The sequence below is a fragment of the Pelodiscus sinensis genome, chromosome 5 (assembly GCF_052426305.1).
Source record: "Pelodiscus sinensis isolate ZL-2025 chromosome 5, ASM5242630v1, whole genome shotgun sequence".
Lineage (NCBI taxonomy): Eukaryota > Metazoa > Chordata > Testudines > Trionychidae > Pelodiscus > Pelodiscus sinensis.
The window spans coordinates 14789668-14896788 of NC_143056.1; the positions used below are offsets into that span (position 1 = coordinate 14789668).

Here is a 107121-nt window from a genome sequence, read left to right on the forward strand (position 1 = left end):
AGAGATAGCATGGCCAGGAGCCAGCATGAGATTGTGTGAGATCACAGGGGTGGGAGAACACAGTGCCCCTCAATTTTTCACCTTGATTTTCTCTGCTGTAACCACAGGACACAATGGATTGTTAGGATCGGGTTAATTGGCAAAGGCATTGTTCAAATAGCTGTGGCAGAACTAATTAACAGATTACCAGCAGCCAAGTTAAAAAGTCCTTCATCTCACCAGTTAACACCTATGGTCACTCAGGCCTGGGCAGAGTCATGGGCAAAGCAGTTTGCATAATTTCTCGGTCAGAATTACACAGCTGAAAATGGAAGTGCCCATGCAGGTGAACAAGAGGGAGTTGGAAGAACTTAGTAGCTCAGAGGATTAGGCCTACTGCTTGTAGCCCCTCTGTTCCTCAGTGAGCCAATGCAGGTGCGCCACCAGGAACACAGCTACTTTGACTATAAACTGCTGGCTAGCTGCCTCAGGTGACAGCTTCCCTCCACCCCCACTAACTGCCTCCATTGGCTTGGCTCAGCTTCCCCACTTGAGGCTGTGGCCCTTTGCTAGCCCCTTGGAAAACCCAGTGATGGGCAAACTGGTGGATGAGGAGACTGCAGTCTCCACCCAAAATGCTCACCAAGCCTTTCTGGAGGTTCAGAGGAAGTGGGTTAACTTTTTCTTTAGGTCTTTTGAATTTTCACACTCTGCATCTCTTTAAGACTTTGGCTGGAAGTGGAGGTACAGCAATACTGAGGGAACTAAGCTGTCCTTCCAGTATTAGTGAATTACTGGCAAATTAGGAAGCACCTGGAATTTCATAGAAAAGAACTTGAAAAATTCAAACCTGATATCCAGATTAGAGAAGGTTAAGGTGTGTCTAGACTACAGGGTTTTTTTTTTAAAAAGTGGCCTTTTTTTAAAAAAAAACTTCACCTGAATCTAGACTGCTGCCACATTTTTTTGAAATTAAATTGAAAGAAGAGTCAGTTTTTTCAACTGCAGAAAACCTCATTTTATGAGGAATAATGCCTTTTTTCAAAAGTGCTCTTTCGAAAAAAGGCATTATTGAACACAAACAGTGCTTTTTCAAAAGAGAGCATCCAGACTGCCTTGGTGCTGTCTTTCGAAAAAGCGGCTCTCTTTTGTGAAAGTACTGGTTGCTGTCTAGATGCTCTCTTTCGAAAGAGGCTTGTAATCTAGATGTACCCTTAGAGAATTGCAGGAAACCTATGGATTCAAACTTAAACTTCTCGCTCTTTCAAGCCATGCCCATCACTAACACCATCATATTTTCCAAACCAGAATGCTCACACAGCTCTGCTGTGCAGAGGTAGCCTCGGGAGCTTTCAAAGGCAGCAGAAGGCTTCAGTGCACCTACACCACTGACAATTCCAATCTGCCGATTAATAAATCGAAAGTTCTGAAGAAACACCCATTACCCAGCACTGAAGGCAAGAAAGACATTCAGCAACATGTGAGAGCAACCGCTCAACTGCTCACCCTCCCCTGCAGCAGAATTCTAAGAGCCTCGTCAGAGGGGCAGCAACCTGTTATAGAAAACAACTCGTACGGCCACAAACTTTGCTCAAGTTGAGCAGTACCGGGCTATTAATCCATACTGCAAAGTAAGCGCCATCCCCACAGATGTAAAAGATTCATCCGCAGAGCAGTACAAGGGTTAATTATGGCTCTAGCTATGCAGCCAAAAGAAACGTACAATAACTGTTATTAAACTTGGTTGCAACTAAACCACATTTTCATCTGGCCTTTGTGAATGGGGGCCAACCCACGTTAAAGAAAACATATGCTTTTAGTCCAGGTACAGACCTTTATGGGGGTTTTTTGTGGGGTGGGGGAGGCAAATCTGCTAAGCTAGTCTATTCACATTGTTTATGTTTGTAAAGAAAAATTACAGTGCTGAATTAAAGAGATTTATGGGCAAGATGTCAGCCTTGCTCACTTTAAAGCTAATCTCATAAATCATCGTGTTGGCCTCTTCAAGGAGAGTCATTAGCTGGTCTTTAAGATCATGGCCAAAAGTGAGTACTGCACTTTAATAGCTGCCGCCAAGGCAAAAGAGAGAGGGGTTTAGCTCCTTTTATTGGCAGGTCTAAATTAAAACAGATTCCTCCCAAATGTTTCCCAAACCACCAACAAAAGGCCAATTTTGAGGGTCCCTTTAAAGCAGGGCTACTCAACTTTGGAAGCCCCAGGGGCCACAATGATACTCACAGCACATGCCCAAGTCTGCAACTTAAGTGCGGTTGCATATATATGCAACTATATATGCAAATAGCTTATTTCACATCAATGGGCATGTATCAAAGATTAAGGCAAGACTGTACGACACGCAGGCCCCATTTAAGTCAGTTCTGCTGATATTCATAAAATGCAATATTTACCCGATGTCAGCACTTTTAATGAGCAATGACAGTACAGGAATTTAACTACTAAAACACATATCAACAGAAGACCATTATATCGACTACTTTTTTGTTTTCGCTTCCACCCGCAGGCACATGTTGAGCTCCGTGTAAACCCAAATGGCACCATGGGCCACAAACAAGCAGGCCGCATGTTGATTAGCTCTGCTTTAAAGGAAGGAAAGAGGCAGCAGCAGGGGATGGGAATAGAGCTGCTTAAACCTTTCACTGAAATCACTAGGAAACTGGATAACTTTGCCCATGTAAAACGAGGAATCAGATACTGTGGGTCTTGTCCTGCCCATTCCCCACTCTCACAATTGCCAGGACACTGGGCAAGGAGAGGCAGGCTCAGGAGCCTCTCCAGAATCCCTGTTATTATGAGCACAGCTCGGTGGCAGATGGCCCAATGCTTTGTATTTAGTTCAGCCTCCCTACGAGGGAGCGAAAGGAGGAGCAGGGGTCACCATGGATCAAATGTTCTTCATAAGCAAAACCCAGAGGAGGGTTTAAAGGCAAACGGTGGAGACCCACTTGGCGTGCTGGCTAGCACAGATGGCAGGATCCGTGGGAATGAAGCGAGGGCTTGCTTCAGGGAAGACTCCCATTGACTTTTAGAGGCTTTGGATTGGGCCTTTAAGGAGTGGTGTCTCTGGGGGTCTCTGCTACACCTGCTTCATTACATCAGTGCGGTGTGACTTACAGTTATGTGGCCAAGATGACCCTGTTGATCTTTACTGCTTGGGGAGGGAAGGGTCTCTCTCTCTCTCTCTGAGCCCAACGCATCCAACACTATGGGACTGCAGACTGTTGTTTCTGGGCAGCTGGGAGCTAAGCAGTGCATCTGTCGCACCTTGCCATTTCTTATCTCATGGTAGATTTCTCTGTTTCCCCACTTGGAGGCTTTAGAATCTGAGTAAGGCAAAGGACGCAGCATGCACTGGAATGCCCAGGGAAGAGAACGGCTGATATGAGCAAGGGGCTGTTCGGGTGACTCTGCTGGAGATTGCAGGAATAAAGAGTAAGGTTCGACCCTAAGGGTGTGTCTAGACTACAGGGTTTTGTCGACAAAACTAAACCTGCATCTACACTACCGCTGAGTTCTGTCGACATAACATTGACAGAACTCAGCAGTTTTGTCGACACTGGTAAATCTCATTTTACGAGGAATAACGCCTTTTGTCAACAGAGTTCTGTTGACAGAAGGCATTATTGCATCTAAACTGTCCTTTGCGTCTACACTGCCATGTCGACAAAGCAGCTTGCTTTGTCTACAGAACTGGATGTAGTCTAGACGCTCTTTGTCGACAGAAGCTTTGTCGACAGTATCTGTTGACAAAAGTTCTGTCGACAAAAGCCTGTAGTCTAGACGTACCCCAAGTGTGTACCCACGGTGAGATCTTTGGTACAGATTTACAGTAAAACTAAAAAGGAGGCTCAGAACTATATGAAATACTACAGCAGAACTGTGTGTCTCACAGGAACACAGATGGCTCGGGCTTTAGGGAATAAAAGCAATGCCTTTTAACTGGTTTTACACAGACTGTTCTGTAGCTTTGCCCTGTAGCCTTCACCTTTTAACAGTTGTCGTTCTGAATTCTCCATCGGCTCTCTTCTCTGCCCTGCTCACACATCTATACCTGAAAAAGTCTCATTTGTTTGTTGGGCGGGGGACAGGGAGGAGAATGTCTTCGTTCCTGGCTTGATAAGCCTGATTTATTACTGTACCCAAATTGTTAAAGAGGTACTTACAAAGGAGAGCATTTGGGTTCCATTCTACTCCCATCTACCAACACCCTCAAAAGAAAAAGCACATCCCAGGGTGCTACAGCAATGTGTGGCAGCCAAAACCCCTAAGATGGACAGTACTGCACATTTTACAGGCCGGTTCCCTTACAGAACGAACCCCTGACATTCCCTGCTTATTCATTTAAACCTGAATCCCTATTTTTCACAATGTTCCCCATTCAAATCCTCTACGTATCTATGAGCTAACACCAGCCTCATCTCAGCCAGCCCAGAGAACAGTGCTTTAGATGAAACAGGAAGCCTAACAACTTTAGCCTGCAGTGAGACCTCTAGTGTTTTTCTTACTCTATGTCCTGGCATAGTTCCTCTAAAGTACAAACGCACACAGAGCTCCTATTGTTTGCAGCCCTTCACAAGCCCACTGATCCTAATATGGAATTCAGCAGGAAACCCATGATTTCCTGACACACAGCAAGCTGAGGAAAGAAAGGAAAAACTCCATTAAAAACCTCCAGCTTTCCTCCATGTTAGAAATGAAATGGAAAATGGAGTGGATTTAGCAGGAATACCGGAATCCTCTGGCCAAACTGGAGAAGGGGAGAAGAGAATCAACGCCTCTGACTGCTGATATTTTTAAAGTTGCAATAAACAGAGGTCTCTCTGTCAGGATGAGTATTTCCTGACTCCAGCTCACAAGAAAGGACAATCCTTTTCTTGAATTTTTAATAGATGTATCATTTATTTACCTCAATGCTTCTCTTTACTGATACGGTAATTGTTAGAGGCAGCTGGAACAGCCTGGAGACAGTATGATTTCCTGAGGTGGAGAGCCTCCGAAACTCAGGAAGAGTGAATACAATTGCACTTCATTTTTCCTTCATGTGCACTTGGAAGTCCTGGGACCAGCAGCAGTGCCGCAAGAATGAACTGTAAGGAGGAAGATGACACCAGCACCGAATGCAGCAGCAATAACGTGAAGAAGATGTTAAAGTGCGTGGTGGTTGGGGATGGTGCAGTGGGGAAAACCTGTTTGCTGATGAGTTATGCTAATGATGCCTTCCCAGAGGAGTATGTGCCTACCGTATTTGACCATTATGCAGGTAAGGAAGTGGTTTTTACAAAGAAAACTTCAGAGGGAAAGGGAAGGGAGACGGAGGGCAAAGGAGATGTCAAGGGACTACTAGCCCGAGAACATGAGTCAGGTTTGGAAGGCAGCCAGGCAGAGTAGAGGGCAGCACATTCAAGGAGGGCACTGAAGGATTTGTTATTTGTTTCCCATTTTATTTTTTTGGCAAATATGCAGAATTAGAAACACAACTTTAAGTAACCTCCCCTGGCTTTAAAGGCAGTGGCTATAATTCAGTGTTTCTATAGTTATTTGCCAGGCTTGTTTTGAAGTTACGAGCTGAACTCTGCCCACTTCAGTCTGTCTGACTCTAACGTGCATTTTGTCAGTCATCTTTTTCCTTGTGTGGCAAGTGATTCAGAAGTTGCAATACTGAGATCCTCTCTATGAACTAATCTTTGAGAAAAGCAGTGACACCTCACCTAGTGCTGCCGGAATGAAGGTCTCTTTGTTGTATTGGCATTTATGATTAATAGTAGTTAATATCAGAGTATTAGAGTAGTTAATAGTAGAGCAAAGCAGCACTGGTTTTAATGCTTAATTATGAATGCACTTGTCTTAATGAAAAAAAAAAGAACAATCATTCACAGAACATAGCAAAGATCATAACTGATCTTGATTGTATCACAGGGCAAAATGAAAAACATATCTTAAGAAGATCACGGTTTAGGTACAGTATTCACAGGCCACTTCTGCTGTAGCAACTCCTTGCAACTTTTTTAGGTGCTTCAGAATTTACCATGTGTACTGTGCAACAGGCTGAAAACAGTCTTTAATGTTGCTTTAGTTTTCCTAATGCAAGAAATTGGTTGTCTTCATCATGTTACGCTACTGATCCTATTTTTTTATTTATAAGATCCCTAAAAAAACAGATTTTGTAAGTTATACAAAACTTATCACTGATCTTGCAGCAATTTTGTTTGCTTTTTGTTTTCTGTTTCTCCTAAACTGGATTTTCATGGCATGGCTTATCATAGATTTGGTATTCTGTAATGGGAAAATCTCAGCTTTCACCTTGGCTTCATGTCAGGTTTAGCAGAGAGACATGGCCAAAAAAGAAAACTGTAAATGCTGAGTTTGATATGAGGTAATGTGAAACCCTTATTTCTCCATAAATGTGTGTAGCTTTGTCTCTAGATGTTAACAACAATGTCTTTTCTCTACCATCTCACCCATTTGTTTTAAATTCCCATTTAAAAAAAACCTGTTTACACAAAACAGAAATAGGAGTAAAAATTTAATAAAGATAATGTGTGAAACAATATATATATTCCCATTTAAATGACAATTTTACAAATGTATTTGCAGGGACTGAAGACTTAGGTTTCTGAGATTGTCTCCAATTATTTTATTGAAATTTTGAAACGTTAAAAGCAAGTAGTATAAGGAAGAATGATTTTTAGGAGAAAGCCCAGAAAGCTAAAAAGATTGTTTTGAGTCTTTGGATATTATTGTACTATTGTGGGACAAACTCTGCCTGATTGGTGTGATTAAAAACTAGAGGTAGTCAGAAAACAAAATTTCCATTCCAGGGGAAATTCCAGCATTTTGAAATCTGTCTTTGTTCCAAATCAGCATGAAAAGCAAAATGTTGAAATGTTCCATGCAACAGTATTAAAAAAGGGGGGATGGAGGTTGATAGTTCAGCAGTTTGACACTATCAAAGAATTAAATATAATACAATACATTTGATACAATTTAACATTAAAATTCTAATATAACCTATACTTCAAAACAGAATCAAAACAATAATGTTTGAACAAAACATTTTGACATTATCCAACCACGAATGTTGAAATGATTCATTTAGACTTCCTGTCAAAAATGTCATCAAATTCAACACGTTCTCCCAAAATGTTTTGACCAGCTTTATTAATACCAGTGTTGTGTTAGCAGTGTTCCTCCCGTCTCACCGGGTCAGTGTCACAGCCTGACTGGGAACGTCAGATTATTTACTGATTTCCTTCTTTCTCTTGGAGTAAAAGAGCAGGAGAGTCAGGGGAACCTATTCTGATCTAAGAATCACTTTTGCACTGGTATCACTGTTATCTTCCAGGATACTGTTCTGCCTAGCTCAGAACTGGGAATTGCTTAATAACACAGTTGTCACTGAGCAAATGCTGTTAACCATCAAAAGCATCTGATCACAATTATGCTAACTTGCCCTATCTACTTTCTAGCCTTTGTTCATGTGGGCTGCAGATGTGGGAAAGGTATTCATATTATTGATGCAAATAGAGGCAGGCAACGTGTGTGTAGGAAAGGAATTCTGTCAAATTTCAAGGGGCTAAGTGCCAATTAGCATTATAAATAGTCTATATTTATACAGTGCCTTTTATACTACAGTACCTCAACTAGTGGTATGAGTTTGTGTATCAATAATGCATAGTGTTAGTGTATAGAATAACTTCATTGCTCTGATTAAGATTCTTACTGCAAAACTTGCAATAAGCAAACATGATGAGGATACCTTACATTAAATGAAAGAGGTCAAGATCGGAAGGCAGCAAATCCAGAAACATTGAGATCCAGATTGACATGTTATGACAGGATCCCTTTCCTACATATCACCACATTCATAAAATTAAGGTCAAGCAAGGGGTGGGAGAAATAAGCACAAATTAAAAATGACATCTTAAAGGTGGTCATGTGGTAGAAACTTTGGTGGGGTGATGGTTTAAAAATGGAACTGGGTTTTTGCTCTGGCGCCACATGGTTTAAAACAAATTATTCCATTATGTAATGTACACATTGACAGTTTGCTCAATCTTTACATATATCTTGAAAGAGAAAGAAAAGGAGAATGTTTTGCATCAATGGTGTATCTAAAGGTATGTGTAAATTCAATCATATCCACAGCAGATGACAGAATTACATTTAATTGGAATGTACAATACTTATGGTGAGTTGGTAAGAGCCGGGTTTGGTTTTCATACATTTTAAGAACAGTAGGGAGCATTACATCCTCTAGTCTGACTTCCTGTATTGCACGGGCCATAAAATTTCACCCAGTTGCCCTCATATTGAACCCAATAATTTGTGTTTGACTAGAATATATCTTCCAGAAAGGCAACCAGCCTCAATTTGAAGAAACAAGAGCTCAGTCTAGTTAGCTTAATAAAGGGAAGGTGAAGGGATGATTTAATCACAGTCTACAAGTATCCACAAGAAGAAGAGAGAGACGCAGTGGGTGATATCACATATTTTATTGGACCTTCTGTCAATGCAAGAGAGAAGCTTCTTAGCTACACCTGAGGAAGAGCTCTGTGTAACTTGAATGCTTATCTCCCTTGCCACCAGAAGCTGGTCCAACAAAAGACATCACATCATCAACCTGGTCTCTCGAACATCCCGAGATCAACATGACGACAACACTGTCAAATTTCTATTCCCTTGTATGCAATGGACTTTTCGCACTAGCAAAGAAACACATAATAAGAACCACTGGCTGGAAGTTGAAGCTAAATAAATTCAGACTGGAAAGATGAATTTTTTTTAATAGTGAGGGCAATTCACCACTGGAACATCACTGGTGGATTCTCCATCACTTGCAGTTTTAAAATCAAGGCTGAATGTTTTTCAGAAAGATCTGCTCTATGAATTATTTGCAGAGCGGTCTATGGCCTGGGTGGTACAGATGAACAGGAGAGATAATCACAGTGATTCCTTCCTTCTGGCCTTAGAACCTATGAATTATTCTGTTTCTACCTCTGCATCCCCAATACAGAGCACCTTCTTTGTAAAGTCCGAGCCATAGGCTACATATAATGCTGGTCTAGTTCAGTGGTGGGCTGCCTGCGGGCTGCATGCCGCCTATCGGGGTTTTATGTGTGGCCTACAAGCCATTATGTTTACTGTTGCCCACTCGCAAGGTTGCCAGATTCCACTAGTTTCCATTCACATACCGTATTTTCCAGCGTATAAGGCGACTGGGCGTATAAGACGACCCCCTAATTTTCTAGTTAAAAGATAGGTTTTCGTCTTATACTCGCCGTATAAGACTACCCCTCCTTAAGAGGCCAACCGGCAGCGCCCCAGCACACCTCTGCCTCCCCGGCTTTGCTCCCGGTGTCCCTGGTCTGCTGGAGACGGTCCCCAGCAGACCAGGGGCACTGGGAGCAAAGCCGAAGCGGCGGCGGGGTGCCGCGCTTCTGAGGCTTTGCTCTGGCAAAGCCTCAGAGGTGCGGGACCCCGCCACGGCTGCGGCTTTGCTCCCGGTGTCCCTGGTCTGCTGGAGACGGTCCCCAGCAGACCAGAGGCACCGGGAGCAAAGCCTCTGAGGACGCCGGCAGCGGGACAGCCGCAGCGCGTCTGGGCTGCCCCGCTGCCGGAGCCCCTCCGCGGCTTTGCTCCGCGTCTACCTAGTCTGCAGACCAGGGAGACGCGGAGCAGCTTTTCTCGCCCCGGAGTACATGGGCGGCGGGACCGCGAGGTCCCGCAGTCTGTGTCCTCCGGGGTGAGAAAAGCTCCGTTCGTACTGCAAGTCAGGGACTGCCTGTATACCCGGCATATAAGACGACCCCCGATTTTTGGGGGATGTTTTTTAGCATAAAAAGTCGTCTTATACGCCGGAAAATACGGTAGGTATTCTCCTATCAGTATTACTGAATGTGTTACTACAGTGACACGCATGTATAGCAAAGGCACGTGAAGCGATGTGTGTGCTGATTGCAGGCAACATGGACTGGGAGAGCCACATGCTCCCTCCGCATGCAATCAAAGCGCTGCTATGGTTCAATTGGCACACCCTGTGATTCTAGGTATGCAGGTGCAGTGAGCAAAACTATCCTATTGCAAGAGATTGTCTTGGTTCCGACAGTCTTGCAGTCCCCTGATGAAGGAGGGCCACTCGTGTCGTCCACTCGCTAGCCTCGGTTGCCCACGGCCTAATTCCCCAGATGGTAGCAGACTCATATCCCTCTAGATCTAGCAAAGAGAGCAACAAGTAGCCAGGCTAGGCAGGAATGGTGTCCCTAGCCTCTGTTTGTCAGAAGCTGGGAATGGGCAACAGGGGATGGATCACTTGATGATTGTCTGTCCTGTTCATTTCCTCTGGGGCACTTGGCATTGGCCACAGTCGGCAGACAGGATACTGAGCTCAATGGACCTTTGGTCTGACTCAGTATGGCCATTCTTATGTTCATACGTTAGGTGGCTGAGACAAAGGAGAAAAAACTTGCCCAGGGTTTCTAAACGACAGAAACCCCTAGCTTTTATATAAATGTTTCCATTTCTGCAGGATGTGGTATGGCTGTAGTGTACCAAATCATCAGCAGAATGTTTTAGTTGCTGATTAAGTCAACATAAAATTCTCCCTTGAACTTCCTTCTCATGTGCTGTCCACTTAGGAAGACTTGCTGCAGATGCCCAACTGCTGGGTGAATGTAAGTGCCACCGTTTATCATTCTGTTTGTTTCACTCAGAGTATACAATGCTGTAATATTTCAGTGGCCATAGCCAGGACTATCTGCCTCATGGAAGCAATAGGGGAGAGAGATGAGGAAATACATTTCCTTAACTCATCCTGTCAAGGCAAAATTATTCAAAATGAAGGACACCTTTAGCCAAATTATTACTTGCCTTTAAAATGAGAAAATGCTAGGTAAGATATTTGACCTCTACCTGCAGAACTGATGCTCATTTACCTGAATCCTGGGAGACTGCTGGTGTGTCCCATAGGTTGCTGGGCTTCTAACAATCAAAGCATTGCAACTTGTTACCAAACAAACAGTTACCCCGGCCAGGATGTTCACTTCTTCATTTTCCCCAAAGTTCTGTTGAGGACTTAAATAGCATCTAAAACCATTAATAGAGAGCTGGGCAGGGGGAGAAAATCTCCCTGCAGTGCAAGCTGGCATAGCAGTGACTCGTGAAGTTCGTGACTCTAGCTCCAGTCTCTGGGGGTATGTCTACACTACAGCGCTAATTCGAACTAACTTAGTTCGAATTAGTTAATTCGAACTAAGCTAATTTGAACTAATGCATCTAGAACTAAAAACTAGTTCAAATTAGCGTTTTGCTAATTCAAACTAGCGCGTCCACATTAAGTGGACCCTGAAGCGGGGTTAAGGATGGCCGGAAGCAGTGCCGGCAGGGCATCAGAGGAGGACTTAGAGCATGGAGATGCTGTCTCAGGATAGCCGAGGGCTGTGCTTAAAGGGTCCCAACCCCCACCCCGGACAGACAGTTCTCAGGGGTGCCCCGCTTGCAAAGCAGTCCTGGCTTGGATTGCCCAGAGTACCCACACTGGGCACATCACAGCACTCGGCCATCAGCCCGGCTGCACTTGCCGCAGGCTGCCATCTGGGGAGAGGGGGCAATTGGGGAGCTGCAGGAGAGCTTCCACCCCCAGAAGCCCGCAGAGCCAGCCCAGTCTTCCCCATCGGGGGTGCGTACCCCATTCCTCCCTCACCTCCTTCCACTTACCCTTCCCTAGCCCCTCTTCTTGATGTACAAAATAAAGGACAATTGTGTTCAAAAATGGAATCTGTCTTTATTGAACAAAACTGGGGGAGATTGGGAAAAGGAGGTGGGAGGGGGAAGAGAGAGGCTGGGAGAGGGGAGGGCAACTAAAATGATCAGGGGTTGGGAACAGGTCCCATATGAAGAGAGGCTAAAGAGACTGGGACTTTTCAGCTTAGAAAAGAGGAGACGGAGGGGGGACAGGATAGAGGTCTCTAAAAGCAGGAGTTGGGTGGAGAGGGTGCATACAGAAAAGTTCTTCATTAGTTCCCATAAAGAAGGACTAGAGGACACTGAAGGAAAGGAATGGGTAGCAGGCTTCAAACTAGTAACAGAAAGTTGTTCTTCACAAAGCAAAGAGTCAACCTGTGGAACTCCTTGCTGCAGGAGGCTGTGAAGGCTAGAACTACAACAGAGTTTAAAGGGAAGTGAGATCAAGTCATGGAGGTTGGGTCCATGGAGTGCTATTAGCCAGGGGGTAGGAGTGGTGTCCCTGCCCAAGGTTTGTGGAAGGCTGGAGAGGGATGGCACGAGACAAATGGCTTGGTCACTGTCTTCGGTCCATCCCCTCCAGGGTCCCTAGGGTTGGCTGCTGTCGGCAGACAGGCTACTGGGCTAGATGGACCTTTGGTCTGACCCAGGACGGCCATTGTAAGCTCAGGGCTCAGGGTTGGGGGTCTCAGTGGACCCCCTTGATTTTCATGCACACCTGCTCCTGGGTAGCCAGGCTGGCAGCTCTCCTGCCCAAGCCGGCCACTTTCCTGTGCCTAGTGCAGAGATTGTGGACGAGGTCCATGATGTCCGCACTAGCCCAGGCGGGTGCCCGCCTCTTGCGGTCCCGGGCAAGCTCCCGGGAGCCGCCAGCCTGGTCCCGGGAAGAGGGGTAGGGCTGGGGGGCATCGGGTGGGTGGCTTGATCCGTGCCAGGTGCAGGGTCTGCTGGCTGGGTGCTGGCAGGCTTGCACCTGGCACGGGCACCGTAGCCAGCCCGTGCCCCTTTAAGAGGTCCGGGGCCGGGAGGGGGGCAGACGAGTTTCCCTGGTGTTGGCCAGAGTGGCCACCAGGGAAACCTGGGGAGGGCTAGCCTCCCACTAGTTCGAATTAAGGGGCGACACACCCTTTAATTCAAACTAGCTAGTTCAAACTAGGCTTAATCCTCATGGAATGAGGATTACCTAGTTCGAACTAAGTGCTCCATTAGTTCGAATTAAATTCGAACTAACGAAGCACTAGTGTAGCGCCTATGAAAGTTAGTTCGAACTAACTTTGTAGTGTAGACATACCCTGGGGGAGTAGGCAGCTGCTGGAGAAAGCATCCACCACTAGAGTGGGAGGGGTGCTGAGTAAAATCTACAGCCACAGCTATAACAATTGCCCATCGACAGAGAACAGGGACAAGGGTGTTGCTGGGGTGGGAAAAAGCAGCAAAGAAGGGGGGAGGCGTTCTCCTCACAACACAGTGCCAGGAGCCTCTCCCTCACACCTCAATCCAGCACCAAGCCAAAATCTAATCAGATTATTAAAGAAATCAAAGCCAAAACCATGAGCATTGTCAGAGTCAAGACCAAGCCTTTCAGACAGGGAGTTAGCATGAATGTGTGCAGGAGAATTGGACGGATCCATCCTGCCACGGTGCAGGAAGAAGAGCTAGATGCCTCCTGAGAGCTCCTTTCCAACCCCAGCCTTTCTAATGGGGAAAGAAGCAATGTCGTGTGTTAAAAGACTTTCTGGTAAAGACATTGAGCAGTGACTGCAAAGTAATGCTATTAACACGATCAGCTAAGGCTGGGTTTTCTGCACTCCTTATGGCAAGCAGACCTGTAACACCAAGTGGGAAAACAAGCATATTTCAAGCACATTGTTAATTTTTTATCCTCTGGGAAATGGGACAAAAACACCCCTCCTGCACCCTGCCAGAAATAATCTATTTATAATAATGTTTCTTTGTTGAGACCAGACTGTCAAAAAAAAACCCCTCTTAAGGTTGGAAAATCTGTTTTAAGTTCATAAACTGTTTCATGCTCTAGTTTCAAAGCTGGCAGTGAGCCAATCACGATGAGCAATTTTGTCCTGGAAGGACAGACCCTCCATGACTTGTGCTGTCTTCTCGTTCTGCGCAGTCGTGCCAATTCTGGATCCAAACCTGCTAATCTCACTCAATATATTTTCCTGCCACAAAGCCTCTTAGCCACAAGTTGCTGGTTTTAACCTTTGGGACTCGGTTAGCTGAGACTTCCTCTCTGGGTGAGCAACACCACTGCAGTGGTGACTAGCAGAGGTGCTTCAGGAAACACAGGCACACCGCGCCATGGAACAGATATTCAGAAAAGTGGACAGCCTGCCTCTCAAGCAGTCTGCATCCAAAATTGGGGCCAGATTTTGAGCTGAGCTCCTAGCTATGGAATGTCTGTAGTGCAATCAGAGTGTGACGGCAGCTTCAGCAGACATACTCACGCCCGCTTTCGATCTAGCCAGCAGAGGCATGGGGGGAGGGCTGCCAACTTTCCAGTCGCTCAAACCCCAACACCCTTTCCCCATCCTCGCTGCGCCCCTTCTCGGAGGCCCCAACCCCTGCACACTCCATCCCACCTCCCTCCATCGCTCTCTCTCCCCCACCCTCACTCACTTTCACCGGGCTGGGGTAGGGGGTTGGGATAAAGGAGGGGGTGAAGGTTCTGGGCAGGGCCAGAAATGAGGGGTTCAGAGGGCGGGAGGGCACAGCAGGTTGCGATGCGATAGGCAGTAAGCGATGCGATAGGCAGTAAGCAGGGCTGTCCCTACCTATATGCAAAACATGCAACCGCATAGGGCACCATGATATATCGGGCACCAAATTGCCCCAAATGTCATGGTGCCCTATGCAGTTGTGTGCTGCCTATGGACTCCAGCAACCTCCATTCCTCCCCTCCCCCACAGGCTCAGTGCTGGAGCTCTGGCAGCCCCCAGCCATGACTTCCCCCCCCCCCCATCTCCCTGGGGTTCTGGCAGCTCCCAGCCCAGACCCTGCTCACGGAGCGGTGTTTGTGGGGCCAGAGGACTCACTGAGCAGAGGGCAGCCATGCAGCTGGTGATGACACACATTGTCAAGGGAAGCCTGCTGGCTAGGTCCAGTGGTGGTCTAGAAGAACTGCATCACACCACTGAAGCTGCCATTGCCAGGCTAACGGACTATGCCCACACTTGGGGGCATAAAAAGGAAGTTAGAGCATGTGTTAAAAATGTTGCATACTGTGTGTGGGCTACTTCTCACTATGGCCAGCATGGTGCATAGAATAAAGATAAAGGGTCTAACTTCTGATCTCATGCAGGGGTAAATCAGGAGTAACTTCACTGTACTCAGAGGAATTATGCTGATGTATAGCCAGCATAAGGTCATATTCCAGTTTTTAGGGTTCAATTCCAGGGGTTTTGTGGTTATATTTATTTGTAATCACCCAAATGTCTTGATATGAAAACTGACATTCTGGGTGGGCCAGGGAACTGAACCTTCAATCTATCATGTTAAAAATGCAAGTTAATACTGCTTAACCTGGAGGAATAGCACTGTCTTCTAGCACCCGCAGTCGTATCCTAGCGTCATACGTGAACTGATCTTTATAGGGCTACACACCTCTTTTCTTAGCATAGGTTACGTACTTCCCCAACCTGGATAACCACATCCCGAGTGTCTGAGGTCCAGAGCAATTCAAATCCCTCTATGGCCCCCCATTTGTAACAAATCTCACACTATGGACTGTCAGTGGCAAATAAATCCCGAACGTTCAGTGCTAAGAAGATCAGAATTTACTATAGACAGCACATAATGAGTTAATTCTTTAGGTCAGGTGGAAGAGGTTCCTGGTTTTTTAACCCTGAAGACTCAGAGTTCAATCCCCAATGAGGACCAGTGACTGATCGTATCTATTCTATTCATTAATTGTGTGCTGATCACCACAGTATTCAGCTTTTAGCCTTGCAAACCATAGTACAGCATGAGGGAAGATATATTTTGTTACTGACAGGGGATCAAGTAAAGTTTAGATGCTCCTATTCATGAGGGACAGTTCCTGCCAATGAGCACAGAAAGGGGCGGATCAAATCATAGCTGTGCTCATCCTAGAAAAGGAGGGAGGCAATAATTTTTGCCTGGGGGCCACTTTAAAAATTTTGGAAGTAGCCCCAGGCTGTACCAGAAGGGGCGGGGCCTAAACAGGAAAGGCCAGGGCCTAATCAGGAAGGGGCGGGGCTGCCCCACCCCCAAACCACGATTGGTCTCAGGGTGGGAGAGCCCCTTTGCCCCCCCTTCCCACTAGGCACCCATGCCCTGGAAGAGGCTTGGCATGCTCCCCTACCCCCAGACCAATCAGGGTCTGGGGGTGGGGGAGCGTGGGAAGCCTCCTTCTGCCTTGCAAGGAGCATGTGGCACTTTGAAGTGCCGTGGGCTCCTCGCAGGGCCGGGGCAGGGCACAGGAAGCTTCACACAGCTCCCTTGCCCCCAGGCCTGACTGGCCTCAAGGCAGGGGAGCACGCAAGCCTCCTCCGCTCTCTCCCCCCCCCCCCCCCCCCCCCGCCCTTCGAGCAGCGCACGGTGCTTCAAAGTACCACATGTTCCTGGCAGGGCGGAAGGAGGCTTCACACGCTCCCCCACCACCAAACCAATTAAAGCGTGGGGGCAGGGGAGTGCGCCAAGTGCCTCACACTGCTCCCAGGGCGGGGGCAGAGCGGAGAAGGCTTCACGTGCTCCCCTGTCCCCAGGCTTTAATTGGCTTGGGGTGGGGGAGCAGTAGGGCCTCCATGGGCTGGATCCACCTGCTTGGTGGGCCGAACCTGTCCTGCAGAGGCCCTTTTGCCCATCCCTGTCCTAGAACATATAATTGCCAGATTTGTACCAGTCATGCCAGGTTTGTACCAGACATGGCCATTGAGGGATCAGGGTCTGAACCAGGTAGCTGTCATAGTAAGACAGAATAGTGTGGGCTAAACAAGTTCCAGGCAAACGGAAATCCTTGAAGTGAAGGAATTAGTTGTGTGTAATAAAAAGCCAACTAGGAGATCTATACAGAAGCAAAGGAAGCAGATAATTTCCTTAATGTATTTTTGCACAAAGTGCTTAGCTCCTAAGAAATCGGAACAAAGTCATTTATGAAGCACAACAGTTAATTTATCAGGAAGGCGGCATCAATTTATTTGCAGGAGATGCAATGAAAACGTCACATATTAATAATTGAGCCATTTGTTTTTGTCAGAGCAAGAACTATTAGGTTACAAAAAAGCCTCGTGTTTGTTTCCTTGTCCTGATTTCTCCCTCCCTTCCTTCCCCCCATTCACTATATTGAATTACATAAGTGTTCAGAGACATTCACTTGAGAGAATTTTCACCCATGTCGTTTGCACAGATGCACGTTGCACCAGGAAAATTATGGTCCAAATTCTGTTCTCAGCCACACAGGTGCAACTCCATTATTTAACCCCAGGAGCTTTGTGTCCAGCTATCTGCTAGCTAGAACATGCGAACTGAACTGAAAGTGGCAGATCAGCAGAGAAAAATCACACTTCGTCTTCCCACCAGGGGATAGACAATACCTGAATGCTCCATGGGCATGCAAGGGGCAAGTGTGCAAGGAAGAGTCTCCACCTGAGCAGCCCCATGAACAGGGGCTGCTGTCTACTAGTGCCCCATGAAATACAAGGCACCCCAAAAGAATGGGGATGACAAAGAGGGACTGAACTGGGCACAGAAGGCTGAGCATGCTACCTCTCCTGAAATAGCCTGTATAGCAGGAGACAGCTTTCCCCTGCACACGAGGGTATGTCCACACACCACAAAGAGATTTGTTCTTAACTTAGGTTAGCTATATGGAAGTGACAACAACAGCAAAGTGAATTCTAGCCTAGGGGGCGCCATGGAGTTGAACCTGAGCTGTAAAGCCCACTTGCCAAGCTTCCACTGCTCTTTATCTCAGGTGAGCTAGCCCAAGTTGAAAACACGCCTTGTTTCCTCCCTGACGTTTCTCAGAACCTCGCAACGCCACAGTAACGGCAGCAAGACACAGTGGCTAAAGGCAACTGGTGGAAAACAACAGAGGCGAAACTGGACAGTCTGGGTAGTCAAAGCAGTTCAGTCAATGACAAGAACTGATTTCAATCACTGTATAAAACCCAGACTGAAGCGGAATCAATTTTATATAGCTGAGCCACTCCTGGGATGGAAAAAACAACCTGGCTGGTAATGATTTTCCCTCTCCTGTCTACATGCCTCTGTTTCAGTTGGGACCAAGAGTGGAAGACCTGGACATCTCAGGAGATTTCCTGCCCTTGCAAAGTTGTCAGCTGGGATTTTCAATGGTGCCTAAGGGAGTTAGATACTCAGGGTCCCATAACATTGATTAGGGGTTAGGCACATAAGTATATTAAGCGCCTTTGAAATTCCCTCCCATATTTCCCATTCCAAAGAGACTTGCTTCTGAACTGCTAAACCTCAAGAGTTTCTTCCATCAGATTTGAGTCACAAAAGTGCAGAGCAACTAGCACTCTGAATGTTGTTTTATGTGGGCTTAAAAATAGCCTGTATGGATGCTGGTTAACCCTAACCCTTGGCTATACAGTCACAGATATTCAACAAGAATCTGGCACTTTTTTAACAACTGTCTCTACTAGGTGGTTGCAGAAGTGATTGTTAGACACATCACAATACTTACAATCACCCCGTCACCAGAAAGCTCACAAATCTACCAGTTCAATAGACAGACACGATTGTTAGGTGATATGTACTGACATCAGAAAAAATCTAATCCATATAGTTCATAATGTTCCAGTGGAATTTATATCAGCCAATTTCCAGATAAGAAACATGAATTCTGAGTTGCATTTATACCTGGAGGCACCACAACCAGAATTTCACTCTCAAAATGCTTCTCTCTCCTTTCTTGGCACTATAGAGAAGCATAGGCATATTTACTAGACATACATTTCTCCCCCATTTGAAGTCTGATATATCTAGGAGAGATTTAAAGGCAAAGCAGGTCTTAAACTAGAAGGGAGAAAGCTGTGGACATCCGTATGCCCAAAGAAAGAGAAACATTCATGAGACAAAGCCAATTCATTAGTAGTAACTCCTCTTCCCTGCAGATCTCCGGGATGTGATGCTACATTAATGAAAGAAATGGCATGTATGTCATTCCCTGTGTAGCGCAGCAATGAATGACCTTGTGTGACATTGAAGGTAGCAGGATCTCACCTAGTAGGTGTGGCACCCCTCCACCCCCATGTCAACATCTTTCTTCCATTTACTAGAAAATGAAAATTAAATAAACTGTAATAGTAAACTGATACATAGGCATCAAATGAACATGCTGCCAGCATTAAAGCCCTGAAAAAAATGCAACGTGTGAGTTTCTTTGTTCACTGTGTTAACCACCATAGTGTAGGCAAAGGAAGGGACTACCTTCCCAAAACTGCCTACACGCCCCAGCTGGCGGGGAACGCTGGGGCTGCAACACACCAGTCCAACTTCCTCGGCCACCAGGAAGGCTGGGGCCATAGCATGGCAGCCTGCCTCCCCAGTCACCAGGGAGGGATGGGGCAGTGGCACAGCTCAGGAGCCCTGGCCCTTCATGTGACCAGGAAGGGCTGGGCTAGGAGTGGGCGTGGCTTGGCTCCAGGGGCGTGGCCTCAGGTGAAAGGGATGTGGCTGGAGCTTGCCTTCGCCAGCTGGGCCTTCACCCACTGCCTATGACCATCCAAGTACAATGACATATATTTCAGAACAATAGGGTCTCTAGCAAAAGCGTGGAAGAAAATAATCAATAATTCCTTCGGTAGGGTTATCTGTCTTGTTGGGGTGTGGAAGTAGCTAGGATTATCCAACAACTAGAGCACACTACTGATATTATTTTAGATCACTGTTTTGTTAAATTATTTTACAACATCATAGTCCTTAAAACATCTTTACTATTTAATGGGAAATTATTCTCAATGGCTCCTAAATGTGGTCTAAAAATGTTGCATAATAATAATAATAATGCCTAGCACTTTTCATAGACAGATCTCAAAACATGTTTTACAAAGGTGGTCAGTGTCATGGCATCCATTTTTACTGAAGGGGAAACTGAGGCACTGGGCTAGACGTGACTTGCCCAAAGTTACCCAGCAGGCTATAGGCAAAGTTGGGAATTGAAACCTGGTCTCCTGAGCCCCAATCCAACGTTCCAGCCAGTAGGTAATACTACCTCTTCTATGACTACATGTTGGCCCTTTTTTTCCCAGCTTGGGAAAGAGATGAGGGTTTAAGTTCTGCTTCTTATCCCCAAAAGTGTTCTAATCAATTACAAAGATAGCAATCATTCCACTCTTGAATTCAGCTATTTGTTTACACACTGTGGGTGAAATCCTGGCCCAGTGAAGTCAATAGGAAAACTCCAGCCAGTATTCTCTGTAAGCGGAGCACTTGGGTGGCCAAGATTCAAATGCTGCCCAGCTGATTAGCAGAGTCCTCATAGCACCCGCAACCAGCAGCATGTGTTTCTGATGGTGCACATCACAAAATTTATTCCACACACAGATGGAAAAATTTAGAGGGAACATTGGCTCCAGACCACAAAAGCTTGTGCCCTAGTACATGTGTTAGTGTTTAAAATGCCACATGACTCCTTGTTGTTTTTGCTGAAACAGACTAATATGGCTACTCTCTAAACTATTATCCTTTGTATTTCTAAACTGAAATACAAGAATTAAAAAGCCTCAGGATCATCTTATAGGCACCAGGTCAGCAAAGCACTTAAGTATGTGCTTACCTTTAAGCATGTTATTAGTCCCATGGATTTAAATGTTAATTAAAGTTAAGCATGTTTTTAAGTGCTTTACTAAATCAAGGCCATAATTACAAGAGCTCACATTACACAGTTCTACAGCATGAAAATAATTGGATTTATTTACTAAGCATGTCTTGGCAATAGAGACAAGATCCTGGAGCTTTCTTCTTAGTTCGATTCTTCTAACGACTTCTGACAACAAGTATGCTTCAATTATGCTGGAAGCAAAATGATAATATCGTGACACATTTCAGAAAGTGAAGTGCAGTTGTTGCTATGTTACTGTTCCAGAGAGAAATAAATTGGAGGAAGGCACAAGATGTAAAAGGGGGCTTGTTTAAAATACACTCCAGTATATTTCAGAGCACATTTGGATTATACTGTCTCTCTTCAGCTAGACCTCTGGCTGTGCTTATTTTAAAATTTATTGCTGTGTTGGGAAATACAGCATGTCCAAATTAACGGAGAGTGGTGAGTTGGAGAGTTAAATGAATTCTCTGTTTCCTTCCAGTACAATTCTCTCAGCAGTAATTGCTGCCCCACACTCTTGCCACAGTTCCATGTTGTATCAGTGCTGAAGAGTTTAACCACAGAGGAAATGATGTTGTTCTTGTGGCTCTTCAGGGTTCATTAAAACGATCCAAACATTTTTGTTTCTCAAGAACACGGAGAGTAGAATCATTCCTTCAGGGAGTCATGTGAATTATTTAGAATTGGACACATGAACATTTAGATCTAAATTTCTTTCACCTTGAAAAAAAGTGTGTGTGAGGAGGGGTTGTGTGTTTGTCCTGGTATTTAACTAATGAGTGGCACTGAGTCAAGAAACTTCTTTGACTAACTGGTATCAGCAGATCTCACTGTGAATACACCTGTATTTTATTCAAATATGCATGGCATTTATAGCTTCAAATAAGACAAGTCATAGTATCATTGGACAAAACATGGTGAACAGAAAATGTCAGGAAGGAGGGCCAGAGGTCTTAGCAGTTGGGCAGAAAATTCACAAAAGGCTCATGATTAGCAAAACAAAACCTTTCCTGGGATTTCCAGTTTATACACAGGGCTTGTGTTCCGTAAGGCGAAACCCCGGGCTCCACTCACTTCAAGCAGCTGAACAATCTGTTAACACCTGAGAAAGCACAGATAAGGCAGCCGGTAGGTTTCTCCCTCTCCTGATTTCTGCCCAGACACCTCTCTTCAGAGTCATCTAAGCTCCTTGGAAGGCTCTGAGCTCACAAGAATCAGCTGCAACTGTTTCAGCTCGGGAGCATTCCCTGCAGAGGCTTTGAAAACTCTTCCTGGACATCCTCTCAGGGCAATAGTGATGAGGGTGCAACAGCTGAGGGGCTTCTTCGGGGCGGGGGGGAGGGAGAAGAGATGTACTTTCACAGCCACATGCTAGTCATAGAAGGTTTTGTCAGGCCTCTATCCCTCTTCTCTCTGTTTACACACAGGGCTGTAGTGCTGCCAGACCAGACCAGACCAAGACCAGGTTGGCAGAGGCTGAAAAGGGGTCAGGGGAATTTGCCCCTTGGTCCCTAAGGAACCAGCTTGGACAGTATTGTTCCCTCCTGCTCCCCACATCAAAACCCAGGCATAGTGTTAGAGTGCTTATCCCTTCTTCAACCTTTTCACTTCCTTGGTCCTTCTCACGTGAACAGAGAACAGCAATACCAGAGATGCAAACAATTCAGTGTCTATGGGGATTAGCTTCCAGCATGCATGAGTCCAGTTTCCTTTCCTTTGGTTATCCTCCCCTCACCCCATGTGTCCCCAATGTCTATTGTAATATTTTCAGATATACCATAGCCAATCATTCTACTAAAATTAAATTAACTAATCCTAACATATTGTAACATGGTAATTTAACCAATTATATTAACCAAAAGAAGATTAAGAGGGGACATGATAGCGGTTTTCAAATATCTAAAAGGGTGTCACAAGGAGGAAGGAGAAAATTTGTTCCTCTTGGTTTCTGAGGACAGGACAAGGAGTAATGGGCTTAAAGTGCAGCAGGGGAGGTTTAGATTGGACATTAGGAAAAAATTCCTAACTGTCAGGGTGGTCAAATATTGGAATAAATTGCCAAGGGAGGTGGTGGAATCTCCCTCTCTGGAGATATTTAAGAACAGGTTAGATAGACATCTGTCAGGGATGGTGTAGGTGGAGCTTGGTCCTGCCTTGAGGGCGGGGGGCTGGACTCGATGACCTCTCGAGGTCCCTTCCAGTCCTATTATTCTATGATTCTATGATTCTATCCCACCACCTTAATTAGTTTACACCCAGCAAAATTAATTATACAGGAGGAGACAGAGACAATGAAAGAAACAATAGAGAGATGGGGAGTGGGTGCTTGCCAGACGGAAAGCAGTCAACTTAAGTTTCAATGACTGGTCTGGAATGCACCTTCCTTACTGGTTTGGAATGTATTTTCCTAGCTTAAGCACAAGGCATCAGACAGAAAGACTCTGATATTGATCCTTTGTTTTTATACCCCTGTAACTAGTAAAATGGTACCTAAATTCTTAAAATATAGGCTTTCACAGGCAGGCCTGAATATCTGTGTCCTAACACACAGGCAGGAGGCATGGCCTGCTACCTGGAGAGGTAGAAGGATTCAAAATGGAAGCCGGGCTGTGGTATTCACTATGAGAGAGTCATGGGGGACTGGTGCCTTTGCACTGAGGTGGAGCCCAGGGGAAATTGTAGGAACCGGCCCCGGCCTAGGAAGAGCTTACAGTGATGGGCTTCCTATGAGGGTGGGTGGGAAGTGTGTGGAGTCTCTAGAACATTCCACTCACTTCTAGTCTGGGATGGGGAGTATATGGGGAGACCCCGGTCACCTCTGGTCTCCCTACCACCCCTGCTTCACACACTCTCTCTCACCTCTCCAAGGTAGGTGTAGCAGGGAGAGTAGCTGGGACAACAAGCCAGGCCTGGAGCAGAGTCAGGGTTAGGTGTGGAGGTGGGACAGGTGAGGCTCTATAACCCGCAGGTGATAGGAAAGCCAGGTTGCTTCCTGAAGCTCAAGCAGAAATGTTGCAACAGCCACTTTTGGTGACAACAGCATAGCCGCTTCATCCCACCCCCCACCCAGGAGCTGTGCTGTATGGAATGACAGAGCATTGTAATGCATCAAGCTCCAACTGAGCAGAGACAGAAAGAAAAGACTCCACTCTCCCCTGCAGGATGGTAGTACTGTAGATGAAGAGACTGGAGAGGGAGAAAAATTGCATTGTGATGGGTACATTTCTGTAGGGCTCCAGCCCAATGAAATGCACCATTACACATCACTGATTATTTGTGACTTTGTAGAGGAGACAAAGAACTATATCCAGCTGCATTGTTCTTACCATATTTAAGCACCTATGACCAGGTGCTTTACAGAGGAACAATTGTACATGAGCATGCAGCATGACACTGATGGCAGAAACACCAGCGCTACACTGAGATGCTGTAGAAAAAAAAAGAGGTATCATATAGGACCAGGTAGCAATTATTCCACTCTGTTTAGCATCTGGAGCATAGCAAGCAGTTTTGGATTCCAAAAATGATCAAATTGAAGTGGACAGTATCCAAAGACAAAAATAATGCCAGGTTTAGAAAACACAGCCTGAAGGAGAAAGTTAACAGAAATGAATTTCTCAAGCCTAGAAAAAAGAAACCAACAATAAGGTAAGAGTCTAAAAATACAAGGAATAAATAAGTAGGAAGTTTGAAGGCAAAGTTGTTATGAAGAGTCCAAGCAAGCAGAAGAAAATATAATGACCTAAAATTAAGAACATTTTTCTTAGTAAAAGACAAGTCAACTAAAAAGCTGAGTAAACTGCCACAGGAGGTTCTTGGGACATTTATCAATGCAAGTACTGTATTCAGGGTAAGACTAGGCAAGAAACCAATGGAGCTGCTGTAGAAATCTATGAATGCTACCCTGTAGAATCAAAACGAAAAGAGCAACACTCAAGACATATTGGGATGTTGAAATGTCTTGTTCTCTGAAAGACTTAGAAAATGTCCTTGATTTTGTCACCTTGCACTGGAATTTACACAAAAGAATAAAGTAGGAAAATTTACCTTGGATAGTCCTTTTGTTTTTATAGTTGTTATAGCCTTTGGTTTTGAGCATCAAGGTGTTTAATAGTATAATAGTGAGCGCTCTCTGTTCTGGTCAATATGTTTCACGCCTGCTGGCTGTTGAGCTGTATTTGTCAAAATACAAACCCAAAATTCCTCCATGGGCCAAAAAAAAAAAAAAAAGCTCCTTGGAGGGGCAAGATTTAATGTACCAAGCTCCCCCCCCAAAACAAACAAAAGCTTATATCTTGCTTTATAATGTAAGTCACGTCTATAACTGACATTTTAATTGGAATGTCATTATTTTGCAGGCGTGTACATATTGGCACACGATGCAAGTTTTGGGACTCTACCTCCCAATGTGTGCACATGGGTCAGTGGAGAAGCTACCACCAAGCAGAAATGTCTCACAATGAGCCAGATCCTGACAGTGTTAGTCATGCTGAGTAGCAGCTCGCTCCCCTCTGAGGAAAGTACTATTCACAATGAATAATGCTGTCAGGCTTTGGCTCAGAGACATCCTTTAGGCTTTGCCTGGCTCACTCAGCAGTGATCTGTTCACTCACCCGGCCTCTTGTTGCAGTGATCTGTAGAGAATGATGCCAAAAAGGTTACTTCTAAACACTGCTGTGGATAATACTGTATTTTATGACGCATAAAAAAGCCATAATTCTAAAAAAAAATGGGATGAAAGTGCTTCTCTAATAGCACAATTATCCATCTCACTACACTGTAACAGTATAATTATACATTTAAACAGATACTCTGTGGTTATAAAAAAACCCAAATCACTTCACAACTGTTCAAGGCAGTAGTTAAATAACAGTAGGAATATAGCCTACATGTTTTATTATATTGTCTTCCTCTTCTGCACTTCCTTCTTTCCGCCTCCTCCCCACTCAGTTTCCGAACTGAACCAGCACAAAACATCATCTGCTATCTCACGCCCACTGGTAACATTCAGGAGTAATCTCACCAAACGCGATGGAGTAAAACCTGAGTAAGTGAAATCAGAATCAGGCTCTATCACTTTTCAATCTCACAGCAAGAGCAAGGGAACTAGTCAGTCTGGTGCACGGTAGCCATTTCATTCTTGAATAATGGAAGGTGGAGCAATTACCTGCAAGCTGCTAAAATGTTTCTAATGGTGATATTGAATATGCAGAATTAAGACCTGCCATGAGCGAGTATCTCAAAATCTGCAAAGTGCCTCTAAAAATGGATACAAAAGCATTTGTTCAGTTAATGTATCATTGGCCCAGATCTGTTCTCATTAAAGCCAGTGTCAAATCTCCCACAATGGGGGAAGAATCGTGCCCAAGCCGTTCTGCCAGCACTGGTACAAACATGAATCCATATTTTCACAAGACGTCTTTATAAAATTAGGAAGCTGAATTACCTGTGAATGCACCTTTCCCCTGCTTTCTGTTCCTTTACTGTTTCCTAATGCCTTACCTTAAGCTGGGAGGTCAGGCTGAATGGCATTTTCAGGAAGAAAATCTCCTTCCATCCATCAGCTGAGTGCATCATCAAGCAAAGCAGCAATAAAGCCGGGAGTGCTATTCGCCAGAGAATGCATTACCTGCAAAACATACTCAGCCTCAGTTGGTCTGGCTTTGAGTGTTTAATGTGGAAGCATTTTCTACTTGGAACAGATTTTTCTGTCACACCACTGGGCTGGTCCCTCAAATGTTTCTTCAGTGATATTCAAACCCCAACAGTCTCCCATTTCAGAGTCCCATCAGATGAAGTGGGTCTTTGCCCACGAAAGCTTATGCTCCAATACATGTTAGTCTATAAGGTGCCACTGGACTCCTTGTCGCTTTGGAAGATCTAGACTAACACAGCTACCCCTCTGACATTTGAGAGTGTAATTGATCTAACCAGATGCATGCCATTGCCTAATGATTTTCTTCCTTTCAAGTGGGGCTGGATTGTGACTTGAGCTACTCACCCATACAAGGATCCACATAAAATAAGAACCACCCCCTTTATAACCTATGTGGGCTGTCCAGACCAGCGATCTAGGAATAAGGAGGTGCTGCACACTCCAGCTACATCTATACTATTGTGGCAATTGACACTCTGAGATCAATCTACCGGCAGTCGATTTAAGAGGTCTAGTGAAGACCTGTTAAAACAACCGCACATTGCTCATTGGTGGACCCTGTTACTCTACCCCAGAGGACAAAAATGAGGAAAGTCAACAGAAGAGTTTCTCTCAACAACCTCTCATGATGTAGACCCTGTAGTAACGCGACCTAAGGTGTGTTGACCTTAAGTCGACTTTCTGTGGTAGCGTAGATGTAGCCTTGGCTCTGCTTTTCTACTTGTTGCCCAGCGCAGCTGAGATGGCCCAGGGAAGCAGGAGGTGTCAAAATGTATCATTTGAAAGTACTACTCTGAGGTGGCACGGCGGAAGCAAGGGAGGAACTGTGTCCTGGGCAACTCCCGGGATGCAATTTACATACCACTCCTTTCTCAGGGCTGTGCCTAAAGCTACAGCTGAGCCCTGAGTGTTATGAACGTCATTTCAGTATCTGGTGCTTTCATTGTAGCTAAACAGGCACGTATATGGTTTTATCCATTTGTGGTGGCACAGGCATCACATAGGGTGAGGGAACCTCGGTGTGTGAGCGCTGCCTGGCCCAGCTTCAGGGTCCTGTGGTCTTTTTTTTAGTGTGTAAAAAATAACCCATGGTCTACAGTAGTTTAGCTTAATGGGTAAAGTCAATAATGTTAGCCCTTACCTCAGGGCAGTATGGCTTAACGGTAGGAGTCAATGGTCAGCCCTTGTCTCAGGGTAGTGCATCCTAATGGCCAAAGTCAATGGTGAGCTCTTCCCTCAGGGCAGTGCAGAGTCACTGTCAGAGTCAATGACAGGGATGGTCCTAGGTTCAGAGCAGCATGGCCTATTTGCCATAGTCTACAGTGAGTGGCCCTTTAACGAAGGGCAACATGGTCTAACTGTCAGAGTCAATAACAGGTGACAACAGCCCCAGTAGGGAGACCCTGGCCAACCCTACTCCACCACCAGGTCCCAACCCAGGGCCCTATGAACAGCAGAGCATTCGGAATCTGGCCAAAACATGCTGAGCTTATCCAGGAGGGAGATACCCACTCCACCACCCTCCCTGGGTCACCTCCTACCAGGGCTGGTGGGGTGGCATCCCACATGGTTCCAGAATCTTCTGGTTCCCCAGCAGCTGCTTTTCCCTGGGTCTCCTCTGTTGTGGGTAACTTGCAGCAGTTTCCAGGATCACTGGCTCGTGCAGCTCTGGAGGGAGGTCTTTCTCCTTCAGTGGCTAGCCAAGACTAAGCTACTCTCCTGCCTTTTATACTGCCTCAGCATTTGGAGCATGCCTAGTCTGGGTGAAGGACAGGACTTCCTCCGCCCACAGGGTTTTAACTCCCCCTGCTTCAGTGCTTCACACCATTCTTGTCAATGAGAATTAAAAAACTACAATATCCAATATTTAAATCTGAAGGGGAGAAAAGAGACAGAAACAGACAGTGATTCGAGTACATTGTCCCTCTTCTCAGAGCAGATTCTCAGAATACCTTCAGCCCTCTATTTTAAAAGTATGTGCGCATGTCCTCTTACATAACGGCATAACATAATGATCATACTGGGTCAGATCAAAGCTCCATCTAGCCCAATATCCAAATGCCCCAGAGGGAGTGAACAGAAGAGGTAATCATCAGTGATCCCTCTCCTGTCATCTATTTCCAGCCTCTTCTAGGAGCTCTTGAAGAGCAATGCATAATGGCATCAGTTGGGCATGCCTACTAATTATTTCTTGAAACACCGAGGAAGGAAATCTTGTTTAAATTATGACCTTGAACTTCAGGACCAGACTTCAAAGAGAAACTGCTGAGCTACAGTTCATCTTCAAGTTTGACACAATCAACTCTGGATTAAACAAAGACTGTGAATGGCTAGCTAACTACAGAAGCAGCTTCTGCTCTCTTGGAATTCACACCTCCAGATCAGCTACTAGAAGTGGGCCTCATCCTCCCTGATTGGATCCACCTCGTCATCTCCAGCCTGATTCTGGCCTGCATATTTATACCTGCCTCTGGAAATTTCCACTACATGCATCTGACGAAGTGGGTCTTTGCCCATGAAAGCTTATGCTCCAACACTTCAGTTAATCTATAAGGTGCCACAGGACTCCTCGCCGCTTTCATTATGACCTTGCAAAGCCATCCAAAGGCTGGTTTCCAGTTTGAATAAGTATGTATTTTAAATTAGTTTGTGCTTTGACTGGTCATAAAAAAAAACAGTTGCTGAAAGCACAGAAGAGATTCCACTTCATAAAGATAAGTAGCCAATCATGTGCCAATCCCTTCACCAAAACAAAGGAAACTTTTCACAGAATATGGAGAGAGCACCGAGAAACTTGTCATACGGCTGTTGCTATTATAACTCACATGAATCCTGGGTTGAAAGCTGATCTTGGTAATACTGGCACTGGAATTTCAATGAAGGTCTTAAGATTTCATTAAGTCGGGTCCATTAGGAAAATTAAATATGGATGCAAGACAACCATAGTAAACTTTTATCAAAACTGCATTTCTCAACTTGCACGCAGGCTCTGGAAATATAATACAGGACTTTCTCAGATCCAGTATAGAAAGTTGGAGACAATAGAGCCATTTTTCTAGGAATATTTTATTTCACTCAGTAGAGACACTGGCTTATAGTAATACAGGGAACATGCTGCAAAGTTCAGCACCCCATCAGCAAACAGAGTTTCCACCCCACTCCAAACAGAGCATATGCACCCACAAGATACAGCCCAAAGTCGCCTTTTTCCTGGGGTTTGCTTCTATTGTTTACTTAAACAAAAAAAAATTCACAAAACAAATCTCAGGCTTAAGATTTCACCTACTTCAGTTGTTCCTGGAGTTTTCTTCTGCAGGACCTCTCTGCCCCTGCCCCTTAAGAGACAATTCAATACCTCCTATATCTGGACGGCACTAGAAGAGCCCTCTTAGCAGGGGGTCTGGGTAAGTGCCCTTGCTCTGTTGCACTCTCTTTTCCCACAGCTCCTGCTCCTGTGAGGATTGAGGGGAAGGGGGCGTGGCTGCTGCTGTCACATGGCATCAGTGATCCCCAAAGTGATCCTACCACTTTGGGAAACAGGGTGCCATGGGAGGAAAGGGCAGGGTGATGGCAGGCAGGGGAGGGGCTTTTGGGCCCATAACAGACAGCCAAGCGCCTCCTCCAATATGCCAGGAGTCCCAGGCCAGATTGTACAGTTGTTCTAGCTGGGACTGGCCATGGACCAGGAGTTTGAGACCTCTGGCTAGAGAGACAATTTGTATATGACTAATCTGAGGCATATAATTAAAGGGAGAGAAGCTTCTGTAATTTATTAGCAGGCTAGAGCTTGTGGAAATGATTTCAGATTATTTGCTAAGGTTCAATAACATTGATTTATACCTTCTGACAAGGTTTATTGGTTTGCTGTGGTATAGAATAAGGGTGTTAAGAAGCAGGTAATTGACTAATCGTGTAGTCCATACAATTTGTATGGACTACATGATTAGTTAATAAGGGGAAGCACGAGCCGGAGCTACCCCCTCTGTGGATCTGAAGTTTAAATGTAATAGGAGCTGGGTGCGTGAGCCAGGACTGAGTGGTCCCAGATCATGGTGGGTCCTGGACCGCTGCACCTCTGCCTTCCCTGCCCTCCCCGCTACCACGGAAACAGTGCTGTGGGGAATCAACTCTTAGGCCCACTCCCCCCAGCATCTGCTCCTGCTTCTCCCTCTCCCTCTCCCTCTCCCCTCACACACACTCCTGCTGTCTCTGATACAAATGCAGCAAGGGGTGGGAGGAGGAAGCGAGTAGTCAAGTAGTGACTGGCCGATAAGCCATGCTTACAGAGTTGTCGGCTACTCAACTAGTCGCTTACATCCCTAGTATGGAAAAAGGCAGTTCTTAATCCTCCGGTGATATATCAGTTTGTTGCACAGTATTTTCTGCTCTCTGCCGTTCCCTAAATCCCAGACTGTGATACCCTTACTCCTGCTGAACAATGACTTAATCAACAAGTTATCCTTTTAAAAGCAATGGAGCTAATGAAGGAGCAAGGTACTATGGGTGTGAGCTAAAGACGCAGAGCCTAGCCTTAAGGCATAAGCCACCAGCGATGTCTCTGCAGCCAGAGGAAGAGAGGTAAAGCATTTCCTTACTCTCCATGCAGGCAACCAGTACCACTGGGCCTCTGCATACAGAGTCTCTCCCGTGGGGCCTATCCTCCCACCCTGAGCAGGGGCAGGAGAGTGGGTGTTATTCAACATTGCAGACGGGGGAGCTGGCATGGAGAGGGAAGTTAGCCCAATCATGTGTAGGGCTGGTATAGCTCATTTGCTCCCTGGATCAAGGAGAAAGTGACTGAATTGAGTCTCCCTGGGTATGTCTGCACTGCAGTGTAAGCCTAGAATTTGACCTAAGTCTCAAGCCTCGCCCCGCCCCTTCCATTCTACACAGAAATTATGTTAATCCAAGGCTCAGAGCCCAGGATCCCACAGGGATGGAAGATCTGAGCCAGAGTCAAACCAGAATCCGGAGTTCATGCCCTTTTGCCTTGCAATGTAGGCTCAGCCCCACTGGACTTGTGCTCCGCAAGTCTACAAAAAAGTGTCCTGCAGGCTGACGTTCAACATCCTCTGAACAATCCAGTTTGCTGGACAGTCACATTTTCCCTGCTGCTCCATGAACAAAGGACTAGAGCAATCACATTTCAGAAGCACACGCGGAAGCACACGTGGGCCTGTGTGCTGCAGTATGAAGGCTGGAGACTTGAGTTTGGGCCCAGGTTAGAGAATTCTTAACCTAGGGTTGACAATCAGTATAGCTGCTCAGCTATACTGCATTCCACTAAAGGCACTGCGGTGTAGATAAACCCTATGAGGGTATCTCTGCGCTGTAATTGGAGACCCATGGCTGGCCCATGCCAGCAAGTTCAAGTATGGGATTGATTAATTACAGTGTAGACATTAGTCAGCAGCCGGATGTCTGGGACTGGTCCACCTCAGCCCAGGTTCCAGCCTGAGCTCGAAAGTCTACACTGTGATGAAACAAACCGCTAACCCCGAGCTCCGCACCTGAGGCAGGTGGCACAGGCTGACCACAGGCTTTTAATTGCAGCGTAGCCATGCCCTGAATTACCGATCAATCCACAGCCTGCTCCTAAAACAGCTGCTGTTTGTGATAGCTCCACAATATAACCCTAAATCATTGATGCCTGAGCAAAGTTGTGAGGATTACTCCTTATAAGAGGTGAAAATGTCACCAACAAACTGCTGTACCAGACCATAACTGGGTGGGGAGAAAGATTCTGATACAATACTTTAGTAGCTCAGAGCTCTTAGCATCAAGTTCAAATGGAAAAGAGATTGAACGTCCATTCAAGATCTAACACATTTTAGAGGAAAGAGCAAAGACATTCAAGGAATCAGAATCTCATTTGTGTTCGTATCGCTTGAAGAGAAAAGTGTTGGGGCAGAACAGGTCAACACCCAATAAACTCCCTGGATTATTCATTCTCCCATTGCAAGGTACAAGTAACTCATTTATTTCAAGGGGAGCCAGCAGCATCCTGCAGCAGAATAACAGAGCTCCTGGAACATGCCTAACGAAGACAATGAGGCCAAAACTGAGATTTGTAATTGCTTCTTGGGCGTGCAGGGGCAATAGAGATTTTAATCAGGAGGCCTCATGGTCTTGTTCATGGGCCTGAGTAACTCACATTGGTTCTCACAGGGCATTATTCATGTCCATTCATCCTGTCATGGGAGATTTGTGCCCCTGTTTTAAGAGGTCCAATCCATCTTCCTTTGAAGTGAGTGAGGTGTTTCCATTGATTTGAATGGGATTCAAACTGGGTGGAACTATAGAGGAACCATAATGCTGGACAGAAGACATAGCTTCAGATGCTATTCAGGTTCAGGTATGGGACTGATTGAGAATTTATATAATATATAAGTGTGTGTGTGTGTGTGTGTGTGTGTGTGTGTGTGTGTGTGTGTATATATATATATATATATATATATATATATATATATATAAAAAAATAAAGTGTGAGCTGATGAAAACTAGCCAGGGTATATTTTGTCTGACTACACTGCTGGGTTGGGTTGTTTGTTTTTTAAATTAGAGCCATAACAGTAAGCAAAAGGGGGTGAAGTAGTAAAAATAGATTTCAAAAGCATTCATAGCCACACAGCACACTAATGACGAAGATTTTCATACAGGACATAGAAGGCCCAGACCTTCAACAACTCTGACTAGGTCTGGGAAAATACTCTTCTTGAAAACTCTTTGCTCTATCCACATGTTCTGCATATGACTTTTGTAGATTCACTCCTTTGCCAGTGTGATGTTCCCTGACAAGTGTCTAGCCTGCTTAAGAGGGAAAGTAGTGGTATTTTCCCATTGTGATGTCCAAGATCTTTGGGTGCTGCCTTTATTGGAATGGTTTTCACACAGTTCCCATGACTGCAGGCAGAAATATGAGATGTCAATAGAAGACAAGTCAGAATATACAATTCTAACACATTTTGTGTTAGACGATCTATGTGGTTGTGACTTCTGTTATAACTGAGTGAAACTGATGATTCAGTTTAAGAGAAAAGTGATGTTGTATGCAATTTTGCACTCCCAAAATTTGAGTTAATGCATGTAACGGGGTGGTCTGCCCCTTTATGAGCTAGTGGGGAGATAGAGGAAGGGTGGAGAGCAGACCCAGGAATTTTTGCATGTTTCCAGGGAAAGTCACTCTTCTCTCAGTTTGAGGTTTACTGAGTTGACGTTATTGAGTCTATACGAATAATTGGAGTAGAATTAGAATCCTCATGATTATATGCTGTACAAATAACATTTACTAATGTGTAAGAATATTAATGTGTTGGTGATTTAAATCACATTTAAATTTCAGTTAATCTAACCATGTACTATTAAGGATCCCTCTAATACTATGGCATGAGCTTAGATTAGCACTTTAGGAACACATTAAATATCAATTTATAAAAGGTTGATTGATATTATACAATTAATAGATGCAGCTGCCATCTGTAATTTCCCCTTTTGAAGGATGAGAGTAAAGTCCTTTATAAATACATTCCTAGAAGATAATATCAAAACAGGCTCTGCAAGTGCATTACAGCCTATTGTTAAAACGATCTATGTGGTTGTGACCAGTGCTCCCTGTAAGTTGAGTGCTTGGTCCGCCACCCAGGAGAGATTCAGGTGCTGCCCAGCTGATTGGCAGAGCAGCCCTAGCTCCGCACTGCTGGCAGCTTGTGTTTCTATTGGTGGTGCATGCCTCGGTACACATGGATGGAAAACATTAGAGAGCATTGGTTGCAACAATATCATTTTAAACCATAGACAGCATGCTGCAGAAAGGGGGAGGCAAATTTTTCAAAAGTGATTTAGGGAACCTTTATTTTTGGGAGCCCAACTTGTACCAAATTAAAGGGGCCTGATTTTTAGAAAGCTTAGCACTTGCCCACTGAAACTCAAGCTCCTTTAAGGTGTTTCGAGGTATGCCCCCAAAACCTGGAGCCACCCCAATTCACTCGTTTCTTTTGAAAAAAACTGGACCAAAGTAAATTATTAAATAACTAGCAGATTTACCCGGCATTGCCTGGAAGTGCCAAAACAGAGCACTACTCCAAATTTCTCCATTTTATCTCTTTTCTGTAAGGTTTATTGAGAAGCAATCCTATTCCAGGTTCATCCAATTTTTCTGGCTCATCTTGGTTTAGTCTCTTTCAACATTCACTCAGTTATGTCAATTGTGAGGACTGTAGTTACTTTGGTGATTCTCTTTTCGGTTTGGTTTTATGAGAAGCAAACCCATTCCAGGCAAATCCCATTTGCCTCGCAAAACCAAACCTTTATATTGCTTTAAGTTATGATCAGAAGAAGCTGTACACTAAATTTGGTAGTCTTAGTTCTTACCATTTAGGAGTTCTTGATCAAATAGACAGACAGACAAACTTTCTAAAATATATAGGGGTATGTCTACACTAGCCCCCTAGTTCGAACTAGGGAGGCTAATGTAGGCATTCGAAGTTGAAATGAAGCCCAGGATTTAAATATCCCGGACTTTATTTGCATCTTCCCATCCGGGCGCCATTTTTAAATCCCCCTAGTTCGAGTTAACTGTTACACCTCATTCCACTAAGGACTTAGCTGTTACACCTCATTCCACTAAGGACTTAGTTCGAGTTAACGTTTGACTGCCGCGTGTAGCTGCGGGCAGTAAGTTCGGACTAGGGGGATTTAAAAATGGCACCCGGATGGGAAGATGCAAATAAACCCCGGGATATTTAAATCCCAGGCTTCATTTGCAACTTTGAATGCCTACATTAGCCTCCCTAGTTTGAACTAGAGGGCTAGTGTAGACATACCCTAGTAGATAACCATAGGGTGAGTTTTCATAAGTGAGTAAGTTACTTAGGAGTACAGATCCTATTCACAGGGAACTTGTGCTCTTAAATCATGTCAATGCTTTTGAAAATCCTCCCTTGAAGCCCCAACACAGCAAAGCATGTAAACGCCTTCTAAACTTTAAGTACTGTAGTCAAAGGGGTTCTATATAGATGCAAGGATCTGATGGCACAAATCCCACTGCAAGTCTAGGCATAACATATTTATTATCAAATGTACATGAAATATTTACTTAGTGGCTCCCGTCTTATTGGTATCAGCATTGACATGTGAGTCTTCCCACAGTCTTATGGACAGTGACATTTAAAGGGAAAAACTCCTTTTTTAACACTTGCAGCATTACCCTGAGATCCATAAGACATCAAAGGTTTCAATATAACACCACATTATGCATGCGTGGATACAAGTCCTACTTATATTTTGATAAATGTTACCTGTGTGCTGACTTGTGTGAGGAAGGAGGGAATGTTCTCATGTACACTTAGTTGCTTTGTCTTTTCATTCTGTTATCAGCATGAATGTCAGCTATTGGCAGGCTACCATATACAAACCTCCCCCCCCCCCCCCATTCTATTATGCTTGTGCCTATATGAACAATTTGCAGCAGGGATGGACTTGGCTTGCACCTGTACTCTATGTCCCCACGTCCATAATATATCTCCCACTTAGAACCAAAAGGAGCTGCTCTTTCCTCACGAGACCTGGGTCAGGGACATTTCATGAAGAGTCATTGTGGGGTGAATTGGTTGAAAATGGCCTTTTTTCTGAATGAAATTGTGTCCGGGTAAATTTTCACTGAAGTGAAAAATTTTAATGCAACCCCAGAAATGATTTTTTTCCAGTTTTCATCGACACCTGAAAACTTGTGTCATTCTGTTCTGCTTGGCACTTCCCACCCAAAAGGGGGAAAAAATACTTTTTTTGATGCCAAAACATTCTCCTCAAGAAACAACTGACTTTTTTTTTTTAACCAGCTTTCACTCTGGACAGGAGGGCCCCACTCCTCGCTACTGCTCTCCTGTCGATTCCTAAATAAATCAACGGCCTCAGGGATCTGCCTTGGGGGAGTCCAGGCCACAAGAGGCAGGAGGGCATAAAACTCCCGCAAATAAAGACACTCTGGCTGCTTTGGAAAATCTGACCCAGGATCAGAACTCTCTTGTCCCTCCCTCTTATTCCCTTTATATTATTATATTTCTGGTACTACTCCGACTGTAATAGACTGACTCACATGCAGGAAGTCTCTCATCAACAGGGAATGGTGCTGGACAGAGCAGTGTGATGCTGACTAACAAGATTAATGCTAATGACAACTGCACACAGTATTTAAAGGAGGAAACTGAGCCTCCAGCATTCTAGGAGAAATCTCTTCAGCAAGGATTTATCATGCCATTCCTGAATTTAAGGACACTTTTGAACTGGTAATGAGCCAAGAGAAGCCAGCTCCTCCCATTTGCTTTATTCCTAAGAAAGAGCATAAACTTAGAATGTCTGAGCAATGCTCCATGGGTATGTCTGGCATTTGGATTGGCTTCTCGCACTGGCTAGCAGAAAGATGAACTCTCCTTCAAAGTCACAATGAATGTAGTAAAACTCCCTGAAGCACACAACTGTAGAGAAAGGGAGCACGAACTCCACTTACAGAAATGACAGGCCTCTGGCCCTTTATCACAGTTTGCACAGGGACACTTCAGCGAGCTGATTAATCCCTAAGTAGCTGCCCTTCTTTAGATTCCCTGGAGGCACATACGTCACAATCAGTTGTGTACACTTACCGTTAAGTAAAAGACATTTCTTCTGACTGCCTGTCCTATGGAGCTGGGTAATCGTTTAACGTACTGTACTAGAGCCAGACTATAATTTTACATGATTCAGAGAAAAGGGGGTGGAGGCATAAAAATAGACAAGGTATTTAATAAAATGACAACTAGGACTTAGTAACAATGTTGTTGTTCCTGCCACCATACTTACTTAACGGATGCGTCTAGATTGGCATGATTTTCCGGAAATGCTTTTAATGGAAAAGTTTTCCATTAAAAGCATTTTCGGAACAGAGCGTCTAGATTGGCACGGATGCTTTTCTGCAAAAGCACTTTTTGCGGAAAAGCGTCCGTGTTAATCTAGACGCACTTTTCCGCAAAAAAGCCCCGATCGCCATTTTCGCGATCGGGGCTTTTTTGCGGAAAACAAATCTGAGCTGTCTACACTGGCCCTTTTGCGCAAAAGCTTTGCGCAAAAGGGACTTTTGCCTGAATGGGAGCAAAATAGTATTTCCGCAAGAAGCACTGATTTCTTACAGTAGGAAGACAGTGCTTTTGCGGAAATTCAAGCAGCCAGTGTAGACAGCTGGCAAGTTTTTCTGGAAAAGCGGCTGATTTTCCGGAAAAACTGGCTAGTCTAGACACAGCCAACATGTATAACATTAAGGGAGGTCATGAGATACTCAGAGCTATGCTACCAGCAATAGGCAATTCTATATATCCTTTTCATTGGGTGCAGCCAGCACTGGGTCCCTTGATATCTCAATCCCTGAAGGAGATTGGAACCTGGAGGGAAAACTGCTGGGTTGGATTAAACCTGGAAAAAATGGAGGTGGTGTGAGCTGGAAGAGAGAAAAGTGCTTGGATACCAGCAGGGACGTCCCGAGGCATTCTGGCGCCCCGGGCATGGGCGTGTGGCGCCGCCCTTGGGCGCATGGCGCATGTGCGGGCTCGCCCGTGAGGAGCAGGCCCACCCCCAGGACGCACAGCACATGCACGGCCCAGCTACGGCCGCTGGTGCGCAGCCCGGGGCCTGCCCGTGGGGCGCACGGCGCATGTGCGGCCCAGTCCAGCCCAGCCGTCACTGCTGGTGCGGGCGCTGGGTCGTGTAGGGCCCCGTGGCCGTGGGGGGGAAGGGTGTTGCTGGCCGGCGCTGCGGGGATGCGGGCAGGTCGGTGCTGCAGGAGCTGGGCACGCGGCACCTGATTGCAGCTGTAAGGAACATCGCACACCCCTTACAGCTGCCATCAGGCGCCCCCCATCGGTTGGTGCCCTGGGCAGCTGCCCGGCTCACCCATGCCTCCGTCTGGCCCCGGATACCAGCATGCCACATGCCCCTGAGGATCCTTCAGTACTGCATGCATTTGTCACCAGCAGGTTAGACTATTGTAACTCACTCTACCTAGGCCTACATTCCGGAAGAAGCTCGATGCAGCCCAGCATCTTAGCAGAAATATCCCAGGAGGCTAGACCACCATGCGCATGCTTGGTAATGGCAATGGGGCCCCGTCCTGTGCTGGCTCCCCTTCAAAGCTCTTGTAGTGGTTTACAAAGGCCTTGGTGGAACATGCTACTTCAGATCCCACCTCTCCTTCTGGAGCCCATCACAACAGATGCTACAGTTCGGCACGTCCACATGCATGTTCAGGGGGCCTGGAGGGGATGCCGTCTCAAAATCCAGCCCCAAGGATTTGAGCTCCTGCTTCAGAAAGCTCAAGAATTGTCCAAACACCACCACAGTCACATCACATGGCAAGGCTCAGCTCTCTGCCAGAGCATTCCCACCAAACAGCCAGTGCAGCAGTAAATCTGACGTCCCTCTCAAAAGTAACAGTATCTGGTTAAAGGTACAGAAATGGCTGCTTCTGTAGTTAATTCTCATTGTTTTTATAATCCATGCCTAGCAGCTGTAGACCAGGGTTTATTGGTCCGTCTATTGCAGTGGCTCCCAAACTTTTGGGCATCACGCCCCTCGTTTTGATTTTTGAAAAACCCTCACCACCACCCCAAAAAAATAGCAGCAAAACTTGAGAAAAAAAAAAAAGGAACTGAGCAGGTCAGCAAAACTTGATGGGGGGGAGAGGCTGGGTCGCCTTGTGCCCCCCCTGGAATTTCTTCACATCCCCTAGTTTGGGAACCCATGTTCTGTTGTACACCTACTACAGTCAGAAGGACCAGAGCAGGGTTGGGAACAAGCAGAAGCTATTGCAGCTGGGGGTGAATGGTTAGAGCAGCCACTGAGCAACTGTTGCTACTGGGATGAAGAGCTGGTCTGCTGAGTCTTCCAGTGAATTGGGCAGTGCACCCAGTCACATCTGGCAGCCAGTTACAGGCCAGCTGCAGTCAATAAGTTGCCTGGCCTCGCTTCCTCAAGACAAGACAGACAGAGGGCCTCAGAAGGGGTGTAACAAACAAGCAGAGTGAACAGTGTGATGGCGGTAAATGCCATGTTAGTTCCACAGTTGCAATTACAAGCATGCAAGTGTAAACAGGAATCACCAGGCATAGTAGGATTGAAGGGATGATATAAGTTGTGGTATAGTTGTTTAGATGTTAGTGTAATGCAGGATAGTTGTAGTATGTTTGAGTATATATTAGAGACCATGTTTTCAAAAGGTAGAATGCGTATACAAAAACCAGAGTTTATGAAGGAAGCCAGATTTGTATGTACAAGCTAGACAACTGCCTGTGCAAATGAGTACCCATTTATACATGCAAGTGCAGATACACACCTATTTCAGTCAGCATCTCTGGAAAATGTGGCCTAGTATATACCATATATACAAACACAATAGTGTACCATTAACACAGGCCCTGCTGGTGTGCTAACACTATATAGCATCTGATAGGTCTAATTGGTAGTTCTCAAACTGTAATTGTAATGGGGAAGCATCATTGAGTGGGTATATTTCTAGCCTGGTACCAGAGGGATCTGTTCTTGACCTGTGCTATTTTACTTTTTAAAAATGACCTGGAAGAAAACAAAATAATCGCTGGCAAAGTTTGCAGAGCACACAACAACTGGGTGGTAGTGGTGGGAAATAATGAAGACAAATCACTAATACAAAGCAATATGGATTGCATTGTAAATTGGGTGCAAGCAAATAGTAGGGGTTTAGAATAGTAATAGAAATGTAGCCGTGTTAGTCTGGTGTAGCTGAAGCAAAATACAGGACTATGTAGCGCTTTAAAGACTAACAAGATGGTTTATTAGATGATGAGCTTTCATGGGCCAGACCCACAATGTCAATGTATACATCTAACAACAAAAAATGGAGGTCACACTTTCAGGGTGGGAAAAACTATCCTGAGAAGCAGGGATTCTGAAGAAGATTTAAGGCTGATGATGGTTAATCAGCTGAACATAAGCTCCCAGTACAATGCTGTGGCCAATAGGGATGTTAGATATCGTGTAATTGAATAGTCATGAAACTGCATGAAATCTTAGTGGTTACATAACTATTCAGTAGTCCCTGGGGGTGGGGCCAGCAGCCAATGTGCTCCCGGCCCCACTCTGGGGAGCCCCCTGCTACCCTGCACCTGCTGTCTCTGTATCAGAGGCAGCAGCGTGTGGTTGCAGCAGCCCCAGTCCATGGGGGGGGGGGGGGAGGTCGAAGCTACCCATGAACAAAGGCTGCTTTGTGGGATGTGGCGCAGCCTCTGTCCCCGGGGAGCACGGTCCTGCTGCTAACAGAGACTGCTTCATGGTAGCCTCTCCTGCCCACTCCCCCGCCCCCCGTCTGCTCCCACTGCTGCCTCTGATAGAGGCAGCAATGGTGGGGGGGAGCTGGGTAGAACCAGCTCTTAAGCCAGCTCCCCCCAGCACTGGTTCCTGCCTGCCCTCCTCCCCCTGCCTCTTTAGGAGGCAACAAGTAGGGGAGCAACTGGGTCCACAGAACCAATACATGTAGGGAGCTGCCTTGAAAGCTGGTGATTCATGCATATCAGCTCCAGTCCACCTCCCTCACTCTCTGCAATGCTGCCTCTTTCTCAGTAGCAGCAGTGCGGGGTGGAGAGGCAGGTCCGGCGCTCGTGGGGAACCGTCTTTTAAGCCAGCTCCTCATGGGCACTGGCTTCTGCTTCCCCCCCACCTTGCTGCCTCTGATAAAGAGGCAGCAAGGGGAGAGAGAAGTGTGTAGTCAACAAGTTAACTGATAAGCCTAGGCTTATCAGTTAATCGTATAGTTGACTACACGTTGACATCCCTACTGGCCAAAAGGGCTAATGCTATCCTTTTACATAAACAGGGGAATCTTAAATAGGAGGAGAGAGGCTATTTTATCTCTTTATTAGGCACTGGTGCGACTGCTGCTGGAATACTGGGTCCACTTCTGATGTCCACAATTCAAGAAGGATTGTGATGCATTGGAGAAGGCATAGAGAAGAGCCACAGGAATGATTAAAAGGTTAGAAAATGTACTTTATAGTCATCAACTAGAGCAGTGGTCCCCAACCTTTTGAGGTTGTCGGGCGCCAGGGGGCGTGGCCGTTCGCCCGCCGGGCGCCAGGGGGCGGGGACACTTGCGCACCCGGGGGCGGCCCCCCCATAGCCGCATGCCCGGGGGCAGGGCCCCCCCATAGCCATGTGCCCGGGGCCAGTGCCCCCTCCAAGGCCACGCACCCGGGGCCGGCGCTCCCCCGCAAGCGCCGCGCGCCTGGGGCCGGGGCTCACTGTGCGCCATGTGCCTGGGGCCAGGCCAGCCCCGAGCACCTGGCGGGCACATGCAAATGCCCCCGTGGGCGCCATGGTGCCCACGGGCACCGTGTTGGGGACCACGGAACTAGAGGAGCTCAATCTCAGCGTCACAAAGAGAAGGCGCCTGGATTAGTCTGTAAGAACCTACATGGGGAACAAATATTGAACAATGGGCTCTGCATCTAGCAGAGAAAGGTCTAACATGGTCCTGTGGCTGGAAGTTTAAGTAGCCATGTTGAGGTAGACTGGAAATAAGACGTACCTTTTTAACAGTGAAGGGAATTAGCCGCTGGATTCTCCATCACTTGACTTTTTTAAAATTAAGATTGAATTTTTTTTCTAAAAGCTCTGCTCTAGGAGTGACTGTGGGGAAAGCCTATGGCCTGTGCTCTATAGAAGGGCAGACTAGATCATCACAGTGGTCCCTTCTGATCTTGGACTCCGTGAATTTTAGTCAGCCCAGTGAAAACCCTCTAGAAGGCAGCTATGTTGCTTACTGAAAACGCTAGAGAAACTGCCTAATGCTGTTTCTCTGTCAGTTGCTGCACGTGAGGATTCATTACATGGAAAGTCATAACCCAAGAGAGAAGCATGCAGGCCGGTCAGAGATGGAACATCTGCTGCAGCATTTGGAAAGCAAGGGGAGGCTTAGTAACAGGATGTTAGGGAAATCCCTGCAGCCTAGCTGTGGCTAACAGTTTGCATGTCCCATGAAATCACAGACGTTTGCTTTGTCAGCCAATTTGTGGAAAAGCGAGGAAGAAAATTTGCTTTTCCTGTGATGAGAGAATTCACAGAATGGTTCAAGTGAAACCACCATTGAAAGAGGAAGGAATAGGGGAGGCGAAGACTGACACTGTACAGAATTGAGGCCTAAGCTAGCAATCTGATTGGCACAGGTCAGAGCCGGCCCAAGGTATGGGCCAACCGGGCTATCGCCCAGGGCGCCCCATTGTACAGGGAGCAGAGCCACGCATGCGCCACGCGCCCGGGGGCAGAGCCACGCATGCGCCACGCGCCCGGGGGCAGAGCCACGCATGCGCCACGCGCCTGGGGGCAGAGCCACGCATGCACCACGCACCCGGGGGCAGAGCCACGCATGCGCCACGCACCCGGGGGCAGAGCCACGCATGCGCCACGCGCCTGGGGGCAGAGCCACGCATGCGCCACATGCCCGGGGGCAGAGCCACGCATGCGCCACGCACCCGGGGGCAGAGCCACGCATGCGCCACGCGCCTGGGGGCAGAGCCACGCATGCGCCACGCACCCGGGGGCAGAGCCACGCATGCGCCACGCGCCCGGGGGCAGAGCCACGCATGCGCCACATGCCCGGGGGCAGAGCCACGCATGCGCCACGCGCCTGGGGTGGCACTACACTCCCAGGGTGCACGAATGGCTCGGGCCAGCCCTGGCACAGGCATAACTCAGTGAAGTAACCCGTGCCCCCACCTGGCTCAGACTGCAGAATCAAGGCCTTAGGATCTCCTCCACATAGAAATGCATCAAGTCTGCTGCTGACTGCTGGCACCCCGATTCAGGTATTGTTTTTGTCCAGTTCCTGGTGATTTGCACTGCTTTCATTGCAGCAGTTCTGTCGGACCCAAAAATCACACTGGAAGCAAGCTCCAGGAAAGCAGCTGGGTTAGTTCTACCTTAAATGTTTCATAAAAAGCAAATCTGTTTGGCTGCTGTGTTAGCCCTCATTATTACAGTGACCTGGTCAGAACAAGAAGGCTGGAAGGGAAAGAGAACACACGCACTGATCAGCGTGCAGAAAGTATCAGCAATTAGAGGAAAGACTAAACATTTCTCTTTTTTAAAGTGTGTTTAGGTTCTAGGCCAAAGTCTTGTGGTTCCTGGCTCTTCCTCTTCAGTCCCGCTCTGGATTGCCACAGGTCATTATGAACACATTAGGCAATTGCCAGCTACAGAGCAAAGCAAAGTGTCATGCAAGAGCTTTGGCAGACAAGAGAGCAGGAAGGATTGTATGTCAGAGAGATCCAGATGTGTCGGGTGCTCCCGCTACTCCTTAGTACCCACGCAATGCTCAGAGTGCACGTCAGTGGCATGTATTCCAAACCAGTGGGAAGTTCCCATTTGCACTTTCCTGATCCTAGTGCTATTCTGGAACACTCCTCCACCAGGCACTGTGTACTAGAGCAGCATATGAGCGGCTCTAAATTATGCCATAAAATCAAGAATCTAGCCCAGGATTGGTGTAGTCTAGGGGGCCTTCCTGCCCTGCCTTCTTAGTAACCATGCTCCCTTTCCCCACAACACCGGGCACCAGGAAGGGCGATGGCACAAAAGCAATCGAATCAGTTCTACATCGCTCCAGGATCATCCTTAGACAGCGACTATTTTCTTGCAGCTGCTGGTCAGGATTTTATAGCTAATATACATGATCAATGAGCATAAGGCAGCCAGATTATACTTGAGGACCTGACCTCTAACTTTCAGGCAGTATTTAAGATTAGCTCATTAGCCGGTGTCAGTCATCCCTGATCCCTTGGCTTCCCAAAGTGACTGCACTGATTTACACCTCTTAAGAATCTGGCCCTTAAATTGCACAGCCTTCCTTAAAACAAATGTAACCCGCGCGCCTGCTGGGGGTGGTTCACTGTCCCATGTCGTGGCACTGACAGAGGGAAGGAATGAGTTTGCTCCACTGCCTTACCTGAGCACCATTTGGCTTTAACCTCAAGCTGTAGAGACTCATGCGCTGAGTTCCAAAGATCCCAGGTCCGGTTCTACCTGTAGCTGTTACACAAACACATTGTGGATTCACTTTGCTTTGTTTAAAAGTCTGGGGACGTTTTCATTCAGACCACCTTATCTGGAAGGAGGGAGTGTGTTTAAAAAAGTGCGTTCTACATTGGTTCCTTAGGCTACGTCTACACTGCACGTTTATTTTGAAATAAGCTGTTTCAGGAAAACACCCTCCAAAATAGCTTATTTCGAAATAGCGTGTCCACACTACAAATACCCATTGACACAGCGCTGAGCTATTTTGAAATAGCGCGTCCACACTTATTGGAGCCTGAATTGCATTGATAGCCCCCAGAAGCACTTCGGGCAGGGCAGCAGGACAGCAGTCACTCCTTGGAGCTGTTGACTGAGACTAGCTGAGGCTTGTGCTTAAAGGGAACCCCTTCCCCCCCTCTCCCCTAGACAGTCGTGTCTCATGCTCTTCTCCTTTGCCTACCTCCTCGAGGGACAGCAAACTCCTTTCACTGCCTGCTCTGGTTACCCTTGCGGACACCACAGCACGCCCAGCCATGGAGCCAGACCTGCTGGAAAGCAGTCACTGACTCTTAGACCTGCTGCTGCACCTCCTGGTGCAGTTAATGCAGGCTGCCCTCGTGGCACTGCTCACCGTGGGGCACCTCCTCACCTCTCTCCATGTGCTGCTCATGCAGCGTGATCCCTCCTGTCCTCCCCTGCACTCCCCTGGTGACAGCACACCAGTTCTGACTGGTGGGACCGGATCATCATGGAGCAGTGGCTCCAGAATTTCCGCATGCAGAAGGACACCTCCCTGGAGCTGTGAGAGTGGCTCGCCCCTGCCCTCAGGCACCAGGACACCCACGAGACCTGCCATCCCCCTCCAGAAGTGGGTCACCATCGAGGAAGCTCACCACGCCGGACAGTTACTGCTCCGTCAGGAACAAGTCTGGTGTGGGGAGATCGACTGTCAGGGTCATGGTCATGCAGGTATGACTCCTATGATTATCTTAGGAGGGTGGTAAATTGCTGCAGTGGGGTTCTGGAGTAAGGGAATAAGGTGGGTGGAAGCTGTCTTCCTGGATGGTTTGTCAGTCCCGCCTTCACAAAGTCCTGCTGGATGGGGCAAGCTGGGGTAGGGCTTGGTGTGTGGGAAGGATGGGGTTGGGCTCAGGGAGCTCCCAAGGGCCCTGGTAACTCTATGATTCCCTGTTTGTCTCCTCCTACAGGTGGGGAGGGCCATCAACACCATTCTGCTGTGCAGAGTCGTCACCCTGGACGATGTGGATCCCATTGACGTCAGCTTTGCCGCCATGGGCTTCCCCAACTGAGGGGGGGCTCTTGATGATACCCACATTCCCATCTGAGCCTCTGACCACCGAGCCTTGGACGACATCAACCAGCAGGGGTACTTTTCTATGGTCCTATAGGCACTCGTGGACCTCCTGAGGCTGGCTCACTGACATCAACGTTGGGTGGTCAGGGAAGGCGCACGACGCCCACATATTCTGCAACTCCAGCCTCTTCCAGAAGATGCACACCAGCACTTTTTCCCCGGCCAGACAATCAGGGTCCGAGACGTGGGCATGCCGATGTGCCTCGCGGGCAACGCAGCCTACCCCGTGCTTCCCTGGCTGGTGAAGCCCTACACTGGACGCCTTGACCAAAGCAAGGAACATTTCAATAGCAGGCTCAGCAGGGCCCACATTGTTGTGGAGGGCGCCTTTGGCTGTCTCAAAGGGTATGTCTACACTGCAGAGCTTTTTCAGAAAAATGGCTGTTTTTCCCAAAAAAACCCTCCAGTTATGTCCACACTGCAATCGCATTCTTTTGGGAAAAAATTGAAAGAACAGAAGGGTTTTTCTGACTCTGGTAAACCTCTTTCTATGAGGAAGAAGCCTTTTTCCAAAAGAGCACAGTTGGCACGGCACGCCTCCAGATCTGTGTCAAACCTCTGCTCCTGCCAGTCCAGAGACTACTGGAGGGAACAGAGGCCGGCTACATGCTCCCGCTGGAGGTCCGCGCAGGGTCGGCAGCGCCTGTGGGTCTCGCGGGTTCGGGAGGCTGGCGCGAGAGATGTGGCTCGCATCCCACTCGCAGCTGATCCAGCTGTGGAGAACAAAGACAAGGGCAGGCATCCCAGGAGACAGTGCATGAAGCCTGGCCCTCATCTCTGAGCTGACACCGAAAGGTCTCAGTTCAGACAAAGGTGATGTACTTCGGGTGAGGCCGTCTGAGGCCTGGACAGCAGACCCTTTCCTGCAGGGCACAGGTGTCCCAGGGGGAGCCTCGCTACCCCTTTGCCCTGGGACTAGCAGGGATGGGAAGGAGCTTGCCAGGCTGAGAGCCTGCGGGTTGGAGGGGGGCTGTGGGGTGGCTCGGCTTCCCTCCATGCCACACACATGCCAGGGCTGGCAGTGGCGGTGTCCCACTGGAAGAGGACTTGTATCCCTGCCCTCTGGAGCAGAGGAGGGAAAGTGTTGGGGGGCGGGAGGTGTGTGTGAGTGGTAGACGCTGCTGGGCCCCCACCCCCACCTCCTTCCCCTCCTGGCAGGCTCCACTGGCAGGAGACCGGCCTCCTCTGCCTCGCCATGCTGGCCCAGGAGTGGATGCTGCCCCGAGAGCGTGGGCATGCCCGTGTGCCACATGGGTACTGCTGTGTGTGTGTCTATGACCCCATCCCCCTTAGTGATGCCTTCTGGTGGGAAGGTGTCCCACCACGGGGTCAAGAGTAAGGCAGGCCTGTGCAGGAATCCTGTGAGCAGGAGCACAAGGTTCCTGTGTGGCAGCCTCATTGCGGCTGTGTGCTCCGGACTAGCGCTCTGTGTGCACCCACGTGCAGAGGCTGCTGGCCCCTCGCCACCCACCGCCTCCCCACCCCCACATGTGTCTAGGGACAGTGAGAGTACGTCTACACTTGCTCCCTAGTTCGAGCTAGGGATGCAAATGTAGGCGACCGGAATTGTGTCCTGGCACGCACTTTCATTTTCGAAACAGCTGTTGAGCAGAGTAACGTGCCGGCTCCCTTGCAGCTGTAGAGGGCTTGGTGGGACTGTGGGGGTCGCTCCAGGCAGCAGGTAATGCCATGAAGGCTATTGCTGTGTGGCACAGGGCGGGTAGGGCTTTCCTTGTACCACAAGCCCTTTCCCCTGAAGCTGCATTTTTGAAGATTGCAGGGGAAGGGGAACTAGAGAGTTCTGATGCGTGTGGACAGAATAGCTGACAAGGCACCTGTGAGAATCCCTGGAGGCCTCTTATTCTGAAATAACCGTAGCTGTGCTGTCTACACACGCCCTACTTCGAATTAACCATTTTGGATTAGGCATTATTGCTCGTGAAAGGAGGGTTGTGGAATTTGGAATAAGAAGCCCCTTATTTCAAAATGATTTCAAAATAATGGGCTTGCTGGGTAGCCACTCACTTTGTTACTTTGAAACGTGAGTTATTCTGAAGTAACGCTGCTGTGAAGACATGCCCTAAGAGGGCACAAACAGCACAGTGGTTTGAGCAGGCCTACAGAAACACACAAGAAATTCATCCTTTTCCTGATACGGTTTTCCTTCCAGGAGAGCCATGTGTCCAGCTGAGCTTAAAGGTCAAAATGGAGATCCCTTTGATTTAATCTGACATCTTGATTCTTTGTGGCTGTACATTCAGAATGAGTTCCTGGGAATTTGCAGTGGGCATTACCCAGACTGTCTAGGAAAGGTCTTATCTAATGAGCTGAGTGAATTCTAGCTACATGAACATTCTGGTGCAAGAGTGTTAGACCCTCTCTCTACAAGCTCCTGGACCATTTCCGTCAAAAATAAAGGAATATTAGAAAATGCCTGGAAATTCAGCAGCATTTCAACCCTGGAAAGGGAAACATTACGACTTGCAAAGTAATTGCAGACAAGCAATAAACAACTCTTGTGCTTGCATCACTGCAGTGTTAAAAAACAAATGGTTTCTAGTGCCAGTATTGGCTAGCAGTCCCAGGGAAATCTGTGAAAGCTGTTGCCTGTTTCTGTTGAAGTGTTTAAAGGAAAAGATCTATTACTCTGTACTACTGAGTGCATCTGCAATAACAACTGACCTGGGTTTGCTTTTTTATGGGCAAGCTGCCATACAGTACACACTGGAATTATTTGGATTATCAGTTCAGGAACTTTGGAAGGTTGTGGTCTGTGAACATGACAAACACCCAGAACTTCTTAGTTAGCTCAGTCAAGTGAGGAACATTGGCCTTGTGATAAGGCAATGGACTAGAACCCAGGAGATGTAGGGTGTATCCCTGCCTCAACCTCCCCATCAACTTAGCTGAGTCATTTCATCTCTCTATCACCAAAATCTATAAAACGGGAATAATCATCCTTCCTTTTCCCTACCCATTTTTCTATTTTCCTTGTAGGATTATAAGACTTTCAGCACATGGTTTATCTCTAGCTGTGTTTGTATAGCTCTTAAAACAATGCTATTTTGATTTCAGTTGGGGCCACTAGCCAGTGTCATAATAAAAATAGTACCAAATAACAACGTCCTTAAAAACAGATACATGGTTTAGTATGAAATACATACATATGACAGTTTATTATAAAATATATAGTATGTCCACCAACTCTATTGCGTATTTCCTGCTGTGGAAGTTATTTATCAAGTCAGTGTGACACTTTAAAGAATACCAAGATAAGGTTCTTATACTAACCAGTAACTGAAATTAAAGCCATAAACTCTGTAATAATTCTTGTACTTGGCAATATTACACATAAAGCAATTGTAGCTTTTTCTACCTCGAATAGTGTATCTTTCATTTGCAGCATTCTAAGGTTTTATTTTCAACGTCATAACCGCCTAAAGGAGACACAGGTCCCATAAATATCACCTGAAATGTAACTGAAGAAGAAGGTCAACATTTTCTAATCTCCAGTACAGAGATTAAAGATAGCAAAAACAACATGCAGTGTACTGCTGAGCACTCAGAAGCTCAATGTGAGATACAAGATGTACTGAGAATTGTGTTTAAAACTGACTTTTTTTCAGATTGTCCCTTTTAGGAGCTGTAGAGTTGAGTAAGTTATTACGTGAACACTGCCTTAAAAACGGTTAAATGGAAAAATCAGTGATGTTCCTTCCCAGATGGAAGAGTAATCTGTGTAGATGCCAAGGTTTCGTACTGGGTAATATCTCACTTTTGAAATGAGGTATGAGCTGATGTCCAAAGTTTAGCTTACTGCAGTCAGTTCTGTTTCAAGCATAAAGGGGGCAAATGTATGTTACGAGAATAATAGTTTGTGCACCCGTTTTTCTCTGTAAACTTTTTAGAACTAAAGACATCTATGAGTTTTTAAAATTAAAAATATTATCAGCAATCCACATACACATATACACATTGCTTATTTCAAAATCCATCTATTTGTGTGTGCATGCAAAGACAGTTCAGCTGATTCTGCTCTCATACAAATACACCTCCTCTGACTGGGAAAGAAGAGAGAATCAGGCTCAATAAATCTTCTTAAATGCAGATTTAAGCTAAATGAGTTACCATTTACAGGGAACATATGCCGCGCCTGGAAAGTCAGGCTACTTTGTAACACATGATAGGACTTAAACCATAGAGAAAGATGAAGTTGGAGACAAAGCATAAGCCAGATTGGGAAAAAAATTGGAATATCCCTCCTGCAAAAAATTCTGATCTTTTGGAATTTGCTTGCATCCCAAATGGGGATGAAAAACTGAAATTTTGATATTTTCAGCAAAATGGAAATTCCAGGAAATTTCAATTTGGAAATGTGGAAACATTTATTTTCAAGATTTTATATTGAAATAAAGAAGTTTTACTTTACTCCCTGTCTCGACTACATCTCCATTAAATAACCCAGAACTATTTGGCTCCCATGATGTCTCATGTAGTCAGGGGGAATCCTTGCATTGCATTATGGGAGATACAGTCCACCAAGGAGCCCAGCCCATTGGAGAGAATACGGCCCACAACTACAATTTCCCTAAACAATCAGTGCACAATAAGGAAATGCAGTTTAATGTTAAAATTACTCATAATTAGTAATTGCCATCAAAATCAAACTTTTTCCACAGAAATTTTTAATTTTACAGAAATTTCATTTTTAGCTGGAATGATTTTCCAACAGAAAATTCCCAGCCAGACCTAGTTTCAGCATTTAGAGTTCAAGCCTGCAAAGTGCCAACTACTCTGGCCTTGATTCAACAAAGCACTTTAGCACATGCTTTATGCATGTGCTGAAGTTCTTTGTTGGCTGGAGGCCTGTGTACTCAGCCTTTTTCAATATCAAGTCCCTGATGAAATGGTTAGTCAAAAAAATCAATCTAAAATGTCTTGAACTGGTGAGTAAAGAAGAGGCCTCTTAGTTCATTGTGGCAATCTCATACTCAGTCTCACAGAGGACAATTACACCATACTCACAGGTTTTCCCTTTTACCCACCATCTGTCTCTGTCACATACACATGAGTTAGGGCTAACGTCTGCCCAAAATTCACATGAAGAACTCACAGTCGCCTCCCACCCATCCAGATCATTTGCTTTTTGTTGCATTACAACTACTTCATTGTTCGTGGGCGCTGTAAAACTGAAGAGGAAAGTGGAAGATTAGGGGCATGTCTACACTAGGAAATTATTTCAAATTAACTTATTTTGAAATAATAACTCCCACAATAACTATTTCAAAATAGCATGTCCACACTGCAGAGAAGCCTCAAAATTAGTCCAAGGCAGGCTCCCTTAATGTGGACGTATGATCTCGACTTAGATTCCCCAGGAAACACTGGGGACTAATTACTTTGAATGATTCTGTGGAGTAGGTATTTCAAAATAGCAGCAGTGGAGTGTCCACACTGCCACTACTTTGAAATAACTATTTCAAAATAAGAGTTATTCCTCATGGAAAGGAGGAGTTATTCTTTCAAAATAACGAGCCCCTTATTTCAAAATAACGGGCTTGGTAGTGTGGACATTCCGCTTGTTATTTTGAAATAAAGGGAGTTATTTCAAAATAATTCGCTAGTGTAGACAGGGCTAGGACTTGAATTCAGCAGGCAGGAGAATGTGCATTCAGAACATTTAACAACCTCACAATTCTCTAAGGAGAAAATATTTTCAAAATTCATCCTAACTTTAGGTTTCCAAAGACCATCACTGACAGGTGCTGGTGCACCCTGTTCTTTAAAATCTCCAATGGGAGATTCCACAAGCACTGAAGCAAATTATTTAGGGAGGTTCACAGACCTTAAAGTTAGCAAGTTTCTCCTAATGTCTGATCTAAATTCCTCTTACTGCAATTTAAGCCCATTACTTCTTGCCCTAACCTCAGTAGATAAGTTGTTCTCCTTATCTCCCTCCTCTTTAAAATAATCTTATATACACTTGAAGATTATTATTACATGCCCCTCTCTGTGGTCTTTTCTTTTCTTGCCTAAACAAACCCAGTTTTTTCAGTGTTTTGTATTTTCTTGATTTTTATTAATTTCTGTTGCTCTTCTCTGGACTTTTTCCAGTTTGTTCACAACCTCACCAAATTGTGGTGCCCAGAATGGTACTCTAGTGTAGGCCTTATCCGTGCTGAGAAGAGTGGAAAATTTACTTCTTGTGTCTTGCTTGCAATATTGCTGCAAAAATATCCCAGCATCGTGTTTGCTTTTTTTGCAACACTATTACACTGTTGACCCACGTAGAGTTTGTAATCTACTATAACCCTCAGATCCACGTCTGTAGTTCTCCTTCCTAGGTAATCATTTCCCATTTTATATTTGTGCAACTAACTCTTCCATCCTAAGTGCAGTACGTGGCATTTGTCCTTACCAAACTGCAAGCCATTTCTGAGGATGAGCTTGCTTTGGTGAGAAGAAGCATGCAACCCACAGGTGAACATGTTACAAATCCACCTTGTGCCCAATCTGCCTTCTACTGTGCGTGTGTGTCCACTCCCTGGTAGATTTGCCAACTTAGAAATATTAAAAAACTGGACATTCCAGCAGGACTACAGGGACATTCCCTGCCCTGCCTCCTCGCCCCCTCTTCCCCAAGATTCCCTGCCTCTTCCCCCAGAGACTCTGACCCTGCCCTGCTTCCTCCCCCAAGGCTCTGCCCCCATGCATTCCACTGTCCCCATCCCCCAGTATTTATTGCTTCCCCACCCCACCTCAATCAAGAAGCATTTCTCTGCTTTGCAGGGACTGGTGGCTGCAGCTGCCTGACACAGGAAAAAGACTGATTAGAGACTGCAGGTGATAACCCAGTGCCTGCCTTTCACCCTCGCCAGCAGTAACCAGACTTTGTGTGTCCAGTCAGTAGATATGACCACATACTGCCAAGTCTCCTTTTCAACTGGACTTTCTAGTCAAAAACTGGGCAGCTGGCAACCCCACTCCCTGGACTTCCTCCAGTCATGACACTGCATCATTCAGGAGCAAAGGCCTCATTGTAGTTCTCACAGCCACGATGAGACAGCCTGGAAATGGACAGGCCTGCCTGTGAAAGTAACCAGCCTACTAAATGAAGCGGGCACTTAGCAGTGACCCTTAAGTATTTTGTCTTGAAGGACAACATGCCCTCCTTTCAACTCAGGCTTTCAATGCCCAGTCACTACACATCCCAGTAGAGCCTGGACACACCCTCCCATCCCCCCATCATGGTGCTTGGAGGGTGGAGCCCCGTGAGCTCAAGGCCCCCCAACATTGTCACTCCGGCTGCCATATCTCCACTCCCACCTCCTTTTAGATCTGCACTGGACCGCCAAAGGTCTTTCCCTAATAAGGTTTGTTGCTGCCCCATTCCTCCCTGGCCTGTGAAAAATGTTTTTATAGCACTGGGCAAACGACTGCTAGACACCATGTTTGGCAAATCATCATAAGCAGTATGATAAATAGCGGCTAAAAGCTGGCACCTGAAACTAAATCATCCCCAGGGAACACAGCATGAGAATATTTTCACTGTGCTCTATAGCAGCAGCGTCAGGCTTCATCTCTTACCTATGCACTAATGTCAGTGTCAACGTGATACTTAAGAGACCTGAACATGTAGGGTTTGGAACAGAATTTATTCAGACTTATTTATCCTTCGCCCTGTCCCTACGTCTCTCATATGCCATGCATAAAAGGCTCAGATGTACATCGATTCAATTCAGTGTGCCCAGTGTGTTTCTGCCTTGGCAGCATAGGGAACAGAGAGTCAGATTCTGCTTTCAGCTGCACTGTTGTAAACTTGGCGTAACTCCTCTGGAGGCTGCCATTGTAGATGTTGGATTTACTCCAGATTTACACCAGTGCTGTGCAGCAGAGAACCAAGCTTGGCCTCAGATTCCTGGAGCAGGTGCACTCAATGATGTTTGATGAGCATGCCAAGATGTTGCTACATGGACCTGCTTTCACTAATGCACTTGGCCCAAATGTGAAATGGTAAAACTTATCATAAGGTAAATATGATGAATAAGATAAATGGAATATTTGTACAATTAAAACAAAGTCTTCGTAATTGGTGTTTTGGGAATCTCTAGTGCTGTTTTACATTCTTTGAACCTTAATCATATTTCCCCTGATAGCACTCTGTTATGGAAAGCATGAATTTCTGTCCCTTCCCATGCACTTCAGTGCTAGATTTATCTTCCTCAGCCTTTCCTATCTATCTCCGGTGTCTGTTTCCTTTGTACCTTGGCAAAAAAGAGAATCCAATTTTTCTTTGTTTAAGTGTATACAGTAATCATAGGAGGGGTGGATTGATGGCCCAGCAGACTGATGTCCTTTATCTGCCCCCAGCATCTCTCCAAGAAGATAAGTCATTTGCACTAAGTGAGACTCCAGAAGATCTGAATTTAAAGCTCCTTTACTGAAAGTGTGCCAGCTAATGCCAGAATGCTAATGGCATCTTGGAGGTGGATAGGACATTGTGATCTAGACCAGTGTTTCTCAACTAGGGGTTTGAGTACCCCTGGGGTACTCGAGAGAAGTCTGGGGGGGTACGTCAACAAATGAAATTTGAAGAAAACTGAATTTTTGTTTTAAGTTTTACAGTGCTTTATTATTTTTGTACTTTTTACACCCCAAAATTTCATCGCCTGCCCGGCTACGATTAAGTTGTTTAAACGAATTCGTTGGATTGTAGAAAAAAATTGTGTGTCTGAAAACTGTAGGTACTTAGAATTGTTTTTTTAAGGGGTACTTTATAAAAAAAAGGTTGAGAAACCCTGATCTAGGCTGAGATCATCAACTACCTTCATGCTGACCACTAGCCCTCGGAGTGAGGACATTTATTCACTCCTAGCCGTAGTCAATTCTCCCCAGACATAGCAGTGAAAGACCCCGAGATCATTACCGATCTGCTGAGCCATCAACCTTCCCTAAGAATTCAATCGGCTCAACCCGCACGTGTATAAGCTTACAGCAGCTGCTTGGAATTAAAATGTTTCCTGGATTTGCAGCACTGTACTCTGCAAGCCTCCTGTGTTTGTGGACATCCATTAATAATTATTGACAACTCCCAGTGGCACCTATTGGGTCAAAAGTATGTTTCCTGCAGATCACTTGTGCCTCTCCAGCAACGCCTATACAGTCCCGTCACAGATCTGGGTGAGCTCTCCTGTTGGGCACTCGCTAGACTGCTGCAAAGGCTCTGAATTCCAGGTGCTGGGACTGGGCAAACTTTAGGGCAATGGTGGGCAATCTGCGGTCCACAGGCTGCATGCAGCCCATGGAAGTTATACATTCTGCCTCCAAACACCTCCTCTGGCCCCTCACCCTGTGCCTCTCATGTGCTGGGAGCCCTGCACTTGCCTACTCCTCCCTCTCCCTCCCAGAACTTCCCCAATGCTGTGACTCAGCTGATTCACCGTGTTCAAGCTCTGGGAGGGCGGGGGAGGAGCAGGGATGGGGCAGGAATCAGCTGATTCACAGCATTCCAGACATGTTAGGAGGGGGAGGAGAAGGAACAGAGCGTGCTCAGTGCAGGAGGCAGAGACGAGATCAGGTCCGGGTTTGAGGGAAGGGGTAGAGTGGGGGCAGGGCCTGCAGTGGAGAGGAGGGTCAAGCAGCCCCTGGTAGAATGAGAAGTGACCCATTTAAAGCAAGGGCACGTGTGAGGTGCATGCTGCTTGCACACACCATTGTAAGTGCCGTGCACTCCCTCTGCGTCTTGATGTTACTTTTGTCAGCAATTTAATTGGCCCCTAATCATGGATCACTTTGTTCTGAAAAAAAGCATGATAAAGGAGGAGAATCAAGTGCAATGTAGATAATCTTCTTGGAGTCATAGTGCACAGGCCCAGTTTCAATCTTGCCACCCACTAAGGGGGGATATGATAGAGGTCTATGAAATCATGAGTGGTGTAGAGAAAGTGAATAAGGAAAAGTTATTTACTTATTCCCATAATATAAGAACTAGGGGCACCAAATGAAATTAATGGGCAGCAGGTTTAAAACAAATAAAAGGACGTTCTTCTTCACACGGTGCATAGTCAACCTGTGGAACTCCTTGCCTGAGGAGGTTGTGAAGGCTAGGACTATAACAGGGTTTAAAAGAGAACTAGATAAATTCATGGAGGTTAAGTCCATAAATGGCTATTAGCCAGTATGGGTAAGGAATGGTGTCCCCAGCTTCTGTTTGTCAGAGGGTGGAGATGGATGGCAAGAAAGAGATCGCCTGTTCGATTCACTCCCTCTGGGGCACATGGCATTGGCCACTGTCGGCAGACAGGATACTGGGCTAGATGGACCTTTGGTCTGACTCAGTATGGCCATTCTTATGTTCACTGAGATGAAGAAGGGCCACTCATGAGACCTGCTCACTAGCTTTGGGTGCCCCTCACTGCTTTAGACAGGGTTCCTGGCTTTGGGCCTCTAGGCACACACTCCTGGGGTAGCCCTCATGTCTTGCACCCTTCTTGGGAAGGGGGATCCCCACTGATCCTGTTGCCTCCTAGTACCTGACACGCATGCAATATCCCCAACAACTCCTTCCACATCCCCCAGAATCCCACCACAGGTGCAGGCCTTCTGGTTCGCTGTTTGCCTCTTTGGGGGACACACGATGATTAATGCCAGACAGACGGACTTTGCACAAAAATGCTGATGCATCACTAGCAATGCTTCGCAGCATGAGAACTACATAGATTGCTGCAAAATAATGAACACACCTATAAGCCTTTCCTTACCCCACCGTTCTGGAAAGTTCTTTGGACTTGGGGCGACTTCCTCAGAGGTGTCCACCAGCCTTTTCCTGTGGTACACGACTACTCCTCAGAATCGCAGAGTCTTTTCAGCTAGCGAGCTTTCTCTGACCCTGGTTGTTTACACAGTTAAACTGGATACCCTCTGCTACAGAAGTCCTGCCCAGCTCCTCCCCTTCTTCCCCAAAGCTTCCTGTACATACAGAAGACAAGCCCAAGAGGGAACAATGCTCTACAGCTGTAGTGCTCACACTTTTCCTGACACGCCCCTGCTTGCCAATAATGGAATCTCTCCATGCCCCGCCCCCCTCCATTACCTCCGCAGAGGCGCTCAGGCTAACGACGTAGCTGGGGGGCACAACTAGGGATGGGGAGGAGCTGGGATTAGAGGCAGATCTGAGCTGGGGAGAAGCAGGGGGCGAAGCAGAGCTGCGATTGGAGTCAGAACTGGGCTGAGAGCAGAGCAGGGCTAAGTGAGGCTCCCTCCTCATCCCCTTGTGTTCTTGCCTGGACTGCCTCAAAAACAGTCCACCGTACCCACCCTCCGGGAGCTCACACCACTGCACTTCAGACTACCCGCATCGCCTCTGCCCCATGCTATGGAAACCACATCATTTGCCCTACTTATGGAGCCTAGCATGCCATTGTAACATTAGGGGAATTTTGTTACAGCAAAGAGTCGATTTAAATAACTGCAGCTGATCTTATCTGTGTTAAATAAAGTTGAAAAAGACATAGTGTCTGCTCTTTTGCAGGCCAAGTCAGCTGTATGATCAGCTGAAAATATTAAGACTATTGAGAGCATCAGCTATTGTTTCTTTAATTAACTGATTGTTCCCCTTCTTTTGATAGTGATCTTAGATAGAACAATTGTTCTGTCTAGTTAGTATGCTATGGTGATGGAAGTGTAAGGGGACTGTTACCCCTTACTAAAACTCTGTGGGAGTTTTTTGGGTTGCCAGCTCCCAGTTTCAGAAGGGGAAGGGTTCATGAGACTGACAGACCCCAGAGACAATGGAAAGCAGCCAACACTCCAGCTCAGCCTGATTGACAGGTTGGAAAGGCCAGTGAGGAAGGGGAGAGGCCAGGCCCCATCCTCCCTGTGAGCTGGGATTGTTCTGGCTCTCTCTGAGCAAACAGAGAGCTGAGACACAGCCCAAGGAGTGCAAGCTGTGTGCAGAAGAAGTCCTGCAAAAGGAACAGGGAGCTGAGAGACAGCCCAAGGAGTGCAAGCTGTGTGCTGAGGGGCAGTTTTTGCAGCAGCTGAGCCTGACACACACAGCTCAAGGAGCGCAGTCCCTGTGTTGAGCAGCAGACTGGCAGTGCTCAGAGAGCCAAAAGGGACAGAGAAGCAACACAAGGAGCTGGAACTGGCCAAGCAGCACAGCCTGCAGCTGGATGTGGTGAGCAGCTGGGAACTGCAAAGTGTGGGGAGAGGCTCTGGACTGGAAGAGGGGTCTGGCCACTTAGAGCTTGAGGCTGTGTGGTCACTGCCAGAGCAAGCGTGTCCAGCCTGCAGCCCCCCTGCAGCACATCCAAGGCCTCTAAGGGGCCTCTAAGGAAGAGACTGTGAACTGTCCTTACACTCTGCAGGCTGCTGTTTTGATGTCCCTGTGCTACAGAGCAGGGCTGTGTGTTCTCATTTAACCATTCTCATTGTTTCTTATTCTATTCTCTTTAATCAGTTGATGTTTAATAAATTGTATTTGCTTTGAACCTTATGCAGTGATCACTGGGCCAAGAAGGCCTGCAGTGTAAAGAGAGCACCTCGGAGTGGGGACACCCTAACTCCCGCCCCTAGTGACTACAAGGTCGGGGATTAAGCCCCAGGAAACCTGGGCCCAGCCTTGTTGGGGTTTCAAGGGCTCTGCTACTCAGGAGAGGGGAGGGGGAGCCCTCAGGATCAGGGAGGCCGTGGGGTAAAGGAAGTGGGAGCGGGGACTCAGATCCTTTCGCTGGTCCATTTCACCGGGGTGTATAGAAGCCAGGAAAGTTCCCCACAATAGCGGGACCATTCCCCCGCTTACAGAAGCATTATAAATATAATTATTAAGCCATATACTGTTAATTTCACTTTTGCATAGGCTCATGATACAATCTCAGGCAAACTTCCCTCTCTCCCATCCCAGCCCATTTCTGCAACATGAACCATTTGATGTCTCACAGGGCACTTTCACTCCATCTAGGTGAAGGTGCTACATCATCACTGTTTAGAGTTAGTCCTGGCATCTCTCCTGCCCAGATTTTGCAGGTGTTCATTCTAGTTACTGCTACACTCATTCCTTTGCCCCCATCTGCTCTCATTTTACCACTATTACTTTCCATCACAGATGATAAATGCCACTGAAATGAGGACGCCAGTGCCAATCTGCAAACACCGCTACTTCATGTGTCTACACTGCCTCTACAGCAACCTCTGTACTACAAGATTCTCTACTAAAACACTCCTGATGTGCTGCTGTTGGAAACAGCAGTTCGCAAAGCACACGGTGGCCACTCAGTGTGTGGCCAGCTAGAGCGTCTTAGATTGACACCCCAGCTTGCTGTGCACTAAGTCTCTGAGTACACATGCCCTGAGATATAATTGTTCCTTAATTCCCCAAACCTTGTAATCGCATTAGCATTTCACTCTTTACAATACCTCTGTATAACATTTAAACCCTGAAACACCCGAGGGAAGGATTACAGAGGGAACTGGGTATAGTTCTACTGTAAAAACAGAACCAGGCTATATAACACTCTTCCATCAGGCAAAGTTACTTTGCTCAATAATTCCTTAGTGCAGCAATATTGTAATTCACTGGGGTGTAAGGGAAATCCTCTGGTGCTGAATTTACAAAAAACGAGGTCAATGATTCTTATAAATCATCTTATTTCATGCTGTCTATAAATAACCAGCATCCCAGACAAGGAAGGAGCAGGCTCATATTTTTAGTGTTGCATTTGTGCTGAAGGCTTTGGGAATTTCCATTCCCTTTCATCTATTTCTGGGCTAGATTTATGCTGCTTTCTCTTTCTAATCCATCTCCACTGCCTGTGTGTTCTTTGTCGTGTAAGTTGGCCAACACCAAGTTCAGTGTTCTCCAGGCACTTTCAAAGATTTATAGAATTGCTTATAAGCTCCTTGGATAAAAATGGTTAGCGGACTGATACCTCTCTTTTACTAGCCTTGTCTGCATAGCATGTACCTAGCTGCAGGGAACTGAGAACAATGTATAGACCTAAGTCCTAGTAAAACACGGTGGTATAAGACTTGCCCTATGCAAGGCACAGATTCTCTTAGGGTGTCGCACTGTAGATGAATTCATTTTATTTGGGAATTGGATGACAGAGCTGTCATTTGATGTAGGCCTGCTTTTCTAACCTGGCTGTAATGCAAGTGGAGGTGGCTGTATTTCCGCATTAACTCAGTCTGAATTCCCCACCTACTAAAAACAATACAGACCTGCATTCCTCAGTACACTCATTGTTGTGCCTGGGTTGGTACTTTTTAGTTAAATCTGAGGGAGGAGGGAGTCGGAACAAGCAGCCAATCAGCAACGGGGAAAGAATGTCCTGCAAAACTGGGTTGTCAAACGCTGGTAGCGTAGTGTAACCACAGCAGGGTGAGTGGTGGAGGGGCTCTAGTCACCTCCCTAGATACCCATTGGAGACACTCACCAGTCAGCCCTGCAGCCATTTGCTCTTCTGTTGCCACACTCTACTTTTAGCACTCTCGCTTAGTCAGAGCTAGCATGGGTACCTCATCTCACACTGGAAATTACACTTCCAGATCATGGCGTAGGCAGAGCCCAAATCATCCCAAGTTAAAGGCCATTTCAGAAGTGCTAACACTTGCCTCTCTGTGCCTGTGACCCCATCGACACACTCAAGATAATAATGTTTCTATGCATCTTCTTTCGAATGTCGTGTTCAACGCTATCTCACGGGTCATTTATAGAGTTGAACGAACCAGGAGGACGAGTGTTCATCGTTCGGTGACTAGTCAATGACATTAGTTATGTCAGTAGGATAGTGCTAATTGCACAAGTCCAAGAAACATGTAACAGTAGCGCCATGGGAAGGCTGTCATCACGCTGCCATTTCCATGCTAGAGGGTACGTCTAGACTACCGCGTTTTGTCAACGGAAGTTTTGTCGACAGATACTGTCGACAAAACTTCCGTCGACAATTTGCGTCAGACACATGGAGTTCTGTCGACAAGCAAGCCGCTTTGTCGACAGAACTTCGTAGTCTGGACGCAACGTTACAGGCAATAACACCATCTGTCGACAGAAGTCTGTCGACAGAAGGTGTTTTGCCTCGTAAAATAAGGTATACCAGCGTCGACAAAACCGCGGAGTTCTGTCGACGTTATGTCGACCGAACTTCGCGGTAGTGTAGACGCTGGTATTGTTTTGTCGACAAAAGTCCACTTTTGTCGACAAAACTAGGTAGTCTAGACACACCCAAAGAGATACATTGTGAGGTGTGAGTCCCTAAAATGTGCAAAGCACTTTAAAAGCAGTAGGTGCTGTAAAAGTGCAGTACTGTCCTTTACTTCTTTGTCTCTTGAATTTGAGGCCCTACTGAGTATTTTAGGCATTTCAGCACAGTTTGAAAATAATACATTTCATTGTGTTTCAACCACTGAGCGCCTTCATGCATGAGGAAGAAGGAGAAAGGGTTTTAAAGAGGGTTGTGCTGCCAATATTTTAACAAGAGGCTCCCACAAAAAAAAAAAACCTCCTTTAAGTCTGTGAGGAAGCCTATGGACCAAGGGTGGAGGGCAGGTTGTGCATGCGAAAGGAGTGATATTTTCCCATTTAATTCAAAACGCTTTCTCATACCCAAGGCGGGAAACAATGACATGCGGCAAACATATCAGTTGCACTGGTTCGGATCCTTTCTCCCTGTAGAGCACACAGAGTTCAGTAGATTCATGACACTCTGGGGTGTCTAAGTGCACTTGGAAATGGGAATGAAAACTGCTACCATTTAGGGCAGGGGTGGGGAGCCTTGGGCTCAGGGGGCCGGATGCAGCCCCCAACTTGCCTGGATCTGGCCCCCCAGGCTCAGGGATTCCCCTGCATTGGGGAGCCCACACTGGCACTCCAGCTCCCCTGCTACCCACCTGCAGGGCTGGAGTATAGAAAATCTACTAGTCTAGGGCCCCCAGGCTCTGGTGTGCAAGGGGAATATAAGGAGTGTCTTTTTCCTTCTTCGGGGCTTTTCACTTTGCTTCTCACTTGTGTGGCCCCCGACTGATTGTTCTATGGGTCAGCGGGCCCCCACCCAAAAAAAGTTTCCCCACCCCTGATTTAGGGGCTGCAGGGGTGCCCTCCCCACTGAGATATTGTGAAATCCCCTGCTGCTTGGTGCAATCCAAAGGCAAAAGCATTTGCTCCTCAGACGTATGTTTGGCTCACAAGTCATGCCCAGCAGAAACAGTTAACAATAGCCAAAGGGTGGGGGGGGAACTCTTCTATGGAAATCATCTCCACCCTCCTTTCAATGTGGCAGCAGAACTCACTGCTCACTGGTTAAAGCACTTGGAAGAGATCACGGAAGAATGAGAGCCCCTGCCCATCGCTAACCATATTTTCCTTTCCTGGTCAGTACTGACAAACAGCCCCTCCCTTTGATTTGCAGCTAACATACGGATGCAGCTTCATTTGTTGTTTCAGGTAAGGATTTCGTTTGGCTAGTCACCACCAAACACCTGCTAAAGCAAAAACAAAGTACTTGGAGCTACACTGTGAAACTGAACACAAGCTGAGGTCAAGGGTTGAAAATAACTGTTCTGTCAGAGTGGGATCCATGTAACCAAGCTCGCCTGCAAGTGACAAGGCACCTTTAAGGGACACACATGGCATCTTGCACAGGAAAACAATGTCGCAAGTCTAGACAATCAGTGCTATTCTAAGCATTTCACAAATCAAGATTCTGCATCCTATGTCTGCTAAGGGTTATCAAAGGCTGCCCTTCCATTTCTCTTCTGGACGTTACCTTACTTCACTGTTTATATAAGCTTGTGATACTGTTTATTTCTATACCAATCTATCGCACTCTAATGGGGAAGAGTTAGGTAGAAATTTTCCCTATGGGCAGGTTATCCTATAACCACCTCCTGCATATCTTGCATCTTTTCTGAAGCAGCTGGTACTGGACTCTTTTGGAGAGGTGTTTTTGCATTTAATTCAGAATATTTTGTCATCATCAAAGCCAAAGAGAGAAACAGCACATTGGACGAGATAGGCCGCTGCTGCTATCTGGTATCACACCAGGCAATGCCTACGTTTCTGTGTATTAATTGGCTAGTAATTTAGCTGGGACCTTTAAGAGTGCCTTTGGTTCTCCAAAGCAGTGAAAAGTTTACTGAGAGTTCCCCTCCTTTCTTTTCCACTTACAAGCAGAGTATTGAATTCCATCCATTGGATCCTACTTTCGTGTCATGTATGAGAATTCCATGTGGCTTCAGGTACAATAGCCTAAGGCAGGTTGCAAAAAAGAGTTATGGGATGGCATCAGCCATCTACCTCTCTGCTCTCCCAGTGAAGAAGGAAGTTGCTGGTAATGTGCAGCTGGTGTCTCTTTTGAGAGTTTAGTTAAGTTCCATATGTATGGGTAGCAGTGAGAATGATAACCCCACTGTGGTTTTTCCATGAGGAAATGGACCAGAGGAAGGAAGGAAGGAAGGAAACCTCATCAGGATGCTGCTGGACTGGAGGGAGGTTTTGAACACTGGACGGATGTTTCTGAAGTAGCTTTAACAATATAGACAAATAAAAATTGCATAGGCCCACAGGATCTGTAGGCCATTTTGATGGGAATGTGGAATTCCTCACCAATGTTTTTAGATCCTGTGGAGCTACATAACACACACCAGAGAACTGGACTGTATCTGCTGTCCTGAGAGCAATAGGAGGAGAACTTTCACACTATTACATAATCTGAGGCAACCAAAGAGACCAGAGACATCCTCATAGAAGGGAATGTGCATGTGGTTCGGTCATGCTTTCCTCTAGAGCTATTAGTGTTTGCCCTTGAAAGGTACATGACCATGATGCTTAATTGACAGAGCCAGTGATCTAGGGCACCTCTGTCTGCCCAGTTCACCCTCCAAAAAGCTACACAAACATTCAATCATCATGGTTTGCACAGAGCAGCTAGTGCATGACAATTAACCTTCGTTTATATACTGTTATAACAAAACTTGCAAAGCTACAGTTCACACTTCTGCAAATAAGCCTGTATCACATCTCATGACTTGATAAGACACATGCTGGTTTTGGTTTACTGAAATCAGTGAGGATATGTCCAAGAACATATGGTGCAAGTGCAACAGGCAAAAGCAAATGAATAGCAGGATATAAACCATCAAACAGGGTTTCTGAACCTGGAAAAGTAGCTGAAGTTCATGGATATGCTACATGCTATGATCACTGCTGTGACCACTGTCTGCAGAGGGGCACACAGAGGCTACATCTACACTACATGCTTCTTGTGCAAGAAGCCTTTTGCACAAGAGTTTTTGCACAAAAACTTCTTCAGCAAGAGCACGTCCACACCTCAAAGCACATCACAAAAGCTATGCGCTTTTGCACAAGAAAGCATCCACACTGCATGGATGCTCTTGCGCAAGAAAGCTCTGATGGCCATTCACAGAATGGCCATCCGAGCACCTATGCTTTTTCCCATAGGCGTTTCTTGTGCAAGAAACCCCTCTGGAGCATCCAAACTTGCCTTCTTGTGCAATAGCTGTAGCGCAAAAGGGAGTAATGCCTCGTAAAAGGAGGTTTACCTACACTGGCAAAAGCCCTCTCTTCTGCTATTTAACTGTTGATTTACTTGTGCAAAAGCGCATTTGAGGTGTGGACGCTCCACGGGTTTTTGCACAAAAACCTTGTAGTGTAGAAGTAGCCAGAGTTCTCTCTCACATTCCAGAGACATGCTGATCATCTCTTAGCCAGAGCTGTGATAGCTTCATTGGAAAATTCACCTCTGATGTCTGTTTCACAAGCACCATGCCTGTGATATGATGGAAGTTCTTGTTCCAAAACATCACAATGTTGCTATTATAAGTGTATGTCTCATGCCAGGTAGAGTTGGCAGCGACAAGGGACGGGTTCACTATCTAGGGGTTCCATTTTAACAATAAAACACACAACTCGCTCGAACCCACAGCCAGTAATCTGGGAAAATTACACCTCACCTCTGGAGCCTCCAATACCGCACCTCTCATAAGCATTGAGTCAGTGTGTAGAAAAGAAAGTTGTAATAAAAAGGGGAGAGTAACCCGGCATTGAGTTGGGAAAGTGCCGCAAACAGGATTCAGAAGCATATGATGAATACACCCAACCACAGTATGTTGGGCACTGTCCCTTGCCTCAGGTTGTCACTCTGCAGTAAAAAAGTCCAACAAACAAAAGGTCCTTTAATGTGCCCCTCCCTTCACCGCACCCAGAGTTCTTGTCCATGGTCAGGGAAGACGCAGAGTTCAAAGCTGCCTTACAGAGTGTGAAAGGTGAGGGTCCAGTGGTGCCTAGGACCCTTATGCAGACCCCAGACTATAAGTAAAAACTCCTGTCCCCACCTTATTGACTGGGCTGTCGCCCCCTCTGCTCTGTGCTTGGTGAACACTGTGCAGGCGAAGGAGAACCTCTGCCACAGGACATGCCAAGCACAGTTCTGCTCCTCTTCATTCATATAATACTTTATTACCCCGGCCCCTCCAATCACAAAGTGCCTGGCAAGCAATCCAACACCAGCCAAAAGGGATCACTTGGGCAGAGCAACTCCACCATGCTGTGCATGCAGAGTGGGCATATCAATCCAAACAAGGTCAATTCCTGAAGCCTTCTCCCCCAGTTCCTCACTAGATGTCAGAGGAGAAGCTCTTCCAGACTCAGTCTACGTAAGGGTCAGAAGACCTCCCAATTATTTGACTCGTCATCGACAGACTCCCAAAAACGGGGGTTACCAAAACCATCCACGGGGAAAGCCAGAATTCAAAGTACAGCAGCTACCTGTATCCTAATTTACATTCACATGAACAAACTAAATCTACTAGAGAGAGAGAACTATGTTACATAGTGGTAGTGTGTTCAAGAAACATATTTCCTCAAATGACGGGGGGGGGGGGGGAATCCAAGATTGTTCAACAAAAAGGAGCAAAAACTGCATATACTTGGGAGAATTAAGAAAGAGAGCAACCTGCCACGGGACAAGGAGTGGACAGTAAAACACAGACAAACACAGGGAATAAAACTCTTAGCATGCTGGGTACTCAAGACAAAACAAAGAGGAAATTTTCGAAAGGAGTCTAAGACTCTGTGCCTCTCAGGAGTCACTGATTTCAATGAATTAGTGCACTAGTGAAAATTGTACCGTGTGCCAATATATGGCTGATTCCTAAGAGATGTCTGGCTCATTTACACTTTGGCTACAGTTCCATAGCTTGTTATTCCAACACTATAATAAGTAGTTGAATAGAAAATTTTGTCCTTTCTCCCCCCCCCCCTTACCTGTCTTCTTGAAAGGTAATAGGATGGCATCAACTGTTTTCTGTCTGTTATCTCTGTAGAAGAAAAGCCAACAACAAATGAAGTGGCTGTTGCTGACCTACAGCTGATGTGCCTCATTTCATAGCATCATAAAACTAGAAGGAACCTCTAGAGGTCATCAAGCCCAGCCCCCTGCACTCTTGGTAAAACCAAGAACAAGCTAGACCTGTGGTTCTCAACTGGTGGTCTATGGTGACTTTTTCGATGGTCCACAGAAACATTGTCCAAAGTCACATGGCATGAGCAGGCGCTGCCGTTAGGCTGTTTTACGCCGTGTTCACAAGCACGCGGCGCATCATCCATAGTGTCACCTAGGACACAACTGCATTGTGTTGCCAGTAACTTCCATCTGAGGCGCTGAGCGTCAGTGTAGCTGCCGCCATCGTGCTGAGCGGTTGCTGTGTTGTTCTTCCTGTGCGACATGTGCTGGAGGTGGTCCACAAAAATTTGTTGATTGGCCTGATGGTCTATGGACTGAAATGAGTTGAGAACCACTGATCTAGACCATCCCTGACAAGTAGGTATCTAATCTGCTCTTAAAAATCTACAATGATGGAGATTCCACAACCTCCCTAGGCAATTTATTCTAGGGCTTAACCACCCTGACAGGGCATTTTTCCTAATGTCTAGCCTACCCATGCTGCAATATAAGCCCCTTGCTTCTTGTCCCATCCTCAGAGGTTAAGGAAAATAATTTTTCACCCTCCTCTTTCTAACTATCTTTTACATACTTGAAAGTTATCATCATGTCTCCTCTCAGACTTTTCTTTTCCAGACCAAACAAACCCAGTTCTTTCAATCTTCCCTCATAGGTCATATTTTCTAGACCCTTCCTCATTTTTGTGGCTCTTCTCTGGACCTTCTCCAATTTTTTCACATCTTTCCTGAAATACGGCACCCAAAACTGGAAACAATTCTGAAGCTGAAGCCTAATCAGTATGGAGTAGAGCAGAAGAATTGCTTCTTGTGTCTTGTTTACAACACTCCTCTAATGCATCTCAAAATGTTTGCTTCTTCCCACCCAAAAAAACCCAAACAGTGTTACACTGTTGACTTACATTTCCCCAAGCTTCTTGCTTTTCCACCTCTCTAGCTACACTCTTCCCTCAGGGCTAGAATCCCAGGGCTCTCCTGATCAGCTGGGCTTCCTCCTTCATTATCAGTTGCTCATCAAGCCAAATTCCCCCTCAGGTGTTTCCTATCAGGTTAACTGACCTTTTATGGGCCTCGTTAATGCTTACCAGTCTAGGATGAGGTCAACTGCCCATCATAGTTCCCCACCACAGCAAGATTAATTTCTGAAATGTTGTGGGTATTTTTCCTCTGAAAAAGATCCATCATGTAAAATCATCAGCTAGGGTGTGTATGATAATTCTGAGTCATACATCTTCTCAACATGAATCATTAATCTTTCCCAGTGTTCATTAATATTAGAAGACTAGCAAATAAGTACCAAAGTTAGTCCTCCCCAACATGCATGAGAGTCCCTTCACCTGACTGTTTTAATTTTGAACAACACTGCTCTAAGATGTGACTATCCTGCACCTGCTTAAAATCTTTTCCTCCTGAATAATGGGGGCGGGGGAGAGTTGAACTCTCTCCCCACTTGAACTTTATGATTTAAGAACATTAGTTGGATAACTAACCTCTATTAGAGCAGAAGATATTTTGGATGAAACTATGTTGATTACTGAGATCAAATTATAAAGGGTATTGTCCAAAACGTCTATTATAAAATCTGGTGAATATCCTGGAAAATGTTTGACATCCCCCCACCGTCCCCAGGATTGCACTACTATGTTCAAAGTATGTGTGAAGCACAACAATTTGTAATAATCATAGAATCCTAGGGCTGTAAGAGACCACAGGAGGCCATCAAGTCCAGCCCCCTGCCCAAAGCAGGACCAATCCCAACTAAATCATCCCACACAGGACTTTGTCAAGCCGAGACTTAAAAACCTCTAGGGATGGAGATTCCATCACCTCCCTAGGGAACCCAGTCCAATGCTTCACCACTGTCCTAAGGTACGGCTGCACTGTGGGTTTTTTCCTGAAGAAGGTATGCAAATTGCGCTCGTATTTGCATATCTTCTTCCGTTTTTTTTTCTGGAAGAGGATTTTCCGATATTTGGCCCATCTACATGGGGCCAAATATCGGGGGGAAAACCCTCTTTTGGAAGCCCCCTGTACACCTTGTTACAGTGGGGGAGATTTAGGTTGTATATTAGGAAAAACTATTTCACTAGGAGGACGGTGAAGTAGTGGAATAGGTTACCTAGGGAGGTGGTGGAAACTCCATCCCTAGAGGTTTTTAAGTCTTGGCTTAACAAAGCCCTGGCTGGGATGATTTAGTTGGGATTGGTCCTGCTTTGGGCAGGGGGCTGGACTTGACCTCCTGAGGTCTCTTCCAGTCCTATGATACTATGATTCTATTGGCACTGAAAAAAAACACATTGAAAAAGGAGAGATTGAGCAAAAAAGTAATGCTTTTGCAGTGATCCATATTGAGGATTACCCACTTCCAAATACATCGTTTAATGGCACTGGAATTAAGGAAGAAAAAAAACCTAAGCAGAGTAAATACCAAGACCAGACATAACCCAAACAGACGCAGTGGGGAGGAAGGTTTCCTGTGCTTTGGATGCCTAATGACTTGCTAGTATCAGCTGGTGGTCTTATAAACATTAGCAAATGTCTTTAGATCTCTGTGTAACCAAACAGCATCAATGCTTACTGTTTGTCTATCTGTTAAGACATAAGACTTCCGCCAAAACCATCTGCTTTTGTTGTGACCGTTGGTTACCTTCATTTGGGATGATTCTGTCAACTTGGTTTAGAATGTACATTATAGGGCACATGCTAATCTGCCTAGCACCAGGGTACATGATTAAGAAGTGTAAAATCATAACTACTGGCTGTGGCTCACGTCTCACAACCTCTTTGTTGTTTCTCTCTTCCAGTGACTGTGACTGTTGGAGGCAAGCAACACTTGCTGGGACTGTATGATACAGCAGGGCAGGTACATTATTTTACCTTCTATCCCTTTCTGATTTTTATTGCACTTGTTTCTATATTAAAAATAGCATTCATGCTATTTTGTGGCTGATCTGATTGCCCTTTTCTTACACAGATTTTATACAGGCTCAGTATTTAAAAACACCCCCAAAATGTGCCACAGGCTGAATTGTTCTAACTAAAAATAAACCCAGGATAAATTATGAGGTCATTTACATCTCTGATTTCTGTCAAAGGGACAGTTCCCCCTTCAATAAGTCAGCATTTAGTGACAGTTATCATGTAGTGACTGCTGAGACACAGCCAGTATTTACTATCCTGAGTACAGAAAATAGAAAATATCTGCACGGTAATGCTCACCAGCTATTAACCATTACATGGCAACCACTGTTGGTAACTTTAACATATACCTGCCAGTGCAAGGCTGTCACTTGCATTATAGTCTCCCATGTCTATGCCTGGTCTAGACTTAAATGATGTAATTTATGAGGCTTTTACCACTTCCCTTGCCAGACTATTCCATAGCGTACCAAACATCCTTTTGAGAATCAGACTACTAATACTGAAAGGGAGCTCAAGAAGTCAAGTCCAGTGTTCTGTCCTCATGGCAGGACGAAGCACCATCTAGATTATCCCAGACAGACGCGTATCTAACCTGCTCTTAACTATCTCCAGTGATGGGGATTCCACAACCTCCCTACACAATTTATGCTACTGTTTAACAACCCTGACAGTTAGGAAGTTTTTCCTAATGTCCAACCTAAACCTCCCTTGCCACAATTTAAACCCATTGCTTCTTGTCCTATCATCAGAGGCCAAAGAGGACAATGTTTCTCCCTACTCCTTTTTCCTACTCCCTACACCCTTTTAGGTACTTGACACCCATTTAGGTACTTGCACCTAACATGCACCTAATTGCTGTGAGTGTCTCGGCAAACCAAATTAATTAATCTAGAAAAAATGTGGAGGCTTGTTTAAAGTATCTCATTCTTTTGCTGGTGAATCTCTCTCTGTTTAAATTGTTAAGTCTGCAAGATCCTTACAGAAGCAACCGTTAGTCTTCACTCCAGGGAAGATTCATGCTGCAGCGACTGATCTTCCAGAGTTCAATTTAGCAGGTCTAGTAAAGACATGTTAAATCAAACTCAGTGGGTGCCCCGTTGGCAATTGATACTCCTGCTCCTGAAAGGAATAAGGGAAGCCTCTGGGAGCGTTTCATAGAATCATAGAATAATAGGACTGGAAGGGACCTCGAGAGGTCATCGAGTCCAGCCCCCCGCCCTCAAGGCAGGACCAAGCTCTGTCTACAGCATCCCTGACAGATGTCTATCTAACCTGTTCTTAAATATCTCCAGAGAGGGAGATTCCACCACCTCCCTTGGCAATTTATTCCAATATTTGACCACCCTGACAGTTAGGAATTTTTTCCTAATGTCCAATCTAAACTTCCCCTGCTGCACTTTAAGCCCATTACTCCTTGTCCTGTCCTCAGAAACCAAGAGGAACAAATTTTCTCCTTCCTCCTTGTGACACCCTTTTAGATTTGCTGTCGTTGGCCTCACAATGTGGGGATAGCGGGGAAACTCAAATCAAGGTACGTTGATTCCAGCTGTATAATTAACATAGCTGGAGTTGTGTATCTTAATTACACCTTCCCCTTTAGGGTGGATTTAATACAGTGGCAACTCCTGTTTCTAAACTTTGCCCTTTCATTCTTCTCCCCCTTCTACTGTACCAGTCATAGGGGAACACTGTTATTCCGCAGAATATCATGGAATACTTTCTATTCTACATCATTGTGACCACACAGAACTTGAACTGGTTTAGCTTAATCGGTGTAAAAACATGACCTATGAGGGAAGATTGAAAAAATGGGTGTGATCAGGCTGTAGAAGAGAGGACTAGGGGTGGAGGTGATAACAGTTTTCACATACATAAAAGGTTGTTATAAGGAGGCAGGAGAAAAATTGTTCTCCTTAACCACAGAGAACAGTACAAGAAGTAATGGGCTTGAATTGCAGAAATAGAGGTTTAATTTGGGCATTAGGGAAAACTTCCCAATTGTACAAGTGGCAAAGCACTGCAGCAAATTACATAGGGATATTGTGGAATCTCCTACTGGACACTTTTAAGAACAGCTTAGACAAACACTCATCGGCTGCATCTAGACTAGCAAGTTTTTCCGCAAAAGCAGCCGCTTTTGTGAAAAAACTTGCCAGCTGTCTACACTGGCTGCTTGATTTTGAGCAAAAGCACTGACGTTCTACTGTCTGAAATCAGTGCTTCTTGCACAAATGCTTTGATGTTCCCGTTCGGGCAAAAGCCCTTTTCTGGAAATGTTTTTGCGCAAGAGGGCCAGTGTAGACAGCTAAAAACTGTTTTGCACAAAAAAGCCCCGATGGCGAAAATGGCGATCGGGGCTTTCTTGTGCAAAACTGCATCTAGATTGGCACGGACGCTTTTCCGCAAAAAGTGTTTTTGCGGAAAAGCATCTGTGCCAATCTAGATGCTCTTTTCCGCAAATGCTTTTAACGGAAAAACTTTTCCGTTAAAAGCATTTGCGGAAAATCATGCCAGTCTAGACGTAGCCATCAGGAATGGTCTAGTTATTACATAGCCCTGCCTTTGATGCAGGGGACTAGACTAGATGACCTCTTGAGGTCCTTCCCAGGTCTATACTTCTATTCTTCTAAGATCACACTGCATGGGCATGAAAGTAATTGAGGCCCTTTAATGAATAGTATCAACACCTAGCTCTTATATATCACTTGTCATCTGTAGATCTCAAAGCTCTTTACATAGCGGGTGTCAATATCCCTCTTTGACAGATGGGGACACTGAGACACAAAGAGATGAAGCTTAATGCCCAAGGTCATCTGATAAACCAGTAAAAAAACTTCAGGCAGAAACCTTTATAATCCTAAAAGCCAAGATTTCAGGGCATGGGATTTCCCTATGAAAATCAAGAAAAATGGGATTGTAAAATAGTGGATTGGATTAAGAATTTTCAACCTACCAGCTGATATCCCAAGAGGGATACAGAGAGGCACAACCTGTGGCGGCGTAGTCAGGTGACACTGCACCCCCGTAGCAGCAAGAACAGACTCCCCGCCAACCGGTAGAATAGAGGGGGTTTATTGCTTCTCCAGGATACCGCACTGCATAGATGTGATGTGTCTACAGGAGTCTGGGCCAGGATGAGATGGGGTCCCTAGGCCCCTAGATTCCAGCCCCTCCTTAGTCTGTCTCCTTCATGGTTCCAGCCCAAGACAGACCCTTCCCCTGAACACTCACTTCCCTAGTTCCCTCGCTGCCCCAACTCCTCTGACCAGCTGGGTCTTTGTCTACCTGACTTAGGCAGCCCACCTGCTGGGCAGTGCTCACAGGCAGAGGCCAGGAGGGGTCATCCACAGCCCACAACTCAAGCACAGCAACCAGCAAGGTACTGACACTACATCACAACATGTCGGTGAGTCAGTGGGAATCACACATCATAGCGCAGGGGGACTCCAGGATACAGAGCAGACAGCACCCCCACTACGCCACATCTTTCCCCCTTCCAAGAGCAAACTGAGCAGGGTCACTCTGCTTGTGACCTGGGGAAGTTCGGGCCCCCTGCCCGGTAAAACTGCAGCGGTGACATTCTGTCTGTCTGGTTAGATTGAGATGGGGTAGATCGTATGTCCTGAACTTTTTGCTGCTGTAGCTTGTGATTCATGGTGTGGGAAAGGATTTTGACCACTATGTTATGTGTTCAGCTAGTGGGTGTAGCCACTGTTATGTTTGCTGGGATAAAAATCATTTTGCTCTGCCCCTTGCTTTAAGGCACAAAGCAAATAGCAGCTGTGAGCACAGGAATATAGGACTTGCCAGATTGGATCAGATCCAAGGTTTATCTAGTCCAGGATCTTGATTCTAACAGTGGCCAGCCCCGTATTCTTGCATGGTGTTCTGGACCCCATAAAGGTCTAACCCTGATCTCAAATAGTTAAAGATCAACAAAAGCCCCAACACACACGCTTTAATATCTCTTCTAAATTTGTTATAATTAAAAACAACTCCTCTGGATAGTCACCATAGCTAACTAAATGCCTGGTCCCTTTCTGAAACTTGTTAAATTCTTGGCCTCAATGACTTCCTGCAGCAATCCAAAGCTACCCAATGGGCAGATGGCCCCAAAGGTTTGTGACGGGTTTTCTTCCACTGGTCCTATGAACTGCTGATAGTGGGCCCTGTCAGATGTAGGACGCAATCCTATTAGGCATGGCAATTCCTGTGGGCCCAGGGAGTTGGATTACACGGGAGCCCTAGATCTAATAAGCCCTAGATCTAATATGCAAGCATAACTCTCATGCTTGTCAGCGTCAACTTGAGCAACCAACGTGGCTTGACAGGAGACAAGATCCTTATGTGTAACGTGTAGACATCCTTTCTCTTCCCACCTATTGCTTATATAACATCTCACGCTGCAAACACGCAATGAGAACAAACAGTCCTCATAAGCTCCAAAGTGACAAGCAAAATAAAATTAAATGAACTTTCTGAAAAGACCTGTCACCACTATGCAGAATGTTCAGGGCTTTTAGGCAGTAGTTTTTAACAGCACACTAAGTTTCAGCCTCTCTAAATAAGCAAGTCTTGAATTTTTAAACCAGATATATTTAGCCTGCTGATTTGCAAGGGCCTAAATAAGAAAATGCATAGAGTATCTGCTGCCATCTTGTGTCTATCTGAAAGATCTGTTTTGTAACAAGCAAACCAAAAGTGTATGAAAAGCCAATTGCCACGCAGCTTCCAGCACCAGCTCATACGGAGATTGGATAAGTGTGTTTACCTTTGGAGAAGTCATCAACTTTGATATTCTGGTTGTAAAATTATTTCCATAGTTAAAGTAACATATAATACAGATGGCAGGAGGCCAGAGTTTTGACACTGACATTTTCCCTCCTCCAAGCCACGCAAAACTCAGCCATCATTGAATTGTTTCACTAGGCAGATAATGTTGGCTCCAGTGTTGCCTCTATTTTCCCCTTGCATGTGTGGAATGAATTTTGTGATGTGCACCAAAAATGGAGTATGTGGTGGGTCAGGGCTGGGCTGCAGGGGTGTGAGGGCACTAGCAGGGGGGTTGGGTCTTGGAATGAGGGGCTTAGGGCTGGGGTAGAGGGTTGGGGTAGTGGGGTGAGAGCTCTGGTTGGGGGTGCAGGCTCTGGAGTGGGGCCGGCGATGAAAGGTTTGGAGTGCAGGCTGTCCTGGGACTACAGTGGGAAAAGAGGACTCTCCCAAACTCACTCTCTCTGCACCAGCACCTGGGCTGGAGGGAAGAGGTGTCTCTCCACACCATGATAGAGCTGGGGCTGCAGGATAGGTGCCTCTTCCCCAGCCATGGCAGGTGCAGGGCTGGGCCAGGGCTGGCAAAGAGAGGCACCTCTTCCGGCTGCAGCCCTGCACCGCACTTAATAGGCTGCTAAGCCTTAGCTGGAACTTAGGTCGGCTCCCTCTTTGACTCCCTCCACTCACTATATCCAATGGAAGCTTCTTGTCATCCTCAACCATATGTCCCTCCCTGTTTTGCCTCTTGACACAGCACGCTCTCTGCTCCACCAGTGGTGCCAGCTGTGAGGCACATTTAGCCAATTCTCTCACCAGTGTCTTTGCATTTTCCCTCTAATCTTTCCCATTCACACATGCCTCGGTGCACATTGAAAATTTATTCCGCACATGGATGGGAAAGATTAGAGGGAACTTTGCTGGTGAGGCTCCATATGCTCTTACCCCAGATCCATTTCACATGTCTTGCAAAATTCCTACAGATGCTCCAATGCTCAGGACTGAGAGGGAACCCAAATTTGTCCTTCTAACAAGCTTCCCAGTTATCAGATCAGCTAACTATGTGGTATGTCTAAGGGACCTGAAAGCTGTACAGCCTCAGGGGAAAGATGACCTCTCCCCTCACCAGACAGAAGCCAGTGGAAATATCAAATCACTTTGGGCATATCTACACTGGGGACTTATTTTGAAACAACTCCCCTTATTTTGAAATAACAAAGCGAGCACCTACACTACCAAGCCTGTTATTTCAAAATAATAACTCCTGCTTGTAAAGAGGAATACGCTTATTTTGAAATAGTTATTTCAGGAGTTATTCTTTCAAAATAACTTATTTCGACATAACCTCATAGCATAGACCTGGCCTTTGAGTCACCAACTGGATTCAATCTGCCAAGACGCTGCTAAATTCCCAGGGTGAGAGTTCCTCTTTCTGACTGAAGTGGCGTTGGAGATAATGGGAGAGTGCGATGTAACTGAAGAGCCAAAGGTTCATTTGTGTTGTGTCTGGCCATGTCTGCACTATTTGTGAGGTTTTATACACCCTGCAGAAATTACTTAATGTAAAGTGCACAGTGTGAATGTCCTCTAGCGTGGTTACCTGGCACCAAGGAGAGTGGCAGTCAAATAATCATTCTGGGATTATGGTCTATGGAAGGCGAAGGCCAATAAGTACAACCTATGGAGCTGGTTTTACTCCCAAAGGCTTTTTTTTTTCTTTTATCATCAAAGGCAGCAACGCTGCAGTTGCTTTGAAAATCGAATATGCAACCCACTGCCTCTCTGTGCAATGCCCACGTAAAAGGTATCTCGGAGACTGGACTCCGCCAATGAGCTGGCTGTGGGAAACCTTCATCACCCCGTTGCAGTGGCCATTCCACCCTCTGGAATGTATCAGCTCTCGCTGACATTCAGCAGCCGCGTTGTTGGGACGCACGTAATGTGCATGCAGATGCGCGGTGAGGCTGCCTGTGTGACTCATGGCTAACACCCGCCTTTGCTCTCTGACAGGAGGACTACAATCAGCTCAGACCCCTGTCCTATCCAAACACAGATGTGTTCTTGATCTGCTTCTCCGTGGTGAACCCTGCCTCTTACCACAACGTCCAGGAAGAGTGGGTGCCTGAACTGAAAGTCAGCATGCCGCATGTGCCTTATGTGCTCATAGGAACACAGGTAGCTATAAACCAGGAAGCCAGCTGATCCGCACAAGGGGTCTTGCACTCTACAGCCAGGCAGGCCTTGTTCACTCAGAGCCAGATGGAACTTGCTCAGAGTGAGGTTTGGCTGCTGTCCCAGGCAGGCCTGCCAATAGGTGGGGGAAAGGAAAAGGGCAGTAACCCCACTGCCCGGCAATTCAAAGGGGCCAGGGACTCCTGGCTGCTGACATTGCGGCAGTGGCCAGAGCACTGGGCCCTTTAAATGGCCGCCGGAGCACCGTACCACATGCTTCGTGCAGCTCTGAGGGCTGGAGGGGGCCCTTCCGCCTGAGGAACATGGTACCAGCCCCCCCTCCCCCCAAACCTTGCCCAGGGGCCCATGGAGGCTGTTGGCAACCCTGGTCCCAGGGCCCCTGAAAACTCTGCTGTTCTGCACACACCTGCTTCCACCCTGGCAGACCTGATACCAAACTCAAAGCAAACCTCACATCAAGTGAAACAAGCAGGCTTCCCCAAGCCCTGAGAAAACATAATGTGTCTAGTTTCCCAACCTTCCCAAAGATCACTCTGTGGGTGTATCTACATTATAATTCCCAGGTCGAGAAGGCATATTCACACTGGCTCCAATTGAACCCACACACTAAAAATAGCAGCGGCATCGATTAGCCACCCAAATACAATCCCATCTAAAACCCTAGATACAGACTCAGGTTGGCAAGTACACCTCACTACTCCTGCTGCCTCAGCTCTCCCTTCCTTGGGAGAAAGAGAACGTACAAGCCAGAAATCAGAGCCAGATCTGTTATTTTCCGTGCACTAGCTTGATCCGAGTTAGCACAGGTAGATCTACCATGCAGGAAATTACACCTGCAGCCACAGGTCCAGTGTAGCCATATTCTGTGTGAATGGCTCCTCAATATCACTGTTGTTTTTTACTGAGTTTTAAATTAATTATATTTTTCTGGAGCCAGTCCCATATTACATCCCCCAGCTATACCCACAACCTTCACTCCCTTCCCTGATTAGCCTTCCATAAGCCATGACGGGTTCACAAACTCTTTAGAGCCAACACAGCTTCTTCTAGCCCAGCCCAGTCCTGCTTAGACAACTTCCTCCCCCCAGAGTCCAAATGGATAAGATCCATGATCCAATATCCTATCTCCAACCTTGTCTGGCACACGCAGTTTAATGGAAGATTAAAAAAAAAACCAGACTGTTGAGGCCAAGTCGTGGGCAGCCAGACCTAGTGCTTAGAGCCAGAGTCCTCATTCAAGAGCCAAGATCAGCTGGGTCAGGATACTAGGACATCAGAGGCAGGAGACAAACCCAGGCCCATATGCAGGAGCGATGCGAAGGGTGCAAACGCAGGAGAAGCCGGGGTCCGGCCCCACTGACCAAAAGCCCCTCCCATACTCATCTGGCACTGGCCTCACCAAGCAGGTAGAGCAGCAGCAGGCAGAGCCAGCCAAGGGAGTGGGGGGACCATGGCAGCCGAGCTGCCCACCATGATCCCAGAAGATAATTTTTATAAAACCTTTATTGCTGTATAAATGTTTAGTGTGTTATAACAAAATCATTTTACCAGTCACTGTTTCCACTCAAATATGTCATTAACATCTCTTACGCACACTCATTGCATGGCTATTTTGAACTCCTTTTTATTTAAAAAAATTGCAGTCCACATTTACCAAAAAAAAAAAAAATCACCCACCCCGCTCCAAAGTTCCTGTGTACAAGACTGAAACTGGAGGTTAGGAGCCAAGCCAGGAGAGCAAGAGCAAGAAGCATGCAGTCCATAGCAGGCTGGATTCCAGTTGTTTAGACAGCTTCCTGTTCCTGTTGCTGGCTTAAATAGGGCCAGCAGGCCAATCAGCTGCTCTGTGGCTCCACCAATAGGATGTCAGGGGAGGAGCCTCACACTGGGGCTGCACTTCATGGGTCCTGGGTCAGCAGCTGTCAGCCACTACCAAGAGGAGGGACAAAGCCTAGCTGCAGAGCAGAGTCATAGGCACATGACCACCTGTTCAGACCTATATTTTTCGTCTTTATCGTCTTCCTCCAAATGTCACCAGATATCCCCAACTCGGCGGTTCCCTCCTGCCAAATGGTCACATTAGGATGACTATATTCTTCAGAGCTGGATTTTTTTTTTTAAATCAATTGCTGTGTTGCAAAAATATTTGTAAGTTTCAGCTAGGCCAATTCTGCAGCTAACTTGCATACACTCTCTTCAGGTACATCTATACAGTAGCGCGTACCTCGAAAGAAGCTACACAATTTGAGCTATGCAAATTGCATAGCTTATTTCGAAATTTGGCACTGTCTACACAGCACTAATTTCAAAAGAAATCATGATTCCAGCATCTTAATCCTCGTGCAGTGAGGTTTACAGGAGGCCGGAATAAGCAGTCCGTTATTTCACATGTATTTTGAAATAACAGGTGTGCTGTTAAGACACACAGAACGCTATTTCAGGATAACGGACTTTAGCCCAAAATAACGCCGCTGTGTAGACGTATCCTTTGTGATGGGCCTAATCCTGCAAGGTGCCAAGTATCTCTTGAGAATGACTAACACCCTCTGGTGAGAGTTGAAGGTATTCCTGCCTCTTGCAGAATGCGGCCCAAACCCGTAACATTATTGGAGAAAAATCAAGGTTTACCAAATGAAGAAAATATTTTTCAGACTTCTAAAAGGATGCTACAAATACTGGTGAGTTAGAAATACATTAGACCCTTTTTTATACCAGCATCTTTTGGAGACCGTGTCCTATTTAGTCCATCTTTTGCTAAGGTGTAAAAACTAGAATTTTTCATCTCTAGCTGGGGACAAGAAGGGTGTCCTTGAAATATTCATTCTTGCATGAGGCTGTGGAGCCGTATGCTCTGAGTACCTGTTTCAACGCATCTACAGGAATGTTGTGTTTAGCACTGTGTGTGTGTTTTACTGCTAGATTGATCTTCGTGACGATCCCAAAACTTTGGCTCGACTACTTTACATGAAGGAGAAACCCCTCACTTACGAACATGGAATGAAGCTGGCTAAAGAGGTATCATTGTTTCTATGGCCCTCTTGTCGGGAGCCAGGCTGTAAAATAGTTTGGCCACAACTTTACTTTGTGTACACAGGCAGTCCCTGGGTTACGTACAAGATAGGGACTGTAGGTTTGTTCTTAAGTTGAATCTGTATGTAAGTCGGAACTGGCGTCCAGATTCAGCCGCTGCTGAAACTGACCGCCAGTTCTGACTTACGTACAGATTCAACTTAAGAACCCCAAGCGTCCCCAAGTCAGCTGCTGCTGAAACTGATCAGCGGCTGATTCCAGGAAGCCCTGGGCAGAGCAACTCTGCCTCGGGCTTCCTGTAGTCAGCGCTGGTCAGTTTCAGCAGCGGCTGACTTGGGGACGCCTGGGGCAGAGCAGCTGGGGTGCTGCTGGGTTGCTCCAGTAGCGCCGCTCCTCGGCGCTACTGGACCAACCCAGCAGCACCCCAGCTGCTCTGCCCCAGGCGTCCCAATTCAGCCGCTGCTGAATCAGGACCTGGGGCAGAGCAGCCGGGGTGCTGCCAGGTTGGTCCAGTAGTGCCCAGAGCGGCGCTGCGGGACCAACCGGCAGCGCCCCAGCTGCTCTGCCCCAGGGTCCACAACAAAAGCCTGGTCTGCTGGGGGGGGGGGCACACTATCTGCGCCCCCCCCCCCCCAGCAGACCAGAGACACAGGGAGCAAAGCTGCAGCAGCAGCGGGGTGCCGCGCCTCTGAGGCTTTGCTCTGGCAAAGCCTCAGAGGCGCGGGACCCCGCCACCGCTGCAGCTTTGCTCCCGGTGTCCCTGGTCTGCTGGAGATGGTCCTCAGGAGACTAGGGGCACCGGGAGCAAAGCCGAAGCCACGGCGGGTTCCCGCGCTTCTGAGGCTTTGCTTTTTGCCAGAGCAAAGCCTCAGAAGCGCGGGACCCTGCCGCTGCTGCGGCTTTGCTCCCGGTGCCCCTGGTCTGCTGGAGACGGTCCCCATCAGACCAGGGGCACCGGGAGCAGCTTTTCTCGCCCCGGAGGTTGAGGTGGCGGGACCGCTGCCTGCGAGCTCTGGGGCGAGAAAGCCCCGTTCGTAAGTGCGGATCCGACATAAGTCGGATCCGCGTAAGTCGGGGACTGCCTGTATTTCAATCACATACAATTGTTTCATTTTTTCCTACAGTTTCACTCAACTTGGGCCTATCCTACAACCTCAAATTCAAACATTCTAGAGCCAAACCTGAAATGTGTTTGCACCTTTAAGCCTGTCTTTAGTCTTACATTGGTTATTCTGTAATCCCACTATTACATCTCTGATATATAACAAGCACACTGCACATATGAGACATCTGAATGAAATGAAACATCTAATGTTTTTATGTTTGGTTTGGGATCATCTCCTGCAGTGTTTTACCTTATTTGGTCATAACAAAATGGATACAGAATAGATTATTTTATACGTCATGTGAAACTGTACACTGTGGGTGTTATTCATTTAAATTAGCCTATAAAGGCAATAGCTAGTTCTCCTGGGAGAAAATTTATATCTGCGTTTCGCAGAGTAACATTCAACACTGCAAAAAATATATGAATCTCAACCTACAGAAGCTGCATGTAGCCTGCAGTGATGAGAATGACCTGGAAAGTTCTCATCTGGATGGGAGCTCTCCCAAAGTTTCAGTGTGTTTAGATCCTGCTTTTTAGCCAACGGCCATATGTAGGAGATGGATATAAAATCTTGTCTAAAATAACAAGCTGGAATATATTTTCTCTGGTGCTACATGGGCTAATCATGTTGTGACAAATTCCTCTCTTAGGGTGCCTCTAGACAGCACCCTTCTGTCAGAATAAGCTACGCAATTTGCACTACACAAATCGAAAGAGCTTATTTTAAAATTTGGCATTGTCTACACAGAGCCGAATTTCAAAATAAGGCACTATTCTGACAAATCCCTTAACTTTCATGGAATGAGAGTTACAGGGATGCTGAAATAGCGCACCGGCTATTTCGGGAAATAGCGGGCGCTTTTAAAGACACGGCATTGCTATTTCAGCATTGCTACTTCCAGTATCCCGAAAGAGCCACGCAGTCCAGACGTACCCTTATTTACTCCCACACAAGCACATCCAACCTGATTCTCATTTACCTGCTGAAGGCCATTTGACACAGCTACATGCAGGGGCCTTGCTGCAAAGGAGATTCAGGCCCATAGACTTCTGTTTTGGGGATCGTCTTTTCCATTTATAAGGTGTTACCGCTCTGGGTTAGGAGACAGGATGGAGAAAAGAACATGAAATATTCACACCTGCCAACGCCAGCAGCATTCAGACACGTTGCTTACATTGCTATTTAGTCAGATGGCTCTAAAAGGCCAAGCAGAGGAATTGCATTTATCTAAATGTATTTCCGCGGGGAGGTGCATGGTCCACTCAGCGTATGAAAGGTGGGACGCCACTGCCCACAGAACAGGGAGGGTATATTTAACTCATTGGCATTGTTCCCGCAATCACCCTGACCCTGTAGAAGCACCTCCACAAGAGCTCCAGCTCTATGGAGTTTGACAGGCCTAAAAGCATGGAAGGGGAGCTAAGGATAGTTATGTTAAGTGACGACTCAACCATGCTGCCAGGAAGCACCTGAGCCAATGCCTCCTGGAAACACTGAGATCTAGCATCTTTTCTGTTCAGTGGAGCTCCTACAAATGCTCCGCTGGCCTACATGGTACTTCGTCTTCCTGGTCAACCCCACCAGCAGACTGTTGCTCTCTCCTCTTCTCCCTCTGCACTGAGACAATGCCCTGGCATCTATTCTCAATTCCTGTCCCACAAGGCCTGGTGGTAGTCCCAGAGGCTACGTCTAGACTGCAAGCCTCTTTCGAAAGAGGCTTTTTCAAAAGGTACTTTCGAAAAAGCCTCTTTCGAAAAAAAGCGTCTAGACTACAATCAGTACTTTCGAAAAAACAAGCCGCTTTTTTGAAAGAGAGCACCCAAGCAGTCTGGATGCTCTCTTTTGAAAAAGCCCTGTTTGCATTCAAGAACGCCTTTTTTTGAAAGAGCGCTTTCAAAAAAAGGCGTTCTTCCTCATAATAAAATGAGGAGTACCGCCGTCGAAAGAAAAGCCGCGTTCTTTTGATTTAATTTTGAAAGAACGCGACTGTAGTCTAGACGCAGGTGAAGTTTTTTCGAAAAAAGGCTGCTTTTTTTCTAAAAAACCCTGCAGTCTAGACACAGCCAGAGAGGAAGCCAGGTACAAGGCAGAGCTGGGATTGAGTCCCTGTTAAAGGCATGGCTCACTCTATATCTGGGAGTTACAGGCACCTGAGGGCAGCAGAATCATGGCTCATAAACATGTGCTAGTGTCATCTTCTCCAAACTGTGTATTCATGACCCCTTTCTCTCTCTCTGTTTAAGATTGGAGCACAGTGTTATTTGGAATGTTCGGCCCTGACGCAGAAAGGCCTTAAAACAGTCTTCGATGAAGCAATACTCACCATTTTCCACCCTAAGAAAAAGAAGAAACGCTGCGTGAAGTGCCGCCGCTGCTGTACGGTTGTATGAGGCCACTTGAAAAGCAAAGCAACACAGTGCTACTGTTCAACTAAACCCCCCAGGTTAGAACGGCAGCGAGCATCACACCCAAACTGAAACGGGGCACATGACCAGAAAGGAGTCCTGGTAAACCACATAGGATTCCTCCATTCTGTGAAACCTCCGGCTGTCACATGTTAGCCAGCTAGTGTCTATTTGCTTTCCTCAACCTGTAGAGCGTGTGTGCTTCCCACACGATGCTCGAATGCACTGAGCCAAGACAAAACAGGATGTCGGCTAATGGCTGACTCTGAATCAGGTCAACGTGCTGCATTGAAAACTTTAAAGACACTGTAATACAACCAAAAAAATGTCATTTGTGGCCTTAAGGAAGGCTTGACCAAACATATAAATTTATAATACTTAGGAATTGAATATGAATGAATCAAAAGCACAGAAAGATCATTAGTAATTTAATATGTAATCATATACATTATATATAGGATATACTCTCAAATTACTTTTTTTATAAGATACTCACAGATTTCAGGATCTACTTTTGTTTGTTTAAAATGATATGAAGGCAAAGCCTTAGTGACTCCAATTCCCAATCATTTAACTCTGTCAGTATGTTACAGCACCGAGCCATCAAAATGGATCAACATTTACCTCCAGATTGAAGGAATGTTCTTTGTACTACAAGAAATAACAAATAATTCTATTTTATACAGAAAAGTGTCCACGCAGGGTCAGGAGGTTTTCAGCAGCTGGGTGAGGCAGAACAGTAGAAGTGAAAAACCATAGCATCAATTTACAGAAACAAAGTAATCATATCACCAGAAAATCTTGTAATAGGCAGGCAGAACCAGAGAGGTGGTGCGTTGCCGTATTATAAATTTAGTCTGTAGATTGGTTGCATTGCCACATTTCACCCAGCAGATGAAAACAAAAACAAATAAGCCAAAGTCACATTGATTTGAAGTGCTTTATAATGATCCAGTTGCCTTAGTTGAAACAGGATTTTAGAAAAGAGTTTGTGTCAAGTTATTCATTCTGAGTCGACTTTTAACCATGTCTATTTACTGTAGTTCTCTCTCTGCTATTCACCACTTTGTCGGTGTCTTCCGTGTCCATTATTGCAAATATCAGTGAAGGTATAGTGTGGGTATGCTACTCAGGAACTTTGTTTCAGACAATAGACAAGATGATATGCTTGCAGCATGTAGGCCGGAGACAGGAAGCCTGAACCTCGAGGGAATAAAAGCTGACAATAAGCACTCTGGGCTGTTGAATAAAGTGTACCTTTTTGCTAAGGCTTCTCCTGGGAGCCTGTTGTTTTGCACATCACAGTAAGATGCTGTTTTACCACAGATACTCGGAGGTGAATTGTGAGGGTGTCTTATTACTTACATCTGCCGACAAGTGCCTTAGAAAGACCCAGGTAGCTGTCTTGTTATGGATTTCATTTCCGATTGTACCTCTCCAAGGCATACAATTCAAATGCCAGCAAATCCATGTTTCTAGACCTATAAAGTAACTCCCCAAAAAAAGCTACTTCCAAAGTCAGTGTTTCCAGCCCTAGTATGCATTGCCCTAGTATGAACTGCACCCTCTCCCACCAGCAAGTGCTAGCCTAGGTGGTAAGTTACTCACCCATTTTGGGGAAGTCTCCTCTTTGGGTGTACTGTACCATGCCTGAGTCTACAAAAGAGCAGCTAGAAAGCCTCTGCCATTAACGAGAGATTAGGGAACCAATCCTACACTCCTTCCTCAGCAAAACTCCCACTGAGTTCAGTGGGATTTTGAGTAAAGACTGTGGCATTTGGCCCAATGTAAGCAACACCATAGATACAAGGCCCAATCCCGTGTTGAGTGCACTCAAAGGCAAAAACTCCCATTGGCTGCGGTGATGATGACAGTATTCTTTATTACCTAGATATTTATCATTGCTGTTATTTTTGATAGCTTTGCTCTGGATTCCAGCTGCACAGTTCACATTGAAATCAGTGGGAAGTGCATAGCAAGAACATACTGGCTGTAACTTAAGAGTAAACGAGGCAATTTCTGTTTTAGTAAATGCAACTCCCTAGAATTCAAGAGCCTGAATCCAAGGGCTCATGATCTTACTGATACTAACTTACGCTTGGCCTTTGGCTCCAATAGGTGCAGGATCAGACCCCCAAAACATTTACATCCGTACAGGTCACCCAGTATCTCGGAGACACCAGGGGCATTTAGCCCTGGTAATCAGTGAACAAGTGCCTTTCGCGTTATTATTACTAAGGATACAGTTCTGTCATGGAGGTCATGGATTTCAGGACTTTCCGGGCCCACCAGGATGTCTTCCAAGGTAGGGCTGGAGTAGCTATCAGCCCCAGGGACACCAGAGCAGCAGCCACAGGGCTGATGCAAGGGCCAGAGTTAAGCCAGCTCCACTGCAGCTGTTAAGCCCTGCTGCAGGAGCAGCGGGGGGTGGGGGGTAGAGCAGTGGCCACTGATCAGCCCCATGGCTGCTGGAGCAGCTAGCCAGTGGATGGGTCCAAGGTCACTGAAGCAGCAACCCGCTAGTCCACTGGAACAGCTGGTCAGCCGTTGCTCTTGAGCCACCATAGCAGTGGCCAGCGCTCAGCCCCAAGACTGGCAGAGCAGCAGCTGGGGTTGAATGAGCCTCCCCCCAAGAATGGAGCAGCAGGGGGGACAGAGCAGATGCCTGAGGTTAGTTTCTAGCAGCACTCTGATTGTTGGTCCCTGCGGGGTCACCGGTGTCTGTGGATTTTTGTGTATTGCCCATGATCTGTCCCTGATTTTTAATTTAAATACCCCGTGACATCATCTTCACCTTAATTATTGCATGGCGGAGCGTGACAAACATTAGGTCACTGTGCACCCACCTAGCCGAAAACGAAGAAAATCTGGTGAGCACCTTACACCTGGGGCGTATAGCCCTAGTGAACAGCCTGGATCTTGTTCCATCCTGTCAAAGGGGATGTCTTAGAATAGGTTGACAGAAAGTTTGGGAAAGTCTAGAAAGCAAACCCGACGATGATGCCACTGACATCCTTCTGTAGGAAAGGCGCTGTGGTTTGCATTTCAGCCTGATAAACATGTCAATTTCCTAGTGCAGCTGGGCTGCCCACTAGTGTATTTGGCAGGGGCTTCTCTGGGTTCCGAAGAGCAGCAGGAAAACTAGGAGCAGAACCATTTGGGGATCATTTTATTGACTTAACGTCTGACCCGACCCTCCATGAAAGGAACAAAAGCTACCCCCGGCCCGCCAATTTATTTCAAAGGACATCATGTCAAGGGTTCAGACTTCAATCGGGCTCCACTGAGATTTGCCACTGATTTCAAAGGAAAATGGCACTCTTATTCTGTTCCCCACCAATTGAGCTGTTAGACAGCATACAGGTACATATGAGTCTCTGGTTAAGGAAGACTAGGGGCAAATCTCTTTCACTTGAATTGCAATACATGCCTGAAGGATGGATCTACCAGATAATGTTATAGCTTCTGTAAACAGAAGAGTAAATAAAACTCTAGATTGGCATATAAGCTTATCATAAAATAATAAGTCAATTGAAAAAGTGCAATATATCATTCTCATCATGCTTCTATGAGGAAGCCACAGATAATTGAAGGATGGGGTTTGGGTGCAGCTTAATATCACTGGTGACAGCAAATACACATGGTTTGACCTATGATAGGCATGTTATATCAGAAATTAAATGACCAGTTACAGTAATTTTGGGAAACTAAATACTGTGATAATAGAAACTAAAATGCTAATATCTTAATATATTAAAACAGATCTCTGTACAAATCATTGCATAGTAGAGAAAGCAGATGGAGGAATATTATTATTCAAGAAAAAATGTTTTCATTAATGCAAAGCAAGACTTTTGTTGCGCTTACAAAGTTAAGTAAATCAGTTTTGCAACGTGCTAGAACTGTGAATTAACTAGATGCATTTAAGCTGCTTTTGACCAAAACTTGAGCTGCCCTCGAGGGGTTACACGCCACTTAGAAAGGGCCCCTGGATTCCATGTATTTTTTTTAATTCCCTGCCATTAGAAAAAAATGTTTTAAATGTACCATAGTTTATATAAGTCCTACAAGGCCAAATTTTCAGAAGGCTTCTTTAATTGACCCCACTCCCTAGATTTTTGAGTGCACATATTGCTATGCCCAAACTGGCACTTCTAATAGTAACTTCCCAGCTGTGAAACTCACTATGTATTTTTGAGGGAAGTATGACGGGTTGGATCACAGAAATCCTTTTGGGATTGTCCTCTGATGTGCTGATCAAGCCACTGACATCTGCCTTCCTGTCCACTGGGATTCCCCACCACCCTGTCCTGATGGGCCAGAAGCTCTGGTGACCCCCAGCCAAGGCACAGAATTGGGGTCACTGCCCCCCTGCAGAGCAACACAGACACTGAACCAGTTCAGCTCCAGGAGGGCTCAGTTATAAGGCCCATTGACAGCACCCAGGAACCTAACCCAAAAAAGGGACCAAAACCCCAAATAAATCCTTCTTATTCTGTGTAAAAGTTTTACACAGAGAAAGCTCATAAGGCCAGTCCCCTTTATCAATGAAAGAGAGATATGCACAGTGGTTGCTTCCCCTGACGTAACAATTATTTACACTGGGCTTGATAAACAAAAGTGTGTTTATTACGTATAAAAAGTAGAATTTAAGTGATTGTAAGTGAAAACAGACAGTTCAAAGTAAATTACTAAGTTAAAATAAACAAAAGATGCCAGCTAATTCTAATATACTAAGAAACTTGTTACATGTAAATTCCTACCCTGAACAGTTCTTATATCAGGTAAAATGCTTCAGAATTCATCTTTACTCTGGTCTGGATCTACAGCTTTCTTCAGAGTTCTTTAGAGTCCTTTGTTGTCAGTTTTCTTCATGTTAGGGTAGGTGAGGCAGTTACAAAGGCCAGCTGAAGACAGATGCCTGATTGCTTTTCATTCCTTAAATAAACTTTCCTCCAGGGTGGGAACCTGTTCTTCAGTTTTCCCCTCCCCATGGAAAAGTACTAGATTCAAGATGGATTCCAGTACCAGGTGGTATGGTCATGTAGCTTTCTAGCACCAACCACAGTTACAGCTTACAAGACAAACAAGACCATTCACGGGTTGTTGGTTTGAGTACCAAGCCTCCAAGATCCTAAAGTATGGTCCTCATTAACACATTTAGAATAGAAACCAGATTCACGCTTCATTTTTCTAACTTCACATACAAGAGTGATACATGCACAAAAATAGGATGTACAGATTCAGCAGACAGCAACTGTAAAATTGATCTGTTACATGATTCATTTTGCATAAAGCATCTTGAGTTATGCATATTCATATTCGTAAGCCAACTTTCATAAAGCATAGGGGGTCATGACAGAAAGGAACTTAAATTGCATGGGTAAATGTGAGCTTTAGAGGCACAAGCTGATGCCCTTTCCAAATATTGTTGGGCAGAGTTAAGGATGACCTTTGAAATTCTGCCTACAGTCCTTGTGCTTTTCTGCTGCGGAGCCAGCAGATGGAGTATGAACCAATGAGCAAAGATTAGTCCCAGAGTTGTTGTGACAACACTAGTGGTTCAAAAGCACAAACATGGAATCGAACAGAAATGTTGCATTGTTTTTCAAGCATCAATAAACATTTGCCTGCTAAAAGGCTGGAGACCCGCAACCTAATGTTAAGGTGCCCACTACCTTCAGTGTCCACTGGAATTCAAACCCTGAATTCATAATGAAGGCAAATGTTGTTTTAAAGCTTATTACAGTAAGTAAAGAATAAAAACTACTCCAAGAAATTATTTGACAATGATAAGAGTTTCTCTCAATTGATGTCAAAGCCCTTTCTGACAGACCTACTTTTGTTAATAACCTATTATCTTTTAAAATGCTTTCAGCTCTTACAAAGGAACATGCTAAATTCTAACCTGGGCCTTTTTAAAACCTACATATTCTATCAAGAGTTGATTTTAATTTTATATATATATACACACTGATAAAATATACATATTCCCATGGATAGGGAAGGCTTGTCTGTCTACTTGAGAAACTCCTTTAGCCTATTAAAATTCAAGAGCTTTTCTAATTAGTTTGGAAGAAAGATTTTGACTTTATTATTATTTTCACTGGAATCAAGCTGCCCTGAGCAACGAACTGTGTTAAGCTTGGCGCTGTTAGCATGCCACCATTCTTAAGTCTGTAAAACAGGAAACAACAGCCTGGGCCGTGTCCCGGACTGGAAAACTAAAGCTGAGGTTTTCAAAACTGTTTGAACTGGTCATTTTGCTCCTTTAGGCAACTTTTGGATCTCTCTGACTACAGGTACTAAAACAAAATACAGGACTATGTAGCACTTTAAAGACTAACAAGATGGTTTATTAGATGATGAGCTTTCGTGGGCCAGACCCACTTCCGCAGATTAAATAGTGGAAGAAAATAGTCACTAAGGTCTTGTAGTGCATGGGTTCCACAGAGCCTCTGTGTGTCTCCCTTTTGCCCTGTAGGTTCTAGCTAGTGAGCATACATGCCTCTCATTGTTCTTGTCTTTTAAATATCTATCACCACAGTTGCCACGTGACTTGTAAAGAACAAGAAACAACATGTTTTTTATCATGTTTTGCCTAGTCCAGCACTCAGTGTCATCAATAAGGTCTTGATGACCTCTCGAGGTCTCTCCCAGTTCTAGTATTCTATGTTTCTACGCCCACATCCTATTCAGATGCCCACGTGGCACAGTGCTCCATCAACCTACTGCACCCAAACGGTCCCACAAAACATCTCCAAACTCCAAGCAAGAGAAGTGAAGCGGGGGAGGCAGGGCAAAACCACATCCTTTGCCTGCTACCCAGAAAAAACAAAGCAAATTACTCTCACCTCTGAGAATCAGGATCCTCTTAGATTGGGTGTTTTGATTTCTGGGGCCAAAGTCACTAGCCACCAAATGAAATTCTTGTTCCCTGTCTACATTGGGGCTTTCAAGCACTGGTAGTGAACAGCAGCATAGTTCTTTCAGTGTACACCCCTACTATAGGCTATAACCACCAAGTGCATTGGAGCAGCTTACCTCCTGCTTGAAACTAAGTTCAGCTACCCTGGTGCAAGCTGTGGTTCCTAGCTGTTACAAGGCTGGCTATTGCTGGTGTAACTTCACTAGTGTTAACACCAGTGGCAGTGGCTAGGGCAACTTCTTGGTGTGGATTCGCTCCTTGCTGGATGGGATAATAGTCTTGTGTTATAGCGATGTCACTCTTGGCCCCTTTCACACCTTTTTGCTAAAAGAGGGAAGAGGTGCCTCCTTGTTCCTAGGTTTGTTCTTAGAATATACCAGCCCAAAACTTAACTGAATTGTCACTGATTCTTTCCATGGTAAACCAGGTTGGTTTGAAAGCACATTTGCACTGCAGCACAAAAGTAATGCAGCCTGTGCTCTCAGTGACACAAATGCTATTTGTTGTATAAGTCAGTAGTTTACATGTGCCTCGCTGCACGTGCTCCGTCCTTCATCCCCTGGCTCAGGGGATTTCTATCATGTTTCATGTGCTTCCAAAAGCTGTAAATGCCTGAATTTTCTTTAGTTGCATTGCATTAGGAGGGGAGCTGCATCTGTTCTACCAGGAAGTGAGCTCAAAATAATCTAGATCAAAGGCAGTTTTTAGATGTATTTGACCATGTAAAAAGGAAGGGGAAAAAATCTGTAACAAATGAAATATTTTTCTGGGGGGAATGAGGAGCCACTGAAGTCAGTGGAAAGATTTCCACTGATTTCAGTGATGCTGGTTTGCAACCTCCATGCTTACCACAAAAGATTCTGTAATTAAATATGCATGGACATGAGTATGCATAGTCAAAATGCATAGAAAAGCCAGCTAGGTAACAAATGCAGCAGAAGTGTGAAGTATTTTGGGCAAATAGCAAGTTTCATTATTGTCTTCTGGAGCAGAATTGTAAAGTCACAGTGCAAAGACAACAAACAGTAAATCTGGGCCCCCAAAAGTAAGGTTTTTTTTAAAGGCAGGGAGAATTCAACAGCTGCTATGGATAGAAATGCTTTCAGTATTTGTTTTTAGTGACAATTAAACATTTCTGAATCTTGGGGGTAAAGGTAAACCTATCTGACTTCTACGGTGGGGATAGGAGCAACAGCATGAAACTTACTAGAAACAGAAAAAGAGCTAACAAATCTAGCTTTAATATTCCAAGCCATGCAAACATTACATAAATGGGCATAAATCAGCACAAGGCCACTTGAGTTTTGAAGTTCTGTTTTAATATTATAAGATGCTGCTGGTAATTACTGCCCCTTGAAAGAACCCCTCCTACCACACACAGACAGCTGTGCAGTCTCCAGCTAAATCCTCTAGTAACTAAAGTCAAGTATGGGATTTTCAAAAGTGCTCCTGATTGGCCTAACTCTGCTCCTAGTGACATCAATGGCAAACTTCAATAGGAGTTGAATTAGGCCAAAGCTGAGCGTATTTGAAAACTCTCCCCCATATTCTGTCTTCTTTATTAAGGCTGTCAATTCTTTGAGCAGATAGATTGAGCCAATTCCATCATCTGTTCTAATCGCACTGGGGTTGAATTTGATCCAAGGATACTCCAGTGACCTTCTCATGAGGTTTTGGATTTTTATTTAATACAACTGCCCATATCACATTGAGTGACACTCTGAAGATTATTTACTGTATAGATGTAGCCTGATTTCCCCATGATAGCTGCAACTATTTTAGGTTAATCAGTGTTGCCTATGCATTGAGCAGACTGTTCTTGACCTACTTACATGTCCAGAATTTAAAAGCTGTTTCTTAAGAAGACGTGCATCTTTACTAGAACTGGTTGGATAATGCCAAATATTTTTTCGTTGTTAAAATTTCATTTTTTTTAATCTTGCAAACAATTTTCAGTTTTCTAAAACTACTTTGGTTTTAAAAAATCAGGTTTGGGGTAACAGATTTTGTTTTTCAAAAACCAAACACTGGATGTTTTAAAAGCCAAAAATAGAAATTATTGTAAAGTGGGAAATAGTTTCTGACTTTTCATCAAAATCCATAAAATCTGACCAAAATGAAAATTGTTAAAAAAAGATTCAGTCAAAAAGACAAATAATTGTTTTTCATTGAAAAAAATGGTTCAATGAAACATTTTTTACTAGTTGTAGTCTGGACCTCTGCCCCTCTGGGCAGCAAAGACAAAGACTTACTTTCTAACTTACTGCATGCAGTTTCCTCTCTCATTCTCAGTGCTTCATGAACTGGAAAGAAACTGAGAACTGACCTTTGTGTCAGTGGGCAGCTAAGACCCAAGCCAACCGTGCCCAGGGAAAGATCTCACTGAAATTTGATGGGCTCGACTTCAGTGGGTTGTTTTATCTGGGTTATGTCAACTGGGCCCATAAAGTCTTCACTGATGAAATTGTCAGGTATGTGAAGGACGATGGTCCATAACTTAGTATAACGCACTGTGCAGTGTGTGTCACGTGCATCCCTCTGCAACTGTTCTGCAGAAGATTACCTAAGGATATGTCCACACTGTAACTAGGCATCTGTGTCCAGCCCATGACAGCAGACTCGTGCTTGGCCTAAGGGGCTGTTCAGTTGCAGTGTAGACTTCTGGGCTTAGGCTTGTGCCTGGGCACTAGGACCTCACGAGGTGGGAGGGTCACAGCCAAGGTCACTGACAGTCTCTAAGGGCTTCTAGGCAAGACGGGAGTGGGGAGCACCTGACTCCACATTCCCAGAAAGGGTGGGGCCTTGGATGAAGGGGCAGGCCCCCCACCTCTCAGAGCCACCCAGAGTATGTGGCGCAGTGCTCCAGTAGTGATTTAAAAGGCCCAGGGCTTTGGCAACTGCCACAATAGCATCAGCCAGTCTCAGGCCTTTTTGAATTGCTGGGCCCTGGGGCAACTGCCCCCTTCACTCCTCCTCCTCCTTCCCCCTCCCCCCCATTGGCAGGCCTGGTCACAACCCAGGCCCAGAAGTTTACACTTCAGTTAAACGGACCCTCAGCCTCAGCCCTGTGAGCCTGAGTCACCTGGCACGGGCAAGCTGCAAGTGTCTAATTGCAGTGTAGACACACCCCATGAGACTACAGCCCAGGTCCTTCAAGGTATTTAAGCTCCTACTCCTGCTTTTTTTCGTGGGCGTTATACTCCTCCTCAGGATCTGGGCCTTAGTTCTTTAGTTCAACGTTTGGGGCTCTGCTTTAGTGGTGGGATCCAATCCCTGTTGAAGACCATTGTAAAAGTCATTGTCCTAACAATGTTTTTCAAGGGGAAGTAAGTGGCATATTTTTCAGAGGCTGAAACTGGATTGACTGGTTTCACTTCCGCCTGTGAGGTGTTACTGGGCAGGCTCCCACCTTACTTGTGTACTTGGTTTGCCAGGTTGCAACTTGGGCTACTTGTAAAACTCATCATTGATTCACTTTCGCTTTGATTCAAGGTTGATTTATAGGTATTGTCACTGACCTGTGATCTCCAGGTCTCAAAATGTATCCAACAATGCAATGAGAAACAGGTAGAAATCCTTACCTGGAGACTGTAGGAATGGTTGTTTTTAGAGTCACTGACTATATTTATAGTAGGGCTGTGATGTTGGCTCTCAGCACAAATTCCGCAGTCCCGCGATGTTTGTCTTAAACTGGGAATGGCTGAACCAGTGTTGCAAGCCCTCCCATTTGTGGAGCCGCTGTAGTGAATGCAGCCATGACTGGAGGGCTGCCTGAGCCCAGACTTCCTAAAATTTTTAAAACATTCTTTTAAAACCCCCACACATTTCAGAAGTGCTTCTGGGAGAAGGGGCCCTGGGAAAGCCAATTTCTGTGGCAAAGGGAGTTGATCTCCCCTTCTCGCGTGAGGTGGTCCGGAGGGGTGGAGCAATGGTTGTGGGCGAAGCATGTCACGAGACTGGTTATAAAACTGTCATGCCCACGGCACTTGCATCTCTGGCCAGCCTGGTGGAACCCCAGCAAACGTTCTGCTTTCCAGAAGGTTCCTCACCGCACACTTTTTTCAGCAGTGAGTTGAGTACATCACAGGGATAAAGAGACGCATAGGCCATGAGACAGAGTAAAGACATGCCTGAAACCTGTGAGGATGTGCCCAGGTCTGTACCCTTTGGGGATCTCTACATACCCAAACTATGCCTCTGTAATACCCACACCTGAGCATGGTGCACTGACCCATTCAGTGGCAGAGACTGCTCACAGAGGGAAGGCTGAGTCTGCTCTACAGCCTTAGCTAACAGCCAGATGTCTTTTTGCTCAAGCTGTAAGCTCAAGAGGTCCCCGGTTCGATTCCACACACAGACAAGTGGGGTCTGCCAGCATTACACCTCCCTTTCCACAATGCCGTGTTGGCATCATAATGTTCCTCTGCCTCCCCACTGCTGGAGCCTTTCCCTGCCCCAGGAAAAGACTCCAGCAGAGGGAAAAGGCTCTGGCAGGGGAAAAAGGGCCTGCCAGCTCTCCGCTGCTAGAGCCCTCCCTCACCGTGGGAAAACTCTGACAGTAGGATGCTGTTGGCATTCCCCACCCCATCCTGACATGTATAGCTAGACACCCTAGCACGGACGCAGCTTGTTTTTCATTATAGAAGGTAGCAGCCCGTACACTATATGCTGCTTCTACTTCTGTGCAACGTAGGCATTTTACTTAACAGTCAGACCATGATGTGGCCTCCCCTCACCTTCTGAACCTTGTAGGCATCAAAGTGGAAATAGACTAGACAGAGCGAGTGACAAGGAGACAAAACATTTAAGATTTTTTAGCATAAAGGTAATTGAATTCAGATCTTTCCGTTAGTTTGTTGACGCAGTTGTTAAATAAAAGCATTCCACTGAAACCTGAGACTCAAGAACACAATAGACAAAGGAGTTTCCGTTCCTTTTTTTTTCCTGAATACTTCAGCAATGTCAAAAACAATAGTGAAAATGTTTTGCAGTGACATTTGTTCATGATGGAAACATACTCATCTGCTTGTGAAGCAAAAACTACCATTCCCTCTGGCTCTATCATATTATAAGCCAATTTCTGGGAAGACAGCAGGTTAAGAATTGAGGCATTTATTTTTCTTCATGCAAGAATTTCTGTGTCTGCTAACATTTCTTCCTAAAAGCATTCTGTAGAGGGTCTGGTTCAAACACAGTTTTAGTGTTACGCAGATATGATGGTGTCATAGCCTTTCTGGATGCAGACCCAGTTTGAAAATTCAAATTAAAAAAAATAACTTGAAACCAAGCAAGTGCATGTTAGCAGTCATATTTTTCTTATGCAAATGTTTAACAATGTTCAGTTTCTATTTAAAAACCGGAATTCTGTATGCTTTGGTTTACTTTCTTTTAAACATGTAATTAGTGTGTATTATAACAATTCATTAATATCTTGTACATAGTAATACAGTTATCCAGTTAAAATAAACTATGTCTTTTGATGGCCTCATTTGGAGAGGGACTCAGTAACTGTCCAGTGCCTCTATATTATTTACCCAGGCTGAAACACACTTTGAACACCTCTGGTTTGCAGGATATTGCGAGTAAACAGAACTGCAAAAACATCTGGTGTTATTGCAAAAACATCTGGTGTTACTTCCAACAGGCACTGCAACCCACAGCCTCTCGCACTGTACCCTGTCAGCCTGGCACATTTGAAACAAGGGGCAACATAGAGGTTTACCTGACTCCAGCTAAGCCAGGAGCTGGACTAGATGACATGGGATGAATCACCTGATAATTACTCTGTTCTGTTCATTCTCTCTGAAGAACTGGCCACTGTCAGAAGACAGAATACTGGGCCAGCTGGACCATTCTGATGTTCTAACCCTGACCGAAGAGAATGGAAGTAAAGTCACGAGGAGATGGCTTCATACACTCCTTTGGCAGAGATCCCATAGGGTCTAATGGCTGGCTTTCATCAGCCCTGAAGGGCCCAGATTTCTAAGTGGTGTCTTGTATTCACAAGGCACTGGGATTGTCACAAGTAAGCACCACGCCCAAGAAAAGTGCACGTTTATGGCTCCATTTCGCTAGCTGAAAGTAATGCATTTCTAAAGCAGGTTAGTGAAAAACAGATTTTCACGTGACCTAAACAGTATACAGAAGGTGTGTATGTGTGAGAGAACATTAATGGCATTTTTTCACTTGACCTAAACAACATACAGAGGGTGTGCATGTGTGTCTGTGTGTGTGAGTGAATATTAATGGCATTTTGGAAAGAAGCCAGCTTAAAGCAGGCAAACAGACAGCGCGACTACTCCCAGTACAGCAGCTATTAATAACTCTAACACAAATGTCAGTTTCCTGCAACTCACTGACAACTCTAACTAGTGGGTAATAAAAAGCCTCCAACAAAAAGCTTATCGATGACAAGAAAGATGATTAGTTACATAACCTTCCTCCTGAACAAGGGGAGGGGAGGAAAAGAAGTGAAATATTAAAAGTATAGCAGGTAAGACAGCCCATCTGTGCTGGTCTGGAAACAAGAATCTGATCACTCTCCTGCAAAGGAAAGTTACGAAAATGTGCTAAAAAAAGATGCTGCCTTTCTTGTCAAACGTTTCCTTCATAGCTTTCAAGGTTTAGAGGGATCATTGTGATCACCTCGCCTGATCTCCTGCTCATCGCAGGCTTGGGACCCTCACCCGGGAAGTCCTGCCTCCAGCCACCTTAGCTATTCCAAGGCAGTTATATTTTGGGATTGCACTGCAGAAAGTGGAGCTGAGCAAAGAGGCAGATTAAACTTTCATGAAACTTTAGTCTTCTGTTTGGTCACAATTTCTAATTTTGAAAATCTCTAACCAGCTCCAGTGGATAATCTCGGATGGAAGGTGGTAACCAGTGTGCACCCACAGAGGGGACATCACTTGACCAACCTTGAATAGATGAAGACTTGAGTGGACCCTCATTTGCAAATTTCACCTCTAGCTTTAGTGGACCTGGCTGACCCATAAGCCCTTGTCAGTCTGCCACAAAGAAAATAAAGCCCAAGTTGGCAAATAGATTCCACCCACTGAACAAAAAGTAGCTGAACTTTGTTGACAATGAGTAATCCTGTGGCACCTTAGAGATGAAGAAAGGTAAAGAATCGTGAGCTTTCGTGGGTAAACCCACTTCATCAGATGAGTTGGAGTGAACTTTGTTGAGCATTTTGGCTGCCATGGCTACTGTCAAAGATGCATTTTTCAGCTGAGCTTTGGAAAGTTATTGCCATATGTATGGCCTTCCCCAATGAGCGGTGACTATCACAAAGTCATGTGTTTGCCCTTTTCCACATACTTGTTATCCTTCATTTTTCTCTCCAAGGTTGTATGGGATTACAGATCCAATATTACACAGGGCATACGCTGCATTTAACCGCCATTAAACCACTGCAAACAATTAAACCACTGCAATGCAGCAACATTAGACAAGACCCATGTGCAAATAGTCTATATTGCACTAAAGACTACTGAAGAATTTATATAACTGCAACTGTAGTCTTAATTACCATCCTCGCCATCAAAACAATCCCTTACGAGAGAGTGTGCCTAGGACCAAATTCAGCCCTGGCATGAAAGGATCTTTCCTCAGCTCAACTTCAGATGCCAGCTCCCAAGGACTACATCAATGGGAACTTGCATGAATAAAGACTCCCAAAGCAAACCCCAGATGTATGCTTGTTCACACCAATGTTGAGTTTAGCCCCTTACATGATGATTATGATACTGCCAACTCGATGATCTCCAGAGTCAACTGAATGGGGAATAAGCAATAGCACCTGCCATCTCAAGGGTACCATCACAGACTAACAGTGCCCACTATTAACCAATGAAAGTTCAGAGGAGTTCATAGGAAATGAATCGGTGGCTTCAGTCTTTCACCTTATTCCTCCCAGTCATTCAGTTTCTTCACTTGTTTTTGTTATTTCCTTTGGAAACATCTAAACATCTTAGTTTGGTCCTAATCACTTAGCTCTTCCCACTCTTCCTCTTCCATCGCCCGAGCCGCCTGGCCCCCTCTTCAGTCAGAACGTTCAGTCATAGTACACAATAGCTCCTCCTAGACACTGTCTTATCCTTATGCTTCCCTATGTTACTCACTGCCGCATTTGGGAAAAGTCTTAATACTCTGTTGGCTCTGAAGTGCACATCACCCCTCTCAAACCTCAGTCCTAACCCTATGACTACCAGCTAGGATATGTCTACGCTACCACCCTAGTTCGAACTAGGGTGGTTAATGTAGTCATACGAACTTGCAAATGAAGCCTGGGATTTGAATTTCCCGGGCTTCATTTGCATGTTGCCGGGCGCCGCCATTTTTAAATGTCCGCTATTGCAGACTCCGTGCCCGCGGCTACATGCGGCACGAACTAGATAGTTCGGATTAGGCTTCCTATTCTGAACTATCCGTACGCCTCGTTCCACGTACATTAGGATAGGAAGCCTAATCCGAACTATCTAGTTTGTGCCGCGTGTAGCTGTGGGCACGGAGTCTGCACTAGCGGACATTTAAAAATGGCGGCGCCCGGCAACATGCAAATGAAGCCCAGGAAATTCAAATCCCGGGCTTCATTTGCAAGTTCGTATGACTACATTAACCACCCTAGTTCAAACTAGGGTGGTAGTGTAGACATACCCCTACAGAACAATCAGGCTCATGGTAAAAGGCCAGGCAAATGATGCAAATTTGAGCTTCACAGAGTTTAATTTTAACAGGTATCCAGAACAGTTTGCTGCAGCTTAGTTAACCATGAAATGGAAACACGTCTCAAATGGCTTTCATAGTAGGAATTCAGCTTTATTAAGGACTCAGGGAAATGGGCAAGTTGCTCATGATATGAGCAATGGCATTTACATGACTGGAGAAATGTGACTTGCACACTGAGACAAATTGCAGAATTGTTTAAAGGCAGTTAAGATCCTGGACAGCAGAACACTGCTCCTACGCTATCACTCAGGGCAGCAATCGGCGTATTCAAGGGATCTGCAGGGCACAGTTATGCACATCAATCATGATTCCTACACAAGTGGCAAGCAACTTTTACAGTTCAACAGACACAAAATTACAGCGTTTAATAAATTACAGCTTAAATGAAAAGATATGTTTCAAAGGGCAGATGAAACTTCAAGCAAGCCTCCTTGGTGGTTTTAAGCAATGCATTCTTAGGACCAGAAGGAAATCTAACTAGGCAACAAGGCTGTTTGATTTGCCTAATTTTCAATCACTATTCAGGGTCCAGGTGAGGAAACTACAAGTTTGACAGTCATCAGTTCCAAAAGCCTATCACCACTATGTTGGAAAGTTGTTTTCAATGGGCCAAGTTCTCATTCTCACAAAAATCCAAACCAACCTTTTTTGTAGGATGAAACCATTCAGGAATAGAAGACACCAAATCCTCTTTGCCAACCACGGGACACTTATGAAGCAAGTCAGGGCACTGTTGGGGTATACTAGCCACTAGGACATGCCTCCTCCTCACGTTTTGATCAGTGGGATCCCTAAGCACTTTTGGATTGTGCTTAGAAACATTTTTGCAATGGACTTTGTAGCTGATTGAAACTCCTGCACTAAGGCATATCACATTTATTGTGGCAATGTTAGCTAGGCATCAGAGGCACAATTCTAAAGCACTAATGATGAGCACCCTACTTGTATTACTCCAGCTCATAGTATGTGCATCCTCCCACAGAACAGGTGTCCTTAGAAACAATGTGGCACAAAAGTCCCCTTTGGGCCTGTGGTTGGAACCATCTTGACAAACTGGGAGGGATCATCAAGAGAGACTCTCAGGCCGTGGAGAGCCTGTTTGATTTACATTAAATCAGTTTGGGTCCTCTTCCCAAGCAGAACCAGCATGGGTCAAAATGATTCATTTCGTCTTGCAGATTTGAAGTGCTTTTTCTTTTTTTCAGGATTTTTCTTCTGGGTTGGCTTTTGCATAAGATTTCATGTACAGTAAAACATGCTAACTTGAAGCATGTTTGAAACTCCACCCTTATTACATAAAGTGATTAAGCAAGTGCTTTTGGGCTTTGCTGCAAGAGGATCAATATGATGCCATTTTCTTAGCATTACTGCATTTATATTACAGATGTTTTGGAACCCAGTTCTGGTCTCATTCAGAATGGTCTTAAAGCCTTATAATTCCATGTTCCTTGCTGTCGTTATTCCTGGTTTACACCCATGTAAATGGGAAGAGAAACTGCCTAATGAGAGTTGAGGGGATTCTATTGAGTATGTTTGTTTTCAGGGCTCAAGGCTGGGAGACATAAAACCTGAAATGTACAAATTCATTGTTCTTAAGCCCTTAATGCTCTTTTTGTCAATTTCAACACATCTATGACTTCTTATTAAATGTGCCTTTTAAGCATAAGGCAAGTTCTCATACTGTGAAATACCTGTGGCTAAGACAAATGGTATTGGTACTTCCCATCTGATATGTTGCTGTGAGGCTCCTTATTACATTACTACATCTAACAGATCTTTAAACAACTGGCAGACAGGAGAACTTTATGCCTCTACTGTACAGAAGGGTCATTGATTAGAAGCATTCTGGCCATAGGGTTAAATTCCATTCTGATTTACACCACCCACAACCCTGCAGTTACACGGTGTGTGCAGCAAGACAGAGTTTGGCCCATGATGCCTAGAGCAGCTGTCCAGCAGGTGACAGGGGACTTAGACCGTCTCACATTCAGTAGTGGCAGTGGAACAAACCCCACAGTCACACCGTATGGCCACAGGGTACGTGTAGGAAGGATCCACAGCGGCAGCACAACTCGGCAGCTTCACCGTAATCAGCTTAGTCTCATTGTAGGTGCAGACTCGATGGTGCGCGTCGATGTACGGGGGATCCAGCACTGGTTTCTGTTAGTTGGGGGGGAAATGCTGATGTCAGACAAAAGATCATTTGTCAGAGATGAGCTAGATCAGGGGTGAGCAATAATTTTTTATGCTGAGCCACTCCAAAAGGGGTCAAGGGCCGCACTCTTTTATGATATTAGTGGAGGAGGTGTGGGGTCTGGGATGGAGGTTGGGTGCAGAAGGGAGCTTGCGGGTGTAGGAGTGAGTGTAGGATCTGGGAAGGATTTAGGGTGAAGGAGGGGGTTGTGACCAGGGGCAGGGGACTGGAGTACAGGACAGGGTGCAAGGGTTTAGGTTGTGACCTAGGGCAAGAGGGGGTTGTGACCAGAGACAAGTGGCTGAGGGAGTAGGGTCTGGGAAGGGGACTGGGTACAGGAGGGGATTGGATTATGTGAGGTAGGAGTGAAAGAGGGGGGCCAAAAGGGTTGGGAGAGGGAGGGGCTCAGGTGCCAGATGCAGGCTCTGGCCAGGAGATGCTTACCTGAGCAACTCCAGCCAGTAGCCCAGAATGTTCGAAGTCAGGCTTCCAACCCTCCATGCTCCTGCAGGCTGCTCAGAGCAGCAGGGACCATGTGTGCTGCTCTGAAGCCTGAGGAGAGGTGGGGAGGAGTACTTGGCACGGTGCCTGTTCTTCAAACAAGCAGCTCCCATTGCACAGAAATTGGCCAATGGGAGCTGGACATTGTGTTGGGGGCAGGAGCAGCTCCCACAAGACCTCTCCAGCCCTTTCCCCGGGATTGTTGCGTTCACAGATGCACATGACCCTGCAGCCAGCTTTTCTGAGTGGTGTGCTGGGGCGGAGCAGGCAGGGAGCCTGGCTGAGGCTGGATCCAGCAGCAAAGTGGGCCAGATCCAGCCCTCAGGCCATATTTTGCCAACCCTCGATCTAGATGATGCTTGGTCCTGCCGGGAGGGCAGGGGACTGGACTTGACCTCTCAAGGTCCGTTCCCGTTCTAGTGTTCTATGAGTCTATGAAAGGCAAGAGGAATTCAGGACAGCTTTGAGCAGGCACGAATAGCCCTGGGGCTAGATCCCGCAACCCCAAGTCACCTCCACAGTCCTGGTTACTTCCATGGGGTTAATCACAGAAGAAGGGGCAATTGGTTTGTAGGCCCAGTCCCATAGAGACTGTCTAAAAATTATTCTTAGGCTGACTGTGGTATGGGTCCCAGTTCCGCACTAGACCAGTTCACTTTTTTGTTTATGATCATTTCACAACAAGTCCTTTTGAAATGTTATGTACTGGCTAGGACTAGCCAAAACCTTTTCTCCCAAAACTGTTTTATTGATAGAATATTGGGGTTTCAACTAAGTGAAACTTTGCACAAAACATGATACTGCTTTCTGTGGATATGTGGACTTGTCATCAAAAAATCCAAATACCAAAAAAAAAAAAATCATAATTGCCACCACAATGCTGTGTGGGAGGAGCTGTTGTATGGATGCTGCACAATCTCCTCTATGGACGAGGCTCTCCAGCCAACCTATATAGTCCCTGAAGCACTGCAGCAATGGGACTCCCATGATGCATTGCTGAGGCTCAGCAAGAAGGGAAACCATGGTGCATCATGGGAGGTGTAGTCTGGTCCAGCCCAGAAGGAAAACAGGGCACGAGGCAGCTGTAATACAATAGCTACAGACCACTACAGAGCCATTTCCAAATAGATTTATTTTCCAGGTTTGGGGAAAAAAAATTGTTTTGAATGTCACTGAAAATCCAAAACAACCCCAACCTCCATTTTCTTAACAGTGCTAATGCTGGGTCTGGCTCCCCTTGTACTGAGCCCAGCTGCAGCTTGCAAGTGGTGGGCAGCCTGTGCCTGCGCGTGGAGATAGGAAGCTACATCTCCGCAGCATGATCCCTCTTTTCTCCTCACAAGAAGTTTGAAAGAGTGGATGGGGGAGAATGGAGGGTAGAGAAATATGAGGGAGCCAGCTGGACTCCTCTGGATTTTTCTGCCCCCTGCAGCGGGAAACAGCCTCAGCTAGTAGAGCACAGAAGTAGTTTAATTTGTGGTCACTTTCCCCTCTGTGGCTGTGAAAAGGGCTTGCCATGTGTCTGGCAGGCAGGAGAGTCCCAGGTGTCCTGGCAGACTGACCACAGACTCCATGGCTGCATGTAGACTGGCAAGTTTTTCTGCAAAAGCAGCTGCTTTTGCAGAAAAACTTGCCAGCTGTCCACACTGGCCGCTTGAATTTCCGCAAGAACATTGATGATCTCATGTAAGATTGTCAGTGTTTTTGCAGAAATACTATGCTGCTCCCATTTGGGCAAAAGCCCTCTTGTGCAAATGCTTTTGCACAAGAGGGCCAGCGTAGACAACGTGGTATTGTTTTGCGCAAAAAAGCCCTGATGGCAAAAATGGCGGAAAAGAGTCTGTGCCAATCTAGGCGCTCTTTTCCGCAAATGCTTTTAACGGAAAAACTTTTCCGTTAAAAACATTTGCGGAAAATCATGCCAGTCTAGACGTAGCCCATGTGTTTCAGAAGTCCCTCATACAACACAACCTGGAACTCTAGTAACAGGAGGGCCAGGAACTTAATGAATTTAGCTTAACTCTTCTCTAGTGGCCACTTCAGTATCTGGCTTCTCCGGGGATCAGTGGGAACTGCTGGAGCTAGGTGACAAGGTTCATCTGGTGTTCAAAGGCTCCTTTGGCTGTAGAAGGAGGAACCCCCACACGCATCCCTTCATCCACATCAGTTTATTTCACGTGGGACTGGTAGCAGAGGTCCAGCCTCCTTGCCCCCAGGCAATAAAAGGAGTAGGAAAGTCTGAACCAAAACTCAAAAATTGGTTTCTTCTCCTGTCAGTTATCTGCAGAATGAGTCCCCCTGCTTTAGTCAGCAAAACCCACTGACATTAAATAAGATTTTCATTGATTAAAAACATCAGGAGCCAGCCCATTAAACGTTTACATTACAGCAAGCTAAAGTGAGTCATGAGGTTGATCTTTAACGTGTGTAGACTTGCTCTCTCATCCACTCACTCCCAGCCCCCATCCAGAACAGAACTACCTCACTTTTATCCCAGGCTGCAATTTACAAATTAGAAAGACATTCCCTTTTGGGATGTGCCGTTTGGAACGAAATATATTACCCAGGGCCCCTTTTTAATCTCAAAGGAATTTTCTTTTGGTAAAGTCATAAAGGGCTCTTTCCCCTCAGTGGTCAAGCCACACATGGCTTTCAAATTGCATAAGGAGAGTCAGAGATAAGCACTTCATACCTATTACCACAGGTTGTGGGGGTTTCTCCTGAACAATGGTTAAAATTGGCCAATCACTGTCCCTTGTGTTTTGACCATCATTCACCAGACCTAGGACTTTGCCTTCATGCTGGTTCATTGAGTGCCAAGCACAGTCTTGTCACTAGCTTCATGGAAGTTAGGGCCATTAATACTTATGAGCCAGGATGGATAGCAATGGTTTCCCTAACCTCTGTTTGTCACAGGCTGGAAATAGGCGACAGGGGAGAGATCACTTGATGACTGCCTGTCCTATTCATTCCCTCTGGGACACCTGGCATTGGCCACTGTTGGAAGCCAGGATACTGGGATAGATGGACCTTTGGTCTGACCCAGTATGGCTGGTCTTATGTTATTTATTATGTGCATTACAACAGTGCATTGGGGATGTAATAGTGTAGTCGATTAACTGATTAACCGATAAGCAAAAGCTTATTGGTTAATGCTATAGACGGCACACATTTGCTCCCCTGTCCCGCAGGATATTTTTTAGCAGGCTGGCCAACAGCCCAGCTCAGTCCTGGCTTGCGATGGATCTGGGAGCTCAGACCTGCCCTAGACGGGGACTGCTGCCATCTTGCACTGCTGCCTCTTTATAAGAGGCAGCAGCCCAGGGCAATAGGCAGCCAGTCCACCAGGGGAGCTGGCTCCCCTTGTGGATCAGCTCCCGCTTGGCACCCTATGCTGGTTTCTCTGATATAGAGGCAGCAGCGTACAGTAGCAGGGGGCTCCTCAGGCGTGGAACCAGAGCACATTGGCTGCTGGCTCCAGACCCCGGGACTATAGAATATTCAACTAACCAATAAAAATTCGTGAGGTTACTCGACTAGTTAATTCATTGATATTTAACATCCCTACAGTTCATCAAGGCCCAGCTGAGACAACAGTCCACCATGAGAGGTGCTCTACAAACACCTAGTAAAGACAGGCAGACAGGGAAAGACAGAGAGAAGGGGAATAGCCTTGTTTTATCATCAAGGAACCCAGGCACAGCTGGATTAAGCAACTAGCCCATGACCACATAGGAAATCTGTGGCAGAAACAGGAGTCAAATGCAGATCTCCTGAGTCATCATTCATGGGGGCTTCATGAGACCAACCTCCCCGGTGATAGGGGAGAACCATAAGCTGTTTCCTGAACCACTTACTGATCTCCATTTGGGGGAAAAAATAGTGACCCCAAAACTGGTACCATTTACAGCCCTGGCTCTCAACCCACAGCCCGCTTGCAGCCCAATCAGCACACAGCTGTACTCATGTGACATACTCAGGGCCATAAGGGAGTGTAAATGGATTGTATGGATGCGACCTACATAACACACAGACAGAGAGCTGCATATGTGGCCCACAATGGTAAGTGGGTGGAGGAACACTGGTGAAAAGCTAGCTCCTTAGGCCACCCCTCTGCCCCCTCCAGGCGCCCCTCAGGTATTGCTCACCTCCCACGTCTCACAGCGCCCCCAGCAGGCATCCGTGGTGATGCGCATCCCCTTACAGCCGGGTTTCTTAGCCAGGAAGGTGAACTCACGCACCGCGCAGCCAATGAACGTGCGCAGGTTGGCGTTGGAGGCTTTGAGTGCGCTGACACAGCCGGCCAGAATCAGGACAGGCAGGGAGCCTAGGACCACGTGACGGAGCTTCATGCTGCACCCCGCGGCCAATAGGAGACATATGGGAGGCTGTGAGACAGGATGAGCCCCAGAGGAGCTAGCATATTTAGTTCTGAGTGTGGAGGCAATATCAGCAGTGCTGGCACTGTCCCCAAGTCATCCACTTCCTGTGTGCATCCAGGAGCGAGCAGGAGAGAGGAGATGGCACTCGGTGAGCCTCGGGCTTGAGACTTGCCCCCCCCCCACCACAGCATGGAGCCTGCACTGGCACTCCAGCCCCGTGGCCTCCCCCTGCGAGGTTGCAGTGCCAGCACTGGCTTCCCACTGCCAGGTGGGGGAGCCTCACAGACCAGATCTGGCTTGAGAGGGAAGGAAGCAATTCCACGCACTGCTGCTCCCTCTTCCCCCAGCTGGGGGAACAGCAGCACAGGAAACAGCTTGCCTGGAAGCTGCTCCCATTGGCCAGAATCACAGCCAATGGGAGCAGCAGGAAGCAGTGCCTGGAAGCAACAGGAGGCTCAGAGCCAGATACATGCTCCCCCATCCTCCTCATGCACCCTCTTCCTGCCAAGACCCTGCAACCAAACCCCACTCTTGCACCCTCCTTCTCCCTTGAATCCCCCCTATCCTCAGCCCGCTCCTGCACCCTACCTATCCTCTGCTCCCTACCTCCTGCCCCAATTTCCCTACCTCCAGCCCACTCCTGCACCCTACCTGTCAAGCCAGACCCTTCACTCCTATCCCCTTCAGCACCCATTTTTTCATCATGGGTGGTTGGCTGGCGGTCTACAGAAAGGAGCAGGTGAGCCACTGGCCAAAAAGTTTGAGAACTGCTGGCCTAGACCATTATAGTCATACTGTACCTTTGAAACTTTTATTTCATATAAAGTGTTCCTTGTAAAAACCCCAGGTACTGAAATTTAATCTCAGGAATATAGCCATCTGTACAGAAAATAGCACAGCCTCCTCAGAGCCAGATGCTTACCTAGTACAAATCAGTGTCAACTGAAGCCAATTGACCCATATCTATTTACACCAGTAGATGATTTGGCAGATTAAATAGAAACTTGACCTAACTGCTTAGTTTGGGATGCCTTTCCAAAATTTAACATCAGTGCATGATATTACATATGTCAGTGTGTACACACACATATGCAGATATGCAGGTTTTGGTGTGCACATACTGAATGTATGAGCTAAGCTTGTATTTTTCATGTAAAGAAAACCTAAAACTCCTTATTTGTTTAAATAATGATATTTGACCATAAATTTCAGTACAAATTGAACATTTACTCCCTCTCACCTTAGCAAGACCTGGTTTAATCCTGAGCTGCAGCAGTGACATACAGCAAACACAGAAGTACACTTACCTAACTTGCTGGATACAAATCTGCCTGTGCCGTTTTAAATTGCAGATGGTATTTCAGAATGTCAGAGTGAATGGCAGGAGACCTGCTCAGCAGTCGGTATCGGGTTTGCTCTTAGCAGATCTCCTTAGCAGCTGCTACTGGGCTGCTTAATTGCTCAAATTTATAGAAAGGGGCTTGTCAATCAAAGCAAAATAGAGGCAGATCCTTACATGAACTACCAAAGACATCAAAGACAGTGACTATAAAGCAAGCCTCGGCTTTCCAATACTGATTAACTATTGTTTCATAACATCATTCACTGAACAAAGGGGGTGTCTTGGCGAGTGACATAATTCCAATGGAATAATGAGCATGCATCAGGGCAAGATGGATCTTTGCTTTAAAGAAATCTCCACCCCTTGGAATTAGGATTGTAGTCAGGGACTCAGGTAATCATTCTCCCACATCCAACAAGAGATGGGAAAACATCACAAAGGGAGTATTCACAAACAGGCATACACACATTCACACTGCACAAAAC

General features: G+C 45.9%; 2 protein-coding genes across 2 annotated transcripts; one reads left to right on the top strand and one right to left on the bottom strand.

Moving 5' to 3' along the window:
* The first annotated feature begins 4528 nt into the window (after positions 1-4528).
* RHOJ (ras homolog family member J) lies at positions 4529-94972 on the top strand. Its single transcript, XM_006110762.5, has 5 exons — positions 4529-5257; positions 68938-68996; positions 75833-75997; positions 78935-79030; positions 82398-94972. Exons 1-5 carry the CDS (start codon positions 5080-5082, stop codon positions 82542-82544), a joined length of 645 nt encoding a protein of 214 aa, XP_006110824.3. The 5' UTR covers positions 4529-5079; the 3' UTR covers positions 82545-94972.
* Positions 94973-98140: 3168 nt separating this feature from the next.
* Positions 98141-106836, bottom strand: GPHB5 (glycoprotein hormone subunit beta 5). Its single transcript, XM_006110761.5, has 3 exons — positions 106602-106836; positions 105061-105265; positions 98141-100377 (listed from the first exon to the last, which is right to left on the bottom strand). The coding sequence occupies exons 2-3, from the start codon at positions 105262-105264 to the stop codon at positions 100189-100191; spliced, it is 393 nt and encodes a 130-aa protein (XP_006110823.3). The 5' UTR covers position 105265; positions 106602-106836; the 3' UTR covers positions 98141-100188.
* Between the last annotated feature and the right edge of the window lie 285 nt (positions 106837-107121).

What these genes read in the sequence shown, in the direction of transcription:
- RHOJ (XM_006110762.5), top strand. Translation starts at nt 5,080, where the DNA reads ATGAACTGTAAGGAGGAAGATGACACCAGCACCGAATGCAGCAGCAAT. An exon ending in TGTATGATACAGCAGGGCAG is followed by an intron (nt 68,997 to 75,832) that starts GTACATTATTTT and finishes GCTCTCTGACAG; the next exon opens with GAGGACTACAATCAGCTCAG. An exon ending in ATGTGCTCATAGGAACACAG is followed by an intron (nt 75,998 to 78,934) that starts GTAGCTATAAAC and finishes TTTTACTGCTAG; the next exon opens with ATTGATCTTCGTGACGATCC.
- GPHB5 (XM_006110761.5), bottom strand. Translation starts at nt 105,264, where the DNA reads ATGAAGCTCCGTCACGTGGTCCTAGGCTCCCTGCCTGTCCTGATTCTG. An exon ending in GGCGCTGTGAGACGTGGGAG is followed by an intron (nt 100,378 to 105,060) that starts GTGAGCAATACC and finishes CCCAACTAACAG; the next exon opens with AAACCAGTGCTGGATCCCCC.